This window comes from Nicotiana sylvestris, chromosome 4, assembly GCF_000393655.2.
Source record: "Nicotiana sylvestris chromosome 4, ASM39365v2, whole genome shotgun sequence".
NCBI classification, from domain to species: Eukaryota; Viridiplantae; Streptophyta; class Magnoliopsida; order Solanales; family Solanaceae; genus Nicotiana; species Nicotiana sylvestris.
In genome coordinates, this window is record NC_091060.1 from 14,164,374 (window position 1) to 14,308,552 (window position 144,179).

The 144,179-nt window shown below is 37.3% G+C and overlaps 9 protein-coding genes and 1 non-coding gene across 18 annotated transcripts; 4 read left to right on the forward strand and 6 right to left on the reverse strand.

Moving 5' to 3' along the window:
* The first annotated feature begins 10,173 nt into the window (after positions 1 to 10,173).
* On the forward strand, positions 10,174 to 12,759 carry LOC138889271 (uncharacterized). The gene is made up of 2 exons (XM_070172557.1): positions 10,174 to 10,300; positions 12,494 to 12,759. The coding sequence occupies exons 1-2, from the start codon at positions 10,174 to 10,176 to the stop codon at positions 12,757 to 12,759; spliced, it is 393 nt and encodes a 130-aa protein (XP_070028658.1).
* Positions 12,760 to 21,756: 8,997 nt separating this feature from the next.
* Positions 21,757 to 29,082, reverse strand: LOC104244585 (low-specificity L-threonine aldolase 1). Of its 8 annotated transcripts, none has more exons than XM_009800040.2 (11): positions 28,967 to 29,082; positions 28,208 to 28,327; positions 26,501 to 26,953; positions 25,036 to 25,147; positions 24,504 to 24,554; positions 24,214 to 24,285; positions 23,997 to 24,129; positions 23,862 to 23,920; positions 22,662 to 22,762; positions 22,193 to 22,259; positions 21,757 to 22,106 (listed from the first exon to the last, which is right to left on the reverse strand). In XM_009800040.2, exons 3-11 carry the CDS (start codon positions 26,941 to 26,943, stop codon positions 22,065 to 22,067), a joined length of 1,080 nt encoding a protein of 359 aa, XP_009798342.1. In that variant the 5' UTR covers positions 26,944 to 26,953; positions 28,208 to 28,327; positions 28,967 to 29,082; the 3' UTR covers positions 21,757 to 22,064. The 8 variants fall into 8 exon arrangements, with proteins under 8 accessions (XP_009798342.1, XP_009798343.1, XP_009798339.1 ...); XM_009800041.2 differs by having other exon boundaries at positions 26,501 to 26,948; positions 28,918 to 29,053; XM_009800037.2 differs by having other exon boundaries at positions 28,918 to 29,053.
* Positions 29,083 to 32,897: 3,815 nt separating this feature from the next.
* Positions 32,898 to 41,494, reverse strand: LOC104244587 (cell division cycle 5-like protein). The gene is made up of 4 exons (XM_009800042.2): positions 41,115 to 41,494; positions 35,957 to 37,654; positions 34,313 to 34,594; positions 32,898 to 34,090 (listed from the first exon to the last, which is right to left on the reverse strand). The coding sequence occupies exons 1-4, from the start codon at positions 41,289 to 41,291 to the stop codon at positions 33,062 to 33,064; spliced, it is 3,186 nt and encodes a 1,061-aa protein (XP_009798344.2). The 5' UTR covers positions 41,292 to 41,494; the 3' UTR covers positions 32,898 to 33,061.
* Positions 41,495 to 46,349: 4,855 nt separating this feature from the next.
* On the reverse strand, positions 46,350 to 52,200 carry LOC104244588 (protein CHLOROPLAST J-LIKE DOMAIN 1, chloroplastic). 2 transcript variants are annotated; one of them, XM_009800043.2, is made up of 10 exons: positions 52,010 to 52,200; positions 50,830 to 50,941; positions 50,621 to 50,725; positions 50,435 to 50,512; positions 49,998 to 50,053; positions 49,522 to 49,579; positions 49,062 to 49,184; positions 48,799 to 48,894; positions 47,607 to 47,678; positions 46,350 to 46,696 (listed from the first exon to the last, which is right to left on the reverse strand). In XM_009800043.2, exons 1-10 carry the CDS (start codon positions 52,120 to 52,122, stop codon positions 46,634 to 46,636), a joined length of 876 nt encoding a protein of 291 aa, XP_009798345.1. In that variant the 5' UTR covers positions 52,123 to 52,200; the 3' UTR covers positions 46,350 to 46,633. The 2 variants fall into 2 exon arrangements, with proteins under 2 accessions (XP_009798345.1, XP_009798346.1); XM_009800044.2 differs by having other exon boundaries at positions 50,830 to 50,926; positions 52,010 to 52,199.
* Positions 52,201 to 52,291: 91 nt separating this feature from the next.
* TRNAR-CCG (transfer RNA arginine (anticodon CCG)) lies at positions 52,292 to 52,364 on the forward strand. The gene has a single exon. It is a non-coding gene; the product is annotated as a tRNA-Arg (tRNA).
* A 649-nt stretch (positions 52,365 to 53,013) lies between these two features.
* On the reverse strand, positions 53,014 to 61,180 carry LOC104244591 (cucurbitadienol 11-hydroxylase-like). Its single transcript, XM_009800046.2, has 11 exons — positions 60,796 to 61,180; positions 60,391 to 60,637; positions 57,502 to 57,636; positions 56,431 to 56,740; positions 55,621 to 55,770; positions 55,106 to 55,360; positions 54,930 to 55,019; positions 54,449 to 54,527; positions 54,248 to 54,354; positions 53,563 to 53,690; positions 53,014 to 53,107 (listed from the first exon to the last, which is right to left on the reverse strand). Exons 1-11 carry the CDS (start codon positions 61,178 to 61,180, stop codon positions 53,014 to 53,016), a joined length of 1,980 nt encoding a protein of 659 aa, XP_009798348.2.
* A 2,083-nt stretch (positions 61,181 to 63,263) lies between these two features.
* On the forward strand, positions 63,264 to 71,179 carry LOC104221656 (inositol phosphorylceramide glucuronosyltransferase 1-like). Its single transcript, XM_070171766.1, has 10 exons — positions 63,264 to 63,778; positions 65,281 to 65,401; positions 66,084 to 66,269; positions 66,456 to 66,619; positions 68,003 to 68,110; positions 68,368 to 68,505; positions 68,585 to 68,689; positions 68,963 to 69,230; positions 69,320 to 69,443; positions 70,778 to 71,179. Exons 1-10 carry the CDS (start codon positions 63,542 to 63,544, stop codon positions 70,917 to 70,919), a joined length of 1,593 nt encoding a protein of 530 aa, XP_070027867.1. The 5' UTR covers positions 63,264 to 63,541; the 3' UTR covers positions 70,920 to 71,179.
* A 20,244-nt stretch (positions 71,180 to 91,423) lies between these two features.
* LOC104221657 (phosphoenolpyruvate carboxylase kinase 1-like) lies at positions 91,424 to 93,039 on the forward strand. The gene is made up of 2 exons (XM_009772764.2): positions 91,424 to 92,269; positions 92,744 to 93,039. Exons 1-2 carry the CDS (start codon positions 91,486 to 91,488, stop codon positions 92,791 to 92,793), a joined length of 834 nt encoding a protein of 277 aa, XP_009771066.1. The 5' UTR covers positions 91,424 to 91,485; the 3' UTR covers positions 92,794 to 93,039.
* Positions 93,040 to 100,971: 7,932 nt separating this feature from the next.
* Positions 100,972 to 101,304, reverse strand: LOC104221658 (uncharacterized). The gene has a single exon (XM_009772765.1). It carries the CDS (start codon positions 101,302 to 101,304, stop codon positions 100,972 to 100,974), a length of 333 nt encoding a protein of 110 aa, XP_009771067.1.
* Positions 101,305 to 126,512: 25,208 nt separating this feature from the next.
* LOC138889272 (serine/threonine-protein phosphatase 7 long form homolog) lies at positions 126,513 to 126,842 on the reverse strand. Its single transcript, XM_070172558.1, has one exon. It carries the CDS (start codon positions 126,840 to 126,842, stop codon positions 126,513 to 126,515), a length of 330 nt encoding a protein of 109 aa, XP_070028659.1.
* Positions 126,843 to 144,179: the final 17,337 nt, after the last annotated feature.

The window sequence follows — 144,179 nt, forward strand, 5'->3', positions numbered from 1 at the left end:
CTTGGATATCCATGTCCGCATCTAATCGCAGACCCAAAATGCAAGCTTCATACTCGGCCATATTATTGGTGCAATAGAAGCGTAGTTGAGCTGTAACAAGATAGTGACGTCCTATTTCAGAAATGAGTACTGCTCCTATTCCAACCCCTTTCGCGTTCGCGGTTCCATCGAAGAAAAGCTTCCAACCCGGTTCCTCGGGTAATTCCAGCTCACCTGTATGCATCACTTCTTCGTCGGGAAAATACGTTCTTAAAGGCTCGTATTTTTCATCAACGGGATTCTCTGCCAAATGGTCGGCCAGCGCTTGGGCTTTCATGGCCGTCCTTGTCACATAGACGATATCAAACTCGGTGAGCAAAATTTGCCATTTTGCTAACCTCCCTGTAGGCATAGGTTTCTGAAAAATGTACTTCAATGGGTCCAAATGGGATATGAGGTAAGTAGTATACGAGGACAGGTAGTGCTTCAACTTCTGAGCCACCCAAGTCAGGGCGCAGCATGTTTTCTCGAGTTGAGTGTACTTGACCTCATACACTGTAAACTTCTTGCTAAGATAATAAATGGCCTGCTCCTTCCTTCTTGTAACATCATGTTGCCCCAGTATACAACCAAATGAATTTTCCAGGACCGTTAGATAAAGAATTAAGGGCTTCCCTGGCTTAGGTAGAACCAACACGGGTGGATTGGACAGATACCCTTTGATTTGGTCGAAAGCCTCTTGACACTCCGTTGTCCAGTCTAACGCAACATCTTTTTTCAGCAGCCGAAATATGGGTTCACAAGTCGCTGTGAGTTGAGCGATGAACCTGCTGATGTAATTGAGTCTCCCCAACAGACTCATTACCTTTGTTTTGTTCTTTGGCGGTGGCAAATCTCGGATGGATTTGATCTTGGATGGGTCTAACTCAATACCCCGTCGACTGACGATGAATCCTAACAGCTTTCCTGATGGAACCCCGAATGCGCATTTGGCCGGGTTGAGCTTGATATCATACCTTCGGAGTCTTTGAAAAAATCTCCTTAGGTCTGCCACATGATCTCCCTGACGCCAAGACTTTATGATCACATCATCTACGTACACTTCAATTTCTTTGTGTATCATGTCATGAAACACAGTAGTCATTGCTCGCATGTATGTTGCCCCGGCATTCTTCAATCCGAACGGCATTACCCGGTAGCAGTAAGTTCCCCATGGCGTAATAAAAGCTGTCTTTTCCGCATCTTCTTTGTCCATTAGGATCTGGTGATATCCTGTATAGCAATCCAAAAAGGATCCGATCTCGCGCCCAGCGCAATTATCGATCAGGATATGGATGTTGGGCAATGGAAAATTGTCCTTAGGACTTGCTTTGTTGAGATTGCGGTAGTCAACGCACACCCTGATTTTCCCGTCCTTCTTCGGAATTGGTACCACATTGGCCAACCACTCGGGATATCGAGTGACCCGAATGACCTTCGCCTGCAGCTGCTTAATCACCTCTTCTTTGATCTTTACACTCATCTCTGTCTTAAATTTCCTTAGCTTTTGCTTGACCGGAGGGTATGCCGGGTCAGTGGGCAATTTGTGAACCACTAGATTGGTGCTTAAACCCGACATGTCATCATATGACCATGCAAAAACGTCTTTGAATTCCACGAGGGTTTTGATCAATTCCTCCCTGACGTTTTGCTCAATGTGGATGCTGATTTTGGTTTCTCTAACATTATCCGCATCCCCCAGATTCACAGCCTCTGTGTCATTTAGGTTAGGCTTGGGTTTCTCTTTAAATTGGCACTGTTCTCGGTTTATCTCTTCGAAGGATTCATCCTCGTCATATTCAGACTCGTTGTCACAAACAACCTCTTGTATCATTAAGTCGGAGTCGGATTGATTTATTAGACTAGGTCGAAGATCCGATATGCATGCCATGTCATTAGAACCAGTAAAAAGAGAACTGTTCAGAAAGAAAAAGAACAAAACAAAATTAAAATGAGACAAAAGAAAAGAACTTTATTAAACTTGCGGGATAACAGGGTTCACACTTTTACAAAACAAAAATAAAATTTGGATTACACTCTGGAATAATCCGAACAAGAAAAGCAAAAATCAAAGCCTACTACCAGGACTCCCCCTGATAGGAAGAGGAGTAACCGTCCAATTGTTGGTTTTGGCCTCAGGCCCCACAAACTGTACGTCCGCTCCGCTGGAACTTTCTCCAACTTCTACCATATTGACATCAGCGAATAGCCTCTCGAAACTCTGATTCAGGTCCCCATCCATCCCAATCAATGGTCCGAGAATTTTTGAGACCGGTGACCCCTTGGCACTTGCTCTAACAAAAAATCTTGAGAGACGTGGCACATGTTTGGGAAGAAACCAGACTTTCTTCTTCATTTTCCGCGCTCGCTTTACCTCTGTCGCGGTCGGTTTGAACCCCAACCCGAAGGTTTCCAAATTCTTGGGCAGGGAGAAAGGTTGGACAATCCCTGAAGCTCAACCCCTAGGCCTTTTCCCGGCACAAACCCATTACCCAGCATCTCTGAGACCATCATGATTGTTGCAGAAGCTACCCTAGGGTGCTGAATGATCTCACCCTCAGAAATCTTGCTTGCCGACATCGCATCGAAAATCTGGTAGACCCAGGGACCCTTGTCATCGTTGGTCTCTATGAAGGGCACAATGGTGCCACCCATGGGGCACGCAGTGTCCTCGCTGTGCAGTACGACCTCTTGTCTATCCCACTTGAACTTGACCATTTGATGCAGGGTGGAAGGAACTACTTTAGCTGCGTGGATCCACGGTCGTCCCAACAGAAGGTTATAAGATACAGCGGCATCTAATACTTGGAACTCCATGGTGAAATGGACTGGACCGATGGTTAATTCAAGTACAATATCCCCCACGGTGGCTGTTCCATTTCCGTCAAATCCTCGGACGCAAATGTTATTCTTGTGGATTCTTCCGTGGTCGATCTTTAACTGGTTCAGGGTGGATAATGGACAAATATTGGCACTTGAGCCGTTATCCACCAATGCCCGAGTAACTGCCGAGTCTTCACATTTGACAGTTAGGTAGAGAGCTTTATTATGCTCTGTGCCTTCCATTGGCAGATCATCATCTGAGAATGTTACTCTGTTCACCTCGAAAATTTTGTTGGCAATCGTTTCCAGGTGATTTACAGAAATCTCGTTGGGCACATGGGCTTCATTTAGTATCTTCATCAGGGCCCGACGATGTTCATCAAAATGGATTAGTAATGATAGCAGCGAGATCTGGGTCGGTGTTTTCTTCAACTGTTCGACCACGGAATAATCCTGCATTTTCATCTTCCTCAAGAATTCCTCAGCTTCTTCTTCGGACACAGGTTTCTTGGTTGCAACTGGGTTGGGTCTTCTCAACTCCGCCGGAGCAAAAACCGTCCTGATCGAGTCAGCCCTTGCGCTTCACAACTATCTTCCTCCACTTGTTTTCCTTTGTACATCATTACTGCCTTCTCATATTTCCAAGGCACGGCCTTTATATCAATTATCGGCAGTTGGACTACAGGCTTTATGGTGACCAGTTCCCTGTATACCCCTTTCAACACAACTGCGGGTGTGGGTGGAGTTCCTAATATTACCAACTTGGCTGGCTCGGGTTTCTTTGTTACGGTGGGTAGACCCTTTCCCAATAGCACTACTGGCTTGACGTCTTCCCCCTGCGACTGTACCCTTGGTCTTCCACCGGTCGATCCCTCTGTCGAAGCGGCTTGGATTGTCATCACTGTCTGTGATGGTCTCATTGGCTCTCCTCCCTCGTGTATCAACTCGATCATGTGAGTTTCGCGGTGTACTGGCAATGGGTTCTGGTTGATGTTGGCCGCCTCCGGCGCCTGGACCTCGATTTTGTTGGCATCAATAAGATCTTGTATTGCCTGCTTCAGCCTCCAACATTTTTCAGTATCATGCCCCAGCATTCCTGAGCAGTACTCACAGCTTATTGATCTGTCCACATTTTGGGGTGGGGGGTTTTGCTCTCTAGGTTCGACAGGACTCACCAAACCCAACTGTCTTAATTTGTGGAATACGGCGGTATAGGTCTCTCCCAACTCAGTAAAGGCTCTATGTTTCTGCAGCCTATCATTTCTAGCAGCTTGACTCCCTCGAAAGCCTGCCCCCGGAGGGTTCCTGTATGTTCTTGGTGGAGGATAGGCGTTTTGTTGTGGTGCATGTGTGTTCTAGGAAGCCGGCGCGCGCCATTGCGGGCGAACCGGAGGCTGAGTGTATGTTTGGGCTTGGTGTACGGAGAAGTGTGGTTCTTGAGGTGGATAGTAGTGTTGTGGTGGGCTGTACGGGTAGTTTGGCCTGTGGGGTCTGGGTTGGTTGTAGTATGGTTTGTCGGACCTGGCCCAACTGCTTGCCTTAATCGTGGCAATTTCTTCTTTCTTCCTCCTTCCCAGCGCACCTCTGGTGCTGCTCTGAATAGCCTGGGTCGTTGCCTTGAGTGCCGAGTAATTCAGGATCTTGTCAGACCTCAGACCCTCTTCTATCATGACCAAGCCAACAATTTTGTCCACACTAATACTAGATTAATAGTATTTTTGATTAACCAACTGAAAGCCCATTAATCCTAAGTTTGTTAGTCTTTGACACCAAAATTATCCAACAAAACCCCTGATCATTACTGCCCTGCCCCCACCCTTTCATTCTGTTGAATCTGCCAGTTATAACTAAGTGGAACCAAGTTCGAACCCCCCACAGCTAACAAACAATAACCTATAATTAGTTCACCATAACCTATTCAACCAAAGTCAGACAGTAAGAGTTAAGTTGATCCTAGTTGATTTAGCGATTAATTAGCGTACGACGACGTTACTCAGGTCGACTATACATACTATTATATGAACAATCAATCAACAAACAACATCGACTAAACAGGGCACCAAATTATTTCAATACGCGGGACATTTAACATGGAGTTTACGAAACTTAACTAGTCGACAACATCAGTCGAAGCGAATAGACATCTTATGACATACACTTAACACTGAAGAATAGAAAAGAAATCGACCAAATAAAAAGGGTCTTCGAAAATGGGGGGATTGACATAAAAATAATAAAAAATCCAGAACAAATCTACGGACATACGAATAACACATAACAGAAGGAAATAAAAGAAAATTACCTCGGAAGCTTACATCAAAGCTAACCAGGTCTGGCTTTTAGGGTTCTTGAGCTCAGATTTGGGGTTCGAAGAGTTCTACCTATATTCGACCGGAACCAAAGGCATCTGGGGTATGAGGGAGGCCAGGGGGTGTTGTGGTGTAAGTTTGGAGTCAGTTGGGTCAGATTTGTGTTTGGCTCGAACCTTCGAATGATTATTCGAGATGTTCTAGGAAGATTCGAGCCAAACCAACACCATATCGGGGTTGAGGGTGGTCTTGTGTCTTAAGGGTGTTAGTCCGGTGGTCATCGGCGTTGTTGCCGTCGGGTTCACATGAAAGGGGAGTTATGGCGGCTGCTAGGGTTTGGGGTGTTTGGGATGGTCTCTGGGAGACGATGAAACCGGGGGGTGTTTGGATAGGGGGCGGGGTAACAGGGTTGGGTTTTATATATGACTTAGGGGTTTAGATCCTGGCCATTGGATCAAGTGAGATCGATGGCCAGGATCTATTCATTAAAGAAGGACGACGTGTTTTGGGTGTGATGGTGGGTGAGACCGGGTAGGGGAATGGACCGGGTCAGGTTAACGGATCTGGGGGGTGTGATCCTGGTCGTTGATCCATTTGAGATCAACGGCCCTGCTCAACTGGGGCAGAAACGGTGTCGTTTGGACACCTCTGAGGGGACGGAACATTTTAACTCATTGGGCCAGCTCGTTTGGGCCTATTTTTGTTTTAATGTCTTGGCCCAAACCGAGTATTCTCATTTTTTCCTTTTTCTTTTCTACTTTAATTGACAAAATTAAACAAAAACTCCTAAATAAATCAAAAAATAAAATTATACACATATTATTTTAACACCTATAATAATTAACCCAACAAATTAACATTAAATAAAATCACTCAATGACAAGAAACACACATGCATATATTTTTTTATTTTTGTTTTTGGAGTAATTTCCGTGAAGCAAAAATCACGTGCTTACCGGACACTTATTAGTGTCGATTCGACTTACCGTGTCTTCTTCTGTTTAAATTCTGGTGCTGCAACGGTTATGCATATCATTCTCGTAGGATAGATAGGAATCCCCGGAGGTGTTCTATCCGCTCGTTCTGTTCCTTGATCTGTTTCTGTAAGGTTAGAACTAAATTTTGCAAATTAAAATTACCTGGTGTATCTGAACCTCCTATTCTGAAACCATTTCGTACTGATCCGTTATAATCAGTTCTGGTACAGATAGTTGTGGTACCAATATCTCGATGTACATTCTCTAATTTTCTCTGCTTGTTACTTACATATCATTATCATGGCTATTCTTCCCTTTTTATTTTGCATGGTACGCCATCTCCAACTTGGTTGTCTTCAACTGTGTTGATTGGTAAATTTCGGCCATGATGAAAGTTTAAACTGAAAACAAGCGAATATTAACAAAAATTGTTACAATCTTTGGATGAATAGCAAATTTGCTTGAGTTGCCGGTAACGGAACCAAACTGTTTAACCCAAAAAAATAGTTTTTAAGGTCAAAGCAATAATTTTATATGACGGGCCACAAGCAACCGATTCAATCCGAAAGATATAAAATTTCGTTAATACAACGTGATAGAGAAGTGGGAAATAAATTCAATGACAAATAATATAATAAAAATAAAGCAGAGAAGAAAGAATCCTTATTGAATGATCCTTGATAGGATAATGAGCCGAACAGAGCTTGAAGGGCCGAATTATGGCTAACTTGAGAGCAATATGCTATAAATTACAATGTATAGAATTGTAAAGAAGAAAATTAGATTCCTCTGATGGTGGTGGTAAAAGTATGTCTATTTATAGGGCTAAATCTAAGTAACTAGTCTCCTTGAATTATGGGTCTATTATGAGCATTTACTTAATCCATCCATTACTTTTGGAAGACTTGTAACAACTGTGTAAATGCTGGAATTCCCTAACTGATGAGTTATTTCCGTAATTGATGAGTTAATTTCATAACTGATGAGTTAATTTCGTAACTGATGAGTCAATCTCGTGCCTGTTAAGTCAATCTCGTGCATGTTGATTGCCTTGTTCTGACCGTTACAATCATTTATTGCATTTATTAATAATTGATTTGTAACTGATGGTGTAATAATGGTGAATCTCATATAATACGGGATTAATTGATTCCTTCCTCATTTGTAATTATGAGATATTCTCCCGCACCTGATTCGGGCTATTTCATGATGATCAGTTCCGAGGCTAACAGGCACAGTACGAGTATATTTGGTCCCGGGGGTGTTTCACATATTATCTTTACATGTCATTCTTCACTTTTCTTCAACTTTACTGACACGTGTCGCCATTTAATAGACCCACATGGCGAGTCTAATTTTTACTAATACAGAACCGGCAAAGTACAAATAAGCCAAAAATCATAAGTTGGTTACCCTTAACTTATGAATTTATAGTTTACTAATCTTAATGTACGCGTGTTGCACGCATGTCCCATTAATATAAATCAGTTTTCTAAAAATGACATAAATAATATTCAAAAGATGCATTTGTGTTATAAAAAAAAGAGTTAAATATTTGTAACTTCTGAAATGATAAATATTAATTATATTTAAGGGTTTGAGATATGTTGTAATGGTTCTTCATTCAGTTTGTTCTAGTACTTGCTTCTTGATAAAGAATATTATAAAAAGTATTATTTGATTGAAAGGTATAAAGGTCTTTCAATTTTACGTAAAATTCGTTTATGATAGTATACCAATAACTAAAAATTCTTTACCCGCATTTACTCATTTATGAAAGTTCTAAAACTTGTATCCGTATCTTGTTCATGCCTAACGAATCACATAGGAATTTTATTAAAAATAAATCTTGTTTTACCCATGTATAAGGTGGGTATTAAATATTTATAGATGGACTAATTAGATGAAAATTGAATTTAAAACTCTTGAGAATTGAGATATGCATTTTTCATAAGTTAATGTTTTCAAATTTGCTGCTAAAATCATGGTCGTCGATCCTATATTAGTGTTCAACCATATTAAATATATGCTTAGGCATATACTTCATGGACATTTTAATAACACCAACATTCATAATAAATACTACTACTAACTTCTAATAAATATTTGTTAAATATATGTGCAGTAAAAATATAATTTAATTAGTCTTTGTACGATCAAATATACTTGAATATTCTTTGTTCATTTATTTAAATGGTAGGTTTGTCCTTGTGTAAGACCTTTTTGCAATTTTTTGTACTAAATTATATCTAAGTTTAAAAATTCAAAGCCATTCATTACGCAAGAAAAGAAAATATATAGAAATATTATTTCCTCCAACTTCAACCTTTTTTGTAATAAGGAATCTTGAAATTGAATATCTGCAAACACATGGCTTCTAGCGAATTCAAACTAATATTTGTTAAATATGCCATATAAAATAATAAGTCAAGGTTAAATGGTCAAAAAAAACTAACCATGCAATTCCTCAAAATTTTAAATATTAGCAAAAGTAATACGAGAGGAAATATAATTATGTTGTATAGTTCAAATAAAGATATGAATTATATAAGATAAATCTTATTTGAATTTAAATTCCTTAACTTTTGTATTGGAAAAAACTGTATTTAAATATAAAGGTGACGTGTCGAATACGTGTCGAAACACATAGACTGGTCAAATGATCAAAGAGTTACAACTAGCCAAGAGGCACGAGTTGCAACAGATACGAGCAAATGGCAGAGGAAGAGGCACGGGCAGGAATACAAATAACTCAGCACTCATACCTATCTAAGTCATTTATGTCTGAGAATCAAAAGGAATGAATCTAACAATAGAAAAGAGTGCAGATACGGCATTTAATAGGCATTAAATGTGGAATACATTAGAGAATTTGTATTGAATATAATTATTATGTAACGTAGCATTCAATGTCTTTATTTACTCATAATAGCCTCATTATGATTTGGGCAAAACATATATCTCCAAGATATTTATAAAAGGGAGATATCTGATCAATTGTGAGCACACGAAATACTATTGGTATAAACTTTGGTTTACTTATTTTTCTGTTGATTACTCTCTTGCTACCTAAATTACTTCCTTTTATACACTCTTTTGATTATCAGTAACCCTGTTCTTCTAAATTCTAGCTTTGACTAAAATTTTATTTTTTGGTTAAACAAATTGGTTCCGTTACCACGAATCTGATAATCTATTTTCTTTTCGCTTAACTTTCCTTGTTGTATCAACTATATCGAACAACAATGACAACATTCAAGGAAACCAAGAAAACCAAATAAACCAACAACTTCAGAGAGTCTCTCAGGATAATAACGCACTGATTATTTCTCCACAAGGCTCTCCTCGGCGATCTCATGAAGGCACTCCTGAGGGATCTCATACTGATGGACAGGCTCAATTCGAAAATGTTGAAGCTATGGATGAGGCTTTGCAAAAACTTATTACCGCACAGGTCAATAAAGTCGTTCAGGCCTTGGTTAGCCAGTTACCTGCTGCACCACCCACACCTACTCTAAAAACAACACTCTGGAGAACCCTCGTTCCGAGTTTGTTAATTCAGGCAGCGGTAGAACCCCCAGTGAATCGCAGGATGGAGAACCAGGTAATTTAGTTAATTCAAATTTACAAAACTTAGTACTAACCTTGCAGAAACAGCTCAAGGAGCAAAGTGAGGGCATAGAGCAGATACCCGGGGTGTCGCCCATAATCAAAGGGGTAGATATGGATAGATATTCACAACAACTCTGGAAGCCTAGTACTGCTCCACTCCCAATTCCAAAAAAGTCCAAATACCTGATATTCCAAAATATGATGGAACAACAGACCCACGAGATCACGTGACTGCATTCACAACGGGTGTAAAAGGCAACGATTTGACTAAGCGGGAGATTTAATCAGTATTAGTCAAAAAAATTGGTGAAACGCTCACCAAAGGAGCGCTAACATGGTATTCTCTTTTACCCGAAAATTCTATAAATTCTTTTGCTGAGCTTGCAAATTCTTTCATCAAAGCACACTTGGGAGCTCAAAAAGTAGAGAAAAGAATGGAGGATATTTTCAAAATCAAGCAAGGGGACTCAGAACTGCTTAGAGAATTCGTGGACAGATTTCAACGAGAAAGGATGACATTGCCGCGTGTATCTGACAACTGGGCAGCTATAGCTTTCACAAGTAATTTAAATGAAAAAAGCTCGGAAGCTACGAGGAGGCTCAAGGAAAGCCTTCGAGAATTCCCAGCTACAACGTGGAATGATGTTTATAACAGGTATAGCACGAAGCTGAGGATTGAGGAAGATATTGTTCCACGATTTCAAAAGGAAGAAAAGGTAAGTTCGAGACGTGTGGAGACCGAAAAAAAGATTCAAAAAAAATAGGTACGAGCCTTACATGGGACCAACGGGAAAGGATTCACGGTCAAAGCAGGATAATCAAAGGTACGATCACAGATTAAGAAATAGAGAATCAGGTTCTTCATCAAGATTCAGGAACGAGTGAAATAATTATAAGTCACGATATGATGATAGAAATTTAAAAGCGAGATTCGATGGTTATAACTTCAACGTCAGCACCTCCGAGCTCGTAGCCGTTTTGAGAAGCATGGGAGATAAGGTTCGATGGCCAAAGGAAATGAGATCGAACCCAAACAGGCGCAACCCTGACCATTGGTGCGAGTTTCATAATGATCACGGACATAAAACAGCAGATTGCAGATTTTTACAAAGTGAAGTTGATCATTTATTAAAACAGGGGTATCTTACTGAGTTGTTCAGTGAGAAAGGCAAGCAAGCTTACATGAAGAACAGGCAGGAGCCTCCAAAACCACCTTCTCCCAAAAGAACTGTCAACGTTATAAGTGGGGGTGAAGACGTCAATGGTATATCATATACTGCAGCTAACAAAATTTCCAAAGTAATAATTACCCAAGGGAAACGGGTGCGGCATGTTTTAGAGGAAGACAACATTACATTCAATGACGCAGATGCAGATGGTGTATTAACCCCTCATAACGACACATTGGTAATATCTTTAATTATACATGATACTAATGTGAAACGAGTTTTGATTGATCCAGGTAGTTCCGTGAACATTATTTTACTGAGAGTATTACGTGAGATGCAAGCTGAAGATAAATGATACCAAAGGCGCATACTCTATCTAGATTTGATAATTCTAGTGTCCTCACGAAAGGAGAGGTAACACTCACCACATTCGCTGAAGGAGTCGTTAAAGATACAAAGTTCCAGGTGGTAGATATGGAGATGGCTTACAACATGATTCTTGGGAGACCATGGATCCACGAAATGGATGTTGTTCCTTCAACCTTGCATCAAGTTATTAAATTTCCATCGCCATGGGGAATCTGTCAAATTCGTGGAGATCAACATATAGCCAGGGCTATCAACTTTGTTGCAGATACAAGCACGAGAAATGCAGGTAAATAGCAATCACATAAGGCAATTGAGGTCACCACAACACAAACCTCAACTGAACAAGGGCAAACAGATATAGATTCAAGGCCTGATACCATTCAAGAACCAGAAGAGAATGAAAATATCAAAACAACAATAGAGGAATTAGAGCCTGTCGTGTTATTTGCTCAATGGCCTGATAAAAAAAGTCTGTGTTTGGAGCCAATCTTAGCCAAGGTATGAGAGGTAAGTTAATTGAATTTTTGAAAACTAACGTGCATTGCTTTACTTGGTCCCATTCTGACATGACAGGAATACCACTGGAGGTGATGACTCATAAACTAAATGAAGATCCATCATACCCTCCTATCAAGCAAAAGAAAAGAAAGCAAGGAACTTTCAAGAATCAAGTAATTCAGGAAGAAGTCCAAAAATTGCTAAAAATTGGTTCCATTCGTGAGGTAAAATATCCTAACTGGTTAGCTAACACTGTTGCAGTTCCAAAGAAGAACGATAAGTGGCGGGTTTGTGTAGATTACACAGATCTTAATAAAGTCTTCCCTAAAGATTCTTTTTCACTACCACACATAGATCAATTGATTGATGCAACTGCAGGTCACGAACTATTAAGTGTTTTAGATGCATATTCAGGTTATAATTAGATTAAAATGGATCCGGGAGATGAAGAAAAAACTTCATTCATAACAGACAGGGGGACTTACTGTTATAAAGTAATGCCCTTTGGTCTAAAGAATGCAGGTGCAACGTATCAGAGGATAGTTACCAAAATATTTCAAGAACATTTAGGAAAGACTATGGAGGTATATATAGATGATATGCTTGTTAAAACTCAGTATTCAAAAGATCACATATCATACTTATCTGACACATTTTCAATTTTGCGCAAATTTAATATGAAGTTAACCCAAAAAATGTGCGTTTGGCGTTGCATCAGGCAAGTTTTTGGATTTTCTTGTTTCTAACCGTGGTATTGAAGTAAATCCTGCACAAATCAATGCCATTAAGGAAACCCCTGCTATACTTTCAAACAAGGAAGAAGTTCAAAGATTAACAGGGAGAATTGCAGCCTTGGGAAAATTCATTTCTAAATTATCAGAGAAGTGTTTTAAATTCTTCTCAGCCCTTAAGAAGCAAGATCATTTCGAATGGAATGAGGAATGTCAACATGCACTCAAGAATTTGAAAACGTACCTTATCTAATCCACCTTTGCTGGCAAAACCAAAGGCTGGGGAAAGACTACTCATTTACCTTGCTTTTTCGGAAGTTGCGGTAAGCGTTGTTTTGGTTCGAGAAGAACAAGGTAAACAATCCCCTATCTACTATGTTAGTAAATCTTTGTTAGATGCGGAGACGCGGTATCCTCAGTTAGAAAAACTTGCACTTGCATTAATCATGGCATTTAGAAAGTTAAGACCTTACTTTCAGTGTCATCCTATCGATGTAGTAACTGCCGACCCTTTACGTAATATATTACATAAGCATGAGCTATCAGGTAGGTTAGCTAAGTGGGCAATAGAGTTAAGTGAATATGAAATCACATACCAACCTAGAACTGCTATAAAATCATAAGTGTTAGCTGATTTTGTGGCCGATTTTTGCTAAGAGATGCAATTAGAAGCAGAAAAAGAATTACAGGTATTCAATGGGGCTAACCCGGGAACTTGGACTTTATTCACTGATGGCTCATCTAATGTAAAAGGTGCAGGTTTAGGGATTATCTTGGTACCACCTACGGGTGAGACCATTCGACAAGCTATTAAATGTCACTCCATAACTAAAAATGAAACGGAGTATGAGACTATGATTGCAGGTCTAGAATTGGCACGAGAGCGTGGCATAAATCAAATTATAATTAAGAGTGATTCGCAACTCGTGGTTAATCAAATGTTGGGGACTTATACAGCTAGGGAAGCAATGATGCAACAATACTTAGAAAAGGTATGGGAATTGATAAAGCAATTTCAAACCTGGAAAGTTATACAAATACCAAGGGATGAAAATGTTGAAGCGGATTCCCTAGCTAATCTCACATCTGCAGTTGATGCGGCAAGCAATGCAAACGCCTCAGTTATACATTTGTTTCATTCAATTCTCGATCCTGATAAGAATGAGGTAAATTTTAATAATTTAACTTGGGATTGGAGGAACGAGATTGTTGCTTTTTTGCAGTATGGTACCGTCCCTGATGATAAGAAGAAAGCTCATGCGCTTCGAAAGAAGGCTGCTCGGTACTGCTTAAAGCAAGGCAATTTATATCGTAAAATGTTCGGTGGTCCCTTAGCAAGATGCCTCGGACCTTCGCAAACGGAGTATGTAATGAAAGAAATACACGAGGGACATTGCGGGAATCACGCAGGAGGAAGGTCATTGGTAAGAACCTTAATTAGGACAGGTTATTACTGGCCTAAAATGGAAGAAGAAGCAGAAAGTTTTGTGGCCAAATGTGATAAATGTCAAAGGTACGTTAACAATATGCATAGACCTGCGGAGTTATTACACCCGGTCATTGCCCCATGGCCATTTATGAAATGGGGAATGGATATCGTGGGTCCATTACCACAAGAAAAAAGACAGGTAAAGTTTATGCTCGTACTCATTGATTATTTTACTAAATGGGTGGAGGCAGGAGCATTTAAACATGTGCGAGAAAAGGAAGTCAAAGATTTTCTTTGGCGGAATATCATATGCCGATTCGGTGTACCAAAGGAGATCGTGTGTGATAATGGCCCTCAATTTATTGGAGCTCAAATCACAAAATTTTTTCAAAGTTGGCAAATTAAAAGGGTTACGTCAACACCTTATCATCCGGTTGGTAATGGGCAAGAAAAATCAACGAACAAGGTTATTATCAATAATTTAAAGAAATGATTAGAGGAATCAAAAGGTAACTGGCATGAAGTGTTACCTGGAGTTTTATGGGCATATCGCACAACTGCAAAAACAAGTATAGGAGAAACACCGTTTTCATTAGTTTATGGAGCTGAGGCTTTAATTCCAGTTGAGATAGGGGAACCAAGTACGCGGTTCACATAGGTGACACAAGAATCTAATGACGAGGAGATGCGGGTCAATCTAGATTTACTCGAGGGGAGGAGAGAAGCTGCATTAATAAGAATGGCAGCACAAAAGCAAGTCATAGAACGATATTACAACCAAAAATCACGTCTCAGATTCTTCAAAGTAGGGGACTTCGTGCTTAAAAAGGTTTTTCAATCCACAAAGGTAGCTAACGCGGGTAAATTAAGTCCAACATGGGAAGGACCATATAGAGTTCGTGATATTGCAGGCAAGGGAACATATGAGCTGGAGACAATGGATGGCAAGATACTACCTTCACAATGGAATACTGTTCATTTGAAGAGATACTATTTCTAAGGAATACCCACTGTTAGGTATCACTATTTCAAATTTAATTTTTGAATTGTTAAAATTTTACTAACGATTTTAGATGATAGGCAAAAAGCTAACCCGTACTAAATGATGAGTTACGACCTATAAGGCACACGGAATAACCTAAAATTATTGGCCTAGGGTTACAATTATTCTGATAAAAATTCATACGGGTTAAGCAGTCTTCATCTAAAATCGCACCTCCGAGTCCCGTATGTTTTTCCTTTTCAGGAAAAGGACCAAATGAGAGAATCTATTAAGTGCTCGAGGCTTCATACTTCAACACTCAAACACTTGGGGGACTACATAATATACACAGATATGTGTATAAAGAAGGCAAAGAAGATTAAGAAAAATCAAGCCTAAAAGAGTCAAGTGCAGAGTAAAAGTCACAAGGTCACGAGATGAAGCCATGAGCTAAGGCCAAAGAAAAACCTCACTATAGTTAGGTTAAAGGTTATGTACTAAAACGGGTTATAAGTAAAAACCCTATGTCTATTATTCTTCTTTTGAAAAAATCTGTTACAAGAAAAATAGTTAAGAGAAAGTTATAGATGTAATTCAAATACATGTAAAGTATTATTCAAAACTTGTCAAAGTTAATCAAAGAAACATGTGTGTTCCTATTTCTTTTATCGTATGACAACACCATTATGAAGTTGAGACGTCTTCTTCGTTAAATGTCGAAGTATAAAAGGGTCCTCTTTTATAAAACTCATGTTTAAATTAAAGTCATGAGGTTAACAGAAGCATTTTTGAAAAACAAAAATGCAAATTATTTTGTAAGTCCTTAAAAATAAAGGCAAGAATAAAGCAAATAGAAGTTTAAGATAATAGCATGAAAAACTTCTTAATATGTAAAAAATCTAAGACTAAGTTCGAACTTAGTCATAAAACTATGAAATTGTTTATACAGATTGCCCCATAAAAGACTTGGGGACTTGCATTTCTAAAATCAACCCTCAAATGAAGCTAAGGGTTTGATTACAATTTTCCAAAATAAAAACAAGAACAAAATCAATCAAATGATTAAAACTGGTTACTGAGAAGTTTGTGGAACTGAAGCAGGAACATCAATAGCAGCGGGCTCAATTTGGGCAGGTGCATCAACAGATGCGGTTTCAACTTGGCATGTAATAATAGGATCGATTGGGCTTGAAAGAGTTGGAATACCCGTATCAGCTTCAACATTCACGGGAGCTTCAACCACGGGAGAAGGGAAGTCCTGAGTTTGCTGAGCTTTTTCAATGGTTTCATTGATCTTAGCTAACTCCGACTCCAGATTGAAGTTTTCTTGGCCAGCTTCAATTAGGGTATCTCGACGTGAATTCAAAAATGCCCAACTTACCTCAACAACAGATTTTTCTTCAAGGGTCTCATAATCCTTTTCCCAATCAGCAATCTCATTCTTTAGCTTTCCATTTTCAGCCAAGGCGGAGTTGTAAGAAGCTTGAAGAGAGGCATGGGAGCTCTCTAAAGCACAAACCTTATCAGCCGAGACTCGAAGGTCTTCTTGTGCTTGAGTTAAGCTTTGCACGAGCTCCCCAGCGTAAACTTCTTTTTGACTCAAAAGAGCCTTCAACTCTCTGTTCTCTTCGCTGGCCTTAGATAGTTGCTCTGAGAAGGAAGATTCGAGACGTTCTTTGTCTTTTTTTGCTTGGCTTGAGGAAGCTTTTGCAACCGCTAACTCTGAAGTTAAAGCATGCACCTGTTGTTCTAGGGTACTCTTACCTTCTTGTAAATCTTCCATATCAATTTGTGCACTCTCAAATTGTTCCTTCCAATTGATCGCCTCCAACTGAGAATCACGTGCTACCTTCTCCAAGAGAGGGATTTTGTTCATCATTTCTGTGCCAATAAGATTGGCCTAAAAAAAGGGAAGGGAAATAAGAATATAAGAATCCCAAAGATAAAAAAAAATTACAAGGTAAAGAAGGGAGAGAAGGAAAGTACCTTCAAAATGGCATGCACGATATCATTCATTAGAGTCAGGGAACTATGGCTCTCCAGCTTTGCTTTTTCAATTGGACCGATTAAAGGTTCCAGCCATACATCTGCCTGACCTGACTTCCTCAAAAGGCTGCTATCAGCAGGAACTTCAATGGTTACCCTCCTCATAGCGGCACTTCTACTTGAAGAGCCCACTTCCGTATGGTGAACGATAGGAGGGGGAGTTGTCGAAGGAGGAGCGGTAGAGGAAGTGAAAACAGTAGAAGAAGGAACAGAAACAGTTGGGGCTGGTAAGGAAGGAATCACAGGCACGGGAGTTGAGAAAGAAGATAAGGGTATTTCATCTAAAACAAGCCCTAAACTTCCACTGCCAAAATCACTGAAGAAAAGTTGATCAATAGACTCATGAGTATCATGGGGAGTGACGTCATCGTAAGGAATTATTACTGGGGTTTCAACAGGTTCGGTAAGAGGAACAGAAAGACGAGGGAAAACTTCAGCTTCGTCATCAGAGACAATGTGTCTCCTAGCTCGTGGCCTCGTCACCAGGGAACCCCCATCTTCCTCTTCTTCAGAGTCTTCTTCTTCAACAGTTTTCCTTTTTGCAGAAGAAGAACCCAAGACTATTTCTCGGGCTCTTTCTAAAGAGATACGGGTTTCCGAAGGAGTACGGGTTCCCGAAGAGACACGAGAGGACGCAACTGCTTCAGCAGTAACTCCTCGAATAGCAAATCCTAATAAAAAGAAGGATGGAAGTTAGAACCATAAAGAAAAATATATATACATGCGTGAAAGATGAAATAAAAACTCTTACCATGAGTCTTTACTTTCCAACCGTAACGATTAAAAAGTGTTTTCCAAGACCTACCATCTATTGGTGCGGTCTTCAGCAATTTATCTACCCAACCACGGAAATTGGGAATATTCTCCACCACTCCCATGGTTGCTAAAAAAAAGCAAAAATTAGAGAAGTTGATAAACTTGAAGGAAAAAGGTACGAGACGGATAAAAGACTTACGTGCAAAATTCCACTTCTCAGGGAAGGGAACGTTATGCTCACCCACTAAACCAACAGTGGGGGCAGCAATAAATCGGGCGTACCAGCCACGGTCTTTGTCATCTTCAGGGCTCACTAACACCCTCTTACTCCTGGCCACTAGGGTAAAAACGCCATTACGAAAAAGTCTAGGGGAGTAAAGATGAATCGGGTGAGGAAAAGTAAAGGAAACGTCAGCCAAATTGGTTAAATGCCTCAAACAGGCAACAACCCTCCATATGATTGGGCCAATTTGACCCAAACAGACGTTAAAGAAACGGCAAAATTCAAGAATAACTGGGTCAATAGCTGGTTTGAACCCTAAAGTGAAAGGGTATGTATAAACAAAAGAGAACCCAGTCAAGTAAGAAATAATTCTCTGATTTGGATTAGGGATAATAATGGGAAAATCATTACTCCAATGGCAGTCTTTGCGAACTACAGGAGTCAAAACTTTTGTAATTTGAGTGGGGTAAGCGTCAGCACGATCTAAGGTTAAAACCTGGAGAGATTCCCTATCATGGTAAAAAGATAGTTTTGTAGGGACTATCTCCTCTACTAAAGGTTCACGTAATGGTTCAGAAGGTTCTTTATCGCTAGAAGAAGATCTATGAGAAAGGGAACCTCTGGTTTTGGAAGAAGGACCAGAACTAGGAGAAGGTATAGACGAACCACCACCGCGAGTAGACCCTAAGCTACAAAGTCTACCTCCCCTTCTATGTCTAATGGGGGCATTAAGGAAGGTATCAACAATGGGAACTCTCCTAGGGTTAGGATTTAGTGAAGACATGGCGAAGAAGAATAATGTGAGGAAGAAGTGAATTGAGATTTGAGGAATTAAGTGTTCAATAAGCTTTATGTGGTAAAAGACAAGGAAAGAAGTTATATTTATATTAATATGCCACCGCCAAAGGTAAAAGTGCAGTGATGGAAGGACCATAATAATGATAACTGGCACTTCGTGAATAGTGGAGCCGTAAAAAGCCTTGAAAAGGGCTGCAAAACTGCAGAACCAATGGAAAAAAGACACGTGTACGGAGCATTAAATGGAAGCGACAATTGAAGCGTCAATTTTGTCATAGCATTAATGGTGACAAAAATTCTCTTTTAATGAAATCCACTTCCCAAATATTCAACTGATGAATAAATGGAATGTGGGGGACTATCTATATTGGAAAAAATTGTATTTAAATATAAAGGTGACGTGTCGAATACGTGTCGAAACACGTAGACTAGTCAAATGATCAAAGAATTACAACTAGCCAAGAGGCACGAGTTGCAACAGATACGAGCAAATGGCATAGGAAGAGGCACGGGCAGGATACAAATAACCCAACACTCGTACCTATCTAAGTCATTTATGTCCGAGAATCAAAAGGAATGAATCTGACAATAGAAAAGAGTGCAGATACGACATTTAATAGGCATTAAATGTGGAATACGTTAGAGAATTTGTATTGAATATAATGATTATGTAACGTAGCATTCAATGTCTTTAATTACTCATAATAGCCTCATTATGATTTGAGCAAAACGTATATCTCCAAGATATCTATAAAAGGGAGATATCTGATCAATTGTGAGCACACGAAATACTATTGGTATAAACTTTGGTTTACTTGTTTTTCTTTTGATTATTCTCTTGCTACCTAAATTACTTCCTTTTATACACTCCTTTGATTATCAGTAACCCGTGTTCTTCTAAATTCTAACTTTGACTAAAATTTTATTTTTTGGTTAAACAATTTTAGGACTTGTTACTTAGTTTAAATAAGGAAAGATTTAATAACTAGAATCTTGGTCAATTTTAAAGTCTTAGCTAGATATTTGATAAATAATTAAATTATCATTTTGTCCAATAAAATATATATTTTAAGAATAAAAAAGGCGAGCAACTAAACATCTTAGTACTTTTAATATAGTATAGATGATAAGCATTTTCATTTGACCAAGTCTTTGACGATTTTATCGCTATTATCTTTTGTAACGAATTACTCTTCCTAAAACATACCTTTTAATTATGTCTCTATTCTATTTCCATCATTTGTCCTTTTTATGTAAAATAAATTTAATTATGCTTTTTATAAACAACTTTAAGGATATGCTAATCATTTTAATTGAGAAAGTTCTTATCATCACTTTTTAACCAAACACACGATCAACTTCAATATTTCTATTCAAACCGACTTATTGATAAATTTATCTATCAATCAATTATCATTTTCGACGAAATGAATATTTATTATCACTTGGGTAGAAACCTCGTCGAGTGATCAAGCCATCCTAAAACCAATCTCCAACTATTTCTTGAGTTTAAGTTCTGCGCATTGATAACATAAAATATTTACAATCATATCATATATTTTTTTAATAACTTAACAAAGTGATTATATTCAAATTTTCTTAATAAGCATTAATTAATAACTTAATAAAAATATTAATTAATTTATTATCACATATTAAACTACTTTAATTTGATATTATAAAAGAGTCTTACACTGTGTGGAAATGACATCACGTAGTTACTTTTAAGCATGTTGTATAAAATATATTCATAATTTACAAGATTAGCCAATTGCGCTCAAACTTCAAAAACGACGTCCTAGAGTTTAAACCTCAAAATTCAAACTTCAAGACATCGTGTCCTAAAGTTCGAAAATTATGTCCAAAAGCTCAAGAAAGGAAAACATTTTCCAAAACTCTTTTTCAACCTTCCACATTTTCTCTATCAAGAGAAGAGAAAACATTTTCTAAAACTCTTCTCAACCTTCCCCACCCTTTTCTCATCCCTACCAACTCATCCTCACCGTCACCCTAAATAAAAATATTATTAATAGTATTTTCTTTTCATGTTATAGATATTTTTTTGTCATTTCAACAAATGAGGAGAATACTAGAAAATATTTTTCGAAAAAAAAAAATCCATTCACCAACCAAACAAGGGAAAATAAGTGATCAAATCACTCACTTTCCATGAAAACATTTTCTAAAAAAATATTTTCCTTCATACCAAACACACCATAAGTCATGAATTTTCAAATTCAGGATACTTAGTCCTAAAGTCCTATAGTTTAAACCTCAAAATTCAAATTTTAGGACATCGTGTCCTAATGTTCGAAAACTATGTCCATAAATTTGAATCTTATGTCTTGGATTTTAAATTATAGCTCAAAATTCAGAAAATTTAGTCTTGAAATTCAAATTAGCAGCTCAAAATTCAGGACACTAAGTCCTGAATTTCCAAATTCAGGATACTTAGTCCTGAAGTTTGGATGAATTGGTTAATCTTTAAATACATTGTAAATTATGGATATATTTTAAATAGCGGGCTTAAGAGTGACTACTGCTGCACTTAGCCCTTACACTGTATATGCTACTTAATCCCTATTTCTCTAAGAGATAATTGGGACATGTTCATAAATGGCCTTGACAAGCGTGGGTCTTGAATTTTTGGACCGATTAAGCCATGGAATAGCCCAACCCATGGAACATACTACAGTCCCAGGTGGGGAATAGCCGACATCAAGGTTCATCTGCAGGTGGGAATAGCACAGTGTACTAAACTCCCGCTATGCGTGGAGTTCGGGAAAGGGCCGGACCACAAGGGTCTATTGTACGCAGTCTTACCCTGCATTTCCGCAAGAGGTTGTTTCCACGGCTCGACTCGTGACCTGCTAGTCACGTGGCAACAACTTTACCAGTTACTCCAGAGCTCCCATCGAAAAACCTCGCACAAGCCCAAAAAAATTATGAACTAGATATTCAGTTATACAAACTAATGGTTATTCAAAAAGATAAATACATAGGGAAAAAATAAAGATTTGGAAGGAGAAGAAGTTTGTCATTAGCATTGCAGCAGAATGTGATCCACATTTAGCTCTTATTAAATCAAGGACAAGTATTGAAACTTGTCCAACCACAACATATTAAAATATCCAAGTTTTTTATCACTAAAAGGACATGAAATGCAGATTAAAATATTGACTAAATTTTCAAATGAAACTGGCCTTCCATATAGCATTTGGAAGAGCTTCTAACATAACATGATAAAGGTTTTGATGCCACAGAAATTGGAATATCTTCTTAAAGACGGGGATATCGATCATGTCAGTAACCGGTCATAAACTGTTACTTGTCACCATTTTCTTCGGCCACTCCTGCCAAAGCTCGCTGCAGATATTTAACCAAACAGAAAAATGAAGAATATTTGGCTAATCATGAGTTAACGTCGATGCTTGAACTCAAAAACTTCTTACCTGAACGCACGACGCTGCATAGTGCACATCATTTTCTGAAATCTGGTGATGAATAACAAATCTGATTCTGCAATAGAAGTTCCCAACATTTTCTTAAGAGATGCTGAAAATCTCACAAGGGCTTGGTTTGTAAATTATAGGATCATGTTCCGAAAGTTACAATCAAGATACATTTATTTAACAAATGTATATAAAGTTTGAGTACTACAAAAAACTAGTCGAGTACCTAATGCTATTGGTATCATATAACCATCACAATTATACAAAAGATTGTCGTCAAGAGAGGAAAAGATAGAGGTGTCCACATGTATCAGCATATGTTGCAACTATTGGTGTAATAATCCAAGTGTTTGTACCTCTTGAACATGCATGCTATTAAATTTCTCACTAGTTGGTGAACTCCAAATGAGCTCATTAGCGCACACAAATAATCTAGGAAATAAAGTAGACGTGCTTGGGGAGAGCGCACCTCTGTGGCCCTTCTGGTAGTATAAGTAAACCATGTTGTTCCAAAGTCTTGCACATCTCTGTTTCGCTTATCTTTGACCCCTTCAGTATATCACAATATACCTGGTGATAGAAAAAGAATCTTAATGCGATCGTTGCTCCCAGGAGCTAAAAGAAAATTTTACATTGGCGATGTGATATGCGTCTGTCTGTTTTTGTGGATTACTAGAGAGGATAGATTCATTTCATAGAAAAGACATCACCAGCCAAGAGCCATTTCTTCCTTCTTGTCAATTTGATGTTAGCTTTATGTGTTGGGAGTGGTGAACAAAGCCCCACATGAAAAGTAGAAAAGAAAAATAAGCTACATATACGGAGTTGGATACTCTTAATGGAGTGAGGCCTTTTGGGGAAAACCGTGCGGGCTTGATCCAAAGAGGACAAGAAAAATAAGAGTGTATTTGGGTTGATTTAACGCAACAACTAGTATCAGAACCAATGGTTTGGCGAGAAGAGTATGGAGATGGCGAAGTGATGGCGTAGGGCCCGGCTTAGTGCCTTTGCCCGTCCATGGACGGGTTCACTACCTTTACCCATAGCTTTAAAGACGCATACACAACAACGGTGATGGGTCATGTGGAACTTAAGGGAGAAATTGTTGGGAGTGTGTGAACAAAGTCCCACATGGAAAGTAGAAAAGAAAAATAAGCTACTTATAAGGAGTTGGATACTCTTAATGGTGTGAGGCCTTTTGGGAAAAACTGTGCGGGCTTGACCCAACGCGGACAATATCACATCATGTTAAAAAGTATCTTTGGGCCGTTTTAGCCCAACGTTACGAAGGTTGTTTTCCAATTGCAAAATTGTGAATGGAATAGAATTATTGGCTAATGAAAAGTCTTGTATCACTGGATTCATCTATTTTTAGGGGGTTAAATCTGAACTCGATTGAACTACGAGCAGGGTGAGATAGTTGTCTTTAGGGGGTTAAGTCTGAACTCGATTGAACTACGAGCAGGGTGAGATAGTTGTCTTTGGGGAGAGGGGGTAGCCGGGTTAGCTTTTTGATCTATGTCAGGCTGCTATGACTGTGAGTGGACAAGAATAATTCATCGGACTAAAATCGTACATACTTCCAAAAGAAGTATCGGCTGTTAAAACTAAGCATCATTTTTTAAATTAAAAAAAAAAGTTAGGCATCATTTATGATGAGTCAACTTACAATGTTAGTCTCTACGGCAGCAATATCAACTTTCAGCCCTTTGATTTTGTTAAGTTCCTCTGAGAAACAAAGGGAATCATTAGACAAATGAATAAAGTTGGTTAAATAAACCTTATCGAATGGAGAAAATATTACCAGCCAAAATCTTAGCCTTTTTGTGATCTCCTTCCAGCTTAACAAGATTCTCTTGGAAAGCGATAAAAGCAGCAGCACAAAGGACACCAACCTGCCTCATTCCACCGCCTAGAGTCTTCCTGAGAATTTTCGCCTAGAAATCGAAGGAAACAACGAGCTATGCGACAGTTTCCTTTGGCAAGGGACAGATAAATTCTTTACGGAAAAGCATACCTACCTTGGCAATGAAGCTCTTTGAACCAACAACCACAGACCCGACTGGAGCACCAAGACCTTTTGATAAGCATACCTGCACAGACTCTTAAATGAGCAGAAATTCGGAAACGATACACTAACAAACTTGTCATATGTTACAGCCTTGAGGCATAGAATATCTCTTTTTTTCTCCTTTAGGATATCATGTTTATAAATAAAATGTTGCAGTCCCTTACTCAAAAAATGGAGCGGAAACCACAAGAGACAATGAAGAGAAAGGTCATCTAGATCTTTGGCTATAATATCACTTACCGAAACTGAATCAGCAGCCCGTACAAGTCTATGAACAGGCACTCCGAGTGCCTACAAGACGGATTAATCCGGTTAATCTCAATGACTATAAAAAAGAATGCTTACAGAAGGACAAATGTAGATGCCCTTAAAAGTAACTATGGACAACTCTACAGAAATAAAATACAGAACTTTTCTGTGTCAACTTCAATAACTGTCCTTGAGGAAACTTGTCCTACGTCTAATTGAAGAAATTAAGTTTCTCTCGGTTGTAAGCTCCACAAATCCATCAATGTAATCAGTTGATGTTCCAACCAAAATGGTACCCCAGGTCTTTAGAAAACACATTATATATCCTAGTTCAAAATTTAGCTCTTTCATAAATTCAAAAAGGTGCTACTTGTTTCCTATAGTATTAAACTAGATTAGGATATTCTTTACAGAAACTACTGAAAATTACTCTAATTTGAAGATCCATCTATCTGACTCCTTAATTATTGACTGACTCCAGAAAAAAGGTTGTCTGGTAACAAGAAGAAAATGGTGTACTCACAACTGATGCATTGAATATACGAGCTCCATCAATGTGAAGCTTCAGACCATACTTCTTTGCTAGCTCTCCGACTTTGTCTGTATACTCTGCAGAAAGGCATCGGCCTCCTGAGCTGCACTCATAGAATGTTGTTGGTTATGAACTTGCATTATAAAAGAGAATCAATACTCAAACTGACTAAAGCGACAAAAAAGGGTGACAATTAAGCAACTAAACTATCTTTTCGGATTTGATCCTCGGATATATGAAATCATTTTTTAAAACAAAAACTATGAAGCAGAGTGTACAAAAACCACTCCTTGGATTGAAGGTTGTGCTGTATTTTGCCACAACCTCTAAAGGACAACTAGGGAGCTTTTCATGAATCATGATTCACCTGAGTATGTGAGCTCGAGGAGCAAACTAAATTTTTGACTCCTATTACGCCATGAGGAATTACTGAATCATTTAGAAGTCACTCCAGTAACACAACAATCCCTTAGGTTATCCTATAAAGTCAATTTTGTTCAGGAATTCGTAAATACCAAGCTAAATTGTAAATTTCCTCAAGTGCATAGCTCTTGTCCACACCAGTTAGATTGACGATTTAAATACGAGAAAAGTCAGAGGATATATTCTACATTAAGGAAAGAGTTTAATTTAATTATAAGAAATATCTAAGAAACTTGAATACTGATTATTAACTCCTCCCTTCTTTTTATCGTATTCATGTTCTGATGGATAGCATGGAATGAACACAAGAGCAATAATAGTTGCAGTCAATGTCCCAGAGTTGAAGAAAGTAGTTCAGGATTTCTTTACAGTGCAGTATTTGGGGAAAGAGAGTACAGCAAATAACCCATAATTGTGTATGGCTTCAATGACCACATTCGGCATAAGGTGCAAGTAGAAAAGATTACTTGAGATGGTTTGGTCATGTCCTACGTCCCCTTCAGATGCACTGGTCCTTAGGCAGGTTTTAAAACCATGGCGAGTGAAAGTGTTAAAAAGGGATGACATAGACCTAAAATCATATGAAAGAAATTATCTCGAAAGACCTATAATCTCTTGAAATCCATGCAGACCTAGCGAAAAATAGGGCATAACATGAAGAAAAAGATCTATATAGGCGATACCAATTAGTTGAGATTTAAGTTTTAGCCATGTTAGTGTTTTAGTCTTGTAAGAGAATATATGCCACTAGAAAATATAGGGAACTTCTGATGCTAGAGAAACTAACTTTTTATAATATTGAAGTATTGGACTGAGGGGCTTAAACGAAGCGATACGAATATTGAGGATTCATATTTCCGACCCCTTCTTGTTGGGAGTGACGCATAGTTGTTGTTATATGGTCCAAAAATACAACAATACACACATACTACACGTCTAACAAAAACTAGCAAAAATCAGATAGCATAACCAGATAATGCACCAATATGAGGATCGCTGTACAAACAGTTATATGGTGAGAGAATATTCTTACTGTGCATGTGAATTCTCCAAGCAGATCAGCCTAGTGGTTGGGTAACATATCTCAAAGCTAGGATCTCGAATTGCAGCTTCAATTAGATCAAGATCCATTGTTCCATCTTCATTGTTCTTCACTGTCCTCGGATGAACACCTCCGAGAGTGGCAATGCCTCCATTTTCATAAATATGGATATGCGAATAATCACCAAGAATAATTTCACTGCCTCTAATTTGGCAATGAGTCAGCACACTGATAAGGTTGCCCATAGTGCCTGAAGGAACAAATAGCCCTGCTTCTTTGCCCATTATCCTTGCGATCTCGGCTTCAAGGCGTTGGGCAGTTGGATCATAACCCAATACATCGTCATCCACTTCAGCATTGGCCATCGCGTTCCGCATGGCTTCAGTTGGTTTAGTGACTGTGTCCGAGCGAAGATCCACGGTTCTCATCACCATTTTCCCTGAGCTAGAAAACAAAAATACATTTTTATGCCCCATATAAGTAACCAGCTCCATTCTTGAAGAATCCATCGTCTTGCTTTAGTTTGCACATGTACGAAAATAGAAATATAAATTTCAAACAACTCTTTCAGCAGCATACCATCACAACCCGACAAAAAATATTCTTACCTAGAATTTCAGGAAGCATCAGACCTATAGGCTATGTTGCACGGATTCTCCAAAAATGTAGCCGCACTCGTGTTGTAACCTCCAAAAATGCACTACTTCTGGAGGATCCGACACGCAACTGGAGACATTTTTGGAGAGTCCGAGCAACCCACCTATCTAAATTGGAGTGTATGCTAAACATAGAAGAAAAGGGAGAGTCACACCACTTATCTAACACATTAGCTAAAACCATCTAAAATTCAGCTAAACTGTAAATGCTCATACCATCTTTAATAATGTGGAATCACACCCCATGATATTCTTATATACACGAATATGGGACATTACTCCCTCCCTCCCTTCCAATTTTTGTGAACCTGTTTGACTGGGCACGGAGTTTAAGAAAAAATAAAGACTTTTGAAATTTGTGGTCCTAAACAAGTTAAAAAGGGGCCCAGAGTATTTGTGTGGTTATAAAAGCTTCTCATTAAGGGTAGAATTGTAAGTTTAAGCTAAATTGTTACCAAATTTAGAAAGGGGTCATTCTTTTTGGAACGGACCAAAAAGCAAATAGGTTCACATAATCTGTTTAGTATATATTAGTAAATATATTTAACACCCTCTATGATACCATGTGAAATCCAAATTTTTAAGGCCATTTGGGTATCAGGTAACAATTAATCCCTTTTGATGCCCTTATTTACCCGACACTACTTATTTTCAACTTCAGTACTTCTATCCAAACACGGTATTGCTTATTCAAAAGTTCAACTCCCATACTTAAAAGAAAGTGTTTTTCAGAATTTGATGGTTATAAGCTAAGGACTCAAATTGAAGGGAGCCTTGGAGCGACGATAAAGTTGTTTCCGTGTAACCTATAGGTCACGGGTTCGAGACGTGGAAGCAGCCACTAATGCTTGCATTAGGGTAGGTTGTCTACATCACACCACTTAGGGCGCGGTCCTTCCCGGGACCCTGCTTGAACGCGGGATGCCTTGTGCACGGGGCTACCCTTTGACTCAAATTCAGCTACTCCAAATGGAATAGAACATTATACAGTTTAAGAGAAACATAAATGATAAAAAGAATAGAGGTATGAAAAAAGCCATACTGTGTAAGCTTCTCCTTTTCTGTTCTTCAAATATATAGCAGAACAAAGTCACAAACACTGATCCAATACTCTCTCTGTCCTTGTTGATAAAAAATGCAACAAAAGAGACAATTCACTCAACTGCAAACCAAATTCCACCAGTTAATAAACAGAAAACAAAAAAAAATCATCAAATCCCTCAAAAAAAATATTAAATCAATATAAAAAGTAGCATTCCCCCCTTCAAGGAAAATCACACACAACCACACAAAAAAAGAAGAAAAAAAAAGAAAAGAAAAATCACTTGCCATCAGTAGGAAAAAGAACCCCAACACTTCCCAGCCCAAGAGATACTTTCCCAGCCACAAATTCAAGAATCAAGAGAAATAACACAAGTACACATATACAAATAATTATAAACAAAACCCAAGAATCAAAATTTGGAATTTATTTAAATATTTTTTCATAACAAACCAAACCCCACCACCCCATCAATCAGAAAAAGATGAAAAAATGTACAAACATACCAACTTTTGGACTTTATGTAGTGATACAAAATCAGCTAAACAAACAGAAGGAGTACTACATATCACATGAAGAATAGAATCATCACACACTTGTAACGTCTGAAAATGAGACAACATAAAAAGCACATTTAATTACATGCATGCATAATTTTTCACAAGTGGCTTAAAAGAAAAAAGGAAAGGAAAATATCAAGATTTTCTTACTAAAGAAAGATTCTTCAGGCAAAATTGGTGGTTTCTTTGTTTGACTTGCCTGAAATTGTAAACATGTGAATTTGGTTTTGGCTGTTCCACTTCTTTCGAATTTATAGTTGCTCCTTTGATTTTGTGTCTACACTTTTAAGGCAGTATTAAATTATTTGGGACTACTAAGGATATGCACAAATTTTCTTATTTATTATTACTCCCATTTTCTTTCATTTTTCCATTTTCAACCCACTTATATCCAGTACAATAGTGGTAATAATATTTATTATTACTCCCATTTGCCTTGTTTTTCTTTTACTTGTGCGACTAGCGTGTTTGGCCGAGTTATTTGGGCCAAAAGTACATTTTTTTTAAAGTTAAAGGTGTTTGATCGAACTTTTAATATTTATTAGTACTCCTATTTGCTTTGTTTTTTTGACTTGTGTGACTAGGTGTTTGGCCAAGTTTTTTTGGGCCAAGAATACTTTTTTCTCAAAGTTAAAGGTGTTAGGTCGAATTTTTAGAAGGACAAAAATACTTTTAAATAGGTACAAAAGTAGTTTTTGAGAAGCAAAAAAAAATAATTTTTTAAAAATTACTTTTAAAAAATTATGTATTAAGAGCAATAATTGAAAAATAGTCACAGATTCCAAAGTAATTGAAATTTAACCATTTTTCATGTAAAGATAAAATATGAACAAAAACACCCTTAAAAATTCAGAAATATTCCAGTACAATATATTGGAGTTCTAATTTTTTACATATAAGCTTCCAGCATAATATGCTGGAGTTCCAACATAATATACGAGAAGTTTATATACAGAATCTTCATAATTTCACATATTATGCTGGAACTTTCCGTATTTCAGCAAAATAATGGGCATTTTCAATGACTTTGCAAACGCTAGCTATTTTTTGATTACTAATCCAAAAATTAACTAGCCCGTGCTATTTTTATAATTTTTTTTAATACAGTAATCAAATAACTCCTAACAAATATGCTGAAACTTGCTACAAAATCGTGTCAAGTTGCATGTAAATAAGGAGAAAATAGAAATTAAGAAAAGAATTAATTTTTAAATTAAGGAAGGTGACAATCTTTATTACATGCAAAAAAGAGTATCAAACATAGTAAGACGAAAAAATTAAATTTAAATAGTGTATAAAGGCTCAATTAGATTGCCATGACTTTTTATTATCCTTAAATTTTGAAGTTGGATGACATTTTTTAAATATTAAAATAGCACATTTTTTGAGTGTGTAATAGATGGAAGAAGATATGATTTGAAACTTTAGTGGCTGCATTGTATGAGCTACATCTGAGCTGGAAGATAAAGAGCACGAAAAGTAGGTTCCAATGAATCTTGGAAAGATGAGTTTCATTTGGGCTCTTCATTCCATCTTTTGGGCCCACAACCATAAAGCATACTTTAAAAAATGTAAACATTGTACGGGGCGTCTTATTTGGTCGCCCCAATTTAACATATACCCATTTTTTAAAATCTTTTAACTTGTATCCACTTTTTAGATAACTTCAGCCCTCCTTCTCCTCCTTCATTTTCTTCTTCAAGTTACAAAACAAAATGGTAGTTATCTCCAGAAGCAACGCTGCTTTAGTTATACGCAATTTTTTTTAATTGAACAGTTCGGCGGTTGTACTTCTGCTCCAAATTTACAGCAAATTAGTCTTAGAAAAAAGTTTAAGTTACCAATAGGATGAGCTATAAAATTTTGGAGTTTTTGTATGTTTATTCGTGTTTGAGCTGAGAAGATGTACACTATTTTTCTTAAAAAATCACTGCTAATTGTAGTGCTTCAGCTCTAGAGCTGAAGTTTGTCAGTTACAAAATAAAAAGTTCAGCTCTAGAGCTGAAGTTCGCCAGTTACAAACAAAATCTTCAGCTCTAGAGCTGAAGTTCGCCAGTTAAAAAACAAAAAACTTCAGCTCTAGAGCTGAACTTCAGGCATGTCTACTAGAATGCTGAAGTTTTGCGTGATTGTCTTTGCTACTTTAGCCCCTTATGCTCAAGTTATGCGAAAAGGGGGTACGCTTGCAAAATTTTTTTGCAAAGCGGGCATAAGTTAAAACGTGACACAAAAAACGGGTATAGATGCAAATGCCCCTTAAAAAATGGGGTATTATAACTTTTAGCCCGCGCCAGAAATTATTTACATCTGATAGCCGAAAAAGTGTATAAAATTTGTTCTTATTTTTGTATAGAACATACATAATGTATATATATATCCAAAATATATATAAATTTTATATACATTTTCGGCTATTATTTTTACAGTGGCTATACAATGTCATTTTTCTTTAAAAAATCTAAAATTGAAGCAAATACCAGTCGAAGCGAAAATATTAGGTGATTTTTTTTCATTTGCCTATATTTTAGGGACATTATTTGATACATATATTGGTGAAAGATAACAAGTATTCTGCGAAATTAGTTGAGTTGTGCACAAGTCGATCCGAACACCACAATTATGATAAAAAGGGTTGTTCTGTGTACAAAGCATATCGCATTCATACAGGGTCTGAGGAAGAGTCGCACCCTAGGAGTCAGAGGCTGACCCAAGATTTGAAGGTCGCGGAATGCATTGTTTGATTCAACCAAAATCTGTTTGCATATATGATGTCCATTATTAATATATTACTATTTTTTTAAAGACATATACATGTATATATATGGAATTTTTACTGAACTTTATTGGTGCCAGTAACTTCTCTATTTCTTACATAGATTTGCTTTTGCAAGGGATATGATATTGACAGTCTATTTTAATATAAGCATTAGTGGTTGCTTTGACGGCTTGACGTCGTAGAGTGACGTACTGACGTGTTAGGTATATGTGTGAGGACTTTTCGTATCCACTAAAAATTGGTTTTTGCTCGAAAACTTTTCTTTTTCTTTTCAAAAAAGAAATTTTTTTCTGTTGGAATGGTAAATCCAGTCACAAACACTTGGCATAGGGGCTGCCGTTCATGTCTTTTTCATCAGATTCAATGAAGTGGGCAGATTTCGAGTCATTTCCAAATCATAATATTAAGTTTCAACAAGATAGTTCGAATCCAACTGGTATAACACAATGCAATTCGAGCTTTTGGAAAGGTAATACGTTTGACAACACAAATATAAAAATTTGCTTGTATCCATTTTCTTACACACATTTATCAATCAATGATGTGCATTCTAACTTGAATTTTGAACTGCTAAGATTAAATTGTTTGATTTTAAAATAAATATCGGGCGTTCTAATTTGAATTTTAAACTGTTAAGGTTAAATTGCTTGATTTGGAGTAAACATCCGGCGCTAGTAAGTATTTCTTTCGAGTCAGATATTTTGATTGAGTTTGCCATAGCATCATTCCATAAGTGAAGTCGAACTGTAATTTAGTTGAATGGCTTATAGTAGATCTAATCTAATTAAGAAATAGAGTATGATACATAATATGAGTAATTGGTTCAACAGAGGTTTAACTAAACGCGAAAAACATTTCAAAAACGTTTTAAATTTTCCATCTTAGTAGTTTCTCTCAAGTTTTTCCTAACTCTTTTAATTTATACAAATTTCAATGATTGAAGTTTTATATAAATTTCTAATTTTTAAATTTATATAATCTGAAATGAAATCTGAAATGGACCTAAATCAATTGTGACTGAAGACTACTTTCAAAGTTAAATTTTGTTCCGCATGCTCAAACTTCAAACAAAGGATATATGTCATGAAAGGATATACTTGATAACCTTCTAAAATATTATGTTAACGGAGTATAAAATAGTAGCATTTCAAAATGTTGGTTCTCCAACAAGCGGGTAAATTAAACCACAACGTTCAATTTGAAACGGATAGGTTTGTTAAAAATTAAATTCACAATTACACAAGCCTAAAAAGCAAGTATGAAGTACCCATAGAATGATACAGCAAATAAAAGACCTAAAGATTTAGTTTACTAGAAAAATTGGTATGCAGTTCATTATTTTGCAAAGAACGTAGGCAGCTCAACCACAGTTCAAATTAATACTTCCAAATTTTCATCCAACCATACAAGACATTCTTGAAATGAAGTACAACTTTGTTCCAAAAATGTACGAAAATGGGATTACAACACAACTAGCGAACCATCATTCACTTTCTTAGTGGCAAAACTAGAACATTACTAGTTTCCCGCATCACTTGCAACTACGGAATCTTCTATTTTAGTAACATCCTGTGCATCATCTGCAACTCTAGAATCTTCTGTTTTGGTAACATCCTGGTTACTCTCTCCTATATGTTGACCCTCCATAGGCACATTCTCACTTATGGCTTCAGCATCCATTGTAGAGTCGTCACCGATCACTTTCACCTGTTCCTCAACGTCCAGAGGAGTTGCATCATGAGTGGCAGAAGCAGATTTTTCCTCTGCATTGGAGCACTGGCCGGTCTCTGAAGATTCCACCGGCACGTCATCAGCTTCAATAGCAGATGACGATACATGAGCGGCAGAAACAGATTTTTCCTCTGCATTAGAACACTGGCCGGTCTCTGAAGCTTCCACAGGCACGTCATCAGCTTCAATAGCAGATGATGATACATGAGCGGCAGAAGCAGATTTTTCCTCTGCATTAGAACACTGGCCGGTCTCTGAAGATTCCACAGCTACATCATCAGCTTCAATAGCAGATGATGATACAGGAGCGGCAGAAGCAGATTTTTCCTCTGCATTAGAACACTGGCCGGTCTCTGAAGATTCCACAGGCACATCATCAGCTTCAATAGCAGATGATGATACATGAGCGGCAGAAGCAGAAGTTTCCTCTGCATTGGAGCATTGGCCAGTACCTGAAGATTCCACACCAGCTTCAGTAGCAGCAGATGTGCTCTGCTTTTCTTCCATTTCTGCCTTGGCCAGCTCAAGAGCACGATTCTTTGCTGCAATTTCTTCCTGCATTTGAGCTTGTATTCTGTACTCATCCATGAGATGCTGCATCTTTTCCTTATCTGCTATGAGGTCACCGTACCTTTTCTGTAAAGTACGTTCAAGCTCCTTTTGTTTCTGAACTTCTTCCCACAGATTGTTGATCCTATGTGATGCTGCTAGCTGCTCTTGTTTTTGTAATGCTCGGAAGCATTCAAGTTCTGTCCCTGCTGTGTCCATTTGCTTAAACATAACCTCTATCTGTGACCAGAGTTTTCCAGCTCGCATCTGCTCATCCACAATGAATATTTGTTAGCTGGAATTTACAGCTTACATCTCAACTCAAAAAACCCAAAAAAAGGAGGTAGGATAGCCAAGAAAGATCCATGTAAGAACTAGAAACACGTCTGCTTGCAGATCAACCCTCCAGACAAATGAAGTTAATAAACAGAGAACTGTACAGGAAGTGGTAACTACATTCAGATTAAACAATTAAACCGCTAAATGTACCTGATATCCATTAGTAAGGACTTTGATCTTCTGCTCAAGCTTTGTTGCTTTCTTAGTATCATCATCCATTTTCTTCTTCACATTCTCAAACTCATTCTGTAAAGCAGCTAGCTTTTCCATGTTTCCAGCAACACTTGAGAGGCCATAAGCATTCCGGGTAGGAAAGTACATGATATCATTCAAAGTTGTTTTGTGTGCTTCGACAAATTCATCAAGAGATTCACCCTCATGTCCCATTGCCACACGAACAAACTGAGCCTCATCCTTGATAAATCCATCAGCCTGCGTGAGTGGAGTTAGTTATGTTGCAGTAGATGAAGATAAAATCACACAAACTCCAGAAAACATTACTGTTTGCACACGAAATTGGTAATGACAAGGGCACATCTAATAGCACAATGTAAAAATGGAAAAGGTGTCTATGACGAACAGACCTGATTTATTTACTTCCAAATATTATTTTAACAGTCAAATGCACATAGAAACACTGAATTTTGCAGAAAAAAAGCCATAATCAACATATTTCACACAAACACAAATGGCATCCAAGTGAGTACTTAATGATCCCCCAGAGTGGAACCATTAGCATTTTTTGGTGTCTTATCGAAAGACCCGAATGTCCAATTTCAGTTAGTCCTCATAACAATAAATACTAAAAACAAAACCGGGACACCATGTATGGTGTCATGGGTGTAGGAGTAGGGTTCATAAAGTTGAGCATGTAAGCTAGCTTGTGTTGAGTGGAGTCAAGAATAATATATATATATAGTACGTACATTTAAATATATATCTTGACATAGATAGTTGCACACGAAATTGGTAATGACAAGGGCACATCTAATAGCACAATGTAAAAATGGAAAAGGCGCCTATGACGAACAGACCTGATTTATTTACTTCCAAATATTATTTTAACAGTCAAATGCACATAGAAACACTGAATTTTGCAGAAAAAAAGCCATAATCAACATATTTCACACAAACACAAATGGCATCCAAGTGAGTACTTAATGATCCCCCAGAGTGGAACCATTAACAATTTTTGGCGTCTTATCGAAAGACCCGAATGTCCAATTTCAGTTAGTCCTCACAACAATAAATACTAAAAACAAAACCGGGACACCATGTATGGTGTCATGGGTGTAGGAGTAGGGTTCATAAAGTTGAGCATGTAAGCTAGCTTGTGTTGAGTGGAGTCAAGAATAATATATATATATAGTACGTACATTTAATATATATCTTGACATAGATAGTTGTCCAGCCTATTGAACCTATTCTTTTTCCCACAATCCTTACAGCCATAGTTTAGTGAAATTTTATCAGCAATTGTAGGAATGATTCCATATATCCATTACATAAAAAGGTTAGATGATATTGTAAAAGAACAGTTTCCAAATGCTTTATATTGAAATTTAGGCAACTCATTTTCTTTTCTAGTATTAATTTGACACTAACAACTCTGAAGTCTTACATGCATTTGAAGTAATCTGAAACTCTTTTGCTCAAAAATAAAAAGTTCACTTGGGATTTTGCATATCATTTTTAAATACCTTAATGCCGCAAAGCAGGTAAGACTGCTCCTGGGAAAATAAATTGACACAAGGGTAGAGCCAAACCATTTTTCTTTATGTAACATGAACATACCTCTTTCAGTTCATCTTCCTCAAAGTCCTCAATCGCAGGTTCAGCAAGCACTTTTCGCTTGACCCCCTTTTTCTTCTCCTTCTCTGCTTTTTCATCTAGAGGATACTTGCTATTATCATGTTCTAGCAAAGACAGAAGTTCCTTCCTAATCATTTCATCAGCCAACTCAATTAGTGTAGGAGGAACAAAGGAGCTCTTATCTTCATCAGCTCTCATTAAGGAACTTCTTATTAGTTCTAGTGAAGCAATGGGAGGTCTAGGGAGCTCTCTCTGCAGTACTTTTGACCTTTTCCGGAGTAAAGCTTGTTGCCTTGCTTCTTCTTCGGCCTTCTCCCTTGCAATCCTATCAGACATGTCTTCTTCAATCTTCTCTTCTGGTGGTTCTTCATTTTCTTCATGAGGTTGTTGGACGACTATCTGGTACTCATTTTTGGGCTGAGGAAGGCTTTTCAAACCAGAAAGCAATTCTTTCTTTGAATTGAATTGCCCAAGTTTAGCATTATTGTGCATATCCATTTCTTCATTAATGCGTAGCTCATCCCTCATAGGAGTTCCTTTCGGGGTCATGCCATAAGAATCCCTTGAAGGTGTCATGCCAATTCTAGGAGTAAGGCCAGTGGCTCCAGGAGTCGCTGAAGGAGTTAAGAGTGGGTTTGGTGTTTGAACTTCCCTTTTCTTAGGAGTGACACCAGAAAAATCTGAGGGGTGCAACATAGGATTATCCCCTCCAAGTAATGGTGTCTGAGACTGAGTCAATCTTCGTTGATTTTCTGCTTCCATCATAATGGCATCTTGCTTAGTTGAAGGGGTTCTTTGAGGTGTTCGCATAGGAGTCATTGCATGCTGTGGTGTCTGGGCATAATTTGCAAGAAGAGCACGTGTTGCAGCATTCCCTTCGGATAGTTCATCACCTCCTAGTAGATCACTGGCAATACCTATCTTTGCTATGGCCTCCAATTCATGATCTGGAATCTGTGGTGCAGGAAGATTGAGTTTCGACCTCTTCCTCACTGCTTCTGGATCATTAAGTTTATTTGCATGCAATATGGCTGTCGGGGCATCCTGCCTTTCTGCAATTTTATTCCTTGCAATATCCTGCTTTCTTAGACGAGCTTCCTTATCGACTCTCCTTTCACCTTCTAGTTCTTCAATGGTAGTTGGAAACTTAGGTTGCTCTACAGGACGGTCTTCCTCAGCAACATCATAGAAACCTGGAGGAGGCTTCTTTTCAAAGGGTATTTCAGCATTGTAATCAATTCCTCTCCTTTTTCTCTTCCTTTGACGGGCATCTATTCCAGCAGCCTTCAGTTCTCTCCTTTTCTGTAAGGAAGCAAGCCTTCGAGCCTCTTCAAGCTGCTTTTCTCTGGCTTTCCTTTTAGCCTTCTTACCTCTTGTGTTGGCCAACCGAGCCCGTGCTTCAGACAACATTTCTTTCTCATCCTCGTCCATATCAACAGGATCAGGACGAGCAGGCTTTGATTCTGGATTAGGATCAATCTCTCCAGGCTTCAATTTTCTTGGATCATCATTAGGGTCATAGTTTTCATCCTTAGCACATGCTGCATCGAGAAGCTTTTCATAGCGTTCAAGGCACTGGGATGGTGTACGACCAACAATTGGCGCAATAGTCCTCCACTGGGTAGGCATGAGCTTTGCAAGGTGAAGTAGTTTCTCATCTTCTTCTCTAGTCCACTCAGTCTGGAAAAAATAAAGAGCAGCGAGGATGTTAATAAGTTGTTAAACTCAGATATAAGTTCCTACTAACAGCCTGAGGTAAATCGGAAAATCCGTGTACTTTCCACTTTCTCAGTTCAGAAAATCATTTTATGCCGTTGATAAATGGAAAACCAGAAAAAATTTGAAAAAGCCCAGAAAGAAATTTCTATACAGAAACTGGTTTCAGAAATTGTATCCCGAGTAAACAAACCAAAAAGCAGACTCGGAGAAAGCCATAGCATGCTCACAAAGCAGAACTTTTCTCATTCACGATGGAATAGGAACAAAGGTAACAATTACCCACAAAGAAATAACAGTGACAGACATTACAAAGACAAATTGCATGGCGCATTAAACTAAGCAAGAACAAAGAGCCGAAACCAAGATACAATGAATACTATAAGGTACAAATAATCACATGACACAGAAAGAATGATCATACATAAATAAACAAGGACACAGAAAGGATGGTCACACCACTAACAACCATGCAAGAAAATTAAGTACAGCGGAATCCAATAACATATCTCAAAGAATCCCAACTCCAAACACCTAGAAACTATGAAGGGTATATTTGTTATGGTACTTGACGAAATCATTTACCAATTTGGTTTATCATAGACGGTGGAAAATGTATAATATTTTACTCCAATTTGGAAGAAAATAGCCTTTTTTAAAGAACGAGAAATACCAAAAGCAGCCTTGGAAGCTCGGGATAATGGGCCCGGCCATCTATCCTTCTTCACTTAAATACTAGACTATGGCGCAGAGCTCGAACCTATGACTAAGCCACAAGTCCCTCAACTTTTGCCGCTTGAACTAAACCCCGGGGGCAATTTGGGGGAAAATAACTTTGGCACGAAATAGCAAAAGTAATTTTCCTTTTCAGAGATATTTAACTCGCATTCATATCACTTGTTCGAATCAACACTTGGACATTGTTTGTCAAAATACTCAAAAAAACACTAATCACTGTCCCCATACCCCATCCTGCACATTGCACTATGAGCATATCTCACCTACATTTATATACCCTACCAAAAATTTATAAAAAATAATCCAAAATTAAACATTTCTCCAAAGAAAAATTACTACTCCCTCTATTTCAATTTATGTGAATCTATTTGTTTTTTTTTAAAAATTTAAGAATGAATGGGTAAAGTTACATAATTTCCACATTTAGAAAGAGGTCTTTTTTTTAAATGGACTAAAAAGGAAATAGGTTCATATAAATGAAAATAATTTTTTACAGAGAACTTTTTTCCAAAATCAAAGAACAAATATTAACAGCATATAATACAGAAACCAAAAAAAAAAAAACGGGTGAAGGCCATGGTACGCTCACATAGCAGAACTTTTCTCATTCAAATGGAACCGGAAGAAAAGATAATAGTTATCCACAAAGATATAACAGTGCAAGAATTACAAAGCTAAATTGCATGGCGCATTAAACTTAGCAAGAACTAAGAACCAAAACCAAGATACAATGAATGCTTCGAAGGTGTTAAATAACCAAATGGCACCGAAAAATGGTCATATATAGATAAAAACAAGGGACACAGAAAGGATGGTCATATGTCACTAACAAACTACTGCGGATTCCAATTGCATATCTAAAAAACCCAACTTCAAACAACCAGAGACTACGAAGGGTATGTTTGTTATGGTTGACTCTTTTTTATGATCGAAAAATCCGTTTGGGGCCAATCCTTAGGACCAATCGCAACCTTCGACACTCGGGATAATGGGCCCGCCCCTCAACCTTAATTTGAATGGCACAAGGCTCGAACCTGTTACCTAAGAGGCTAATTCATAAGTCCCTCAACCTTTTCCACATGATATATTCCGACTTGGTTATCATGGATTGTGGAGAATGTTAAATACTTTACTCAAATTTGGAGGAAACAGACTAATAGCATATGTCATTTTTCCATCTCAGAAATCTTCAACATGTATGCCATATCACTTGTTCGAATCAACACCTAGACATTGTTTGTCAAAAATTAGTACTCAAAAAACCCTAATTATTATTATCCTCATACACTATCCTGCAGCTCTCACTATGAGCATATGTGTCAAGTACTTTTACACCCTACTAAACCTTGAAAAATGCTCCTGAAAATAATTTCCAAAGATAAAACATTTTCCACAAAAAAAAATATTACAACATCAACTACTACACCTCGGTCCTAAACAAGTCGAGGGCGGCTATATGAATCCTCACTAACCATGCCACTCCATTTAAACTTATCTCAGGCCAATATTATGAAAATATAAATAAAAAGTACTCATATTAGAAGTTCTACATATTTTATAAACATATACATCTATGGAGGGCTAAACCGCTACTGTAAAGCATTAAACCTACAGCAAAAAGTGCTAATGTCTAAAGCATATACTCAGCTAATATGTATCACCTAATAAAATTATGATTATAACAAATAAATAATTACATAAAACATTTTTCAAAGCTAGTGAACAAATATTAACAGCATATAATACGACAACAAGGTTAATCAATTTGAACATTATGGTTACAAGTTCGTTATCTTACTACATCCTGTTTGATTTACTAGGTTCAAAATCTATCATTTATACTTATTTATTGGATCTTTTAACATATATACTGGGATCCGCCCGTTCCGATCCTTGCCCACTAAACAGTTGCACCCCCGGATATGTGTGTTAGGAGAACCCCATGATCCTTCTGTGTGGAAGGGAAGGAAGAAGAAGGCGAACACAAATACTAAAAAGCGGTTCATGGGGACCCCGAAAAAAGGGGATAGAGAGCGCGGAACGGGCTTTCCAAGCATAAGACAATCCCTACCTATACATTCCATGGCAACAGACAAAAGGTAATTTTGTCGTTGTTCTTAACCCCAGGGCACATTTTCGTTCTCAATAATCTCCATGAAAAGACTACCATGATTTCCGAATGAACCGAGGGAGAGTCAGAGGCATGAAACAAGCTACTGGGGCAGATGAATCCATAAGTTCAACGCTACATCTGCCCATGCGTTAGGAGCATGTCACCTACATTTTTATAACCATGGTGTCCTGGCCAGCTTGCACGCACCTGACTAACTCGGCCTGACTAATTTCAGGGATACTATCGGCAACAAGTACCAGATAACTCTGTCCACCAAGGCTTGAACAAATGGGAAAAAATCACCTAGTTTTTTCGCCTCCGATGAGAATTGAACGTGAAACTTCGTGATTCTTAACCCACTTCATTGACCACTAGGTCACACCCTTAGCTGCCACGTCACCTACATCTATACCCTAACATCTCCATTTATACCCTACCAAACATTGAAAAATTACTAATAACAAAACAATTTTCACATAACATTTATCAAAACCAATGAACAAACAGTAACAACATATATATAACACAGAAACAAGGTTAATTAACCAATTTAAAAAAAAAAGAATAACTTGCCTTTTTAATGGAAGGATCGAGCCACTCATACCAGCGAGCTTTACACTGCTTTGCAGATTTACGAACGAGTAAAGAAGAAATACGAGCCCATTGATTTTTACCATATTTCATCACCGCCGCCTTTAGAATCTCGTCCTCCGTGTTCTTCCATACTCCTCCCTTTATCATAATCCTCATTTTTGCTGATTATTTCAGCCTCCCAAGGGAGACTCGGAGTAATCTAGGGTTTCGGAAGCTGCCTCAACATATAAGCTCGCGCCGAGTTTTTTGTGTTTGAATGTGCTAAAATCTATACGCCGGTGAGGATAGGGTTTTCCGATTTATGGCGTGGCGGCGTTTGTCGGTCTCCGACGAGAGGGATTTTTCGAACTTGCTTTAGTACTGAAGCTGATGAGATTGCACCATTATAATCTTCGAGGAATTCCAAATTCGACTTGAGCTGAGATTTGGATTGGAGTGTAGGTAGCTGGGGTCGGCTACTATGGGCCAATCACTCAAATGTTGGGTTCAAATATATGCATTTGTTTGCATAGACTGGCCATTTATGAGCAGGTTTAGATTTTAGCCTCTTTTTACGATGCGTAAACATAGGCATTTTTGTTTTAGAGAACTAGTCTTAGTGTACGCGCGTTGCACGTGTTACCCATGCATATTATCGAGTAAAATTTTGTAAAAAAATTACATATATTTTTTTAAAATTATGTTTGAGTTATTAACTAAAAATAAGCTTATAAAATTGATGAATAATGATCATATATAGCTAATTCAATAAAGGAAAAACGTTTTTTATAAAAGTCTGTTGTCATTCACCTTAAATTATGTCCCAATTTTATAATTTTGTTAGTTCAATTGCACAAGTTATTGTGCTTCCTTTTTAGTTTCATTAAAAGCACATAGGCCTTAAAGATTTAAGATATTTCTGAAATTTTCTTCAAAAGCTATTCTCAAGTTCTTTCAAAAGAGATACACATGGTATAGACTAATATTACGATTGTTTAAAGATTAGTCAAATAACATAAATTTAAAAACTGAGTCTTATAGTTTCTCATTTAATCTCCCTTCAAATGTTCAATGTTATCCATTTAGTGAGGTTTTAAAAGCTATTATTAAAGGATAAAGGCGAACGATATTTCGCTAACGACCTTCGTGCTTTTAATATAATATAGATATAGATATAGATTAAAGAAAAATTAAAACGCCTTAAGAAATGGCCAGATTGGCAAATGGCCCTTTAGTGAATTTTCGGGTTAAATTAGTTTTTACTTCTTAAAATCGATTTTAAGTGTCATATCCAAATGGGATTTTTACATACCTATATACTATTGGAAACTTGATTATTCTCCCTACTCAAGTTTCAATTTAATTACCTCTTATATATAAATTTACCAATTATATACACTTTAGGAATTAAATGAGTATCCATTTACAGTAGGAATCAATTATTTCTCATCATTATTCTCTCTCCCTCATGCTCTCTCTCTCTCTCTCTCCCTCTCTCATTAAAAGCCATTAAAAAGCTTTGAAACTTTGAATTCGAATTTGGGGTTTCAAAAAACATTATTTGTTTGAATTGGGTATTGTTGCAAACAGTTGGAATTCTCTCTACGTCTCTTTCTATTTTTCAATCCCTAATTCCAGTAATGTAAAGCAAAGGAAAAGAGAGAAGCAATTTCACCGTTGACGGCCATTAAAAAACTTTGAATTCAAATTTGGGTTTTCAAAAACTATTACTTGTTTGGATTGGATGTTGTTGCAAACAATTGTGAATATGATTTGGAGTTTATATCTCAATTTTGAGGGTGTTTTGGTGAATATTAGACTTGATTTTTGGCTAAATTTCATATTGAAACTCGTCAAAGTAGAAGAAGACACGACATACATTATACTTACGAAATAGTGGTAAAGTTGTAGTAAAATTGTAAAAAAATTATATTCTGTTGTTTATATATATATATATTTTTAGAAATACACAAAGCGTCTTTTTAAGCTGTCCTCAACGATCAACTGAACACCTCAACCAAATCATTTTTCATTTTAACGCTTCAAGTGGCTATTAAGTAGGTCAAGTAAACACCCGAGTACAACAGACCATATGCGTGAATTGCACTTGCCAATAACTGTCAAATGGACCAATCAAAAAATGACACGTGTAATTTTGCCATAAAAATTTGACACTATGTAATTAACAAAAATATACTCCCTCTGTTTCAATTTAGATGAGGTAGTTTAACTTGGCACGAAGTTTAAGAAAACAAAATAGACTTTTGAAACTTGTGGTCTTAAAAGCTTAAGGAGTAAAAATTTTGTGGGGCCATGATATTTGTGTGGTTATAAATGCTTCTCATTAAGGGTAAAATGGGATAAAACGAAGAGTTTAAAGTTGAATTATTTCTAAATTTAGAAGTGTGTCATTTATTTTGGAACATGCTAAAAGAAAAGTACCTCGTCTAATTTAAAACGGAAGGAGTATATTTAAAGAAACTTCTTTATCATCTCCTCTCTCATTTTATATAGCAGCCGCGGGCTCCTCCATTTCTGCCGCTGCATCGCCATCAATCGCCGCCTTCGGAGCAACAAATTCTTTTCGGAAAATGGCATGCCATTGGCGTCTGAATATGACGATAAAGAAGAGCAGAAGAAGAAACTCCATTTTTTTTATGAGAGAGAAAGTAAGAAGAACCAGATGGATTGAAAAATTTCCGGCAGCCTTCATTTTTTCCTTCGAAATTGCTTATTGTGTCTGATAATTGGATGGATATTTCTTTACTCTAGTATTCCAATTGAGTTCTTGAGTATTATGATTGGATTGAAAATTTGCTTGATATATATGTTCTCCTGACACAAGTATTGCATATTTCAATGTACTGGTCTTGATCATCCATGAAAGGTATGTTTTTTTTTATAAGTGCTAGTTTTATTCTTTGGTGCGCAGAGCGAAGACTGTTAATAAGAGGTCTACTGGTGTAAAGATTAGGAGCAGGTGAAAGAGAAGAATGGGTTTGGTATAAAAAATTTGTTGAATTGATGGGATGATATATTTGGTAATTTTGTTCTTTTGTAACAGAGGCAAGGGTGATTTAGGGTAGAGGAGGGTGTTGAAGAGGAGAGAATGGGAGGAGAAAGGGGTGTGAAAATTAAGTGTGGTCCATATTATTTTAGTAAAGAAAAAAAAACCTAATTTTAGGTTGGCAACTCGCGTCCCAAAGAGTGCATTTCATGCAGTGGGGGCTGACATGGTCGGGTGTTTAGTTAATTTTCTTTTGTGAATAAATAAAGTGTCTAGCTGGAAATGACCTCAATTGAGGTATTCAGTTGATCGTTGGGGACAACTTAAATGGGCGCTTTATGTATTTCGCCTTTAAATATTGTATGAAAGTTGAACAATATTATATAAAAATTATATTTAAGTTGTATGATATTGTAGTTGTATATAACTGGATAGAAATAATGTAAGAAAGTTGTAGATAAGTTGTATAATATTTAATTAGTTGTACGAATTTCGTTTTTACTATGTATAAATCAGATATAAAATATACAAAAGACATATTGTATAAAATTTGTATTTAAGTGGTGTGATATTGTAGTTGTATATAACTGGGTAAAAATAATATATAAAAGTTGTAGATAAATTGTAGATAAGTTGTATAAAATATAATTAGATGTATGAAATTTATTTTTACTATGTATAAATTAGATACAAAATATACAAAAGACATATTGTATAAAATTTATATTTAAGTAGTATGATATTGTGATTGTATATAACTAGGTAAAAATAATATTTGAAAGTTGTAATTATATATCAATTGATAGATGCTCTGTAATGGCTAAAAGTAATGCGTCGTAACTTACTCCGAGTTTATCACAATATTGTTGACATTGAAATTAATATATGGACCACTACTATCCCAATTTCACCCTCATATTTGCACATCATTGAAAAAAATAGAAGTTGGCGGAATACATGTGACGTCTCAACCTCTCTAATATATTTCCTATTGATCTTTGAAGTCGATGCCATTAATTAAAGACAAAATAGGAATGGCATTACTTGGTGTGGGTCTAATCTTTTTCCAAGGTTATAACTTAAAGGAGAAGCAATTAGGCGTCGAAGAAGGAAAGAAAGAGGAACCAAAAAGATTTGTTGTGTGGGTGGAAGATCCGGAGAGAAAAGGGGAAAGAGGAGAGAAAAAAAGAAAAATGTATAGCTAAATCCCTTAATTGTAGGCACTAATAATGGACTGTGAGCCTTTTAAGGTGGAATGTATATATTTTGTAAACAAAACTTGTTTAGGTCGGATAATTAACTAAACATGGACATTTTTGGTAATAAAGTTTCCGATAATGTATATGTATGTAAAAATCTCTATCCAAATCGAATGATGGATCCACAAAAGAATATCGGGGTATTATCACTTTTAGTCCGCCCCATAAACCATTTACATTCAGTAGCTGTAAAAGTGTATAATTTTTGTATATAACATACATAATGTATATATATACAAAAAATATTAAAAAATATATATACATTTTTCCGACTACTATTTTGAGAGCGACTATGCAATGTCATTTTTCCAAAAATATCTCAGAAAAAACGAATAAGATAAAAGTTCGAGTGCTAAAGCATGTGTCAATTACTCGAGTCACAATTTAAGAAGTGCAACAATTAAAGCAGTAGGGATTTATTCACAAATGAAAATCTATAACTTCATAATACTTTTTTGATTGTGTTTCCGCTATACGCTATACAACTCGCATATATTTTTAGTTGCCTTAAATGAGACAATGATAGAATGAAATTTACAATTGTTGAAATAATTCTGTAAACTATTAACTTGGTGTTTTTTTTTATTCTTTCCTCTCATTCATCTAATCTTAATTTTAACTTGTTCTTAATATATACTCTATCGAACAATATCGACAAGAACCAAACTTTTAAATGATGTACATTGATTGTATAATTAAGGATAATGCACCAAAATTAGTGTTACTCATTTCATTTGTTGTTGCTAACATGAGAATTCAGATCTTTTCAATATTGTATTGAAGTTCGATATTTGTAGATAACAAGTGAGAATCCTAATAACAATAGTTTTCTCATTTGACATTTTAAAAATAAATATAAAAAATTTACCGAACTGAGATGATTGAAATATAAAAAGTTTAATTTTGGTTAAATACATAATAGAATAATTGAAATGCTAGCATGTAAAATTCTTGAAATAACCATCCGTCTGCAGAATCAAAGGCAAATTCCAGTATCCCTTGAGCCATGTGATGCATTTTGGAGATAAAGTTAAGAAGTCAGAAGTAAAGAAGAAGAAAGATGATGGACCTAAAATCCTCAAAACTAGTTCGTTCTTACAACTGCCGGTTGGTTCTCTTCAATGATGAGTACCAAATGTACATATTAGTAACTCCTATAGACAAAACAGACAAATTTCTGAAACAAATAGAATTACAAAATCTGACAGCTAACTCAAGGCAACTGTATCTCTTCGACAAGTGTAGAAGGTGGACTATCTGTAGTAAGATGCCATGATGTGAAGCACGACGGCTGTAAATCCAGTTACAAGCAATTCCTGCGCGTGCAAAAAATTCAATACCATAAGTAAAGAGGTTATAATCGTGTTATGGATGTATGCCTGCTTTTTATTGTTTTCCAAGTCGTGTAGAGTGGAGATACAGAAGACCTTATGTACCATCTGAACATATTAACATTATAACACTAGCACAAGTATAAAGAAGCGCGCACCAGAATACACAATGAAAGCATGTGCAAGAGGGCAAAACACAGAGGCGGACTCAGAATTTAAGCTCTATGGCTTCAACCTTTAATGTTCTTGCCATTGAACCCATTGTACTTTTAAAATTATGGGTTCAGACCTACTATATGTTGCAATTTAAGTGAATTTCTCCACATCAATTTAAGCTCCGCATTGAAGGTACTGGGTTCATGAACCTAGCAGCACAACTCTCCATCCGCCCCCGGCAAAACATATCCTTAGCCTTCTAGTCGGTGCAAGGTGACCAAATGAGTCATTTGCCAAAAAGACTAAATTAACAGAAAAAACAACAGAGAAGGTTTTGGTTTGGTAAGATGTTCACTAGGAATATGTTTTTGGTGCTTCTACAGGCTACAGTTGGACCTTAAGAAAGAATGGATGGCTAATGGAAAACATAAGTTATGGCGATCTGCGACTAAGTTCAAATCGACCTCTTCTTACCACATGGAGATTTGAGTACTGAGCTTTCTTATTTGACCTAGCCTGAATTCATTTAGACAAACTAATCCAAACCGAAAGCATTTTTTCTTTAGCTATTCATAGGATGAAGAAATGTCATTAACTATTCAGTGATTTTTCACTCATAACTGCAGCAAAAAGATGATTCTTAAGATAAATAAAACATCATCATCATATCTATCATATGCGAAGCCATTTGTTCGTGCAGCAATGGTACAGCTTACGGTGGAGGTAGATCTTCCCTTACCTGATTGTTGTACAGAAAGACAGGTATGAAACCATTAGCATACTCGATCAGGTTTAGCAGACCAGTATATCCCTGCAACGGATGAATGGCCCAATTGTAATAAAGGAATTTGATATAGACAGGAGATAAATATGTGATATATTCCAAGATGAGAGATGATTCAGAAAGCAAAAGGCAGGTTCTTTCAGAATGAGTTTTTGGATAGACTGACAATTTTTTGTACATGCACTTGTTATATTACCAACACTGCCATTTCTCATTCGTGAATCAGTTAATATCTGCTTAAGTGTTCAGAGATAAGCAAGACTTACAACTTGAGCAATCTTGGATACAGTGAAGAAGGTTTATCCCCAAAGCTATCACCGAAATGTTTATTCGTGATAACCTTTTTGTTTTACACTTCCTATTTCATCAAGTTAACAGTTAGTTTTCAAATACCATTTGAGCATTATTTGTCAAACTTCTGATAGCTACTTCTACTGCCTAGTAGTTTAGAAGATGCAAAGGATGGGAGCCAAAACTAGTGTGTGGAAGAAAAACTTGTCAATATTCAGAAGAAGCAAAATTGCTTGGAGTGGAAAACAAGTTCGACATCGAGGTGTCTGAAAAAAATGTGTTTATCTCCTAACACACAAAATCACCTATCGTTTCCCTTGTCGAAGGAAAAAATACCTAGTGTTTGAATTAGCAGAAAATAACAGATCTAGTAAGCGGAGCAAGAATTGAATAGCTCCTCGGCATTGGACAAACCACAAAGATTTGTATGCTTACCGAAATTTCTTAAAAGAAATAGCAAGAACAATGCCATTTGAATATTTCTGAGCGTTGATTAAACAAGAGTGGTCTGGAGCAACATAGAATCAAAATAACTTGGGAAAATAAGGGTGGATGCACAAGTAAGGCTTTCTTGTGACCACATGGTAAAAGATCATATGTACTAGGATAACTTGGAAATCCATTGTGTCAAAACAAATCAGGTCCTAATCCTGAACTTCTCCACAAGATACAACACCAATTAAGATGCTATTGATGACAACAAGAGAGTGTAAGGCAGGACAGAACATGGAGCTGAAATTTTGAACTTTCATCTTCATATACATGCTGAGGACGAACAATTGCTGTCGGAAGTTCATCTATAAACACCATAATTAATTGGACAGTCACTAAATATTACTCTGACAGAAAAACCTACCAAGGATGCAAGGGCTATACAACCAAAAACCAATGCAAGAGAACGAAGCAGCCTTTTCCCCATCCTCAACATCCGTCCTTCATCTTCGCCCTCCTCCTGAAGAAACCCAGTTAAAAAATGAATGCACTTGAAAGAAATACTAATCTTCACATTACTGAGGGACATGTTAGGAGGTTCACTGGCACTCATGCTAAGGGAAAGAGACAACAATGACTATTTTATGTATACTTAAAGTAAACTTGATAGAAGAAAAGTTTACTTACTGTAAAAGTGGGAGATGGAGGCTCAAATGCTTTTAATTTCTCAAATATTCTATATACAAAGACGAAGGCCAGAAACTGTAAAGGCTTCCACTCAGCATTCCGCTTTATAAAAACCCAAGCTATCTGCAAAAAAGTAATACATAAAACAACATAGTACCATTAAGAGCGTGAGGATCAATATTTCATTAAATCAAGGATGCAAACTGCATTTACGGAGAGTGGTGATAGTACTATTAAGCTCTCAATAGATTGTTATTTTCAAGTCAACCATATCTATTCTGGTATTTTGAAAAGAAAATACTTCCAATTTTAGTAATTTTCACATAATTTTCTGAATTCTCCAAATTACACTTCCAAACGAATCCACGATTTTACTCCAAACTTCTGTGAATTAGCATCCTGAAAATCCGACATGATAACCACATTGAGATGGAGGCATGAATATTCTACTAGTACTTACAAATACAGCTGAAATTGCCAAGTTGATTTTCATATCTTTGTCATCAGATTTGGTGAACCTGAAAGCATATCAATGATAAAGTTCAACAAAACAATAAGAATTATACCTAAAGAGGGTAAAATAAATCACATAATCTGCTGCATAAGATTTCGTACAGGTAAATATGAAGAAAGATGTTTCAAGGGACAAGGACCGGAAGGAGAAGAGAAACTTAGAACATACTGAAATGTTTGCATACTAATAGCTTTCGTTGAATCAGTAAGGCATTTAGCTATATGTGTGATAAAGATGCTAATGCCTTTACGTGTTAATATCACATCAGCCTACTAACTTCCCCAACTAACTTCAGCAAGTGGAATCTATACTCTTTGTTAAATCTTTAAAAATAAGTACCAATTACGTATAGTCACAAGCAAGAAGAGTATATCTAATTTCGGAGAGCTGTTATAATGAAGCATTATTGGCAAAATACCTACCGTGGACCCCATGGAACAATAGGCTGCTTATCAGCATATCGTATCTCTTTAGATACCTGAATTAAAATTGACAAACTTAAAACCGAAATCAGTATCTGTACCTAAACGAAGCTAAACAGCTAGAGTTTAGACAGATAAAACATCATAAATGCAAGTGTATATATAACCCTTGCAAATTCAGGGATAGAAGAGATAGCTAGTTTCACATAGTAAAAGGAGGGGAAAAGTTGTCACAATACAAAAGAAAAATGAAGAATTGACTATATGGATCTTAATCAAGCATGAATTCCCTGAAAAAAACTATTCACCCATTATATTACATAAACGGAGAAGACAAAAATAATACAAAACGAAAGAGTGACAAAATGTTGCCAGAACAACATACTACTACTAGTACTACTACTAAGATATCAGCTTACATTAAAATAAAAGAATACCTTAAACGAGCCAAATGTGACACCCTTCTTTCTTTTCGTTAACTGTGACATCATGATTGTGTCATAAGCCTTCTCCAACTGAAAACAACAATTTTGCAAAGCTTACTTGGAGTGTTCACTCCTAACAACAATCACACATGGGCAGAATGAAAGCAAGTACGACAGAGATTGCCGAGCATAAACTACCTGAGCAAGAGCTGCTTCATCACCCCTCCGCTCGGCATCCTTCCGTCTTCTTGCATATGCTGCCTTAACCATGTCAAATCCCTCAATAGGGCTTACACCCAGAACCTGTATAAGAACAGGTTAGCACAAAGGACCACAGATGCAAACAACTCACTAAGAGTTGAACTTCAAGAAGATATCTGGGTCCAAATGAGATAACTGCAAATTACCTCATAAGGATTTGAGTCGTCGCTGGAACTAGAGCTTCCAGCAGCTGAAGCGGCAGCACAGACCATCCTTTTACCCAGTCGAGATTTTATGGAAAACCTGATGGATTCATGTCTGATTACACAGTCAATTGCTAAAGGACAACATGCAATCATAATCAACAACAACAAAAAATTCAGTGTAATTCTACAAGTGGGATCTAGAGAGGGTAGTGAGTACGCAACCTTACCCCTACCTTGTGCAGGTAGAGAGGTTGTTACCAATAGACCCTCGGCTCCAAGCAAGCATGCAAAATCACAACAGAATAGAGAAGAAATGCAATAGGTGTAAAAAACAGGGAAGTATTAGCAACAACAAGAAAGTAGTACAACCAAAATACAACCAACATCAAGTAGTAATCTATGTTGCTCGGACTCCCAAAAGTGTTGCCACACCCATGTCGGATCCTCCGAAAATACACTAAATTTGGAGGATCCGACACGTACCCAACAGCATTTTTGAAGAGTCCGAGTAATATAGGTAGTAATAGAATTCTAAGAATATGGAAATACAAAAAAGAATCGAAGGTTCAACTGTCTACTAGCCTTATACCCTAATCTCTCCCTCCGCACCTATCTATCAAGGGTCATGTCCTCGGTCCTCAGTAAGCTTAAGAGGCGTCATGCCCTGCCTAATCACCTTTCTCCACTACTTCTTCGGCTTACCTCTAACCCACTATCGTCAATCTCTCACACCTCCTCACTGGGGCATCATAATCAAGTAGTTAAAAGGCTGCACCTTTAATCTTCAACACTTCCCATTGCCATTTGCCAGTTTAAATCTCAGCGGAAGCAAAAACGCAATATCTGTTGACATGGCGTGTTCTTCAGCATATGAATAGTCTGTATCCATTCCTTTCTCAATTATGATAATATAAAAATTTCCACTTTCGTGAGTTCAACTGGGATACTAATAAAGAACCGTTTTTTATTAATCCTATTTCTTATCCTATCAAACTTTTTCGCAAAAGCCAACTGAAGCAACTAAAATACAAAAGAACAGATATGAATTGCTAATAATTCATTATTACAAACTACACATAACAACACAATGTGATTACAATTTACAACACCGAGTAAGGAAATAAAGGAGGATATATGATGGAATTTGAAAAAATTTCACTATTGAGTTTTTAAAAATTACCTGAGGAAAGAAAATGATAAATTTGAAGGTGGAACAGAACCATTTTTGGGTGGAGAAATTAGAGAAGTAGTATGGGGAAATTGAACAGAGTTTGATGATATTGTCAGCACCATTTTTGAGCTATTAGCTCTTTCTTTACTCCCTCGTTATCACAGAGGCCTAGGGTTTTCTGAGTTTTGTCAAAAACCTTAGCAGGAAGCTGTTGGTTTACCTGTTACGTTGTTGATCAGCCTGTATCTTTTTACAATAAATAAGAAATCTACGATCCGTTTCCATCAATGGGTTCGCGTGGCCTAATGGATAAGGCGCTCGCCTCCGGAGCGGGAGATTGTGGGTTCGAGTCCCACCGTGAACGGAACGAACGCCGAAATTTTATTATGGATATAAGTTGCTTCCTTTTTTGTTTTCCTTTCTCTTTGGTATTCTTTAGAATTTTTTTGGGTATTAACTACTAGCATATCAAAGATGGAGGCATTGGGAATACATGTAATCTAGATCCACCAAGGCGTGTGGTGGATGGACGAAATCCCTCCATAAGGAGCGGTTTCCCTTTTAATGGATCTTACATGACACAAATTTGAATTAATCGGGCTAGTAATTCTAATACTAAATGATTAAACAAATAAAGTAATTCTCGATATTCGAAAATATTTGACGTTTGAAATAAAGCACAAATAGAGAAGATTTACGACCAGTCAAATACTAAAGAAGCAAAATATATATACCTAAAGTCAATATATTAATTCTTTATGAAACACGGTGTAATTATTCATTAACCATATATTTAGTACACTACAAACAAAAAAGAGAATCGCTAATGGAATTTTTCAAGATATCAGCTAGACACATCAGGAAAATATTTTATTCGCATAATTTACTTAATTTAGATTAAAACAAACAAAAAAGTGAATCACAAATGGGATTTTGCAGTAAACTGAATGACAAACATTATTTGACAAGAATTGAACATGACATGATAAATGTTAATGATAATGATATTTTTTTTATTGGTTCTTCTGAGAAATCTTGAAGTGAAATCCATCTGGGAACCTTATAATTGGTGCTCGAATAATTGTGCCTCCTTTTACCATTGTCCATCTGCAAAGTTCATGTTCAACAAGACAAAACACTGTGAATTTATGTTGATCACTTCTTAGCACAATAAGAAATTAATATAAAAAGCCGTTTAAATTATATGCACTGACATTAAATAATATTCACAGTCAGATTATTTTCATAATATTATTACTAGTAAATCTCTATGATAAGTATTCATTGATAATCTAGTAAAAATGGTATGAATATATTATCATATGTTTTCTACATTGCTAGTGTAATTTTCTTTTTTACATTATTAGTGTATATAACTTAAATTTCATAAGTTAGTGTAAAAAGACCGGTGCATAAAACATCCCGCTATCACATAGGATCCGGGGAAGAGCCGCACTTCAAGAGAGTATGATGCAAGTAGCCTACTCTGATGCAAACATTGATTCCACGTCATAAGCCAGTATATATAACTTACATTCATAAGAAAAAATATGATTAAGTACCTATATTTAGTGACTAAGACATGTAGGAAAGTGGCTAAAAAGACCCTGCTGTATTCTGCACCAGCACATTGCTTCATTCCAGACCCAAATGGCATGAAATTCTTAGCTGCACAACTTGGTTGGATTTCCTTTGTTACAAAAATAGACAAATTTCATTAGGCAGTTAATTTAATTGACCAATTCATAATTTTGCTAGTAGCTAAATAACTACTACTTATATGTTTTTATTCCTTCTGGGGATGGTAATTTGAGCACAAACATATTTGACCCGTCCAATCCGCTCAAAGTTGGGCTGGTCATTGACCCGCCCATTTGTTGAACTCGGTTCATCTTAACCCAACTCATTTCAACCTATCTAAAGTTGGGATGATTTTTAGTCCAAATTGATTCATGAATAACTTTACTAAAATATCTTTAAAATAATTCTTTTTTTGTTTGGTATGTTATATATGACCATAAAAATAAAAATAAATCTTATTTGATAATTAAGCATTCATAAGAAAATAATACAAATTAATTACAGCTTGGTAAGAGTTGGACGGGTTGGGCTATGATCCAAATTTTAGCCCAATTTGATCCAGCCCAAATTACTTTTGGGCAAGTCAAATACACCATCCATTTATTAACTCAACCCATTTTAACCGTCCAAATTCAGCTCAACCCACCCATTTGACAACTCTAATACCTTCCAACGCCATGGATTGAATGAAAGTGGATCCTCAAATTGGTCTGAATTCAAGTGAAGAGCAGCAGTTGCAATCATAATTACCCAACCTGCTGGTATTGTATACCCTAAAATCACAAAGAAACAAAGAAGAAAATAAATCCATTTTCCAATTTTTGCTTCAACAAATGTGGTTTAGACTTTAATTTTTTTTTTCCATACCATTAACTGGAATATCCTTAAGGGTTCGACGGAATAGTCCAGGTGCAATATTTCCTAGCCTCAGGACTTCATTAATTACCTGTAGTTTATATACATATGATGGAAAAAAAAAAGATTAACCTTATTATAATTACCTGAATGTTGGTTTATGTCAAATTAAAGTAGTAGGAATCCTATCCTGTTACAGATTTAATTTATATCGACTGAGAACTCTATATAATCAATGTATATTATCCATGTATACCAGCTAGAAAAATAAACATTGAATCTAATTGCTGGCTATTTGTGTAACAATCCCATAATGTAATGATAAATTTAATTTATAAACACAGTTTATCTTACTCTAAAGGTTACTTCTCTTACTTTTCAGGTTAACCATTTCACCCATTATGATCATATACCTGTAATTTCTTGATAGTATAAATTTTTTACCGTCAGTATATATAAGTTAAACACGTATTTTTATAAGAGTAGAAGAGACCTGAAGTGTAAAGGTCATGGATTTATAGTCATTCCAAGTGAGAGGATCATCCAAATTCTCTTTATTCTTCAAAATTGAGTCATGCTCAGCCTGGATTAAGTATAACATATGGTTAATTAATACGCTAATATATTATATATGAAGTAAATAATTAGACAAGATTATAAGATACTGACTATTAATTCCTCCAAGACATCAGTATGTTCAGCAAGCAACTTGAAACATAAAGCCAATGTAGTTGAAATGGAATCAGAGGTAACAAATAACAAACCAAACATCATCTGTACTATATAATCCTCTGTTAAAAATTTCTGAGAATCCATGTCTCTGAGTAGATGATCAACCAAGTCTTCTTCTTCGCGTTTTTCTGCTGATGAACTGAGCCTCTTTGTTAGAACATCTCTCATTGTTTCGCGCACTTTCTTATGAATCTGCATTAATGTTTGAGAAAATGACACCGCTCTCAAAATAATAGCCGAAAAATGTATTTTTTTGTATATATTTTTTATGTATATATATACACACATATATATTATGTATGTTATATATACAAACTTTATATACTTTTTCGGTTACCGAATGTAAATAGTTTCTAGCGCGAGCTAAAAGTGAAAAGAACCCCTTTTTTTTCTTTGTCAAATTTCAGAGTTGATATATATATATATCAGGTAGAAGGTTTGATATTGGATACCTGCAAACATTTATGATGAGAAGTTCCAGGAAGATTAATTGGGAAAGACATTAGTCCTTCAACCAAGTCCCTGAACATGTAACTAATATTGAATGGTGCATTATCAAGATCACCACTAAATATTTGCTTTGCAGCAAAATCAACTGTCACCTGCCATTTATCAACCAAAAAAAAAATGTAAATAACAATATTTATGTAAAAATTTCAAAAAGCCAATAACTACTGTGTGTTTATCCTTTATTGCAGATAACAAACAATTAGTATTCTGTTAATAATGTACAACAATTTCAAAGTTTAAGTTTTATGTACTAACGTTTTATACAATCAGGTTACTTAAAAGTTAATTGCAGGTAATTCTATTTAGTGGGATTTTGGACATAAGAATTGTGAAATTTCGAAAAAAAGTAAAAAAGAAAAAATTCAAGTGAAAATGGTATTTGAATACTAGAGTTGTGTTTGGATGTGAAGACAATTTGGAGCTGCTTTTGAAGTGAAAATTTTGAAGGAGTTTTGGAGATTTTAAAATTCCAAAAATTTCGAAATTCTACTTCAACTAAAATTTAAAATTTTCATGGCCAAACATTGATTCAGAAAAAAAAAAAAAAGTTTCCGATAAAAGTGATTTTTTTATGGCCAAACGGGCCCTTAGTAACATTGATTGATATTAGAATAAGAAGGTAGTTAACATGCTATAACATGTTAAATTACACTGATAACGTTAAAAATTAATTATATCGTCAGTATATATAACTTAAACCTTAAAAAAATTAAGTAGAATATATATGCAAGTAGTGACTGGAATTTACTTACTTTAATGGCTGCACTTTTTACTTCAAGAGACTCATGATTTGACCAACTAGAAAGAGTAGATTTTATAAATTCTTCCATTTGAGGAAGTAATTTCTCCTTAATGGCCTCAACACCAAAATGATTTAGAGTCAAATGTCTAGTATATTTTCTTGAAGAATGAGTATTTTGTTCAAATACTTCAGCAAAAGTATCCAAAGACCAAGTCTCAACCAATTTTCCATCTTGCCTAAGAATAAAACTGTTGAATTCAGGATTTGCACTTATAATCACAGGCCTCCCTGCCACATTTGTTTTAAATATATGTCCATATCTGAAATTTGTAGAAATGAATCATGTTGATGTTATGAACAAATTTTATTACAATATAAGTTCAACTATTATATGAAAAATCATGTCTGAAATTAATCAAATAATAATTAACTTCTATACATAACAATGTCAAGGAATATAACCACGAAAAGTTAAATCAGATAACCTATTATAACAGGTTAAATTACGCTATCTAAAATAGAGGAGAACAAATGCAATGGAAGCCATCCAATAGTAATTCTAGGGAGCATGATATACTAGTCTTCACCACCAGTGGCGGATCTAATAATGGGGTCGTTAGTTCCTATGTTGCTCGAACTCTTTAAAAATGTTGCTGAGTGCATATCGGATCCTCCAAAAATAATGCATTTCAAGAGGATCTAACAGGGACGCGACAATATTTATGGATAGTCTGAGCAATATAAGTTAGTTCTGCAGATTCCATTATATATATATATATATATATATATATATATATATATATATATTAATCAAACTCTATATATATGTGTGTGGAACATAAGTATAAATGAAATTATGAATACACTTCATAACACAATCTTTCAATTCAGAACTAACAACATCTAAAGAATTAACCGAAATAGCCGCACACCTAAGCTTTTAAACTAAAAATAGCCGGTGGATATATAATATATGCATAATTTATGTATTATATGTATATAATTATGTATATTCAATGTATAATCTATGGATATGACTAGAAAAAATAAACAAAGGCGGCTATTTATGTAAAGATTTTACCTTTTAATTCTATTTTTCAAGAATGGAGGAAGGTCCAAGGAGTGACTAGGAAGGATCAACTGAAGAGTTTCTCCAATAAGAGGGAAACCCATAGAACCTGGAGGAAGAACTCCATTGCATTTTGGATTTCTCCATCTATAAATCCATTGAGTAACATAAATAGTAAGCAATGTTACCACAAAATACCCAACTCCCAATACATTTATCTTTCTTATTTCTTCTAGAGATGTGGTGACCAAAGTCGTCATCACCGTAAAATTCTACTGTAGTGGACTTGAATCTATTTAAAGAACAAGAAACAAAAAGAGATAGAAATGAAATTTACTATCTAAACAATCTTGTATATTGCAATATATAGGCCATGGGGTGCTCTAGAGTTACTTCTTAACAGCATCTAAAGAGAAGTTTTATTGGCGATTACTCCATAGATTTAATAAAATAATTGTTGTTATTTTGACTAGAAGGGGAAAAAACAGTTTGGAGCATTTAGACAGGCAGAAAACGACATTTACCCGGATCAAACTTGTTTTTTTAATTTTATTTTAGTTTTACTCTTCTAATAATCTTGTTCCTTAGTTCATATACTCTGGAAAATTAGTTTGTCATCATACATGTTTTGAAAGGCTCTATATCACTATTGGAGGCGGATCAAGATTTTAAATTCCATAATTTTATATTTAAGTTTTATTATTGAATTCGTTACATATTTAAATTATGGATTCATAATTTAATATTTGCTCTAATTTTGGTAAATCCTTTTACATATATTTACTTTGTATAAAAAATAATCGGCTATTTGGAAAAGGCTCCATCCGCTTCGGCATTCACTAGCCAAGCATTGTTACAAGGTTAGGCATAAGATCATTAAACATAGAAGAAAAAAAAGAGTAAATAGTTTAAAGGTGTAAGGGTGTGGATGAGAAAAAAAAACTAGAAAAATGGTGAATAGGAAGGAAAACCTTCGAGCAACGGTAAAATTGCCTCCGTGTGATCTATAGGTCATGGCAGTTCGAACTGTGGAATCAGCTACTTGATGCTTGCATTAAGGTAGGGTACTTACATCACACTTCTAGGGGTACAGTCCTTCTCCGGACACTGCGTGAAAGCGGGATACTTCGTGCACGGGCATCCCATCAGGGAGTGGATAAGAAACAGTGAAATTTGGTATTTTTACGACTTGGGAGCTAGCCTTTCTGGTACAACTTATACTAATAGTCATTGATTCACCGACTCGAATTATTACATGTCTACACTTTGAATCAAAATAATAGAATTATTACACACAGCCTATAGCCGTTTCTTTTTGGTAATTAAAGATGCCATTTTTATTATCAAATGAAAGAATTACAGCTCAAGAGAAAACAGAACTGCTTAAAGATTGGATATGCATCCCCAACCTTAGTGAAAAACAAGCTAACTACATCTATATTGCACGGAATTTCCAAAATGTTGCCACACCCGTGTCGGATCTTACAAAAATACACTACTTTTTAAGGATCGGACACACACCCGGTGACATTTTCGGAGAGTCCGGACAACATAGATCTACACTATACTAAGCTCAACTTCCACACTCAGATCAAAACTCATCATATTCTACCAGAACTAGCCAACTGTTAAGGGATAATAGTTCAGCGCTCCAAGTCTTGTAGCTAATCTGGACTTACATACATCCACAAAACAGCTCCTGGATGATCAGTTTAGTGATCTCTCATGTTACTTCCAGCATTCTTAAATTCAATATACCAGAAAACCAAGTATTTCTAATAGTATTACCACAGCAAGTTCCTATGCAAATTCAGCTTTTGCAATTTTATGACAATTTATACTTGACTGAAAGAGATGTACCCCTCGTTCTCTCTAACCAGTAATTGCATTTTCTTTTCGTAAATCGTGAGAAATGAGTATAATTGTGTAAGTGCAGAATACACATTTCCACACCTGAGTTTAATCTGGAATTTTCCAGCAGATGAATAAGAAGGGAATAAGATTACACAAACAACCATCAGCCACATAAATACTTTTGTAGTGTCCATGACAGGTTGCCTTGGAAAGTAGAGTTGCAGAGTGACAAAAAGTAAACATGAAACAATCTGGAAATCAAAGTGATGCTGAAGTAAAAGGGTCACCAGGTTCTCAAATTTTACAAACAGAGTTAATTAGGAAAGCAGCATTTTAAATACGTACTGGTTAGGATTGATAGAATTGGTGTGAATGATTCAATAAAAGAGACTCTTGTATGGAAAACTTGAGACTACAGAAGCTGTAGACAAAACAACCTCTTCTTCCTCCCTAATGAAGATATTAGTTGAGCTCAAAAGTTAATTACCACCTTGTTACAATCCGGGAGCATATCCTTCTACAATGATATGAAATGTTCAATTTTCCCCCCTTTAACAGAAGTATTAGGGAACAAAAGTTGAACAACTAAGCTGAAAATCTGAATTTGAAAATTGACGAGGAGGATGTGCATAAGTACGTTAAGTCAAAGAAAAACAACCCCTCGCTTGATTTTGACACGCAAGCGCCCCACCCTGCTAATACAATAACATGCTGTTTTATTTCCACTCTTTTGGATTTGACAACATAACATCTACTAGTGAAACTTGGGAAAAAAGAAGAAGCTAAACATTGATGGTAGTTTGTTTTGCGAGGTATATTGGTCTAAAACAGATTGTATAATCACACGATGACTGACATTCATTTTGTTAGTGAAACTCACAATGAATGCTAACTAGCTTTTTCTATGGATCCAGTCTACTTCATGATCAAAAAGACTAGAGAACTAACTGGAGAAAGACCAAAGCTTGAATAGACCTGTGACTAATTAAACTATGATAGTTCAAAAATAATCTGTTGGTGAGTTGTTAAGTCAGCAGAAGCAACAACCTTGAAACCATCCCGTGGAACAGAAGATGCTGGAGAAGGTTGCCAAGAAAGTTGATTTCCTTGCCAATTATAATTCCACCAGCACCTTCCACTATAGGAACTAACCCAAGAAGACCATAGGGCTCAACAGCACAATCAACGACGACTTGCAACATACCAGCAGCCAATTCAGAGTAAGCAATACAGTTGCCGTTGAAAAAAGTTTCTCCAATCTTGTACGCGAGCCTATTGTAGGCATATTTGGCATCTTCATTGTAACCAGGATCATTAATATCAGTGTATGCTTGTTCGAGGTGCTCACATGCTCGTGTCCTAACAATATCTCCGTTCCTAGTAGTCTTGCCCCTCCTCCCAATGGTTTTGATCGTGCAACAGGATTATTGATGCATCCAATGACGGGTTTGCCATTGTGAACAACAGCTATCGACGTGCCAAAAGTAGGCAAGAGTCCATCCACTACTCCATTAACCGGATCCAAAACCCAAACAAACTCGGGAATTGTTGGTCCACTGCAATTGTTCCATCCAGTTTGTTTCCCATACACAGCATGATCGGGTAAGTCTTTTAAGATAAGTGAGATCATAGCCTTCTCTGCTTCAGCCGCGATGCTCGTCTTAGCATTGGAGACGTTGAAGACATTGCCCCGAGCCAAATAATGCTTCAGGATGATTACTCCTGCAGCATCAACAGTCTTGTTGGCAATGTCAGCAAGACAATCGAGTTCAGTGTCACTAAGGGGAAAGGTTTCTTCCTTCCTTGACGTTACAGAATCACTTGAACCTGCTAACATGTTGCTTTTTTATCTACCCGAGAATAGACATAAATATATTAGGCTCATTGATTAAACGGAATCAAAACGTCCGTCAAATTAGGGCTTGAGACGTGATCCGTAGTACAAAACAGAGGAAAAAAAGTAGAATTAGCAGAGTTCACAATACGTACCAATGCAGCAAAAAGTATCGATTGGATCACCGGCGGCCGGAGGGAATTGAAGATCGCCGGCAAAGAGAAAACTATGTGACTATGTATTGAATGCTTGTATAGCTGGCGCCTTTTATATATTGGCAGAGGAACGGAGTAGTCGGCGAAATCTGCAGATAGACCAAAGGGAGGGAGAGTGAGAAGTAGGGGGGAAAAAGGAGAAAATATTACTAGCAGTACTATGTAAAGGCTAAAATATGCAACCTCTTGGGCAACTATATGGAAAGTAAAATATATACTATTTACTAAATATGTTTTTGAATTCCAAAAATATTTTGACTTATTTAATACATAGAAATCGGACCCTGTATGAATGCAGAGTGCTTTGTACATCGGGTGGTCTTTAAATTTTTTTAAATAATTATAAATTCATTATATTCGGCTTAATTTGCCTTTACCTTACTAATTATATAGGTTACTTGCTACCTCCTACTAGCATATGTATAGAGTAATATTGTCCACCAATAATTAAACTAAATTATCCACATTATTGTTCGTTTGAGAAATAAGATGTTAGAGTTCTCGAATTACGAAAAACAATTTAAAAAGAAGAATCAAGAAATACATGAGATTATACTCAAATAAGTTTATTAATAAAATCTTAGTTTGGTTGGAAACTTATTCATTCCATAAATTTAACTTTATGTAGGGAAGTCCTTTATGAATAGCAGAAATTACACCATATAGCGACTTTAAAGGGTTGCGATTTAGAAATTAATCAATGCGTTCTAAGTTTCAGTTTTTCAGGATAAAAATATTCTGAGTTGTCGTGAAGTTAAGATAATTAAAAATTTCAGGACAAAATAAGTACTTGCTAAACTCTAAATAGCATCGCTGAGAATAACTATCTGTGCACCCCTATATTGTAGCAAATTTTATCTTTTTCTTTTTCACAGGGGCAAGAAGAAAAAATGTAGCTTGAATTAAAAAATTTCACCGTAGTTTGAATCAGTGACCTAAATTAAATCTCTGGCAGGGCATCTTTTGGGATGAAATTCAAAATCAAAAGTAATCGAAATTTAGCCACTTTTCATGTAAAGATAAATCTGAACGAAAATATTGTTCGAAATCCAAAAATTATTCCATCATAATATACTGGAGTTCGTATTTTTTACATGTGAACTTCCAACATAATATACTGGAGTTCCAGCATAATATGCTGGAAGTTCATACACAGGTGCACCAATCTCTAGTAGATTATGCTAGAACTTTCCATGTTACAGCAAAATAGTGCTTATTTTTCAATAACTTTACAAATGCTAGCTATTTTTTAATTACTAGTCCGAAAACTGACTAGCCCGTGCTATTTTTACTGTATCTTCTATTTTTGTAAAAATAGCACGGTATAGCCAGTTTTCGGACTGGTCATTCAAAAAATAGCCAACATTTACGAAGTCAATGAAAAATAGACACTATTTTGCTACAATAGAGACCGGTCCAGCATAATATACTGGAGTTCGGTGCACCTGTGTATGAACTCCAGCATATTATGCTGGACCGGTATACTTTGCTGACTCCAGTATAATATACTGGAGACTGGAGCACCGGTGCTCCAAACTCCAGTATATTATACTGGACAATTATACTTGCTGAAACTCCAGTATATTATGTTGTAGTTCTAGTGTACTTATGCTGAAACTCCATCATATTATGCTGGAGTTCCAACATACTTATTCTGGAACTCCAGTATAATATGCTGGAGTTCAAACATACTTATTCTTGAACTCCAGTATAATGTACTGACGTATTTTTCGGTTTTTGAACAATGTTTTCGCTCAAATTTATCTTTACATGAAAAATGACTAAATTTCGATTACTTTTGAAACTGAACTATTTTTGAACGACCAGTTGTAAATATGACTATTTTTGAATTTCTCCCTGTATTTTTGTACAAAGAGGAAAGCGGGTTCTCGTGTTCTTATTTTCTTTTTTGTTTCCTTTTCGCTGCAATTTCCTTAATACTTTTTGGGCACGTTTGAGACGGTTTACAACTCCAACTTTCCAAAAAGACAGCCAAAGGGAGACGACAGAAAAGACCATTAACACAACACATAATTACATTATAAAATAAAAATTCTAAAACCCTTTGAACTTTGAAAAAAAAGCCAGTACATAGATCCCCTTTCCATTTCTCTTTGAAAACAGAAAGAAAGAAAGATTCATTTTTATCATGAAAATCACTGTTTTACGATTAGGGGTTCTTTTATTTTTGATTTTTATGTTATGTGATTGTTTTATTGGAGCTTCATGTAAATCTGAAGAAGCATATGTGACCCTTTTGTATGGAGATGAATTCTTGCTTGGGGTTAGGGTTCTTGGAAAATCAATTAGAGATACTGGATCCACTAAAGATATGGTTGTTTTGGTCTCTGATGGTGTTTCTCAATATGCTAAGGAGCTCCTCTTGGTATGTATATGATGTACTTTGTTTGAATTCACCTTTCTTTTTTTTACCCTTTTATGTGCTTGCTTATTGAGAAAATAACTCAGTATTTTGCTAGTACTATAACAGCAAGGATTTAAGTTATATATATTGACACAGCTAAGTGTAAATTTTAACTGTGATAGCACCTTAGTTACCATTTTTACCTGATTACTAATTAATGTTTATCAAGAGATTTAACTGATTGTATAGATAGTTTTTACATTGTCTGTATTTTTTGGTGTATTTGGAATGAGAGGAATCGGAGATGTTTTGATGGAATAGCAACTCCAAACCACTTCCTTAAGGCTAAATGTCTTTTACTTTTGTACAGTTGGAGTACCTTAACACCTGTAAACTCCACTGACAATTTTTTGGACTTTGTTAGCTCTTTAACATTAGTATAGGACTCTTTGTACTGGAGCTAACAAATCTTTTGTATCTATATTTCTGCATCTTCTTGATGCCATTTATAATATCTCTTTATCGAAAAAAAAAGATAGTTTTTACATTGTCGTGTATATAACTTAAATTCCAGCGGCATATACCCCTTGTTCCCTAACCTTGTTGGGGTCGACTATATGAATGATCTCAATCTGCTTCATTTGGAGCCGTTTCGGATACTCAAATTATAAGAATAACTCAATGCAGAACTAAAGTTACTTCCTTTGGGTAGTTTCTTGAAAGCTTGAGCTGGGAAATGTAAAGTTAGTTGGTATTGTTTTGTGACCAATAAATTCAATTTTCATGTGCTTGCTTATTAAGAATAACTAAGTTTCCTCTCTAAGAGGAGGCTCAATGGTTGAGCCATAAGAGAAAGCTTGCTGTTTCTGGGTTATAATCCCCTGTACAATACTTCACGGGCCCATCTACCTAGCTTTGGTGTGTGAGTTTACCCGTCACTTGCATTTTCGGGCTGTACAGGATTGCCTTGTGGATTAGTGAAGGTGTACGAATGCTGACTCGAAAGCATAAATTACTGGAAAAAGAAACTCAATATTCACATCCTCATGGGTATTTCTTAAAAGTGTGAATTGGTGAATATAAAGTTAATCGCTTTATCGGTGATGTAGAGCCAATACGTGAGTGAATACTAAAATCATTCTCAAAAATCTATGTTGTGTGCTGGCTCAATCATTAGAAGTAGTAAATTGGGTCTATCTTGAAGATATATTCTGATGTGACATACAAATTCAATTACTATTTTTTCTATTTTGCAGCTAAATTACTTTCCAGTCAGTAAAAGCAAATTGTTAAAAATGATGCCTATGAATTGTGATTTAGTTTGCCTGGATGAAGTCCTATAACAGTCTTATTGTAGCTGTTATGAGCTTGCATTAACAGGTCCTGATCATAGTTATTCTAGTTCTTTAGCATTTAAGAATAAATGTAATCGTCAAAATTTTTGTTTTTTGCTAAGCTATTTCTATGTGGTACTTAACTTTCCTATTAAAACGGTTGTTTCGTGTTTGGTTTCTTTCTTGCAGGCAGATGGTTGGATTGTGGAGAAAATTAGTTTACTGGCAAACCCAAACCAAGTAAGGCCGAAGAGGTTTTGGGGCGTCTACACAAAGCTAAAAGTATTCAACATGACCAGTTACAAGAAAGGTAATTCGATGCATCAAAACTTCAACCTAAATGCTAAAGGGAGAAAGGGATGTAAAGTAGAACCTTGAACTTCGTATGTGTTTCTCAAGTTGGCTTGGTGAAGTTTGTCATCTTCTTGATGATCTCCACCACTTTATGTCTTGTTATATTATGGAGTGGTACAAGTGGTCTTATTTATTTTGGTTTTACTTTTTGCAAGTTTTATTCCTTTACTTCTGATGTCATTTCTTCAACCTGTTTAACTGATATAGCTGCTATTATACCGACTATAACCTAGTATGCATATAATTGTACTAAGAGTAAAAAATTTAGGTGAATATATATTTGATTCTAAAAAGAAAGAGAAACAGGTTGCGCTTTCATAAATCCTTATTTTAGATGAGAGGTAGCTCGAGCAATTAAATCCACCAAGTTAAGGCTTTGGGCTTGGTACAACTAAGTCATCTCTTTTATACAAGTTAAAGGGAAAAAGAGGTGATGGGTGTGGGGAAGATAGGGAAGTCTAGCTTGTTTCATTACTTGAATATTTTAAAGAGATATCTCATTACTATATTTATATATATATATATATATATATATATATATATATATATATATATATATATTCTTTTATGTCATGCAAAATGCATATGGTTTACTGATTGTAGGCCTTAATCTTGCTATTTCTCCCTTGTTTTGGCAGTGGTGTATCTTGACGCTGATACCATTGTTGTTAAAAGCATTGAAGATCTGTTTAAATGTGGGAAATTCTGTGCAAATTTAAAACATTCTGAGAGACTGAATTCTGGAGTCATGGTGATTGAGCCATCAGAAAAGGTTTTTAATGATATGATGAGCAAGGTGACCACTTTGCCTTCTTACACCGGAGGTATGGTTTAGCTGTGTGCTGTTTCGGTTTTAAGGTTATATGCTGTCTTTGCATCTTTGTATGGAAAGATTTCGATTATCTTTTATCATCTAATAATTTCAGTGACATATTTTTATAATTCGTTACACGGAAATTTTTGTTTTGACGCTGAATGTTGATTCTCTTGGTGCATTCTGTTGCTAACAGGTGATCAAGGTTTTCTCAACTCCTACTATGTTGGGTTTGCTAATGCTCATGTTTACGAGCCAAATTTGCCTTCAGATGTCTTAAATTCTAGAAAGGTTCCTGAAATGGAGAGACTTTCTACTCTTTACAATGCAGATGTTGGACTCTACATGCTTGCTAACAAGGTATTTCTTAGGTTCAAGAGACTGCCTTTCTTTGAGTGTGGTTTTAGTTGGTTTGGTTGTGGTGTGTGTAGGCCTTTTGATCAAAATCTGGTCAAAATACACTTGTTAGGAACTCTTGAAGGAAGGATTAATTTGTTAGATACAGAAAAAGAAGAAAAAGTTGACTTTCATGGAATTGTAATATTCCGCAGAAGTATTGCAACATTGCCGATCTTAGCGGAAACTTCAGTTTTTGAATAAACATTTTTTCTGTGGCCTTTGTTGTATCTTTTTCTCACTGGTGTCCAGGCCATCTTGCATGTGCCTCGACTATTCCACTAGGTATATGCTAACTCCCACCAACATAGGTAATCGGGTATGTTATGGTCTATGGGCTTTGTCAAAGACAGATCCAGGATTTAAAATTTATGGGTCGTACAATAATAATTGGGTTAATATACAATAATAATTTGGTGTACAGTCAGATATTTATAGATATTTAATATATATATACATATATATATATATATATATATATATATATATATATATATATATATATATATATATATATATATATATATATATATATATATATATATATATATATATGGTCCCCCGAGCAAAAGCTACTGGGTTTACGTGAACCCATATGCGACACTATAGATCCCCCCCGGGCTTTGTTGTCTTCTACAAGCAATTTATCTTGAAGCAGCTATGTTATGGATGTTGAAGTCCAATTTGTCTCAAGCTATTCAAAGATGATTAAGGGATCATATACTTGGCTTATCATGCGTATTAGTTATCAACAATTTGTGCAATCTGATTGATTCGTATCACCATATTTTATGTGTAGAATAATCTTTCTATGGAAAGAGAAATTTTGGAGAAAGCGGCAAAAACCATTTAGGAAAAAGTGTTGCTAAATGTGCATAGTAGTATTAATGGAAGGTAATCAATGAATATATCTTGGATGGCCGAAGATTATCCAGGAAAAGCCTAGTGGTAAGTACCCTCCACGTCCAGCCATAAAGTTGGGGATTTGAGTCCCCGATGGAGCAAAGTGGGAAACAATCATTTTTTACTCCTGGTTTCTTTGGGGAGAGTGGACTCCTTGGTTTTCTCTTCTCGCGGATTTTTTTTTGGGAGGGGGGGGGGGGGGGGATTTTTACCATATCCCAGAAGAAAAAGAAAGAAAGAATGTCTTGGATAGCGCGAAGCTACTTCCTGCTGAAATAAAATGAGAAGGTTTTATCTTAGATGAACATAGGCAACTGTTTGCAGTAGGTTTTTTGGAAGAAACTCTTTTTACTGCAAATGCTTGAAACTTTTAAGCAACACAAGTGCATTAATGTTGCCTCCTTCCTTCTTCTGACCTTTAATTTTTAATTAATCTATCTACAGTGGATGGTGGATGAAAAAGAACTCCGAGTAATTCATTACACACTTGGCCCGCTTAAACCGTGGGATTGGTGGACTTCTTGGCTATTAAAACCTGTTGATGTGTGGCAGGTATTCTTCTTCGTCTTCAAATGCACTCTGTATTCTCAAATATGGTTGTCCTTTTCCTGCATTTGCTGTATATTGCTTTGATGACTCGAGAAGGTACTTCGTTAACCCACTCAGATGGTCCCTGGCTTTGTCCCCGCACCTCACATAAGGCCTTCTTTGGTGTCTTCGTGGAGCCATTTTTTCCATCTTGGAGATGAGGACTTTTAAACTTGCTTATACCAGATTGTGTGACTTTCTTATGTTTTCCCATGCTGCAGAATGTTAGGGTACAACTTCAAGAATCTCTACCTGGAACTGGAGGGGGCAAAAATTCCAGCGATGAACTTCTTGTCAAATTTCTTTATTTGCTTCCGTTGCTTCTAATAGCATTTTGTTACTATCGGTCCTTTTTACAGGTTAGTATTTTTAAAAAGAGTTATTACTTAAAATACTAGTCAAATATTTGGATATAATTCTAAAGGATTGCTTCCGCAGTCACAATCACTATGGCATCATATCCGACAACTGTACTACAAGGTCAGAGGAGGTGTCCTAGCTTACGCCTCTGTTCCACCAGCTGCCATCAGCTCCAACCAGCCGGTACCTCTTCTTCTTCCTGTCAGTTGTTGAGTCGTCAAACATCCTGATTAAGTTCTGCTCCTTACTTTTCACTAGTCTCTATGGGATTGGAAAAATATAAATTGCTATCCTACAATGCAGGGTGGCCTTAAATTATTACTTTCATCGTTGACATCTTTTGGCTGCACAATTGTTGACCAGATTTCTATCATATTATTTACTCACCTTTTGATAACCTTATGTTGCTTTTCTTACATAATCTTAAAATGATAAACAGTCCCAAATGGTATGCAGGTGAAGGTGCCTGCTTTTCTGGGTGCGATATCTGTCTGTTGCTGTTTTGCTGCTGCGCTGGTGTCCCTTGGCCTTCCACTTCTAATCATTCCACGCCAATTAATGCCATGGACCGGTCTCCTCTTAATGTATGAGTGGACATTTACACTTTTCTTCCTCTTGTTTGGAAGTTATTTGCACTTAGTGTATCAGTGGGGAAGGGTTGCGGCAAATCAATCTGGACAATTTCTGGCTCATCCTGTATCTTTGGACTATGAACCTGGAAAAGGTTGGTTCACTTAATCAGATCATTGAATTTTATTTTACAATTTTATCGGTGCATTGCTTCATTGTTGTTGGCTTTTTGTTGCTTTATAGGTCATCAGCGGCAGCAATCATGTTGTGACATTGCAGCGTGGTACTATGGGTTAGGGATGGCATTTCTTGCCATTGCAGCCCCTGCATTGCCTGGCATTTTTGGAGTCACTTCTTTATTTTTGAGGTACTTTCAACAGGATTTCTGCATTTTAGTCAATTTTGTGTCATTTGGTTGTTGTCTAATAATAATTGTATGTCTTTAGGCTGCATTTGAATGACGTGATTTTGCTTGTTGTTTACTTGCCTTGTGGGTTTGGTTTCAATAAAAAGCTCGAATCTTTTAATTATGCGTACATGTGAAGTTATAAGCTTGATATGAATCTAGAACATATGACGTGCTGAAGTTTATTATGACTTGATTATCTTCATGGACATCTCATCACATCTTTAACTCATTTGTGATTTAGAAGGAAAAGATACATTGAGATGTTCCTTATGAGTTAAGTCCATTAGGTGAGAAGACACTAAGTAAATTAAGGCTTTTAATGTGAAGCAGAATTTCGAATAGGTCGTTATAAAGGCTAATAAGCCTAAAAGATGCTTTAGCAATCGTTAGCGTTAGACTACATAGAGCCCGTTTGGCTTAGCTGATTTTAGAGTAGCTGATAAACATTAGGTGCTGAAAAGCACTTTTAAGTGTTGAAGCTGATTTAAAAAATAAGCAGTTACGTATTTGGATAAAAGTGCTGAAATTAATAATAAGCAGTTGAAGAATTGGGTATACGAAGAGTTTTGTTTTAAAAAGAAGTATTTTAGGGATAGAATAGTAAATATTTTGGTCAAACCTAAAGTGCTTATAAGCAGAAATTTGATAAGTTGAGGGAGACCAACTTATGATTTTTGGCTTATAAGCACTTAACTTATAAGCACTTTTAATTTTACCAAACGCGTAGATAAGCCAAAAAGTGCTTATAAGCCAGTTTGACCAGCTTATAAGCTTAGCCAAACACCCTCATAGTCTAATAATGTCAAAGCTTCAACAACATAGCTTGGATGTTATGTAAGCCGTCTTTTATGACCACGTAGCATTGTGTTTTTAGGTCTATTCTTAAATTCCTTGATTTATTCCCCCATTAGCTGATTAAACTACAGTTAAACCTCTCTATAACAAACTCATTTGTTCTGATATTTTTAGGATGCTATAGTGAAGTGATGTTATAGAGTACATATAGTTCCAGAAAAAATTGGCTTTTACAGTGAATGACTGTTATATAAGGATACTGTTATAGAGAGGTCTGACTGGCCTTCTAACTTTTCGGTGCATGTTTTCTCTTATAGTTTCATCATTCAAGGTAGATTTTCTTGTTAATTCAGTTTGCTTCTCTAGGCGTCCAATTTCCCGCCCTCTCTTTTGTTTTGTTGTCTGCCTTTACGAAGACCACTTCTTGTATTAGGCACTAGAAAATCTTTAACGCGATGAATAGTCAAATAATACCTGTATATGGTTTTTTTACGCAGGTTAGGTTTGATGGTGGTAGGTGGTCTTATTTTGGCATCCTTCATGACATATGCTTCCGAGCATCTATCGATTAGATCATTCGTTAGAGGCTATGAAGAAAGGAACACACCAAAGAATAGGAGTGCATGTTTCTTATGCTGATCGATTCAATTTTTTAGTTTCAGCTAACTGCAGGCAAACCATCTTCTTCATCTCATTTGTAACTTGTTTTGACATATTCTTCCCAGTGAGATTATGTGTAGAAAATATGCTGGGAATTTTTTGGTTTCTAATATACTTATTTTAGAAGGTTGAGGTGTAATTCTTTTGTATGGTTAAAGGTCTATGTTGTCTGTATATGCTTCTTAAATTTTAATTGATTATAATATACTATCTCATGCATTATTGATGCTTATTTAAAAGAGGAAAGGGACTCTCTCATGCATTATTGCTAGTTTACTTTCCCAGAAAATAAAATTAATCAAGATTCTTGTGAATACCATCTGGTACAGTGGGCTATAAGAGTTGTGACATTGATGTGGATTAGGAATATTCATCAATTTTTGTAAAAATAGCATGGGTTAGCCAGTTTTCGGACTGATAATTAAAAAATAGTCCGCGTTTGCAAAGTCATTGAAAAATAACTATTATTTTGTTGAAACACATAAAGTTCCAACGTAATATGATGTATTATGGAGCTTTTGTTTCTAGCATATTATGTAAGAACTCCAACACACGGAAAGTTCCAGCACAATATGCTGGATTATGGAGCTCATGCGTATAAACTTCCAGCATATTAAGTTGGAACTACAACACATTATGAAATTCAGCATATTATGCTGGAATTTCATATGTAAAAAATTCGAACTCCAACATGTTATGCTGGTATTTTTTTGGATTTTAAGGATAATTTTGTTTAGATATTAAATTTTGATTACTTTTGAAATTGTGACTATTTTTTTATTACCGGTTGTCAAGTTGGCTACTTCTGATTTCCCCCCTCAATTTTCAATTGTTTGCGGCCTGAGTATGGATTTACTAACTGCCTACCGTTTGAGTACGAAATATATGTGTTTGTAAAATCTGAAGTTTTGCTGAATGTGTGCATTTTATATAAGCAAGTTCTTAATTATGCATTGTGGAAAACCTTTTTGTACGGTAAATAAAAGGATTTGTATACGATGCTTATCGATGAAGGATGTCATGTGGCGATTAATAATAAATGAATTGTTATGTAGGAATTATTTACTTTAAGGGTATTTTTTTTTCTCTTTCAATAGTTTAATCATTTTATTGTTAATAAATGTATTTTTATTTCACATTATTTGTCGTATATAGTACTTAATATGGGTATTATTTACTTTTAGTCAACCAAACGTTGCAGTACCTGTGCGAAGACTATTTTTCTTACACAGCCAAGTTTGATTGTTTATTCGAACTAAACACTACCATTTTGTTCCGATTTTAGGCTATGATTATATAAATTATTCATTCTATCAGACAACATCAAAGAAACCTCACACCTGCCAGGCTTCCACTAGATTTTTTTTTGCCATTGTTGGTTTTGCACAAGTTATTTACAACTATGGAACTAAGTGCATAACTGCACAAATAGTCGACCGAATTTATTATTTGCTTTTTTTAGCTAATACGTATAGTTTATACATGATCAAATAATAATACGTAAATTATTGCGTCTTAATTTCAGAATAAGAATATGTGATTTCGTATCCTTTGAAATAGTTTGTTTTCGAAAAGTGAATTACTTTATATTTGCTTTTGGTCTAAAACCAGTAAAAGTGACTTTCAGTTGACTAGAAATTTTAAGATGAGGAGGAGCAGCAGTTTTATGCTTTGCGCGTACGTACTAGAAGTTCGACGGAAGCATGCAGCTGGAAATTACTAATCGTGCTTTCAGTTTATTTTTCTCGTTTTCAAACAATATTTTAGTTTAACTCAAATTTATTTTTCTAATATCAATGTGAACCTTTTTTATACAACTAATTATATACTATACAATTTATTTAGAACTTTCACACATTGTTTTTATCTTGTTATATACAACTACAATATCATACCACTTAAATACAATTTTTATACAATATGTCTTTTGTATATTTTGTATATGATTTATACATAGTAAAAACAAACTTCATACAATTAATTATATATTATACAACTTATCTACAACTTTCATACATTATTTCTATCCAGTTATATATAACTACAATATCATACCATGTAAATACAATTTTTATACAATATGTCTTTTGTATATTTTGTGTCTGATTTAAACATAGTAAAAATAAATTTCATACAACTAATTATATATTATATAACTTATCTACAATTTTCATAAATTATTTCTACTTAGTTCTATACAACTACAATATTATACAACATAAATATAATTTTTATACAATATTGTTCAACTTTCATACAATAGTTAAATAAAAAATATATATATAAACAATAGAATACAATTTTTTTACAATTTCGTAAGTATAATATATGTCATGTCTTCTTCTTTTTCTTCTTCGTTGTCGTCGAGTTTCAATATGAAATTCAGCCAAAATCAAGTCTAATCTTCACCAAAACACCCTCAAAATTGAGATATAAACTCCAAACCATATTCCTAATTGTTTGTAACAACATCAAATCCAAACAAATAATGGTTTTTGAAAACCCAAATTCGAATTTAAAGCTTCAAAGCTTTTTAATGGCTGTCAATGGTGGAATTGCTGCTCTCTTTTTCTTTGCTTTACATTACTGGAATTAGGGATTGAGAGATAGAGAGAGAGAGAGCGCATGATATATATATATATATATATATATATATATATATATATAGAGAGAGAGAGAGAGAGAGAGAGAGAGAGCTAATGTGGGAAAGAGAATAAGGATGTGAAATAATTGATTCCTAATATAAAGAGATACTCATTTAATTCCTAAAGTGTATATAATTGGTAAATTTGTATATAGGATGTAATTAAATTGAAACTTGAGTAGGGAGGATAATAAAGTTTCCAATAGTGTATAGGTATGTAAAAATTTCATTATAAAATTCTAAATCTGTTCACCAACTATTACCAATAATCCGATACCAATAAGTCGATACACCATTTTTGCTGTTCGTTTAACAGTTACCGTTCGAATTTGAACAACCCTAATTCGAATTATAAAATCAGTAACTAATACTTGCATTAGGGTGAACTGTCTTTATTAAATCTCATTGGGGTGCGATCGTTTCCGGACCCAAGAGAAAATATGTTCCGTTTAATTTAATGGATAAGAAAAGCTTATTAAACAAGTGAACCTACGACAAGTGGATATATTCAATCAATCACTTTTAAAAAGGACAACAAAGACAGATAAAACTGCCTCTTTTGTCTTTTGCATCAAGAGACTGAAGTCTTACTCTAATAGCAGAAGCTGAGTCTCAAGCAACATAGGAATGCATATCCATATAATAATTGAGGCTTAGAAATGCATCATATTCCATTATATGTCACCTTCCATTTCTTTTTATTTTCTTTTTCTTCTTGTACTTATGTCTTTTTCTTTTTGTCCTTATAATAATTAGTTTGGTAAATTAAAGAACCATTATCTCTTGGATTAACAACATAAATAATTAAAAGCGTTATCAACACAAGAATTTAAAACTCCAAATAAGGGATTCCCTTATATCTTGTAATGCCTTTATTTCTATGCCATTTAACCTACTTTAATGTTTAAATGTTCGGGCTTTAACTCTTCTATCTTGTGGTATGGTATGATTAAATAAGGTTTCATGGGTGTGTCGGACAAAGGTGAGCCTTAGAGCAACAATAAAGTTATCTGCATCTGACCTATAGGTCACGATTTCGAGTCATGGAAGCAGTCATTAATGTTTGCATTAGGGTAAATTGTCTACATCAGGGGGGAGCTAGCCCATCAGCTGCGGGTTCGGCCGAACCCAGTAGCTTTGATACAAACCACGTATTTATCTTATGAAATTCATTGAAAATGTACTAATTATTAATGTAGAATCCAATAACTTAAAAAGTTTAGAACTCCAAACGCATAACCTTCAAATCCTGGCTCTGCCTCGAATCTACATTACATCCCTTGAGATGCGGCCCTTCCTCGGACAAATGGCAATTTAGAGATTTTTGAAGTTTTACTTGGAAAAGAATTTAACTTATGTAAACTGCTAGCATAACGAATTTTACATTAATAGTGTAATTTAATAACTTACTATAATAAGTTGTATGACTTAACTATTAAGTGAATAAATTTTACTTATTATAAATAATTATTTACAAATATTTTTTAGGTGACATAATAATAATTATGCACAAATCTATACTCTACTTATGTTTGAATACATTGAATCTTTAACACTTGAATAAGTATATTCCAATCTCATGTTTTGAGGTCCTTTTCACTTGTTGCAAAAGGAAACATCTACAATCACACATTTTTTATGACGAAACACTTGATATTCAATTATTCGTTTTATGGCATCAACGTATAACCGCTATTTTGTGCCATGTGCATAAGAAGACAAAGCTTGATTAGAGTCTAAGCAATTATAAAATGAAATTATATGCGCAAATGGATAAGAAACCATAGTATAAACATTTCTGATTAATTTATAGTTACTAGTAATATTTCTCTTTCAAGAGTGTCATTCACTACCCAGTACATAAAGTATCCTGCGTTCACTGCAGCGTTCGAAAAAAGGCCGTACCTTTAGGAGTATGATCAGAGGCGGATTCAAGATTTATATTTTGTGGGTTCAATTTTTAAGATATTAGCATTGAACCCATTATATTTTTAAAGTTATGGGTTCATATCTACTATTTTTATAATTTTAAGGAATTTTTACATATAAATTTTTGTTCCGCGTGGAAAGTTATGGGTTCAATCGAACCCGTAGTCAACCTTGTACATCCGCCTCTGGGTATGACGTAGACAACTTATCTTAATGTAAGTATTAGTGGTTCTTTCTACGGCTCAAATCGTTACTTATAAGTTACACAAAAATAACTTTATCGTTGATCTATGGCTCGTGTACTCACTTCTTGTCATGGCCATGTGTCTATACTCTTTCAAATGGACGGCTTGTAGGGCTTCAAAAAGCATATTATATAAATACTCTGAGGTTATACTTGACAAGATACACTACTCTCACGGATTCCTTGAATCTCCATTATTGATGGGCAATCAAGAACCTTTTTTTAAATATAATATAATATAATATACTTAAAGTATTTAAGGGTGGGTAAAAATTACGAGGACTCAGGTTAAGGTAATTTTCTTATATATTCAAGTTTTGTGAATAGAGTTATCTGGTATCTGTTGTTGGTAGGAAATGACAGGTATCTTGGTGGAATAAATCGAAGTGCGTGCAAGCTAAGTCAGACACTACGATTATAAAATATAAAATAATACACATATTTTTTTAGTAAGCTAAAGGGAATAAAACCTAGGAAATGAGTTGTGTAGCATGGAGTGCGAAAATTGAGTCAACTTACATAATTGGCATTTGGTGGCATGTGTCACAATATTACTAAAAATAGCAAATGGTAGAAATTTATGAAGATTATATGGCGAAATACTATGGGCTATATTGAAAATCAGTGGTCTTGGAATTGCCAATTGAAAATAAATAATTGCCTTAAATGAAACCGAAGGTGTCCTTTTTGTTAAAATTTTATATCTTTTGTGCAACAAAATCACCATAATAAGAAATTATGTTAAAACTGATTTTACGAGAATGATTATCTAGTAAAATCAATATGTTGTGATCACAAAAAGACATCGAACTTTATTAAAACCATAAACTAGAAGATGTTAGAATTCTATCACCACTTCATCTAAAGGTTAAATTGTTAGACACTATACATTTTTAGTTATTCACCTAAATTATATTTTTAACATGCCTTTTCATGTAAAAGCTTGAGTCTTTTATATTTTTTAAATATGTGAAAATTCTTTTAATACTATGTATAATTGAGATTTGAACTCAAAACTTCTGCATATTTATATTAAGGTGTGATCACTTCATTTAAAAACTCAAAATGGTATTGGGTCGGACCATCCATTTTATTGTGTTTTCAGTGGTCGGGACTCCATGTTATATTTTCCATATTTCAAATATTCACTCATGAAAAAATAAGATTGTTATCTCCTTATATAATTTTGAATAAATAGTCACTTCATGAGCTAACTATTGGATTAGAGTGGCGCAAATTTCTGTTTTCATAATCAAATATGAGGGAGAGCATTAAATTTTTGGAAAGAGCATCACGATATTTCATATTTGGGTTCAGTGGTTGTTGAGATGGATTTAGGATTGAAATTTTATCGATTCGAGTTTGAGATTTTATCACAACTCACTTGATTTATTAAATTCAAAATTAATTATGTGTACTTATTTAATTAGATTCTTAATGTACGTAGCTATTGAATTTTGGATGAGCCTATCACTTAAACCTCTCCATTTGCGCCTATGTGGTTGAGATTTCAAGCTTATCAAATTGCAATTATTGTCTGCTCATATGACAGGCAAATAGCGATGCCTTGTTAAGCTCATGAGAGAAAGAAACGTATAAAATTCAAGATTTCATGACTATATATTCATTCTTCCCACATTTTACACATTTGTTGGGGAAGTGGGAGGTGTTCATTTTCTTAAGGAGCACAAAGAATATACCAACTTTATTGTTTGGTTTACTTGTTTGAAATGAGACTTGATATTAGGGGTATCCTTTGGTTAATACGGTATGTCATTTAGATATTTTGATTCGGTATTTTTAGTATTCGATTTTTAATATGCAATATTAATACAATACCTAATTAAATTCGATACGATTCGGCTTTTCTCCTTTCACTTACGATGTATTCGTTCCGGTAACTTCGACTTATTCGACTTGAATATTAACTTGTGCATAGACTGTAATATTTTTAATTAAAGTACTCACAAATACAAATATGAAAACATTCTAAGTTTACGTGTACTGGTGATAAAATCTTTGTCCAAAACAAGCAAGTAATTAATAACTCGTAGAGAGAGAAAAGGCACATAAAAGAATAAATTTGTTCGTTGAGAATATCTTTTTTACTTACTTAAAGTTAATTGTTGAATTTAGAGAATACAACAAGAACTAATCCAACCGATACAACATCAATACACGAGTAAGAAACACCCTAAAATTATAAAAATATGATATTAGTAATTAAACTGCTTGACAACCTGAAGAGTAAGGGTCAGAACCTTTATTCAAATTTATAAATTGTTATATTCAAATTACAAATGTAGGCAAAATTATACTTATGTTCCGATGATAAAATTTAAAAAAAAAACAGAGAAGGAAATGGAACTGGCTTTGCGATATTTTCAAGTCCTAATTGAGCAAACACGATCCATGGTATTAAATATTAGCACAGCCAATAGTTTTTCTTCTTTATTTCTTAAAAAAAAATAGTAAAAGATATGTTAGAACAAAACCAAGTTGTCAATCAAGAACTAAAAAGGGAGCGTAAGGATAGAATTATAAAAAATCCCAAGATTCCTTAAGACCATTTTCATCAGTTTAATAGTAACAGAAACATATGTCCGATCCATCAATTATAATTAATTAATATAAAGGCCTCCGCTGGAGGAGTTGGGTCAGGGGACTAACAAAGAGCAAAGTTTTAATGTCACTACATAAAGGGAATTAAGTTTTATATGTCCACATGATTTTTTTTTATATTATCAGTATAGTTTAATCAATTATAACAAGTTTTTATTTTATATTTTAAGTTACTATATTAAACTCGATATGAAAAGTTTTATATAGTTAGCAAGTTAATTTTACGTGACGGTAGATAAATTTATAAACTGTCAATACACGGTGTATTCAACTCATTTTGAGTGGATGTTATCATTTTTAACCTCTTCCTTTTCATATATTACCACAAAGTAATAGCCGTCCTATAGTACCTCAGTTTGCAAGTGTGGGATTATCATTTGCCTTTCAAAAGTTAGCATTATTCCTTTAGGTGCCCTCCATTTTGTTGTTATCCAACTTATAAACAACACCTATCTTGTCTAATTGTACTAGAGAGTATCTTTGCCATTTGTAATCATATCTACTCCCTTGAGCCGAGGGAAACAACTTTTCTATTCTCACAAGGTAGGGATAAAGTCTTCATACACACAATCTTTCTCGGACTTTACTTTTAAGATTATACTGAATATGTTGTTGGCAATCTTATCTACTCCACGAGTTCTCTAATTTTAATATGTTCATTTTATCATTTTCTTCTTCATTTCGAAGGACAATTATTGTAATTAAGGTTAAATTTGGACATCGATATCAAAACTTCCAATAGTTATGTGCAATAAAGGCAAATTCAAGATTTGAATATTATGCGTTCAAGTTCGAGGCGCTACCTAATTCGTTTAAATTACTATATTTCAAGTTAATTTTTTAACATATATGTAAAGTCCGAGTCAAGTTATCTTTAAGATGAAGAAGATGCCCGAAGAATGGAGGTGGAGTACGATGACTCGCTTGTAGAAGAACAAGAGTAATATCCAATCTGTAATAACTATAGAGGTATCAAGCTGCTGAGTCATACTATGAAAGTTTGAGAGAAGGTGGTGGAAGTTAGGGTGAGGAGGAGTGTGTCTATTTTCGAGAATAAGTTTGGATTCATGCCAGGACGATCGACTACGGAAGCCATTCATCTGCTGAGGATATTGGTAGAACAATATAGGGAGAGAAAGAAAGACTTACACATGTGTTTATAGACATAGAAAAAACGTACGATAAAGTCTCGGGGAAGGTTCTGTGGAGATGTTTGAAACTAGCGGCGTTCCAGTAGCATACACTAGGGTAATCAAGGACATGTATGATGGCGCTAATACTCGGGTGAGGAAAATGTGAGATGACTCGGATCATTTTTCAGTAGTGATGGGGTTGCACCAGGGATGCCCTTAGCTCGTTCCTATTTACTGTGGCGATGGATGTGCTGGCACGACACATTTAAAGGGAGGCTCCATGGTACATGTTATTTGCCGATGACATAGTACTGATTGATGAGACGAGAGTCGAGGTTAACGCGAGGCTGGAGGTTTGGAGACAGTCCCTAGATTCTAAAGGTTTCAAGTTGAGCAGGACCAAAACAGAATAGTTGGAGTATAAATTCAGTGACAAGACTCATGAGCGGACGTGGATGTGAAGCTTGATACTCAAGTCATCCCGAGGAGCAATAGTTTCAAGTATCTTGGGTCTAGAATCCAAGGTAGCGGGGAGATTGATGATGAGGTCTCCCACCCTATTGGTGCGGGGTGGATGAAATGGAGGCTCGCATCTGGTATTTTATGTGATAAGAAGGTGCCACCAAGACTTAAGGGTAAGTTCTACAGACTGGTGGCTAGACCTACTATGTTGTATGGGGCTGACTGTTGGCCACCTAACGACTCCCATGTTCAGAGGATGAAAGTAGCAGAAATGAGGATGCTGAGATGGATGTGTGGGCATACAAGGAGAGATAAGATTAGGAACGAAGTTATTTGGGACAAAGTGGGAGTGGCCTCAGTGGAGGACAAGATGCGGGAGTTGAGGCTGAGATGGTTCGGGCACGTGCACAGGAGGAGTACGGATGCTCCTATTATGATGTATGGGAGGTTGGCCGTGGCGGGGCTGAGAAGGGGTAGAGGTAGGCCTAAAAAGTATTGAGGAGATGTGATTAGGCAGGACATGGTGCTACTTTAGCTCATAGAGGAAATGACCTAGGATAGAAGGGTGTGGAGGTCGAGGATTAGGGTAGTAGACTAGTAGATAGTCGAGAGTTCCCCGTTCTTTTTTAGTAGTATTAGTAGATCTTTTTTTTCATATTCTTTGACTTCTAGTATTTGCTTATTGTCTCATTCGCTCTGTGTATCGTATTTTTCAGTTTGTTACTAGTTGATGCTACTTTCTCTTTTTTTACTTGTTATTGTTGTTGTTGTTGCTTTTGTTATCTTTCCCCCCACCCCCTTTTCCTTATCATCCTTTCTCTCCCTATTCTTTCTTTCTTCTTCCTCTTTCTTCTTCGTCTTCTTTCCTTCTTTCTCTTTTCATCTTTTCTTGAGTCAAGGGTCCATGGGAAATAACTTTTCTATCTCGAGAGGTAGGGATAAGGTTTGCGTATATACCAACCTCCCCAAACTTCACTTATGAGATTATATCGGGTATATTGTTATTGTTGTAGTATGTAAAGTCCGAGTCAAAATATTGGATTCAGATGACACTATCACTCTACATCTGCCGATGATGTGCAACCCCTACACTAACTTTTACAATGCAAAATAGTTTTTATTTGTCTTGATTTGTAGATGGGTCTCCCTCACACACACAAACACTTTATGAATATTTTACTAATTAGAGAAAATTCAAAAAATTATATCTAACCAAAAGTTGGTTTAACTATATTAATTAGCTGCTGATTGAATGTCTTGCCTCAATCTCTATCACGACTGTGCTAATATAGGTATTCTTTTAATTATTTTACTTGAAGTGCGTATTCAAGGATATATATTATGATATAATATTAGCATTATTTAGTGGACGAACGTCATAGTTCTCATATTAATTAAGAGGAGAATTAGTTCCTTAACTCATAAAATAAGAAAATAATTCACACGTACACCAACAATCAAGAATGTAGTCAATATATCGAGCTACGTCAAACGGGAAAGGTATTTACTGCAAAAAATTTTAATAGGCAATAATAATTATTTAATAATGTAGAAACTGAGGAGTGTTTGACTCAAAAGATATTGAAACTTTTTTGAACAAATTAACTAAAGATGAATGAGTAAATCTTAGTCAGACATAATAAATTCCAGATCAAAGAACTAACAGTATGGATCATACGTAGGATGAAGAGAATGTAAATGATCTTATTGAGATTTAAAGTTGTCCTCCCATCAATCGATGAGGAGATTGCTTTAAATATTTTTCTAGAGATTCGTTCCTCTCTCTCAAGAATAATAGAAGAGAGCAATTTTGGTTTTCTTCGAGAGATAGGCGGAGCAGCCCCCTTTTTGAAAGCCTTCCCTTGCTATATATAGTCATGGCACCCTTGCCTTTTGTTTGGCTCGACGTCCTCTTGCCTCCAATGGGTCTTAGTCGTGATTTTAGGCGCCGTTCTTGCCGACTCGTCGGATGCCGCGAAAGGGACATGAAGCGGGTTATACTATCTTTCACTGCTCGGTCACTTAGGCGGGACATTTGTCAGCTCCGTCGTGATGGTCAGATTTTGACCAATACAGTTAGTCCCTCCATCTATCGGGGTCGTCCTTCGTCGGGCTCGGTAGACGGATCATGATTGTTGCGAATTCGAGAAAAATCTGACTTTCGACTCTTTGTTCCTTAGTTACATTTCTTGGGTTTCTGGCGGAGTGGAGGCGTTCTTTCGATTCCCATAGACTGTTGCGGCAATTTCGGAACCGAAACGTCGCTTGGTATTAAAGAGTTGTTTCGTGACTGCCATCATTATTACACACGTTCCTGTGGGACTAAAATGTTTCGTGCCCTATCAAACTCGATTAGCGACTTTTAGGTTTCGTGCTCAGGGGATTTATGTCTCTTATAAATAGGAGGAGCTTATCATTCGATTAACACACTTCTGTGCCATTTATTTGGGAGAACCCTGCAGATATACTTTCTTTCCGATACTCCAACTTCCTGTTTGCCCCCTTGTTCACTGAAAATTCTCATCCCTTCTTTTTGTTATTTCTTTGGCTTATTTTCTGATAAAAATGGCTGGTGATTCTTCTCGTGACAATCTCCCTGTCGCTAGTCCGGTGCCGTAAAGTGTTGCTCAGGTCACCGGAGGGGCAGATGCGGTGGAGGATGAGGAGGCCCCATCAGTGATTAAGATCCTGCCTCGCACTAGGAGAGAGCCGACTGACTTAATACTCCCGCCGGGGTCGAACCAGAACCTGTTCACTCCGTTAAGATGGAGAGGGATATTACAGAGTTGAAAGAAAGGTAGGGAATCCCTGGTTACGTTGATATGCGGCCAGCAGTGGGGAAAGACATAGTTCATTTCGACCACCCCGGGTACTGTGTGTTCTACGCCTACCCCTTCATTGTAGGGTACACACTTCCTCTTCCTCTGTTTATGGTGGATTTTTGCCATTTTTACAAAGTGTGCCCCGCCCAACTTTCGCCGTATTTGTACAAGTTATTCCTTATGCTTCTCAAGTACGGGGAACTCGCCGGTCACGAGGTCACTTTGGACCATATGCTCAACATCTTTGCTCCTCAACTTATTCGCGGTTCGATGATTCACATGCGTCCTCGGGGGTCGAGGAGTCTGGTGGTGAAGATGGACGACATGACCAACCGTCGTTTATATGAGAATTACTTTTATATGCGGACTGAGCACATTGTGGCGGACCCAACGGGATTTCCTGAGAAGTGGAACTTTGCGCGTAAGTTTGTATTCTTAGTCAGTGAAATGCTCGACCGTTTTCTGTTGGTACTAAACTTTATCACGTCTTTGAAGCTGAGAGATTGCCCCCTCCGCCTGTCGAAGGTATCCATGAATGGGTGGGTACCATACTTCCCCATATAGTGGGGATTCGTACATGGTCGACCTTTCATAAAAGGTTCGAACGCAAGCCCCTTATAGGTGAGATGACGTCTCTGTCTACTATTCTCTCTTTTTGCTTAGCTTCTTATGTGTCGTTTGTCGAGGTCAGGGAGAGTACGGAGAGCAAGGGCCCCTCCATTAGCTTTTCGTTAGCCGGCTGCATCCGCTCACCCTATCGTGGTACCCATTGCCCGACCTTCATCGAGGTCTGCTTCAGTTGAGTCTGCGACCTTGGTTACTCCTGCGAGGGCCGCTTCTAGGACGAGGTCCCGACCGATATCGTTCGCCCAACGGGTGAATCACCGTCTACTAGGGAAGATGAGGGGTCATCGAAGAGACAGAGAGTGGAGTTTGAGACTGCACCCCCAATAGTAATTCATCTAGACAATTCTCCCCCAACGGGCTCTGGAGAGGGTGTTGTCGTGGCTCCCCCCGTAGGGACGGAACATACCGTCGGAATTGTCGGTATCTATGATCGATAATCAGAAATTCCCTCCATTGCCTTGGCTCAATCAAAAATCCCAACTATTGTTGGTGACCAACAACCTATCATGGTGGAGAATCAGACTTCTAGGGCCGCCGTTATGATTTCGGACATACACTCATCTTGTGCAGTGGGTCGTGCTTCCTCTTCAGCAGCAGAAAGAGGAAAATGCATGGTGGTCGACGATTACGAATCTGAGTTGGACCTGGACCCCGTTGATGTCAGGATGTTTGAAGAGGGCCTTACTCATTCGGTGGTTCATGCGGGGAGCTTGGCCCATATTCTTCAGATCCCTTCTGGTGTCAATCTCTTGGGGGAAGGGGAGGATCTGGTGTTATAGTTCAGCCTGCTATGCTCCGAAGCCGAAAATGAGGCCCTTCGATCTGTTCCTAATGTTGATTTGATGGACGAGGTGACTGTTATGGGCTTAAGGGTACGTTGCATTTTACTTCCGTTCTCTTCCTTCGCGCTTCTCGAAAATACTAGCCTAAACCCGACTTTACATTTTTCAGACGTATATGGTAGAAGTGGAAAGCATTCACAGGGCCAACATCTAGGCCAAGATTTTCTTGAAGATGTTGGAGAAGTATCGTCGATACCGCAACAGGTGTCGCGAGATGCATGAGCGGCTGAGGACAAACCCCAGTAATCGGGCTCTTGGTGAGGAGTTGGAGAAAAGGGACCAGGAGTTGATGCAAACTATCCGCAGAGAGAGTGCGCTCGAGGAACAACATCGAATTAAGGACGAAGAGCTCGAGTTGGGTAAGGGAGTCACCGCTGAATGTGAGCATCTGTAGGGTAAGTTGAGGTCGATGCAGTCGGAGATGGATCAGAACTTGATCAAGGTCGAGGCGATGATCGTGGAGTGGATGAGAAATTGACCGCTCTAGAGAACAAAGTCGCTAGGTTGGAGAGCATCGAGAGTGCCTGATCAGAGGCTTCGGCGAAGGCGGCGGCCCTGGAGAACACCATCCGCGTCCTCTAATCCGAACATGAGTCAGAGAGAGCGACAACTACCCTCATGGAGGCAAGACTCGAGGAGCGCATCAGCGAGATCAATCAAGAAACATCGGTTCTGGGAGATCGGATCGCAACACTAGAGGCAAAAAATGAGCAATTATTAGCTCAGGTTGAGTCTTCCTCCACTGTCGTTCCCCGCCATATGCATGAGCTCTGGGTCTATGCCGAAGCCCAGCGGGATATATATAAGAGTTTGTGGGAGGCGGGTACTGTAAAAGAGGCTGCCTATGAAGAAGCGCGAGTGAAAGCGCGGGAGGCTCGCATCAATTGTGGGTATGATACGGCGACGCCAAAAGCTAATGGGGGTGTGGATGATGGCAATGGAGAGCTTCTTGGAGATGGTGATGGTGGTGGCGGTGATGACGCCGAATGAAGAATGTAGTTCTTGCCTGTTCTTACTTTCAGTTGTTTGTCGTTTGTTGTTGTTTCTTCCCCCTCCCTCTTTTTTTTTAAATTCTTCTTCCTTCTTCCCCCATTTTTTTTATCGTTAGCTTGGGCCATATGTAAGCGGCGATAGTCTGCATAATGACTTTGCATAAAGGAGAGTCTTTTCTTCGTTATTTGCCTTGTACTTACCTTTATTCCATCACTTCATGGCTTTTGAAGTGAGATGAATGCCTGTATGGCAAGTCCCTGTCATTCTTTCTAATGGCTTTTGGACTTAGAAGCGTTTCGACCTAATAAAAATAGTGCCTCATCATTGTTTGATCGAGGTCGAAATTTTCTCTTATTGGAGGAGGCCGTTGGCCTTAAAGGGTGTTATTTCGAACGTATCAAAATAGTAACCCGTCGTCGTTCGATCGAGGTCGAACTTTTCTTCTTTTGGCGAAGGCCCCTGGCCTTAGAGGGTGTTATTTCGAACTTGTCAAAATATTAACCCGTCATCGATCGATCAAGGTCGAACTTTTCTTCTTTTTTTTAGCGAAGGCCCTTGGCCTTAAAGGGTGTTATTTTAAACTTATCGAAATAGTAACCCGTCATCGTTCGATCGAGGTCGAACTCTTTTTTTTTGGTGAAGGCCCTTGGCCTTAAAGGGAGCTATTTTGAACTTATCAAAATAGTAACCCGTCGTCGTTCGATCGAGGTCGAACTTTTCTTCTTTTTGGCGAAGGCCCTTGGCCTTAAAGGGTGTTATTTCGAATGTATCGAAATAGTAACCTGTCATCGTTCGATCGAGGTCGAACTCTTCTTCTTTTTGGCAAAGGTCCTTGGCCTTAAAGGGTGTTATTTCAAACTTTTCGAAATAGTAACCCGTCATCGTTCAATCGAGGTCAAACTCTTCTTCTTTTTGGCGAAGGCCCTTGGCCTTAAAGGGTGTTATTTCAAACTTATCGAAATAGTAACCCATCGATAGAGGTCAAACTCTTCTTCTTTTTGGCGAAGGCCCTTGGCCTTTAAGGGTGTTATTTTGAACTTATCAAAATAGTAACCTGTCGTCATCGATCGAGGTCGAACTCTTATTCTTTTTGGCGAAGGACCTTGGCCTTAAAGGGTGTCATTTCGAACTTATCGAAATAGTAACCCGTCGTCATTCGATCGAGGTAGAACTCTTCCTCTTTTTGGAGAAGTCCCTTGACCTTAAATGGTGCTATTTCGAACTTATCGAAATAGTAACTCGTCATCGTTCGATCGAGGTCGAACTATTCTTCTTTTTGGCGAAGGCCCTTGGCTCTAAAGGGTGTTATTTTGAACTTATTGAAATAGTAACTCGTCATCGTTCAGTTAAGGTCGAACTCTTCTTCTTTTTGACGAAGGCCCTTGGCCTTAAAGGGTGTTATTTCAAACTTATCGAAATAGTAATCCATCGTCGTTCGATCGAGGTTGAACTCTTCTTCTTTTTGGCGAAGGCCCTTGGCCTTATAGGGTGTTATTTTGTACTTATCGAAATAGTAACCCGTCGTCGTTCGATTGAGGCCGAACTCTTCTTCTTTTTGGCGAAGGCCCTTGGCCTTGAAGGGTTTTATGTCAAACTTATCAAAATAGTAACCCATTATCGTTCGATCAAGGTCGAACTCTTCTTCTTTTTGGCGAAGGCCCTTGGCTTTAAAGGGTGTAATCTGGAACTTATCAAAATAGTAACCTGTCGTTGTTCAATCGAGGTCGAACTCTTCTACTTTTTAACGAAGTCCCTAGGCCTTAAAGGGTGTTATTTCAAACTTATCGAAATAGTAATCCGTCTTCGTTCGATCGAGGTCGAACTCTTCTTCTTTTTGGCGAAGGACCTTGGACTTATAGGGTGTTATTTTGAACTTATCAAAATAGTAACCCGTCGTCGTTCGATCGAGGCCGAACTCTTCTTCTTTTTGGCGAAGGCCCTTGGCCTTGAAGGGTGTTATTTCGAACTTATCGAAATAGTAACCCGTCATCGTTCGATCGAGGTCGAACTCTTCTTCTTTTTGGCGAAGGCCCTTGGCCTTAAAGGGTGTAATTTCGAACTTATCAAAATAGTAACCCATCGTCGTTCGATCGAGGTCGAACTATTCTACTTTTTAGCGAAGGCCCTTGGCCTTAAAAGGTGCTATTTCGAACTTATCGAAATAGTAAATCGTCATTGTTCGATCGAGGTCGAACTCTTCTTCTTTTTGGCGAAGGCCCTTGGCCTTAAAGAGTGTTATTTCAAACTTATCAAAATAGTAGCCCATCGTCGTTCGATCGAGGTCAAACTCTTCTTCTTTTTTGCGAAGGACCTTGGCCTTGAAGGGTGTTATTTCGAACTTATCGAAATAGTAACCCGTTGTCGTTCGATCGAGGTCGAACTCTTCTTCTTTTTGGTGAAGGACCTTGGCCTTGAAGGGTGTTATTTCGAACTTATCGAAATAGTAACTCATCGTCGTTCGATCGAGGTCGAACTCCTCTTCTTTTTGGCGAAGGCCCTTGGTCTTAAATGGTGTTATTTCGAACATATCAAAATAGTAACCAGTCGTCGTTCGATCAAGGTCGAACTCTTCTTCTTTTTGGCGAAGGCTCTTGACCTTAAAGAGTGTTATTTCGAACTTATCGAAATAGTGACCCGTCGTCGTTCGATCGATGTCGAACTCTTCTTCTTTTTGGCGAAGGCCCTTGGCCTTGAAGGGTATTATTTCGAACTTATCGAAATAGTAACCCGTCGTCGTTCGATCAAGGTCGAACTCTTTTTGTTTTTGGCGAAGGCCTTTGACCTTAAAGGGTGTTATTTTGAACTTATCGAAATAGTAACCCATCGTCGTTCCATCGAGATCGAACTCTTCTTCTTTTTGACGAAGGCCCTTGGTTTTAAAGGGTGTTATTTCGAACTTATCGAATTAGAAACCCGTCGTCATTCGATCGAGGTCGAACCCTTCTTCTTTTTGGCAAAGGACCTTGGCCTTGAAGGGTGTTACTTCGAACTTATCGAAATAGTAACCCATCGTCGTTCGATTGAGGTCGAATTCTTCTTCTTTTTGGCGAAGGCCCTTCCTTGGCCTTAAAGGGTGTTATTTCGAACTTATCGAAATAGTAACCCATTGTCGTTCGATCGAGGTCGAACTCTTCTTCTTTTTGGCGAAGGTCCTTAGCCTTAAAGGGTGTTATTTCGAACTTATCGAATTCTATCAAGGTCGAACTCTTCTTCTTTTTGGCGAAGGCCCTTGTCCTTAAAGGGTGTTATTTCGAACCTATCGAAATAGTAACCTGTCGTCGTTTGATCGAGGTCGAACTCTTCTTCTTTTTGGCGAAGGCCCTTGGCCTTAAAGGGTGTTATTTCGAACTTATCGAAATAGTATCCCGTCGTCCTTCGATCGAGGTCAGACACTTTTTCTTTTTGGCGAAGGCCCTTGGCCTTAAAGGGTGTTATTTCAAACTTATCAAAATAGTAACCCATCGTCAGTCCCAGGTTTTGGAGAGCCAAATATCTTCTGGGATAGTCCCAATCTGTTTGGCATTGCTCGCAACGGAGGGTACGATGTCAGAGAATGTGAAGCGTTGCTGTTTCGCTTAGGTTCTCTCTACACAAAAATTGTAGTTTCCTTGTTTGGATCTTGTCTTTCGGCTCGGAGGTATTGTCGGTGGGAGGTATCACAGTTGTTTTGCAGTAGTTTTTCGTCCTTTAATTGAAGTGTTTTTTTTTCTTCGCTTGCGTGGCCGTTATGTTCCTACTTAAGTAGAGACTAGGATGCGAGTTAGAATGAAACTTTCCTTGCCCTCATCCGGTGGTCCGATGGGGGAGAATTGATTGGTAATGTCGTTCGCCTTGTTTGGCGTATCGGTAGTTGATGGGGTGAAGGTTTCTAAGCTTGATTGTTTTACTCGGCTCTCCTCCCCCTACTTCGCTGCTCATTCATCTCGCGTGGGTTGGATTTTCTCTTCGCGCTCCTTTTGGTGAGCAATTGTATTTCTTGTCTTTGATCTGGGAGAAACTAGGAAATTTCACTAAGAAATCCCCACAGACGGCGTCAAATTGTTTGACTCAAAAGATATTGAAATCTTTTTGAACAAATCAATAAAAAATGAAGAGGTAAATCTTAGTCAGACATATTAAATTCCAGATCAAAGAACTAACAGTATGGATCATACGTAGGATGAAGAGAATGTAAATGATCTTATTGAGATTTAAAGTTGTCTCTCCCATCAATCGATGAGGAGATTGCTTTACATATTTTTCTAGATATTCATTCCTCTCTCTCAAGAATAATAGCAGAGAGCTATTTTGGTTTTCTTCGAGAGATAGGCGGAGCAGCCTCCTTTTTGAAAGCCTTCCCTTGCTATATATAGTCATGGCACCCTTGCCCTTTTTTTGGCTCGACGTCCTCTTGTCTCCAATGGGTCTTAGTCGTGATTTTAGGCGCCGTTCTTGCCGACTCGTCGGATGCCGCGAAAGGGCCATGAAGCGGGTTATACTATTTTCACTGGTCGATCACTTAGGCGGGACGTTGGTCAGCTCGATCGTGATGATCAGATTTTGACCAATACAAGGAGTAAACTGACCCTGAATCTTGCTTAAGTATGGAATTTGGGAATAGACTTTTTCTACCAACAACAGTAGCAAGCAAATCCCATGGTGCAAGTATAAACCTAGAAATAGAGGAAGTCCAAAATTCCGAAATTACTAATTTTTAATTAAAGGAAGTCCACTTTCTTGCCGTTAACATACAATCTATATCTGAGAAAAAAAGGATATTCTTTAATTTAAAGGAAGTCTACTTTCTTGCCAATAACATATAAAACTATACATAAGATGAAAAGATGACCTAACTGCTTACACTCTGAAGTCATTAAACCAATTGATTGTATAGAAAATAAACTTGGTGTTCATACCCTTAAATTTCTTTATTTAATATTTACAACAACAATATTTGTAAACGCAATGAAATCACATAACTCATGTATGATGAGGGTAGTGTGTATGTATATTTTTATCTCTATCCAGTAGTGATTTAAGTGTAATTAATTTATAGGGTAAGTGAACACATTATCTCTCCGCTAAACTAGATGTTTTATGTACATATTTTTTAAAATTGATCTAATATTATATGCTTTGTTTGGGTAGATACTACCCTCCCAGACTCCACTTATGAGATTATACTGGGTCTGTTGTTATTGTTGATGGTCTAATATTATATGCTGACACTCATGCTCCAAAAATGTTAAATGTGCACTTGGTTGAATGATGACTTATTTATCTAGAGAAATAGGGATCAATTCTCACTTAGAATTTTTTTTCCTCCTCTCTTTAATGGTATACCAATATTATAGAAATCTTAGATTCGCCTCTACCTCTTCCTATTAAAAGTGAAGATATTATTTCCGATAGACCCTTAACTCAAGAAAAGCATAATCGCAACAGTATTAACAGAATTATAATAGCGAAAAAGCCATAACAAAAAAATAGAAACAACAAAAAGACAGTAAGAAATCGAAATGAAAAATATCCGAATAATAGAAGTATATTTCATGATATAAAATGAATAGGGAGTACTTAGAATTTAAGGTCGATGAAAATTGAACTAACTTTTAAAATGATTCCACCAAGACATGCAGTACGCCTCGTGTCTTGTCCTTGTCGCGAGTCATGCCTCAACTATTTTTAATAAATATTCAATAAGCAGATTTGAAATACAAAAAAATACAGAAAATAAATTAAACTTTATAACATTCAAAATATTAAATTACACACGTCGATTCAGCAATAATAGTATGTATAAAATTAATATCTTAAATTAAAAATTTATTAATTTAAAAATAACATATTATATAAGTTGTTAGAAAATACTTAAAGAAAATATAAAGTAAAACAATTTAAGGTAAAGTCCACATCTAAGCGAGTTCCAATTTCTTTAATAAAAATGTTATATAAAACTATACTCGGAGAGTGAGACCAACTCAAATTACAACACTTAGTAGTCAACTAGTCATAGATTATAATAAATCAAGTAATTAATTTAAACTGTTACTATCAATTAAATATTTAAATTATACACAAATAAAAATGTACAAAAAAGGACTAACCATCCTATTGAATTAACTCTCTCTCTCTATTTCTCTACCCTTCAAGTAAAACCTACCTACGAATATTCGGTATTTTACTCTTATAAATATAACCTCTTCTGTTCAACAAAACCCCCAAAAAATCATAACAAACCTTGAGATATGAGCCAAGCCTTGAAAATCGACTTCCAAATTTGCGAAGAAATCGGCCGTGGTAGATTCGGTACCGTCTACCGATGCTTTTCTCCGGTCACTGGTCATTCCTTCGCCTGTAAATCTATTGAAAAATCCCTTCTCCTCGATTCCACCGACCGTGAGTGCCTCGACAAGGAGCCCAAGATTCTTCAGCTCCTTTCCGGTAGCCCAAACATTCTCAAAATCCACAAAATCTACGAAGATGAAAACTTCCTTCACATGGTAACCGACCTCTGTCCAAACAATGATCTTTACGACCGGGTTTCAACCGGGCCGTTATCCGAACCGGCCGCTGCTAATATTCTGTTCCAATTAATTTCCGCGATTAATCACTGTCACAAAATGGGGGTGGCCCACCGCGATATTAAGCCGGATAATATCCTTTTTGATTCTCAGGACAGGTTGAAATTGGCTGATTTTGGATCTGCGGAGTGGTTTGTTGGGTGTGAGGAGGGGTTGATGAGTGGGGTGGTGGGTACCCCGTATTACGTGGCGCCGGAGATTTTAATGGGGAAAGAATATAATGAGAAAGTGGATGTGTGGAGCGCCGGTGTTATTTTGTATATTATGCTTTCTGGAGTTCCTCCTTTTTACGGCGAAACTCCGACCGAGACATTTCAGGCTGTTCTAAGGGCAAATTTGAGATTTCCCACTAGGAATTTCAGGTCGGTTTCACCTGAAGCTAAGGATTTGCTGAGGAAAATGATCTGTAAGGATGTTTCTAGAAGGTTTTCAGCTGAACAAGTTCTGAGTATGTATTTTTTGCCCTTTTTTAGGCTTTCATTTTAGTTTGACTTTTGAATGGGAGCCTTGACTTCATGCGACTGGAAGATTACGGGTTCAAGTCATAAAAATAGTCTGATCCTCGAGCTCCGGCCCTTTTGTGATGGGGAGCTTAGTACCCGTATTTTAGTGGGCGTATGGACATAAAAATTATAAAATTTCGGAAAAAAGTAAAAAATTCAAGTGAAAATGATATTTGAAAGTTAAGAGTTGTAATTTTAGGTTATTTTTGAATTTTTGTGAGTGATTTGAATTAAATTTTTTAAAAAATAACCGTTTTCTAAATTTTCGAAAAATTCAAATGAAAATTGAAGATTCATGGTTAAGCGCTCATTTAAAATAAGTTTTTTTTTAAAAAAAAATGTGAAATTTTTTGTATGGTCCCTTGGTTTGACTTTTGATCAATTGGAGCTGAGTTTGATCTTATTTTTATTAAATGCAGGACACCAATGGGTAATTAATGGAGGAGAAACAAGATCAATGGCTGATTAACTACTAGCAGTGCAAATCTGTTAAGCTTCTGCTGTATATATTATGAGGAAAATAAAAAGAAAGAAAGATTTGCGGCTATATATGTAAAAATTCCATGCTTTCCCCACCTTTATATGTTTTTGGAATATCAAAGGTTGAGGGAAGTATTTGTGCTTTTATCCTTCATTTTTGTTTAGAGAAGCACCATGTAATAAAGTTTGCTCTGCTTTTATAATGCTATGGATCTTTAAGGAAAATTTCTGCTTATATTTGTGTTTGAAATTATACTTACAAAGCACCATCCTTTCCTCTTCATTGACCTGGATCTTTGTGTAATTTTATTTTTACCTTTTTTTAATAATATACTCCCTCCGTTCCAATTTAATTGATTTTAATAATATGTGTTTCTTGACAGGGGCGGAGGTAGTGTGGTAGCTATGAGTTTGGTCGAACCCAGTAACTTTTGTTTTAAACTCTGTATTTATATTGAAAAAATTATTAAATATTTAAAAATATTTAATGATTAGAACACATAACCTTAAAATCCTGGTTCCGCCTCTATTTCTTGACATTAGATAAAGGAAAAGGGATCCCTTTTAATTTTCTAGAAAGACATATTATTAGGATATACTTTTGTGTCTAGATTCACGAAGAATGGAGAAGTAAAAGGACTTGGAAAGGTACGGTAGAGTGTACTGTCCATCAATCAAGGAATGGGACCATATTGCTTTTGTTATAGCTTTGTAGAGTGGGAGTGGAATCTACAAAAGATAGCATATGCCTATGCTTTTGAGTTTTTAAGCCTTAGATCACGCACAAATTGCTATACTTTCTTTCACTCGTTAGTCCATAAGATCCGTTTGGCCATAGATTTTGCAAATATATTTGGAGTTTTCGTGGCAAATACATATTTGGGCATAGATTTTATCTATATTTTGATAAATTTTCAAAACTCAAAACCAAAATCCAAAAACCAAAGCTGGCTTTGGCCCAAAATATAACTATTACATTTTTTAAAAATTATCTCAAACTTTTGTATTTTATAAAAGAGCGTACCATTTATTATTTTGTAACAATGTTGCTTCGTGTTCTCGGTCATCTGATAGTGTATTATGTAGTTTATTATAAAAATAATAATTTTGTATTAAATTTATTTATGTTCAGGATTATAGTTTGCGATGATATAATAAATGTTATTGATAAAAGTATTATTGGGTATTTGTGATAATTTTTAGAACTTATGGATATAAGTCATATTTCATGTTTTTTAAAAAAAAAGAGTGTAATATGTTTTGAAAATTTAGGTCCAAACACATTTTCATCTTCAAACCAAATTTCACCCAGATCAAATTTTTCAAAATAAATTTGGAAATCCACGGTCAAACACAAGCATAGTGTGCATATTGTCTGTTTACATTTAGATGAATTTCTACAATAATACGGTCAAGATTCAATTAACTTTGTAGTAGTATTCAAAATTCAACTTACAAAATCAAGAACTTATGATGGTATTTTCTTTTTCTTTTCTTTTTTTCAAAAAAGATCTAATTGAACTGAATCTTCACGGAAAAATATATTACTACTCAAAGGCGGATTTAGAATTTTAATTTTGTGGATTCCTGCAATGATCTCAACTTAATATACAATTATAATAGGCCAATGAACTTGGTTCCAAATTTAATAATTTTCTTAATACAAATATATAGTCTAGGCAAAAATTATTGATTCACATGAATCCATAATCTTTGCATTAGATCCGCCCTTGCTACTACTTTTGTTATTCAATTCTTAAACATGACGGTTTATCTTGAAAATGGTATTAATAATTATATTTGATTTTGTGGTTTTAAAAATATGTAATTTATTTCAATACTAGTTGTTAAACAATAGATGTTAAGTGTAAGTAAAGAGAATAAGATATGCAAACCAATGTTGATGAAGAACCGGGGTCTCGAACTCGATGGAATCAGGGACCTCGGGTCCGATAATAGATAAATGAAGAACAATAAATGAAGAATAATGAATGAAAAATAATAAAGCTGAAAGACAGTATTGAGCGTGAGAAAAGCAAAAAATGTTCTATTGTATTCAATATTCATGTGTGTTACAAAATGACAAGGGTGGAGGGAGAAATTCCAACATAGTACATGTCTAATAATGACGAGGAAATACTATTGATACAGCTGTATAATGGCCTAATACGGATTTGTACTATTCTTACATATATGGTCAGCTCTAGCCACATGTCCTTGGGAGCTTTCCCGCTTTTTCATGACGATCATTGATTTTATATTGCCTCAGGTAGGCCGCGATGAGCCTTCGACATGCTTTCTCGAGGTATGCATTTCGGGGTCCAACTTCAGTTTTTACTCCGAGCCCCTCGAAATTAGGCTTGACATGCCACATAGGCCTTGATATCGGCCCCCGGTATCGACCGCACACAAGGACCTTAAACATTATGTGGCTGTGAAACATTTGCACAGTTCATACAAAGGACAGGTCCCTAAAACCTCACATCTTCTGTTGGTTCTGTGCAAAACTACCCAAACAGAACCACGAATAAGGAAAGCACACAAAAAGAAAAACCCAAAAAAAAGAAAAAAGAGAAGAACTGAAAGAAAGAGCAAAAGAATAAGAAAGAAAAGCAGAAAGTGACAAAAGGAACAGAATCTGACAGGTAGAATTAAATAAACAATGGAGGGGGTTCATTGTACTACTAATGAAATGAGTTGATAACCACAAAAACCGCCTTAGACTTTAACACATACACACTATAACTATACATATAAAATTGAAAAATGTATATATATATATATATATATAAAAATACAATGGGTACACTCTATGCATTGGCTTAAAGTATTAAATACGCTTCTGATAAATTGTGTATAAAAGACGAGCAATCTGAGGGTCTAGACAGTAAAAGATACAGAGGGAATTCTAGAATCTAGAGAGAGATCTGGCAAATAAAATAAGGAGAGGAAGACAGGGACCAGAACCAGCAGTTGAACTCATGTGGTCTCATCTAAAACAAAAAGGACAAAAGACGGAGAAACCGAGAAATGGTCAAAAGAGCCACATACTACAATACATCTGTGAGCCGACGTATCACGTTCAGCCATGTGAATAGGGACTGGTTTGATAAATATCGGTATAGCGAGAATTTTATATTTCGTTCCGGCGATAATAAAATTGACAACAGAAGAAGATTCATGAAAAATTTAGAATCTGTTTGAAAAGCCACTTTGTAATAATTTATGTAATTACTAGGATAGTAATTACACAGCTTAATAATTACATAGTTGTATAATTACGATAACCTGTTTGTTTGTCATAGTGTAATTACAATGTAATTACAAGTTGACTGTTTGGTTGCACAAGTGTAATTACACAATTAGATTAAATTTTAAATTAAGCAATTATCAAAACTTAAAAGCTAATATAATAAATATATGCCTATAAATTTATATAAGTATAAATGATATTATATTTGGTATTTAAGATGTATATTTTTTCGTGAATATACATTAATTAGTAATCATATATTTATAACTAATATTGTAAAAATAATTTATATATATTTTTAAATTAATAAAATTTAGTTTAGATACTTACAACAATTAAAAATATAAGTTTTGTAAGAACATCATGGAATTTATGTCTGATAAAATATTTATAAATGTAATGCCATAACATTATTCAAATGTTTGACAAAACTAATCTATCAATTCTAACTAAAAAATGAAAAACATGCAATGTGAGCCAGTACTACTGAAACAGGTAAATTGGAACCATAAATAAACACATTTTCAAAATTCAAAAAAAAAATAAAATCGTTTAACATATGTCAAATTCCAACATAATAATAGTAAGTTTCATTGCAACTTAAGATTAGGAAACATGATAAGTTTATAACCACATTCAATAATGAAATTTTACTTTAATTGCATCACTCATTGTATGTCAAGTTTGTTAATGACTCATTATTTTTAATAATAGGAGGTGTAGTTTCAAAAAATAGAATAATAAAATAAATAAAAAATAAAATATAAGCAATTACATGGATTCACAAGAAGTAAAGATAGAGGAATAAAAGTAAGGGTGTTAAACGGGTGGGTCGGGCCGGGTTGGGTTGAGATTTTTTGGGCCCGTATGGGTTATGATCCGGGCCGGTTACAAGTTGGGTCTTACCTGGTTTAACGGGTTCGGGTTCATCCGGATAAAAATTGAACCCTAAGGGTTACAGGTTGAGGGGGCCGGGCCGGGCCGGGTGTATTTTTTAACTTTTTTTTTTGTATTTTGTATAACTATTGTAAGTTATATTAATACAAAGTATTAACATAAAGAATACAAGGAATATGGGAAAAAATTGCACTTATAAATTGCGAGTGCTACATTTATTTCAAAATTACAAAATTAAAGTTTGCATTTAAAAAGTAAATTAACAAAAAAATAGTAAAACTAACTTTTCATGCATAATAAATTAATAATACTTCATATTAATCTAACAAACTAAAACATTAAGCATAAATACGTCTAATAATTTTAAAATAACACAAATTGTCTTAAAATCTTAAATACGAATTTCTGGAGGACGCTCAAGACAATACTTTATATGCCTCCTTAAACTGCCTGTGCCAGACCCTGAACGAAGATTTAAGACTTGACCACAGTTCTTGCACTTTACTTTCTCACCTTCTTAATTTTCTTCTACCACCTCAAAGTGTTGCCAAACATATGAGCGCACTCTAGAAGTACGAGGCATGATTTACCTTGAATTGAGATTGAGAAATGAGAATTGAGAGATGAGGAAGAGGAGGGGGTATATTTATAGTTTTAGAGAAGGTTAATTTTGTAAATTAAAAAAAAGTTAAATTTTAAAGAAAAAGAGGCTATTAATGCAATTAAGGGTGTTGAGCAACGAATCCCTGCCAGGGGTGGCCGTTGCCAACGGTTAGTGGGTCCCGCAGATTTCAAAAAATTAAAAAAAAAAAAGATTTAGCCGTTGTACCGGTCCAATCCGGTTAAACTGGTACACGGTACTGTTCACGTGGACCGAGTTTGACCGGTCCGGTTAACCGTTAAAAAAAATAAACGGACCAACCCCCTTTACCCCCCTACCCAGCCCCACCCGGCCTCTATGTACCAGGCCGGTCCGATTTTTTCCGGTCTGGGCCGATCCGGTTACGGGTCAACCTGGCCCGTTAGACACCCTTAAATAAAAGAAAATAATGTACAAAGAAAAATATTTTTAAAAATTTCAAAAAAAATTAAAAAGTAAAAATAAAATTAAAAATAATAGAAATAAAAAGTTATTAAAATAAACTAAAATAAAAATAAAAAGGAAAGAAACTAAAAGACAACCTTGTAATTATACAGTATAATTACCATCAATTCTTACCTCCCTCTTAAGAATTGGAGAGTGTAATTACACCCAATTTCATGTTGACCAAGTAATTACTTGGCCAAACAAATATGTCAAATTGTGTAATTACACCCAATACATCCAAATCCATTACCAAAGTGACTTTCGAAACAGGCTCTTAGAGAATGGTCATTTAGGAAGACTTGGATCATAATAAGTATTTGAGTTTATATTAATGGGTTTGCATAATTATTGGCTAGTTTTGGAGCGTTGAGCATCGATTCGAATTGTTGAAGGGCTCGGAAGCCGGTTATGAAACTTCGGAGCAAGGTAAATCTCTTTTCTAATACTGGTCAGCCAAAAGGCATCACGAATAACTCATAATGGCCATGACGGATCCTGAAAACTGTCTTAAGAATGTCCGAGTCCCTAATCTTCAGCTGGTGATACGAAGACATTTTCCCTTTATTACTATGTTTCTGTTTCAGTCATTCCAATTCTCTCTGTGTTAAGTAACAAATTGTTTGTCTGGGTTTCTAGTTTTTTTGCATAAAACCTTTTGCTTAATATTTTGAGAAAAATATATTTAGAATCAGTTTTTAAAAATTTGATCAAATACTAATTAATACTTAAAAATGCTTTTCAAATTAATTAGCGAATAAATTGCTTCACACCAAACATACTTTCTAAAATACATGATATCAAGGGTGACACATTTGGGATGAAATTGGCGATGAAGATTTAACTGTGCTACAAATGTCCCAAATTGTGCTTCACAAATCATCCATCATAGACGTAGAAGATGATTATATTTCTCCTGAACAGTCAGTTCGACAGAAAATACCAGGAAAATATGCCAAATCTCCATATTTGCCACTTTTTGATTCGGGGGCATCAGGATCGGCACACAAGCTCATTTTTGATATCAAGCATCCTTTCACGATCAAAATTGATGATTTTGATCCATTGTCGCCATTGGCTAAAGAGTTTTGCGCGTTTGTTGATAATGAGATGGATACGAGGCGAATGTATCTTCACTTTCTTTAATCTTTCATGTTCTGATTTTATACTTGTCAATGAAGGTAGTTCTGATTACTTTTTATTTTTTGTGATTTGAAGTGCCAAAAATATATACACCGATAAAATAAATAAGCTTGCGAAAGCTTTTACTTTTGGCTCGTGTCGTGTGACCATGAAGGATTGGTTCCACTCACTTGCTTATTGTGGTCGACCTTTGATTGACACGGTATTTAATAATTTTCTGTTCTAATGCCTTTTTTTATTTGTTGCATATCTTTATTGTTTGAGACCCCCATAGTGCATACATAGCTTTGTATAATCACAGTATAAGATTGTATAACCTTGTATAAATATGTATACCTCTCTATAATAGTGTATAAATTTCTATATTTAAAAAATCTTGTAGTGATGGTTTTTTTGTTTTATTTCTTGTCTCAGCACTTGGATGTCCTTTTTTATTATTTGAGGAGAGGGGAAAATATGGGCCGAGTGTTGCCATGCGGTTTACTACAACCGACTTTTAACAAAATCAACTCCCTGTATAAAGATTTTAAAGTGAATCAAGATCCTTCAGTGATTCCTGAAGGGCATGAGATAAAAGAGTACATTAAAGGATATTATTAAGATGCAAATGTACCGTTGCACACTGTTGACCGCGTCTTATTCCCTATCTATGTGAAGCGCGGAAGAACAAAATTGGGCCATTGGGTTTTGGGGTTGTTTACGTTCATAGATAGGTGTATCCACATCTATGACTCTAACCGTGGAGCTATTAATGATAGACTTGCTTTGGATGCTGCATTACCTTATACTATTATGATACCTTACTTCTTGAAGAGTTCTGATTTTTATGTCGAGAAGAAGGGTATTGATTGGAACAATGGTGCATATACCGATAAATCCCATTATGATGCTTTGCAGATTAATCTGGTTAATAATATGCCCTAACATATCAAATGGTAGGTTAATCTCAATTGTTTTACTATTTTACTATTAGTGTACCAATTTGAATCTGATTTGTTTCTTTTTAATTACAGTGATTGTGGTGCTTTTGTTGTTGGATTTGCTGAGTATTTCATCCTTGGTGAGGAAATTCAAAAAGATAATTTTGACATTGAGACACTTCGCACCAGGTGGGGATCTTTGTTGTGGGATTATGGAAGGAAAAAATAACAGTCCGGTGCAATTAGTGGTGATGAAATCCTAGAGAGACTTTTCAGGAAGAGGAAGAGGGGACGACCGAGAAAATAGTTCTGTTTTTTCCATTTTACTGTAATTTTTCTATATATCAGGAGTTGTTGCCTAGTTTTGTCTAAGTACTATTCTGCTACTTGTGAGATAACCTTAAAGAATATTATAGATGTTTTTATTTTTGTGTAATTTGTGGTAGTCATTATACATTGTGGCTGTGAATGAATTACATTTTAATGAATATTTCTGTTGCTTTTGTCCTTTAACAAAGTCTGTATTTTCATTATGGTTGCAGTTTTGTTAATATAGCATGGTTTATACATATGTATACAATAATATACATTGTTATACAAATTTATATAAACTTATACTCTCATTTATACATATGTATACATATAATACTATTGATTGTTTGTAGTTATATTTTGTATTTGTACAATCTAATATATTTAGCACCATTAAAAACAACAAGACACTTTTATTGGATAATCAAAACATGTATAATGAAACATCTCAATTGCTTGTGAAACTTAACTACTCAACATTTGTAACTCTATTGTTTGTGAAACTTAACTACTCAACATGACAACAAATGTAATAGGAAGTGTTATGTTTCTAACTATTTATTTTTGTCGATTCCTACATGTTTTTCTATTGTGACCACCTTGTCCACACACAGAACATGAAAACGTCCTCTTAGACTCTTTCTCTGAAGCAGGTTTGAGTCTTTCCTTTCTTTGCCTCCCTGCATTCCTTCTCCCTTTAGGTGGTATGACCACATCTTCCAGCACCTCTGTTGGGATTACCCATAAACTCTCATTTGGCATCGGATTCACTAGAAATTCATAAGTTCTAAGGAATTTATCCTTATTGTAGTAAAAAGAGCAATACTGGCCAGGTTTCAGCTGCTGGTTCTTCAAAACCGTCCAAGCATGAGGACATGGAAGTTCATCCATTTGAAATTTTCCGCAACTGCATGTTCCCTCTTCTAGGCACACTATGTTTCGCTTTACCCCTTCAAACACAACATATAACTACTCCATAGCAGGCCTCACCTACAAAAGTTTTTTTTTTAAAAAAAGTTAAAGAACATTATACATTATTATATAGAGTTATACATCCTTATACAAGCAGTAAAATGCAAGTCAGCAACGACAAGCATCATTATATTTGATTTATTTTACCGTCATTTGCTCCGATGCAATCAGATTTTTCCGGAGGAGTTTGTTGTACTTTTCGTCAAGCTCTGTAGATGTCTCCATTGCACTTTTTCTGTTTTTGTTGTTCCACTGTTGTAGCAAATTTGTCATGTACTACAGCAACCGCATTACTGGTAACTCTCTAGCATCCTTGTTTGCTGCATTAATTGACCCTACAATATTGGAAGTCATTACCATCGACCTTTTCACTTTGGAATATGCCCTAGACCACCTTTCGTAACCAATTTCGAACAAGTAAAGCTGCACCCTTGGATCAATTTTGCACATCTCTGTCATATGGTACTCAAACTTCTCTATCGTGTAAGCTCTAGCCAAAGCAAAAAAAGTTATCCTTCAATTGTTTGTGATGTTTCTTGAATGTGCGCTTCTGGGTACACGATTTTTGTGGCATTGAAGATATTTTCGTTTCTATCTGAAACTATACACATCCCTTCCCTAACATCAAAAGTATCCTTTACCTGGACAAAGAACCACTCCCAATATTTGTTATTCTCTGAATCTACAATTGCATATGCAAGTGGAAGGATTTTTTCTTTTTATACAAAATAGATATTAGGATTCAGACAATTATACAAATCCTATACACAGTTATACACAATTATACAACCTTATACAAACTGCAAATTTTATAAAAACAGCAGCTGTGAAATCCTATACACTTTTATACATGAAACCACAACATTATACAAACTGCAGAAACAAGGTAGATACAGTCAACTCACCAGCTCCATCCTGTGTGCAAGCAGTCAATATGGTACCCTTATATGTTGCTTTAAGGAAACTTCCGTCAACAACCATTATCGGTCTGCAATGCTCCCAGCCCTTGATAGATGCATATAGCGAAACATATGCATAAAGAAAGCATCCATCTTCTGATTTGTGCAACTTTGTAACCGTTCCTGGATTTGTATGCTCCAACATATAAAAATACTTTGACAACTCCTTATATGAATCACTCGAACTCCCTCTTATCATTGTCATTGCTATCCCTTTAGCTCTCCATGCTTTCATGTAGCTCACTTCAATCCCGTGTTGCTTTTGTATGTCCTCTATTATATTATTTGCAGTGTAAACTTTTTTTGGATTAACATACTTGTCCTTGACTATACTAGCAATTACACGCGAAGTAGCTTGACGTTGTGTTAAGTATCTTTTACCATAGCCGCATGTGTGATTATTATTATAACTTCTCACTTTGAATATGTTTGCCTTGAAAACGACAGAAGATTTGAAACTCCAAGCACAATTGTCATCCACACACATAAGGTGATACCTAAGATTAAAGATCATTCAACTTCTAAATACACCTGTATACAAAAACATAACTAGATATATACTAATTTTAATACATTATATACAAATATATACTACTTTATACATATATATATATATAACAGAATATACAATTATTGACATACCTTGTTGCGCTTGATCTCTTCACCTTGAATTGGAACCTCTCGCGTACAACCAAGTTCTTCATCACATTCATAACTGTCTCTTTATCTTTATAAACTTGATCCCCCTCAACAAAATCGTTCAACATATTATCTATTATACCCATGTTTTCACTAAGTTTCGTGTTTTCAATCAATTTGATATCAGGCATAATCTCAGTGCTATCAATTGTGGATACATCATTAGACTTGGAACTTGTAGCAACCAAACAACTGGAACTTGTAGCAACCAAACGATTATCATAAATCTCTTTCACTGTCACAAACAAGGGGTATTCAGTGAAATTCAAGTTTTTCTTCTTTAATTCGGTATACACCTTAACACTTGTATCGTTGTAAATCAGGATTGGTGGAAAACCATCATTTGGGAGAAAGTTAATCTCTATTGTGTTTCATTCACTATCGATCCTAATCTGTTCCGAAATAGCTGCAACTAAATTGTTGTAGCTGAATGTCGACTGGATTATTACACAATCGCTAACGAAATTGATAAACTTGTTTTCTTCCCATTCACCACTATGAAGAACGTAAAGTGGAAAAAGCTCCATCGAACAAAAAGTTGAAATCAAAATTGCAACAAAAATGAAAATTGCGCTGATTTGCAGCAAAACAAATTCACTTTTCTTGTTTGATTTGCTGTTAATTCGAGATGAAGAAGAATTTCTAGGGTTTTTGGAGCTGCATTAATCGCAAGATCTCGTTTTTTGTGGATTTGGGGAAGAAGAATAGAAAGAATGAGAGAAAATCCCGCTGAAAGATACAAAATCCCACTTCTGACTCCCAAAAAACGGAAATAACGCCCTTTTTTCGGATATGGGCCTCTTATTTTTGGGCTACTCAATTGTAAATTGAAATATGGGCTATAAAGTTGAAAAGGAGGCAGTCCAGTTGCTGTAATATGGAATTTTCCCCTGAAATTCAGGTATTTTAATATTGACATGTTTGACATGGATGAGAAAATCAGGTGGCAATATTTAATTGGATATTTATTATACCTCAGCTTTAACGGGCTATATTTTTTGCACTGATTTCAACTTTTATGTTAAAGTGGAACATAAGAAATAGAGTTGAAGGACCAAAATAAAATATATAAAATAGAGTTAAAAGGCCAAAATGGAACAAAATAAAAATAGAGTGTCAAAATAAAAAATGATGCCAAATTGGATGGGCTGTATACGTATTTGGCCAAAAAATTATGTAACTCAAAATTTATGTCGTAAGAAACACAGACAACAATGAGACGTGAGTTCCTATACTGCTTTTATTATTGTTTTAAGTTCCAGAAGTCATTCGTTTGACTAAAACGATAAGCAAGTCTTGCTATTATATTAAATAGTAAGATTAAATTTGAAAACAACTAGTAAGAGATATTTTATTAATATAGAAGTAAATTCAATTAGCCAAACTACATTTATTTGAGATATGCGGGAGGTAGCATTAGGGGTAAATCTAGAGGATCGATTACGATTTCACGTGAATCTATTAACTTTAATTCAGACTCTCTCTCTATATATATATTAAAAAGTTTATTAAATATTTATAAATATTAGAATGTAAAAATAATTAATACCATAATATTAATTTAAAATCGTTTTTTAGAACCCATAAACATCACATTCTAATATGATCCGTAGCATTTGGAAAAACGTAAAAGCAAAGGTGAGAAGTGGGCAAGCCGACCAAGCATGTGCTTTCAACTTTTGCTTTAATTAATTAATATAAGTATGTACAGAGCATATTCACATATCCTCCTTATTATTGCAAAAATTAAGGTAAAGGAGCAATATATTATATGTTATAAAGTTTGCTTCTTTAATAATATGAATGTTTCAGAAAGTTTTGTTTATATTTCTGTCAGGAATCACAGTAAGAATGCACCATCTCTTCTTTCAATTTTAGTGGATAGTGTGGTTTGAAATTGAGCATCTGGATTGTGTCTTTATGCTATGCTGATATGAATCTTAAAATGTTTGACTATTTAACAAAAGCATCTGATTTAGTTCTGTATTCCTCTGCTTTTTTGAAACATGTTAATATTACTATTAGCATATGCTTAGTGACCTGGATGAAGAAAGGAAAAGCAATAGAACTTAGAATAGTCGTCAACTAAAAATAATCAGCGGATATATATAATACATATATAATTTATATGTAACATGTGTATAATCATGCATAATTATTGTATAATTTATTTATATTTACTAGAAAAATAAACAGAGAATCCTATGGGCTATTTATGTAAAGACCCCCTTTTTTTAGGGTTTAAAATTAATCGGCACAAATTTTACATCAAACTATATTAATTATCTTCCTCAATTAACCGCCTCACCTCTACATTTAGCTTTGTTTTCGTCAAATGTTGGTTATTTGACTCGATCAAATTATCGCGTCATTTTAATATATTTCATGATTTATATTAATCATAACAATAATCAGCAGATCGTACATCAAACCAGTTTAATCGACAATGATGCATTGAAATGGTAAGGTATTTGCAAAAAACCAAAAGATTGACGTTGTCAAAAGTATTACTATTTCATTTGAAGCATAAATCTTGATTTACATTGGGAGTCATCAAGATAGCATTTTTTTTTTCTAATTTGTTTTCACTACTCTGCAATTTAAAACAAACAGCATAAGATTACATGGAATTCTAGGTGCAGTATTTTGTTGAACATTCATCCAAGCAGCTTCCCATTAGCTTCCCATCTGCCAAGAGTTTGTTAAATAGATATAAATTAGGTTATATTAGTCGGAACAAATATAATACAAATAAAAAATAGGAATTAGCTACAAAATATCTAAAAAAAATAGTTTGGTGCACAAAGTATCCCGCATTCACGCATGTTCCGGGGAAGGACCACACCCCAAGTGATATGATGTAGACGGTCTACCCTAATGCAAACATTAATTAATGACTGCTTCTACGACTCGAAGTCGAGACTTATATGTCGCACGAAGATAACTTTACTGTTGCTCGAATATTTTCCTTATCATCAATGATCTGTCACTAAATAATTCGTACATAATAAATTTTTTAATAATCCGTCATTATGTAGGACTAGCGACGAGCATTTATTGTTTGGCGACATAGGTTGTTCATCACTAATTCCTTATTTCTTGTAGTATATATATAATAAAAAAACTTAGGAAAGAATTATACCTTTTTTACATTTGGAGCAACGATGAGTTGAACAAGCAAGTTGACAATTAAGTTCTTTAGTAGAAACGGGAGGCAGACAATGCTTCATACAATGCCTATAGCAGAGATCGAAAATACATGAAGTTCGACATTTTTTTTGGCAAGATATTTTCACCTCACCAATAGTTTCAGCATTTGCTATAAAAATTATTGTGAGAAAAACAACTCCTAAAACCTTAAAATTCATGATTTGTAATATAATGCACTTTTTCTGTTTGATTGAGAAAAATATATGTATTTGTTAAAACTTTGAACTTAATTAGATTGTTAGATGAAAGCAGAGTGACGGTATTTATAGCCATAATCTTTTTGTTGAATTTAATATAAGTTTACAATAATCCCGTAAAGGAAATTAGATACACCTAAAAAAGTAAATACAGTATAATCTGTAATTTGTATCTTTTTGATGAATTTAAGATACGTTAATATACAATCTGATAATGGAAATCAGATTACACCCAATAAATAAATACATTTGTAAAAAATATCTTAACAATCATGCATTATGCAATTCTGACCTCCAGCTGACTTCATTCTTCAAATCTTATTCTAAGCCAAAAATTGTCGGAGCATAACCGACGCGGAGACGGATTTAAAATTGGATTCATAGTAAAATATTTATAAATATTAATAAACGAAATGTATTGTCTTAATAATAATAATAATAATAATCATAATAATAATAATAATAATAATAATAACAATAATGTTTCGACGGAGAATCACCAAAACCTGTCAAATGTGGGAAAGACTTTTTGACATTAATGCCGTTGAAAACTCTATGGAAAAACTTAGCTTTCATAGATTTTGTCTTTATTTTTTCAATTTTTTTTTTTTGAAAACATTGTTTCTTTATAAATATGATCATGTTTTGGGAAGGAAAAAATCAAATATTTCCACGTTTTCAAAAACTGATTTAGGTTTTTGGGTGGAAATTTTTCTTCCACTCACAAAACTTCAACTTTTCTTCAAATAAAATGCATGTCCAAACACAACTTCAACTTTCAAAAATTAGTTTTCAAAACAACTTCAAAAATTAATTTTTTTTTTTAAGTTTCAATCAATGCTATGTCCAACACTAACTTACAAATGTATATCAAATAAATAATTTTGAATTTTGAATTTTTGATATAAATTATCGACGAGCTTATCACAGTCGAAATCTTTGACGACCTAGTCGTTAGAAACTATACTAATCAATTACTCTCTTTGTCATAATTTATGTGACACTTTCTATTTTTTGAGATCTTTTTAATTTTGTCAGTCTATTTAAGATTACAATCATTAAATTTTCGATATAATTTATATATTTAGAAATTACGTAAAAAGTATTATGAGCAACAATATTTAACAACTCAAAAATATTTCAAACATATACTAAAAATGTTACACTATCAAAGAACAATTCATTTGACACTCAATATACGAATACCTTCTGTAACGACCCGTCTTGTCGTTTTGAGAATATGAGTCCTGATCCCCCATTTATTGCTCCCTCTATTTTATTTTGTAGTTACTTGACTCACCGGGGTGCTTGGTGTCGAGTTCGGGAGAATGTTTGAGTGAAACGGGATACATATATAGTCCCTAAGTTTGAAGTTTAAGTTGTAAGAGTTGATCGTAGGTTGACTTGTGTGAATATGACTCCGGAACGAAGTTCCATCGATTCCAATAGCTTCGTATAGTGATTTTGGTCTTAGGGGTGCATCCACATGTTGATTTGGAGGTCTGTAGGTCATTTCAGCGTTAATTGGCGAAAGTGGAAAAATTGAAAGATTTTTGAAAAGTTTGACCTGAAGTGAACTTTTTGATATCGGGGTCGTATCCCGATTCCGAAAGTTGGAGTAGGTCCATAATGATAATTGTATGTGCAAAATTTGAGGTCAATCGGACATGATTTGATAGATTTCGGCATCGAATGTGGAAGTTAGAAGTTAGAAGTTTATAAGTTCATGAAGCTTGAATTGGGGTACGATCCATGGATTTAGCATTGTTTGATGTGATTTGAAGGTTCGACTAAGTTCATACGATGTTTTAGGAATTGTTGGTAGGTTTGGTTGAGGTCTCGGGGGTCTCGGGTGAATTTCGGATGGTTAACGGATTGGAATTTAGAATTGGCAGATGGCTGAAGCTACAGATTTCTAGTGTCTGGTTTCCTTCTACATGTTAGCGAAGATGCTCCAGCGTTCGCGTAGAGGAGTTTAAGTGTTGCTGGAAATTTTGTGATGGGTCATCACTTGTTTTTAAACGAAATTTTCGTGTTCTAAGGCCTTGAAAACCTCATTTAGAGTCACCTCGATTTGCTTACGCAGTCCGGACGCATAGCCGGAAAGCTTAAATATGAAATTCTGTGAATAATAATAAGTTTTGATTATAAAATGAGCTAATTTGACTTCGGTCAACGTTTTGGGTAAACGGACCCGGACCCAAGCCCCTGATTTGACAGTCCCAAATGGTCCGTAGGAAAATATGGGACTTGGGCGTATGCCCGGAATCGAATTTCGAGGTCCCAAGCCCGAGGAATGAATTTTCAAAGGAAATTGTTTTTTGGAATTGTGTAAAGAAATTTGAAATGAATTTTGATTAGAACATGATGGTATCGGGCCCGTATTTTGGTTCCGGTGCTCGGTACAGGTCTTATATATGATTTGAGACATTTCTGTGGAATTTGGTGAAAAACGGATGTCATATGACATGATTCGGACCTAAATTGCAAAATTTATGTTTAAAGAAGTTTTGAGAAAATTTCATTGATCTCGAGATTTAATTTGATGTTCATGATGTTATTTTGATGATGTGACCGCACGAATAGGTCCATATGATATTTTTGAGTAGTATGCACACATGGTTTGGAGTTCCGAGGGCTCGGGAGAGTTTCGGGATGTTTTAGGCTTAAAACCAGAAGTTGCAGGTCTCTGAACCCTCCAGTGCGGTACGCGGTCGACCTTGTGCGGTGCGCGGTGAAGGCTATGCGGCCGCGGTCGACTTTGTGTGGTCTGCACAGGGCGCTACTATGCGGCTGCAGTCGACTTTGTGCGGTCCGCACAGGGGGTCTGAGAGGGGTATAAATAGACGGGATTTTCAGTCTTTTTTCATTTTTCAAAACCCCAAAAACTTAAGAGGCGATTTTTCAAACAACCTTTCTTCTCCATATCAATTGAAAGTCGTTTTTAACTAGTTTTCTTCAATTATTAACTTCTTTTAACATGATTTCAACTTCAAATCAATGATTTTAATGGGGGAAATTAGGTGTTTTGGATAGAACCTAGGTTTTTTCAAAATATGGGGATTTGGACCTCGATTTGGGGTCCGATTTCAAAACAAATCATATATTTGGATTTGTGGGGGAATGAGTAATCGGGTTTTGATTCGAACTTCGGGTTTTGACCATGTGGGCCCGGAGCAATTTTTGACTTTTTGGGTAAAACTTTAGAAAACCCATTTTCATGCATTCAAATTGATTCATTTAGCGTTTATTGATATAATTAAGTAATTTGTGACTAGATACGAGCCAATTGGCGGTAGAATCAAGGGGTAAAGCTATAATTGAAATTTGAATTGTGTTCGTTGCATCGAGGTAAGTGTTTGGTCTAACCTTGGCTTGAGGGATTAGGAGTTGTGTCCTATTTGCTATTTGTTTCTTGTCGAGTACGACGTATAGGCATGGTGACGACTGTCTATGCGTTGGTGTCAAGCATGATTGTGAGTCTTATATTGTGATTTTCATGATCTCGTTGTATTATTCATGCCTAGGTGAAGATTTCTATTTGTTGTGTAAAGTTGTGGAAAGAATTGTGATCGATGAACATCGAGGAGCGTTGGCTCCAGTTGTATAACGAATTGTGAAAGTATAAGTAATAATCAAAACTCTAGAGCATTGGCTCGAGTTGTGAAGTGAATTGTGAAGTAATAGTGAGAAAGAGAAGAGATCATTATGTTGCCCCCTTGCCGGGCTATTGTTGGGTTGAGGTTCCCTTGCATTGTGTTCTTAATTGATATTACGGACGCTTAGGTTGATGATTCTTTGTGTTAGATGTTGTAACAAGTTTGGTTATAGCTGGGTAGTTAGGTGTTGTAACAAGTTTAGTTATAGCTGAGGTAGTTAGATGCTGAAACTAGTTGAGTTATAGTTGAGATAGTTAGATGTTGGAACAAGTTTGGTTATGACTGTTTCTCTTTTGCCGGGACGTATAAACTTGTACTGTTGAGTTCCCTTGCCGGGATAGTGTAGTCTATTGTTGATCCCTTGTTGGGACGGTTAATTATGATTATTGTTGACTTTATATATGCGGATCGGGTTGCACGCCACAACAGATATTATATTGGATCGGGTTGCACGCCGGAACAGTTATATATGTGGATCGGGTTGCACGCCACAACAGATATTATATTGGATCGGGTTGCACGCCGCAACAGTTATATATGTGGATCGGATTGCACGCTGCAATAGATATTATATTGGATCGGGTTGCACGCCACAACAGTTATATATCTGTGGATCGGGTTGCACGCCGCAACAATGTTAAATGATAAGAGATCGGGTTGCGCGTCGCAACAGTCATATATATATATATATGTGGATCGGGTTGCACGCCGCAATAATGTTAAATGATAAGGGATCGGATTGCACGCCGCAACAGTATTGTTATTGTATTTATTGTAGACATCGAGTGTTCTTTCATACTTTATTAAGTTTCTGATAGAATTGATATGTTTCCCCGAAGCATGTTCCTCCCCTTTTTAAACTGTTATTACCTATTTACACTTCCGCTGTATATTATATAACTGCACAGGTTTATTTAGAGTCTTGTCCTAGCCTCGTCACTACATCGTCGGGGTTAGGCTAGACACTTACCAACACATGGGGTCGGTTGTGTTGATGCTACACTCTGCACTTATGTGCAGATACAGGAGCAACGCTTGGTCAGCAGCATTAGAGGAGGCATCCTTCAGTCTACCGCGATACCGAGGTAGCCTTGCAGGCGTCTGCAGGCTCGACATTTCCTCTATCTTTTATTCTGTTCTGTTATCTCTTGTATCCGAAACAGACAGTGCTTCTTTCTTTCAAATAGTTGTGTGTAGTGATCTTAGTAGTTCGTGGATATTGTGACACCAGTTTCTGGGTAGAGACATATGTTGACTTTCGAAACATTTTGGTTTTATATTTATTTAAGACTTCCGCTTAAATCTCATATTCCACTGTCATTTAGATGTTTATCACTTGTTAATGTAAGTTGTAAAAAGGATTAAAATAGAAGAGTTAAAGATTTCTTAGTTCGTGGCTTGCCTAGCTTCTACGAGTAGGCGCCATCACGACTTCCGAGGATGGGAATTTCGGGTCGTGACAAGTTGGTATCAGAGCTCTAGGTTACATAGGTTTCACAATTCACGGACAAGCTCAGTAGAGTCTGAGGGATCGATATGGAGACGTCTGTATTTATCCCCAAGAGGCTACAGAGTATAGGAAAACTTCACATTTGTTTTTTCTCGTCGTGCGATTTTGTTTCTCAATGCTAATTGAACTTCTACTCTATTCTTTCGCAGATGGAGAGAACACGCGCTTCCTCATCTACTGCTCAGCAGCTCGAGCCCCCAACAGTAGCTCCCACGAGGGGCAGAGGGTGAGGCCGAGACCATGCCAGAGGCCTAGGCAAGGGTAGAGCTCAACCCCGAGCAGCAGCCCCAGTAGCGGAGCCTCAGATTGACTTTGATGATGAGGTTCCGGCCCCAGCAGCTCCGGTGGGCCCATCTCAAGTCCTAGAGGGGTTTATTGCTACCCGAGTCCTTCAGGATGCTCTAGTGCGATTAGTAGGCCTCATGGAGAGTGTCACCCGAGCGGGATTGCTTCTTGTAGCACCAGCCGTCTCTCAAGCTGAAGGAGGGGCCCAAACTTCTGCTACTCGCACTCTGGAGTAGGTAGCTCCCCAGATTCAAACTCCAGCAATTCAGCCAGTTGGAGCAATTCAGCCGGCTGTGGTAGCTCAGACCGGCGATGGAGCAGGTATGTTTGTCGATGCTTTGTGGAAGGTGGATAGGTTCATCAAGCTCTTCACTTCTATTTTCAGTGGTGCATCTACTGAGGATCCCCAGGATTATCTAGACAGCTACCACAAGGACCTCAGGAACATAGGTATTGTTGAGACCAATGGGGTCGATTTTGCTACATTTCGCTTGTCTGGATCTGCCAAGACTTGGTGGAGGAATTATTGCTTAGCTAGACCAGCTGGATCGCCAACCTTGACTTGCGAGCAGTTCACACAGCCATTTCTGGAGAAGTTTCTCCCCATTACTCAGCGAGAGGCTTATCAGAGGCAGTTTGAGTGCCTCCAGCAGGGTTCCATGACGGTTACCCAGTATGAGACCAGGTTCATGGACTTAGCTCGCCATGCTCTTGTCATACTTCCTACCGAGAGAGAGAGGATGAGGAGGTTTATTGATGGTCTTATTCAGCCGATTCGCCTTCAGATGGCTAGGGAGGCTAGGAGTGGGATCACTTTTCAAGAGGCGGTCAATATGGTCTGTAGAGTGGAGATGGTCTTGTCGCATGGAGGTGGTCATGGGTCGGATAAGAGGCCCCGTCATTCAGATAGATTCAGTGGTGCCTCATCTGGAGGCAGAGATTCATATGGTAGAGGCCATCCTCCTAGGCCCTTTCAGTAAGCTCTTTAGGTCTCTCACGACGCTTCAGGTAGCCGTGGTCTGCAGATGCAGTATTCCAATCAGCAGACCTACAGTGCACCACCAGCTTCTATCAATGCACCGCCACTCTAGAGTTTTCGGGCTGGTCATTCGGGTCGCCAGGGTCAGTCTCAGTTTCCTCAGCCACATCACTCGGGTAGATGTTTTGAGTGTGGTGAGTATGGTCATATCAAGAGGACTTGTCCGAGGTTGGAGGGTACTCAGTCGCAGCAGCAGGGTCCCATTGCTATGGTCCAGGCACCAGGTGTTCCACAGACCGCCCAGCCAGCTAGAGGCGGGGGTAGAGGTGCTAGAGTTGGAGGTCAGGCCGCTAGAGGTGGAGGCAAGCCAGCTGCAGGCCGTCCCATAGATGGAGCCTAGAGAGGTGGGGCCTAGCCCCGATGTTATGCTCTTCCAGCCAGGCCTGAGACTGAGGCTTCAGATGCGGTTATCACAAGTACTATTCTGGTTTGTGATAGAGATGCTTCAGTGTTATTTGATTCAGGGTCCACCTACTCATATGTGTCATCTTATTTTGCACCGTATCTGGTTATACCTAGTGATTCATTAAGTGTTCCCGTTTATGTGTTTACACCGGTGGGTGATTCTATTGTAGTTGATCGAGTCCATCGTTCTTGTATTGTGGTGATTTGGGGTCTTGAGACTCGTGTAGATTGCTTTTAGACATTGTCGATTTCGATGTTATATTGGGGATGGACTAGTTATCACCTTACCACGCTATTTTGGACTGTCATGCCAAGCTGTGACCTTAGCTTTACCGGGTATGCCTCGTTTAGAGTGGAGAGGGACTCTTGTCATTCTATCCGTAGTGTTATCTCGTACGTGAAGGCTCGGCGTATGGTCGAGAAGAGGTGTTTGGCCTATTTGGCATATGTTCGTGATTCTAGTGCTGAGGTTCCCTCTATTGATTCTATGGCCGTTGTTCGAGAGTTTCCTGATGTTTTCCCTTCAGACCTGCCGGGTATGCCACCCGACAGGGATATTTACTTTTGCATTGATTTAGTGTTACAACCCATATCCACATGTGTTAGTTCATTCCATATATTAGTTAACATAAATCCAAGAAGGAATTATCTTTTAGATGATAAGAAGTCAATCCTATTGGTCTTAAGTGATACAAGAGTGTATAAGGGTAATTAACCAGTATTAGAAGTTAAACGAATCAAGGATGTTGTAACTCGTATTTTCAGGTAATCTAGCGGTGCTTAATACACTCAATAGGTCATTTATTAAGGTATTTTAATCATATAATATCCGTATCATAAGTCTTGAAGTCAAACGAGTTATGAAACAAAAGTCGACAAAAGTTGTCGCAACTTAGGTTCATAATTTTACTTAAACATTAGGTCAAATGTTTCTAATCTTTTCTCATAATTTACAAGGAATTACGGGGTGATCTACCAACCAAATTAAAGATCTATGAGTCTAGTTTCCAACGCATTAAACCGTTCATCGATACGATCTCGGAGTAGAGAGATATTCGCGTTTTTGCGAGACTGCGCCAAGCACCTCTCTATGGGGCCCACTAAGGCGGTTTAAGATATTTGGACCTATATAGGATGCCTCCAACCCATTTTAAGTCATTTCTTCTCACTATTTTCAGACCTTAGAACCCTAGGAACATCCTCTCAAGGTTCTCTCAAGATTCAAGACCCAAAAAAAGGGCAAACAACACAAATCAAGTGTCGGGAATTCCGTGGCGCTAGTAAGTCTCTTGTTCTTCTTGTTGTTGCTCATTTTTGTGTCGTTCCAGCTCGTGTGGGAGGTTGTTTTAAAGGGTTTATGTTCTGTAAATACTCCCTCATGTTCTTAATATCAATCCTAGGTGATTTCAAGCCTTCTAAAGTGATTCTAGTGCCGAAAAACACTAATTGATCGCTAGTTTCGCTTTTTTGTTGTTGTGGCAGCATTGGAGGGATATTTCATGGAAATTTAAGGTAAAATTGGAGTTGTTCTTTCTGTATAAAGGTAAGGAACCTCTTACTCTATATGTATTTAAGATTATCCAAGTTGCGGCTAAGCCATTGAAGCTAGAACTTGTGAGATATATATCGAAAGGCTTGGTAGTAATGTTATTGTTTTGTGGACTGTTTTGCGTTGTTGTTGGGCTGCGTATTTTACTACTATCTTGTGGAGTTTTGGAGGAGGAAGGGTGTGGATAAACACCATATATATGTAGGGTTATGGGCTGATAGTTATCCGTAACATTTCCAGGTTGTTTGACACGACTACGGTGGTCGTCGTATGTATGAAGTGATTAGGCTGTGTGTGGACTATTTTGGGAGGCTCAATATGTTTATTATTGATGTTGTTTGGGCTGTTTGGTGACTGTTTTGAATGGTGTGAGGTCATATATATAGGGGAGGTGCTGTCCGTTTCATCGTAAAATAGGTTGTGGTCGATACATAATAGTTATGACGCTTAAATGATAACGATAGTATCGTTTCTCTTATTGTAGACTAAGGAGTTTTGACAATTGCATAGCTTGAGATTGGGGCAGTATATACAAGGTATGTGAGGCTATCCCTTTCCTTCTTTTGCACGACTCCGATTGTACATAATGTAATGAACGAGCTTCCAAGATACTCTACTCTTAGAAGCTAGCAGTACTTACATTGTTTTCCCTCTTATGGAACGATTGATGTTAATGTTGCTTCTCTTATTCTTATGTTATCAATGTTGTTCGTACTTCCTAAATCTTATAAGGTTCATAGTGAAGAGTTAGTCCTAATAACGTGTACAGAGGATACCGACCTTACGTCACTCCGAAAGGTTTAGAATATGATTCCATGAGTCGAGCATGCATTATATATATGTATCTATTTTACTCTACCGAGCCACGCTATAGTTGGCCGGGTACGGCACCTATTGTGCAACCACTGATCAGTTGGGTTTTACCGAGCTCCACGTGGCCGGGTACGATTCTACCGAGCCTATTATGGCCGGGTACGATATGATGATGATGATGCCCACAGAGGCGAATGCTTTAAAGGTTTATGTATTTATACATATGTATCATGCATTTCATGTAAGTAGCCCTCAGAGGTACTAAGATGTTACAGGTTGTATATTCTCTATCCTTGCTTACATTACTGATCGTATTTATGGTTCCTTGCCTTACATACTCAGTACTTTATTCGTACTGACGTCCTTTTATTTGTGGACGCTGCATGTCGTGCTGCAGGTCCTGATAGACAGGCAGGTGCAGCTCCCCCACCACAGTAGACTGTCCAGTTCAGCGGTGATTGGCGAGATCCCTTCTCCGGACTTGCCTTGGTCTTGGTATGCAATTTTTGTTATAGACATTATGGGTATGTCGGGGCCCTGTTCCGGCTATGTTGCAACACTTATGTTCTTTTAGAGGCTCATAGACAGGTGTCGGCTCATGTATAGTTTGGTATGCCTTGTCGGCTAGTTTTTGTTGTATAGTCTTTCATAGTAGCGTGGTAGCTCATACCTTATATGTAGTTTCTTGATTGTCTGGTCATCCCCTGCTATGTATGTTCATGCCGTCATATTTTATTGCTGGTTGTCCATGATCTAGGTCTACCATTTATATTGATCTCGTCAGCCCTAAAAGATAATAATGAAGGTTAGATAAAATGTACGTTGGTGCTCGGCAAGTGTGGTCGGGTGCTAGTCATGGCCCTTCAGTTTGGGTCGTGACATTTAGCTCCGGGCACTCAGCCCATTTCTATCCCGCCATATCGTATGGCTCCGCCGGGGTTGAAAGAGTTGAAGGAACAGCTGCAAGACTTGCTTAAGAAGGGTTTCATTAGACCAGTGTTTTGCCTTGGGGTGCGTTTTGTTAAGAAGAAGGATGGATCAATGAGAATGTGTATTGATTACCGGCAGTTGAACAAGTTTACAATCAAGAATAAGTATCCATTACCGAGGATCGATGATTTGTTTGATTAGCTTCAGGGTGCCAAGGTGTTCTCAAAGATTGATTTGAGATTTGGCTACCATCAGTTGAGGATTAGGGAAACTGATGTCCCTAAAATAGCTTTTCGCACTCGGTACGGGCATTATGAGTTCCTGGTCATGTCATTTGGGTTGATCAGTGCCTCAATAGCTTTTATGGATTTGATGAACCGAGTGTTCAGGACTTATTTGGACTCGTTCATTATAGTTTTCATTGATGATATTTTGATATATTCCTGCAGCCGGGAGGAGCACAAGCAACATCTTAGAGTGGTTCTTCAGACCTTGAAAGATAGTCAGTTATATGCTAAGTTCTCGAAGTGTGAGTTCTGGTTGAGTTCAGTTACATTTCTAGGTCATGTTGTATCAGTAGAGGGTATTCAGGTTGATCCGAAGAAGATTGAGGCAGTCAAGAACTGGCCTAGACCAGTATCAATTACAGAGATTCAGAGTTTCTTGGGATTGGCAGGCTACTATCGTCGGTTCCTGGAGGGGTTCTCATCTATCGCTACCCCGATGACCAGGTTGACCCAGAAGGGTGCCTAGTTAAGATGGTCAGACGAGTGTGAGGCGAGCTTTCAGAAGCTCAAGACAGCTTTGACTACGACATCGGTATTGGTTTTGCCCACAGGTTCAGGGCCTTATACAGTTTATTGTGATGCTTCCCATATTGGGCTTGGTGTAGTGTTGATGCAGGATGACAAGGTCATTGCTTATGCTTTGTGGTAGTTGAAGATTCATGAGAAGAACTATCCAGTTCATGATTTGGAGTTGGCAGCCATAGTTCACGCATTGAAGATTTGGAGGCATTACCTGTATGGCATGGCATGTGAGGTGTTCATGGATCACAAGAGTCTTCAGTATTTGTTCAAGCAAAAGGAGTTGAATTTGAGGCAGAGGAGGTGGTTGGAGTTGTTGAAGGATTATGATATCACTATCTTATATCACCCGGGAAAGGACAATGCGGTGGCCGATGCCTTGAGTAGGAAGTTAGCCATATGGGCAGCCTTGCTTATATTCCAGTCGGTGAGAGGCCGCTTGCTTTGGATGTTCAGGCCTTGGCCAATCGGTTCGTGGGGTTGGATATTTCTGAGCCTAGTCGGGTATTCGCTTGCACGGTCACTCGTTCTTCTTTATTGGAGCGTATCCGTGATTGACAGTATGATGATCCCCATTTGTGCGTCCTTAGAGACACAGTGCAACGTGGAGGTGCTAAGCAGGTTACCCTATATGATGATGGAGTTTTGAGATTGCAGGGTCGAGTGTGTGTGCCAAATGTGGATGGGCTTCGGGAGTTGATTTTAGAGGAGGCCCATAGCTCCCGGTACTCTATTCATTCGGGCGTAGCAAAGATGTATCAGGATTTGCGGCAACATTATTGGTGGCAGAGAATGAAGAAGGATATTGTTGCATATGTGGCTCGGTGTTTAAATTGTTAGCAGGTTAAGTATGAGCATTAGAGGCCTGGTGGTTTATTTCAGAGAATTGAGCTTCCCAAGTGAAAGTGGGGGCGGATCACTATGGATTTTAATGTTGGACTCCCGCAGACTCGGAGGAAGTTCGACGCAGTATGGGTCATTGTTGATATGTTGACCAAGTCAGCGAATTTCATTCTTGTGGTAGTCTCCTATTCATCTGAGAGGTTAGCTGAGATCTATATCCAGGAGATTGTTCGTCTTCATGGTGTGCCTGTGTCTATCATTTCGGACCAAGGTACGCAGTTTACCTCGTGTTTTTGGAGAGCAGTTCAGCGAGAATTGGGCACTCAGGTTGAGTTGAGTACAACATTTCATCCTCAGACGGACGGGCAATCCGAGTGGACTATTTAGATTTTAAAGAATATGCTCCGAGCTTGTGTCATTGACTTTGGGGGTTTGTAGGATCAGTTCTTGCCTTTAACAGAGTTTGCCTACAATAACAACTACCAGTCGAGTATCCATATGGCTCCTTATGAGGCTTTATATGGTAGGTGGTGTCGATCTCCGGTTGGATGGTTTGAGCCGGGAGAGGCTTGGTTGTTGGTTATGGATCTGGTTCAGGAGGCCTTGGATAAGGTCAGGATTATTCAGGATAGGCTTCGTACAGCTCAGTCCAGGAAAAAGAGTTATGCAGACCGCAAGGTTCGAGATGTGGCTTTTATGGTCGGTGAGCGGGTATTAGCCCTAGATTCATTGGTCCGTTTGAGATTCTTGATAGAGTGGGAGAGGTGGATTATAGACTTGCATTGATGCCGAGCTTATCAGTCGTGCATCCAGTGTTTCATGTGTCCATGCTCCGAAAATATCACGGCGATTCATCCCACGTGCTAGATTTCAGCACTGTCCAGTGGGACAAGGACTTGTCTTATAAGGAAGAGCCGGTAGCTATTCTAGATCGGCAGGTTCGTCGGTTGAGGTCGAAGAGTTTTCTTTCTGTTCGTGCTCAGTGGAGAGGTCAGCCTCCTGAGGCATTGACCTAGGAGTCCAAGTCCGATATGCGGAGCCGTTATCCCCATCATTTCCCCGCCTCAGGTACTTCCTTCTTCTATCCGTTCGAGGACGAACGGTTGTTTTAGAGGTGGAGAATGTGATGACCCAAAAGGTCATCACTTGTTTTTAAACGAAATTTCCGTGTTCTGAGGCCTTGAAAACCTCATTTAGAGTCACCTCAATTTGCTTACGTAGTCCGGGCGCGTAGCCGGAAAGCTTAAATATGAAATTCTGTGAAAATGATATGTTTTGATTATAAAATGAGCTAATTTGACTTCGGTCAACGTTTTGGGTAAACGGACCCGGACCCGTGATTTGATAGTCTCGGAGGGTCCGTAGGAAAATATGGGACTTGGGCGTATGCCCGGAATCGAATTTCGAGGTCCCAAGCCCGAGGAATGAATTTTCAAAGGAAATTATTTTCTGGAATTGTGTAAAGAAATTTGAAATGATTTTTTATTAGAACATGATGATATCGGGCCCGTATTTTGGTTCCGGCACCCGGTACAGGTCTTATATATGATTTGAGAAATTTCTGTGGAATTTGGTGAAAAACGTATGTCATATGACGTGATTCGGACCTAAATTGCAAAATTTATGTTTAAAGAAGTTTTGAGAAAATTTCATTGATCTCGAGATTTAATTTGATGTTCATGATGTTATTTTGATGATGTGACCGCACGAATAGGTCCATATGATGTTTTTGAGTAGTATGCACACATGGTTTGGAGTTCCGAGGGCTCGGGAGAGTTTCGGGATGTTTTAGGCTTAAAACCAGAAGTTGCAGGTCTCTGAACCCTCCAGTGCGGTACGCGGTCGACCTTGTGCGGTGCGCGGTGAAGGCTATGCGGCCGCGGTCGACTTTGTGTGGTCTGCACAGGGCGCTACTATGCGGCTGCAGTCGACTTTGTGCGGTCCGCACAGGGGGTCTGAGAGGGGTATAAATAGACGGAATTTTCAGTCATTTTTAATTTTTCAAAACCCCAAAAACATAAGAGGCGATTTTTCAAACAACCTTTCGTCTCCAAATCAATTGTAAGTCACTTTTTAACTAGTTTTCTTCAATTATTAACATCTTTTAACATGATATTAACTTCAAATCAATGATTATAATGGGGGAAATTGGGTGTTTTAGGTAGAACCTAGGCTTTTCAAAAATATGGGGATTTGGACCTCGATTTGGGGTCCGATTTCAAAACAAATCATATATTTGGGTTCGTGGGGGAATGGGTAATCGGGTTTGGTTCGAACCTTGGATTTTGACCATGTGGGCTCGGGGGGCGATTTTTGACTTTTTGGGTAAAACTTTAGAAAACCCATTTTCATGCATTCAAATTGATTCATTTAGCGTTTATTGATATAATTAAGTAATTTGTGACTAGATACGAGCAAATTGGCAGTGGAATTAAGGGGTAAAGCTATAATTGAAACCTGAATTGTGTTTGTTGCATCGAGGTAAGTGTTTGGTCTAACCTTAGCTTGAGGGATTAAGAGTTGTGTTCTATTTGCTATTTGTTTCTTGTCGAGTACAACGTATAGGCATGGTGACGAGTGTCTATGCGTTGGTGTGAAGCATGACCGTGAGTCTTATATTGTGATTTTCATGATCTCGTTGTATTATTCATGCCTTGGTGAAGATTTCTATTTATTGTGTAAAGTTGTGGAAAAAATTGTGACCTATGAACATCGAGGAGCGTTGGCTCCAGTTGTATAACGAATTGTGAAAGTATAAGTAATAATCAAAACTCTAGAGCATTAGCTCGAGTTGTGAAGTGAATTGTGAAGTAATAGTGAGAAAGATAAGAGATCATTATGTTGCCCCCTTGCCGGGCTATTGTTGGGTTGAGGTTCCCTTGCATTGTGTTCTTAATTGATATTACGGACGCTTCGGTTGATGATTCTTTGTGTTAGATGTTGTAACAAGTTTGGTTATAGCTGGGTAGTTAGGTGTTGTAACAAGTTTAGTTATAGCTGAGGTAGTTAGATGCTGAAACTAGTTGAGTTATAGTTGAGATAGTTAGATGTTGGAACAAGTTTGGTTATGACTGTTTCTCTTTTGCCGGGACGTATAAACTTGTACTGTTGAGTTCCCTTGCCGGGATAGTGTAGTCTATTGTTGATCCCTTGCTGGGACGGTTAATTATGATTATTGTTGACTTTATATATGCGGATCGGGTTACACGCCACAACAGATATTATATTGGATCGGGTTGCACGCCACAACAGTTATATATGTGGATCGGGTTGCACGCCACAACAGATATTATATTGGATCGGGTTGCACGCCGCAACAGTTATATATGTGGATCGGATTGCACGCCGCAACAGATATTATATTGGATCGGGTTGCACGCTGCAACAGTTATATATGTGGATCGGGTTGCATGCCGCAACAGTTATATATCTGTGGATCGGGTTGCACGCCGCAACAATGTTAAATGATAATGGATCAGGTTGCGCGCCGCAACAGTCATATATATGTGGATCGGGTTGCACGCCGCAATAATGTTAAATGATAAGGGATCGGGTTGCGCGCCGCAATAGTATTGTTATTGTATTGATTGTAGACATCGAGTGTTCTTACATACTTTATTAAGTTTCTGATAGAATTGATATGTTTCCCCGAAGCATGGTCCTCCCCTTTTTAAACTGTTATTACCTGTTTATACTTCCGCTGTATATTATATAACTGCACAGGTTTATCTGGAGTCTTGTCCTAGCCTCGTCACTACATCGTCGGGGTTAGGCTAGACACTTACCAACACATGGGGTCGGTTGTGTTGATGCTACACTCTGCACTTATGTGCAGATACAGGAGCAGCGCTTGGTCAGCAGCATTAGGGGAGGCATCCTTCAGTCCACTGCGATACCGAGGTAGCCTTGCAGGCGTCCGCAGGCTCGGCATCTCCTCTATCTTTTATTATGTTCTGTTATCTCTTGTATCCGAAACAGACAGTGCTTCTTCTTTCAAACAGTTGTCTGTAGTGATCTTATTAGTCCGTGGATATTGTGACACCAGTTTCTGGGTAGAGGCATATGTTGACTTTCGAAACATTTTGGTTTTATATTTAGTAGTCCGTGGATATTGGCCGCCGGAACCTTTTAAGATGGTATGTAACAAGGACTATTTGCGCAAGCGCAAGTGCAAAAGAGAACGCGTATACGGAACCAAATGGATGTTGGTGACACCGTTTATGCACGTAAATGTGGCATATGCTTGCAAACAGGACACGACCGTCGTAAATGTCCTTCAGGTGGTGTGCGTGGCGGTAGTAATATGGCTCCTGGTGCAAGTTCGTCGAATGTACCCAACTATCAAGGATACCCCTAGTCTTTTGTTTTGGTATTGTTTTTTGTAATACGTGTTTGTACTTGTGTATGTTGCAATATATATCAAATAAAATTATGTTCCACAATCTGGAATGAGTGAAGAAAAAGTTGTTTAATTGTAGGAAAATGTAATATGTAAAGCGTGGTTTGATAGTTTCATATAACAACACAAGCACTTAAACTTAACTTCCACTTCAATTAAGATAAAATTTAGTACACATACATGCCATACATGCCACTTCAATACATGTCATACATGCCACTTCAATTAAAATAAAACATTACTACACCACAAACACAAACATAACAGGCCAACATAATAAAAATACATGAAATATGAAAAATACACTAAACACATACATGCCAATGTTTAGTGCCAGTTGCCATTTATTCTCTGCTTCAACCACTTAAATCGTTCTTTCATTTGTTCTTTTTCTTCTTCTACCACTTTCAGTTTCGCTTTCACCTCTGCAAGTTCCCATTTATATTTTTCTTACGTTCCTTTTTGTGCTTCACAATTCCATTGTGCTTTCCATTTTTCTTCTCCCACCTCCTTCAGTTTCGCCCTCATTTCTACAATAATTCTATCGCTTTCTCTTTGTATTTCCCGTTGGCATAAACACATATTATGAAGAAACTGCAGTTGTTCTCTGTAGCATTCTTGATAACATGGTTCATCAACCCATCCCTCAAAATCACAAATAGGTTTGTCGGGAACCTTGTATAACTGGTTCATACAGCACCAATAGCGGCGTCCAACTTCACCACCGTCCCAACAATTTTGCATCGAACATTTTTTTCCACAGTTGCACTTTGGTGGACGAAGAGGTTGAGCTATTTAATGAAATATTTGCTTTTAGTAAAAAAAAACCTTACTTTTAATGAAATATTTGCTTTTACTAATTTTTGAGCACACAAATTAACTACAATGAGGCCGTTATTTATAGGCGAGACAAAATACATAAAGTGTGGTATAGTACTGCATTTTAGGGAGTTGTCTTGTCGTTCTGAAAAAGATGAAAACCATGTGAAAAAAGCTGCTTTATTGCAGAAAAATTTAATATATAAAGCGTGGTATAGTACTGCATTTTATGGAGTTGTCTTGTCGTTCTGAAAGAGATGAAAACCATGTGAAAAAAGCTGCTTTATTGTAGAAAAATTTAATATATAAAGCGAGGTATAGTAGTGCGTTTTATGGAGTTGTCTTGTCGTTCTGAAAAAGATAAAAACTATGTGAAAAAAGCTGGTTTATTACAGAAAAATTTAATATAACGCATGGTATAGTACTGCGTTTTATGGTTTTAGTTATCCTTTGTGAAGTGATGGTTTTAGTTCTACTGTTTGTTTTTGTATTACGTTTGCAATGTTTGTGTTTCTTGTGTACTGTTTAAGTAAAATTGTTGTTCAAACGCAATTAAAATAAAAATGTTGTTAAAAGATAATTGTTACCATTATTTACATAATGCACTATTTACACAAACTAAAAACATAAGTAAATCAGTGAGTCCCGCAGCCTGTGTGCTTCAGTGCTGTTGCTGGCCTAAGTCGCATCCTGTGCCACCCGGGTACACTATCTGGATCATCGTCATCAAGCCGCCTCTTTATGTGAGGATGTGCAGCAGCATCAACACCACAGCTGGTAGGATCGGAAGAATATGCCGTCGGGTCGTCAGCAACCTTCAAAACAAGTAGTAATCTTAGCATGCGAAAAGGTATATTTGTATTGTACGTGTTGAGTCAAAAAATATTTTCTCACCGTGGTCTTGTCGGCCGCCTAAGTATATGTATCCGTGGTGTCCTCATCAAAGCATGTGGTGGCCTCAAAGATGGGCTGAGACAAAACATACATAAGAAAGTTAAAAATTAATTAATGTCAGCTCATTTAGGAAAAGAAAACAAATTGAAATTTTAAAGTAATACAAACATACCTGCGCCTGTGGTAGATCCGCATCAACCACCGGTGATGAGGCATAACTCAACCTGCATCAGCCATCCACATCCCGGGTGGGCCGATCCTCAGCTGCGGTAGATAGGCATGCAAAGTACTGATCTACATCCCCATCGAATGTACCCGTGATCGACAATGCTCCTGACGGGGTGACCTGCGATGTTGGCAGAGATAGCTGAAGGTTGTACGAAGGCATGCTGCTGGAAGGATCATCTACCCGAGGTATATAACCCGATTGATCATCTCCAAGCGCCTCAACTCCAAAGTCCTCATCATGTCCCTCAACAGGTGGGTCGACAGGTGCCTCAACGCCCCCTTGCTGGGGACCACCTCCTCGCCGTCCCCCGCGACCCCGTGGGGTACCCCTACCTCGTGGGGCACCCCTCCCTTGTGCCCTACCCCTGCCTCGTGGGACACCCCTACCCCGATGGTAGTCCTCTAACGCCGCATACTGAGCCTCGTGGTCCAACCTCACGACATCTCTCGCCTGAAACAGGGTCCGACGAGCCAACTGTGCCACCCGCCGGCCATAGTCAACGACTGCAGGGATGTTGGTATGCTGCTGCATCTCTTGTCCCAACTGGTAGAGGTGATGATGCCCAATAGCCTGTGAAACATTTAAAATATTAATTAAATAATGCTATATCACAATTATACGATATTAATAAGCCAAAAAACATACCAGTGCCTCGTGCCTCCCGGCGTATGGTCTGTAGCGCTCGCCAAGTATATGAATGGGGTTCCCGATAATCAGTCGGGTGTGACGGCGGTACCATGACACATACATATGAATAGTTGCCTCCTTGGTAAATGTAGGTGCTAGCGGAATACGGTCAGCTCGCTGCTCCTCCCAAATATGGACCTGCTGCTCTAGCCATCCCATATATATATCGTCCAGCCAAGCACAATCATCCCGCTGATAGTGTGTAGCCACCCATCTAGGCTCCCCCGGTATAGGCTGGGGACGGTGAAACTAGCGAAGCACACGCTCTGTGACATGATATTCAACCATGTCGAATAAGATCTTCGGGACGGAGGTGCTCCAAAGCAGTCGATCGACTGAGCAATAAACGGGCAGCTGAGCTAGCAACTCATCGTTGTATGGCGTCGAGATGAACTACCAAATAATAACATAAAAGTGAATATGCGCAACACAACTCAATTTAAAACAAGTAAGTGTAGGTGCATATTTACCTGTCTGTCCACCAGCATATCTAGCACATCCGTGATAAGGGGGAGTTTATGATGAGCATCGGTCCCTCGGTAGTTCCCACACCGAAGAATCCACCTAGAAGCTAGAGGGAGAAATGGATAATCCTCCCCGGGCGCAAGTGGTGGTAGAGGTGGCTGCAACAGCATGATCCGCTGCTAGGCCCAAACCTAAGATAAAAGGTTGATGTAAAATTTATGAGTCATTTCGACCATATAGAATTTGGAATAATGAACAGAGTATTCGAAAATGTTGTCACCTGTAGGAGGGGCAGAAAACCATATATGTCCACCGCTGGGCCCATGCTCGACCGACACATGCTCCTATACAGGTATGCGTGAACAACAACACCCCAGCTATACTGGGGTAAAGCATCAAGCTGCTGAAGATGATGGAGAAAGTGCATACTCACGAGACTCCCCGAAGTGTTCGGGAACAAGACACAGCCGAAAAACAGGAGCAGCGCCAACCACGTGTACCTCTCAATATGGAGATCCTCCGTCTCATCAGTAATGTCTGGGTGCAAAATAGTCATATGATCTCTGATGGCTGACAAAGCAATGCGACTGCCCCCAGCGTCACCCTGAGCTCTATAACCAGTAAAATGCCCCATCATGTCCAAAAATTGTGCACGCGTCATGGATCTAATGTACTGAGGCAGTGCCACGGCCCATCTATCTACGCGCAACCCGTATAAAACCTGAACATCCTACAGCGTGATGGTGGCCTCTCCAGTGGGCAAGTGAAATATGTGTGTCTCCGGTCGCCACCGCTCTACCATGGCCGTGATGAGAGACCAATCAAGCTGCATCCGTCCAAGCTCAAAAATCGTATAGAAGCTCGTAACCTGTAGGCGCGCGACTACGCGGGCATGGAAAGGATGCTCCACGATGAACTCCCACAAATCGTCAGGTCTCCTGGGGCAGAGAGCCTCCATCGATAGTTGTCCATCCCATACAAAGGAGGACCTATGGTCGCCCTGCAACACTAGTAGCTGATCCTCGGCAGGTCCAGGATGCGCAGGCGGAGGAAAGTCCATGTCGTCTACTATAATTTAAACAAAATTAATTGTGTGTGTTAGTTTAAGGAATTAAATAGTTAATTATGTTTAATATTGGACTAAATAATTATGTATGGATTCCAGGCTCGATATTTGAGGCCCGACAGCACCAAGTTATCCTTAATTATTATGCGTGATTAAATAATTAATTATGTTTAATATTGGACTAAATAATTATGTATGGGTCCAGGCTCGATATTTGAGGCCCAGTAGCACCAAGTTATCCTTAATTATTATGCGTGTCAATTTCAACATTTTTAGAATTTTGCTAGTTTAATGAATTAAATAAAAAATTATTGAATTAGACTGAATAATTATGTATGGGTTCCAGGCTCGATATTTGAGGCCCGGTAGCACCAAGTTATCCTTAATTATATGTGTGATTAAATAATTAATTATGTTTAATATTGGACTGAATAATTATGTATGGGTTCCAGTCTCGATATTTGAGGCTCGGTAGCACTAAGTTATCCTTAATTATTATGCGTGATTAAATAATTAATTATATTTAATATTGAACTAAATAATTATGTATGAGTTCCAGGCTCGATATTTGAGGCCTGACAGCACCAAGTTATCCTTAATTATTATGCGTGATTAAATAATTAATTATGTTTAATATTGGACTGAATAATTATGTATGGGTTCCAGGCTCGATATTTGAGGCCCGACAACACCAAGTTATCCTTAATTATTATGCGTGTAAATTTCAACTTTTTTAGAATTTTGTTAGCTTAATAAATTAAATAATTAATTATGTTTAATATTGGACTGAATAATTATGTATGGGTTCTAGACTCGATATTAGAGTTAATTTTACAACATATATTAATTTGTTACTTTTGTAAATTTATTGTTATAAATTAAATAATTAATTTTGTAAAGTGTAATTGGATAGAGTTTGGAGTTACTACATACTTAAACTACATAGACTCTACGCTAAAAGGTTCTACATTTTACTACGCTAAAAGGCTCTATATTTTACTACGCTAAAACGCTCTATATTTTACTACACTAAAATGCTCTATATTTTACTACACTAAAAGGCTATATTTTACTACACTAAAAGGCTCTACATTTTACTACGCTAAAAGGCTATTTATTTTACTACGCTAAAAGGTCACTATTACAAATAAAAACAACTAACATAAAATATAAATATGAACAACAAACAAAATAAATAATATTAATTTTTGAACAATACAAATAATTTATCAAATTTTAACAATTTTTTGTACCAAAGCTAATAAATCAATCCGGGTATAAAATACAAATTTAAACACAAAAATAACACAAAATAACATGGAAACACATTAAACAATACAAATATGCATGTATTATACGAGTTTCGACATAAACAAAATCGAAATACTTCGATTTAAGTTTTTTGAATTTGATTGGAATCGAATTTTTGCACCCGAAAGAAGGAATCCAAAGCTTGTCTTGTGTGTGGGACCTACACTCCTTGCTCTTTAGGTGACGGGTGGGGCCCAATTTTATTTTATTTTTTTGCTTTTACGCTGGGGTGGGGGGAGGGGGGACCAGCAGAATCCGAAATTTTTTAATGGGTGTTCGTCGGTTCTGTGGTCCAAGGAAGAAGAAGGGGCTTTATTTTATTAAAGCAATTTGCAGTATTATACTGCGTTTTTAAAACGCAGTATAATACTGCAAATTGCTTTAATAAAATAAAACTGAGCCCATATTTTAAGTAAAACGTAGTATAATACTGCGAATTAGTAAAAAAAATTTTAAAACAATACGCAGTACTATACTGCGTTTTACTTTAACGGCCAACTTTCCGTTAAAGTAAAACGCAGTATAGTACTGCCTTTTTTTTAACATTAGAAACATGCTTTTTGTCCAAAAAAGCATCAAAAAAGTTTCAGACTCATGTTAGGGGAGGTGTCAGGTATTTTGAGGGAAGTAACATTTTGCTACAATTGTGGATGACGGAGCATTTGCACACCACTTCTTTACTTTGTCCCATCGACCGTGCCTTAAGGGATCGGGTGGTATGCATCGAGCGAAAAAGGAAATCTCCTAAGTTTACATACACAGTAGGCGTTACAGCTTGGATTGAGTTCCTTGGTTTGAGGATAAATGGTAATGTTTTGTGGGCTTACCTTTGGCTACCTTTAGATGAGATTTTGGTAGGATACCGTATGCAGCCTTTCCTGATGCTGATACGACTTGTGTGATGGGCCGTACACTCCCGTTAGGGTAATGCGACAGTTGGGCAGGAGACAAGAGGAGCCTCCAACTTTGAATCTTCGGAGGCACATCATGAATTTTTGCAAAAAGGTGGTTGACGAAATCAAGTACGTGCAATACTGGAACAATGCAAAGAAGATGAAGAAAAATACATTAGTAGAGGACGTTGGTAGGCCCGAGTGTACTCAAGAGTACCTGATCTAGTTACAGTCCGTCCCACCAGGGGTCAGCACCCCATTGCCAGCACAACTTAGGGGTCGGGAGGTTCAGACAGATGATTTTGAGGAGGCATCCAACCAAGATCCTTAGGATAAGGTTGAGTTGATAAAGTCTCAGTTAGCGGGATTGGCATCAAACGTGGAGCAACATAGCCAGTATTTGTTTAGGGTTGGCCTTCAGGATGCGGGGGCACACGCCAGGGTCTTTATTCCCAGCATCAGTGTTTTTTTATGAGGCATGTTACAAAGTTTGAGCATGACGGACAACCCAGGACTATCCCAGTCGGGGGCATCATATCCAGGAGTTGATTGAGGAGGATTTCTGTTATTATTCACATGTTTTGAGTCTGTTTATGTCATCTTTTGCTTTCTAGCCTTGTCTATAGGACTGAAGGTAGTGTCAGAGCCTGTCGTAGTGTAGTTGAGTCAGTCAGCCTTTCATTCTCGTACTTCCCATTTTGTAAACCGAAAATTTTTAAATGAAAAAAAAGAGGATTTTTATTTTATTTTCCATCACTTTTCCAGAACTACGCTTGGTCTGATTCATGAGGGACATGATACGTAGGCAACCTACATAGGGTTTGATCGAATTATTTTTTTAAAAAACTAAGAGAAAAGAAAAGAAAAGAGTGAAAAAAAAGAAGAGAAAAAGAGTGGGAGGAAAATAATAAGATGTGGAAGAAAAGAAAGAGAAGTAAGGACTGAAATGAGCAAATCGGGATGATTCCATCTGACCCTGTGACCCTCAAAGTTATTATAGAACCGCTAATTATTGCTAGGTGCATTGCAAGTACGTGATATTATCATATGATAAATACCCTAATGCTAACATGGTGGTTGTGTTGTTTTGCTCTATTATCTTTATTTAATTTCAGGAAGGTGATTAGTTTGTTGGCATCCTGGCAAGTCATCCATACAACACCAGGTCAAAGCGCCAAACATTCATGGCTAGCATAGAAATAGACAGAGGAGTTGTAGACCCGCCAAGGGAGATTGTTGAGTCGGAATCAGAACTGCAAGAGGAGGTCCGGAGGTTGAAGCATCAGATGGCGGAAATGTATGAATCATGGATTAAGGGACACCCTCCACCCTCGTTCCCTACTAACTACATAGAAAACCCTACTTCCATTCCACCACTCTCCCAATCCCAGATGCCCAATACCATTGATCTTTCCCCACAACACGCATCGGGCTTTACTCCTTACCACAACTACCTCGGCACTTTGGCCCAAACTTTTTATGCTCCACCGGCCAAAACAACCTCGTACCGTGCTCCAACATCTGCTCCTATTTTTATACCCTCTCCACAAGCTACCCTCCACCGATCCTCTAGTGAGCCCGCATTCCCAGCTTCAGATACCCAATATTATGCCCCAGAACCCACATTCAAAGTCCCAGATCCTTACTCCCCACTTTGAGCCTCATGTTGAAACTGACAAACCACCCAAGAACGCAGAGCAAGAGGAGATGTTCATAAAGGTAAAGAGTTTGGAGCAATCATTGAGAAATATGAAAAGGAAACCTCCAACACCAAGGGACTGACTGGGTCTATTGGCCATTACCAGAATGTAACAAGTTGATATATAAAACCCATAATACTACAACACCCTAAATAATCAAGTTAACTATCTAAAGGAAGGGTTGCTCGAATTTAATTGAACAAGATACAAGGAATGGTGTTCCAATCTCGAATTGACTCCAATTAAAATATAAAACGCATCGTGGGGAATCCAGACCTCAATTTCGACCTTACATACAGCAATGGAAATGCCACATAATCCAGAACATTTAGCACCTGTCAAACTAATAATTCATTACCCGAATTATAGTTCTTCAGGAGCATGAATGCTCAAACCAAACTCTGGGATAAAACGAACCAAAGAAATTGTAATATGACTAGACCAACATCTGAAATTCTGAACTTGATTCTAAGCAAACTTAAACTAACTAAAGGAAAAGTATTCAATCTAACTCAGGACATGCCACAAAAAATCAAACCTCCTACATGTCTAATAAGTCAAGCTTTAGCCAATATGCTAAATTGTGACACTGATGCAACTTATATACAAGATTCAAGTCCAGTAATGTAAACGAGCATAAAGAAAATAAATTACATGCAAAGTTAAAAGATCCTAGAAATCAGAAACACTTGAGATTCAATAAAGAGCCTTTGTCATTAGATTTCCTTGCTCGACCACATTTAAGCATTTCACATGTCATTCAAGGTATAGGAAATACCTGGAGTTCAAAAAGAAAACAAAATTGAATGAAGAGTTAGTAGCAGGAGCGAGTCAGCAATAGAACTATATCAAAGCAGCAGATCAAACCAAACTTTCAAATCAACTTGAACCAATTTAAAACCCATGTGCATGATTTTGAACTTCTGGAAACTCTAATTAACCAAAGGAAATCAAAGGACCAGAAACCAAGCAAAATTTTCAACAGTTTTCAAGCCATTCTTCGATTTCCAAATGTGTCAGAGATCTTTTAAAGGTTCTAAATTCAGGAGCTTGAAACCCAAACCAAAACCAAATTGAACAAAGAAATGCAGAAAATTCAGTGTTGTTCTTTAGAGTTTTCCAAAACCAGCCGTTTTTTTTAGTCTTTTTTAGTCTCTAAAATCTGACTTGCTAAAGAAGAAATTATGCCTTTATAGTCAAGCCTTAGGGCAACAGAAAATGCATTCAGTTTTGCACTTAAATCCTTTTGGAATTTTCATTTTTGCTCTCATGTCCTTAGTTTAAAAATCAGTATTTAATATAAGTCTCAATCCCAGCTTCTAGAAAGCTTCCCTATTCAGTCAGGAGAGATTCCCCAACTTAGAATTCCTAGACTACCCCTTAAACCCCTGAAAATTACCTCAGTGAACCAAACGGGCCATTGTTGACCCAAGGTCCAAATTCTAAAATTGGGCTTGCCAACTCAGTTTAATTCCCCCTTTTGGGCTTTCTGATTTTCAGAACTCAGTCAATTCATAAACGAACTCCCCAAACAAAACTAATGCAAAACATGTTTAACAAAGAAATTAATTTAAACTAAATGTAACTCAATCCTAAATATGCACAGAATAATTAACCAATAAAAAAATAGAGAAAAAGAAACAGAAAATCAGAAGAGATGAAGATGATAAAAACAAAATAAAGAAAGAACTTAAATACCTAGAACAAAGGACGGAAATGGCTTGAAAGGACCTCTGACTCCTTCAATTTCGAGCCGTAATTGGTATTAGTCGTGGGTTCTTGTTAAAAACCGACGAGAAACAACAATTACGACCCTAACCAAGTCATCGAAGCTTGAGAAGATTAGGAGGACTTTTGCTTTCGCTCTTCTGCCCTTTTTAGATCTGAAATTAGCTTTATTTGGTGATGATTCAAGGGAAATTAATGGTGGATTTGTAGAGAGGGGACGAAAAGAAGTCTGAGGTGTGATTTTGGTGTATATTGGAGGTCAACCGCCACCGCTGACGATTTTTGGTGGGCGGCGAACGGTGGTGAGAGAGAGGGGCGTCTGAGAGAGATGAGAGACAAGATCATTGGTGTGATTTTTGGACAATTTTATTTAAGATGGAGAAGGTTCTTGGGCCGTTGGATGAAGTCAAAAGGATGGCAGGATTAAATTGAAACAATCCAACTCCAAACGGCGTAGTATTGGCCCCATACTACGTCGTTTGGATTGTCTAAACACCTGAGATTTGGACCAGATAAAAATGTGATTCTAGGCCAGGTTGACCGGGTTTTGGGGGGGGGGGATGATTGGGCTTGAGAGAAATTAAGTGAATTGGCCCAAGATCTGATTCCCACACTTTTTTTTGTTCCTTTTCTTTTCTTTTCTTTTTTCAATTTCAAAATTATTTTCCTTTTTTCCAAATTAAAAATAAAACCTAAATTAATTACAACAACAACAACAACAACAACGACCCAGTATAATCCCACAAGTGGGGTCTGGGGAGGGTAATATGTACGCAGACCTTACCCCTACCCCGAAGGGTAGAGAGGCTGTTTCCAGGAGACCCTCGGCTCAAAAAAGCAATAGGAGATGATATATTAGTACCATAAAAATGCGTAATAAAAATAACAACAATATATAAGAGATATGAAATATGAAATACAGCATACGTAATACGAAATACGAAATACAAAATACAAAATACGAAATAGATGGCTGGTATAGTACAACTAGAAGGTAAAGCCCTGCATCAATAGACGACCAATGACATTCCTAGTCTAACTCCTAACTGGATAGTCTCACTCTATTGTGCTGTAGAAATATTCACACTCTCCCCTAACCTACAACCTTAATGCTCGACCTCCATAATTCCCTATCAAGGGCCATGTCCTCAGTAATCCTAAGTCGCGCCATGTCCTGTCCGATCACCTCTCCCCAATACTTCTTAGGTCTTCCTCTACCTCTCCGCATGCCCACTACAGCCAGTCGCTCACACCTCCTCACCGGTGCATCAGTGCTCCTCCTCTGAATGTGCCCGAACCATCTGAGTCTTACTTCTCGCATCTTGTCCTCCATGGGGGCCACACCCACCTTCTCTCGAATATCTTCATTCCTAATCTTATCCATCCTTGTATGCCCGCACATCCACCTCAACATCCTCATCTCTGCTACTTTCATCTTCTGGATGTGTGAGTTCTTTACCGGCCAACATTCAGTTCCATACAACATGGCAGGCCTAACCACTGCTCTATAAAACTTACCTTTTAGTAACGGTGGCACTTTCTTGTCACACAAGACTCCCGACGCTAACCTCCACTTCATCCACCCCACCCCTATACGGTGTGTGACATCCTCGTCAATCTCCCCGATCCCCTGAATAACCGATCCAAGGTACTTGAAACTACCTCTCTTGGGAATGACTTGAGAGTCAAGCCTCACTTCAACTCCCGCTTCCGTCGGCTCAACTCCAAATTTGCACTCGAGGTATTCCGTCTTCGTCCTACTCAACTTGAAACCTTTAGACTCAAGAGCATGTCTCCAAATCTCTAGCCTCTCGTTGACGCCGCCTCTTGTCTCGTCAATTAGAATAATGTCATCAGCAAATAGCATGCACCATGGAACCTCCCCTTGAATATGATGAGTCAGTGCATCCATCACCAGGGCAAATAGGAATGGGCTGAGCGCAGACCCTTGGTGCAACCCCGTAATAACTGGAAAGTGTTCAGAGTCGCCTCCTACTGTCCTAACCCGAGTCTTAGCTCCATCATACATGTCTTTAATCACCCTAATATAGTTACTCGGGACCCCTTTATCCTCTAAGCAGCTCCATAAGACCTTCCTAGGAACCTTATCGTACGCTTTCTCCAGATCAATAAACACCATGTGGAGATCCTTCTTCTTATCTCTGTACTGTTCCACCATCCTCCTAATAAGGTGGATAGCTTCTGTGGTAGATCGTCCCGGCATGAACCCGAACTGGTTGTCTGAAATAGACACCGTCCTTCGCACTCTCATTTCTACCACTCTCTCCCAAACTTTCATGGTATGACTTAGTAATTTGATGCCCCTATAGTTGTTACAGCTCTGGACATCACCTTTGTTCTTATACAACGGGACCATTGTACTCCACCTCCACTCTTCAGGCATTCTATTAGTCTTGAATATAACACTTAAACAATGCAGTAAGCCATTCCAAGCCTGCTTTACCCACACACCTCCACAGTTCAACCGGAATTTCGTCTGACCCGGTAGCTCTGCCCCTTCTCATCTTACGCATTGCCTCCATGACTTCATCGATCTCAATGTCCCTACAATTACTTACTTCATGGTGACTGTCGGCATTCCTCGATTCCCCAAGTATAATATCCTGATCCCCTTCTTCACTTAGAAGTTTATGAAAGTAGGTCTGCCACCTCCTCTTAATCTGGTCATCTCCCATCAAAACTTTGCCGTCATCATCTTTTATGCACCTCACTTGGTCCAGATCCCGAGTTGTCCTCTCTCTCGCCTTAGCGAGTCGGAATAACTTCTTCTCCCCACCTTTGTTCCTTAGTTCCTCATACAGACGAGCAAAAGCTGTCGTCTTAGCCTCCGTCACTGCCATCTTCGCCTCCTTCCTAGCTACCCTATACCTTTGACTGTTCTCTCTCTTCTCCTCCTCGTCAGTGCTCCCTACTAACCTTAGGTAAGCCGCCTTCTTTGCTTCCACTTTACCTTGGACCAAATTAATTCTTAAACCAAATTATCCTACCAAATTAAATTAATTAACTCTAAATAATAATTACCACAACTAATTAAATACCAAATTAAAAGAAAACTACCAAAATTCGAAGCAAAAAATTTAAAAAGCAAAGATAAGTTATTTTTTTGTGATTTTCCATTTTTGTAAAACACTAATTTACTAATTAATCTAAAAATATAAAATTAAATCCTAAATGCAAATGCAATGTTTTTTTTTGTATTTTTATGATTTAAACAAGATTAAACATGCACACGAAAATGCAAACAATCAAAAAAAAATTCTACAATAATTCCTAAAATAACAAATAATTAAAGAAAAAAATCTAATTTTGGGAATTCTGTAGGAGTAATTCATGTGAGGCAAAAATCACGTGCTCACAGCTGCCCCTCTTTGCTCGGAGACACGAAGGGTTTTCGGGCAAAGATAAAATGGGCAGTTACGAGGGATTTTTGACTATCTGAAACTCTATGAGAAGCATTTTTGAATAGAAACTGACCGAACCTTGCTTCAAAGGTTGCCTACATATCCTTGGCTATAAAGGAATCAAGTCAGTGTATTTTTGGAAGTTTTGGTAGCTGGGACTATCGGGAAGCTGTGATTTCACTGATGTTGCTGCTGCTACTGCTTGCTGAACTCCTTATTACACCGAAATGAAAAAATAAAAAGCTAAGCTAGCTAATCCTATCAACTACGAGTTACAAAATTCCTATCTATAAATCTTTTGAAGCTTGATCTTGAGTCTTGGCTGGTTTTCGCTGCAGACTCAAATCTGAATCTTGATGCTCGTCGGCCGTAGGTGCTGGTTCTTTCTTTAGATTTGGATCAAGGCGGGGTATGCGAAGCTTGCGACTTTAATCATATCTTGAGTAGTCCGCATCTTTCTTCGCTACAGCATTTTGAATTCACTTCTTTTGTTCTTTTCCTTTTTTTTTCTTTATTCTGGATTGAGACTCATTCTATTGGTCATCTCGAATCCTGTGCCTCGAGGTCAAACTTCTCAGACACCAAAACAAAAAAACAAACAAAATTTTTCTGCCCCAGTTTTCACTAGGAAAATTTGGTGAGTTAATTGTAACTAAAATCTAGCTTTTTTTTGAAAGCGGTAAAATAAGGATTATGTGTCTTTAGGAGGAAAGATTAGGGAATGGAGCCTTATATCTAAAATTCTCAACTAGGGAATAGAGGCCCTATATTGGCAAAAAGGCGACTAGGGAATGGAGGCCCTATGTCAATCTCAACTCTGGGATTGGATCCTTAATGTTGACAAAAAGGCAACTAGGGAATGAAGGCCCTATGTTTAAAAATCTCAACTCAGGGATTGGAGCCCTAATGTAGGCCTTATGTTAAAAATCTCAACTTAGGGATTGGAGCCCTAATGTTGGCAAAAGACGACTAGGGAATGGAGGTCCACTGTCTAAAAATCTCAACTCAGGGATTGGAGCCCTAATGTTGGCAAAAAAGGCGACTAGGGAATGGAGGTCCTATGTCTAAAAATCTCAACTTAGGGATTGGAGCCCTAATGTTGGCAAAAGGCGACTAGGGAATGGAGGCCCTATGTCTAAAAATCTCAACTCAGGGATTGGAGCCCTAATGTTGGCAAAAAGGCGACTAGGGAATGGAGGCCCTATGTCTAAAAATCTCAACTTAGGGATTGGAGCCCTAATGTTGGCAAAAGGCGACTAGGGAATGGAGGCCCTATGTCAAAAATCTCAACTTAGGGATTGGAGCCCTAATGTTGGAAAAAGACGACTAGGGAATGGAGGCCCTATGTCTAAAAATCTCAACTCAGGGATTGGAGCCCTAATGTTAGCAAAAGGCGACTAGGGAATGGAGGCCCTATGTCTAAAAATCTCAACTTAGGAATTGGAGCCCTAATGTTGGCAAAAATGGTGACTAGGGAATGGAGGCCCTATGTCTAAAAATCTCAACTCAAAGATTGGAGCCCTATGTTGGCAAAAATGGCAACTAGGGAATGAAGGCCCTATGTTTAAAAATCTCAACTTAGGGATTGGATCCATAACGTTGGCAAAAAAGACAACTAGGGAATGGAGGCCCTATGTCTAAAAATCTCAACTCATGGATTGGAGCCCTAATATTGGAAAAAAAGGTGACTAGGGAATGGAGGACCTATGTATAAAAATCTCAACTCAGGGATTGGAGCCCTATGTTGGCAAAAGGTGACAAGGGAATGGAGGCCCTATGTCTAAATCTCAACAAGGGATTGGAGCCCTATGTTGGAAAAGCGTAAAAGATTGAGATTGAGGATTCTGAACTACCAATTTTGTTTGGAATTTACTCTTATCTCCTTTTTATTTATTTCATTTTTCTTTCTCTTCCTTTTTCTTTTATTTCAAGGAATGAGTAAATGCGGGAAAATTTGGAGGGGACTTCCCTTTTTATGGATTGTTGCTGCAAAGCTGTTTCTAGCACTTGCGCATTTATTTTCCTTTTTGGTTGCACCTACTTCTTGCATGGTTGCTTTGGATTGCACTTGTTTCAAATTTTAAAACAAAGAACAATTGTTAGTTTGAAACGGTGGTTGGTTTTGTGGCCTTGATTTTTTTGATCACTTGATCTCGGCCCAACTCCTTTGGTGAGGACCTCTGTTGCTCGCTGGCTTTTCTGAAAGCTACTCTTTCTTCTAAAACCGAGGAACTCAACTTTTCCAAAATTTCTCATGACGGCTCAACCGTGTGGGGCTTTGACCCTTTCACCTTATTCTGCCTCGAGCGATTTTTGACTTTGGATTTCTTTTTATTTTCAATGACTTTGATCTCAGATCATCGACCATCATGTCCAGTCGGGATCGACTTGATGCAACCGCTGAGGCTGGGTACTTTTCTTTCGACTTGACTTTTATTAAGCAGAACTCTGTAAAACCAATCTTGCCACCTTTTCTTTGTATTAGTTTTGGAACAGAGTTAGACCGAAAGGAATTGAAAGAAAAGTAAACAAAGGACAAGAAAGTGAATTTAAGGAGAAGTGTCCCTTCCGGGGAGGAAAGAAGGACTTATCTAGAGTACATGTAGACTTCAATAGACATGACATGCTTCTTGGACTGGATACCCAATCTGCAAAACTATCCAACTTCTCATAAACCCATTATGACCCGTGTTTTAAAACCGAGAAACCTTGCTAGGACTCTTTCAATACCAATGGTGGTAAGGGATTTCTTCTTTTCGATCAACGACTCCTTTTGCGGGTTTTCGCCAATCGATCTCTCTCATTTCTCTTCTCACCATCGCCTTATAATGCTCTTTACAAGTTTTCACTAATAAGACTCTCTCATTTCAATTTCTCAGCTTTTTATTATCTTACGGTGCCCGTGGGTTTTCACCAATAAGACTCTCTCATTTTATTTCTCTTATCCTGATTGCATTGAATCCAAACAATTGTGTTCTTTGATTTTGAAAACCTTTCACTGATTTATCGGAAGGACTTGAACAAGGTGTGGGTAAAAAGAATTTGGATCGAATTACAACTTTGGAACCGTTCAAGCAGAATCATCGCCGAACCATTATAACGTCTACCCCAGTTTCACTTCTTGGGGGAAATTGGATATTTGTTTTGGTGTGACTGAACCCCAGAGAGAGGCTGCATACGTATCCTTTCGAAATCAAGTCGAACGTAGTTCAGGGAAACATTGATTTTGATTTTTCTTTTGTTTTTTTGTTTTGTTTTGTTTTCTTTCCTCTTTTTTTTTCTCATCTTTTTTTTTCTTTTTTATTCTTTTTTTGGTTTTGATGCTCTTTTTTTTGACAAATGTTCGAGTTCCAAAGAGGGTAATGAAAGAAAGGTAACCAGCTCAAAAGGTTAGCAAAGGATTGGAATATTTGGGGTAGCGAGAATGAAAGCCTTTGTCAACTCAATCAGATAATGTTATTGTTGTAGAAGGATTAGACGTAATACCTTTTGACTGCATCTGCATTCATAGCGGTTTCACGGTCATTCCCTTCAATGTCTCCCAGATACAATGCCCCTTTTGGCAACAATTTTCTGATAATGTATGGGCCTTTCCAATTAGGAGAAAATTTTCCTTTTGCTTCCTGATGATGGGGAAGAATACGCCTTAAAACTAGTTGTCCCACTTCAAAGTTTCTAGGCCGCACTTTCTTGTTGCAGGCACGGGTCATTCTTTATTGATACAACTGCCCGTGGCAGACTGCGGCCATTCGCTTTTCATCGATCAGGGTTAACTGTTCCAAACGGGTTTTGACCCACTCACTGTCTTCAATTTTAGTTTCAACAATGATTCGGAGAGAAGGGATTTCAACTTTCGCGGGTATTACGGCTTCGGTGCCATAAACCAAAAGGTACGGGGTTGCTCCGACCGATAGCCCAACAATGCAAAAGGCAACTTTTCATGTCACTGCCTCGAACTTTGAATCATCTTTCACAAAATCTTTTTGATGTTCTTGTCTGCTGTTTCGACGGCACCATTGGCTTTGGGATGATAAGGAGTAGAGTTTCGATGTGTTATATTGAATTATTCACATATCTCCCTCATCAAATGACTATTCAAATTTGCAGCATTATCCGTAATGATAGTTTCAGGAATACCAAAACGGCAGATGAGGTTGGAATGCACGAAGTCTACTACAGCTTTCTTGGTGACCGGTTTGAGAGTAATTGCTTCAACCCACTTTGTGAAGTAGTCGATAGCGACCAATATGAATCTATGTCCATTTGAATCTCTCGGCTCGATCGGTCTAATAACGTCCATGACCCAGGCAACAAATGGCCAAGGTGCTGACATGGGATGTAGTTCTGTAGGCGGTGCATGAATCAAATCACCATGCACCTTACATTGATGACATTTCCGGACGAAACTGAAATAGTCTTTTTCCATAGTCATCCAGTAATAGCCCGCTCGAAGGATTTTCTTTGCTAAAACATACCCGTTCATGTGGGGTCCACACACTCCTGCGTGTACTTCATACATGATTCTTCCGGCCTCTTCGGCGTCAACACATCTTAACAAGTTGAGATCTGGAGTTCTTTTGTACAAAACATCACCGCTCAGGAAGAAACCACTTGCGTGTCGTCTTATGGTTCTCTTTTGGTCTCCACTGGCTTGCTTGGGGTATTCTTTAGTTTTTAGAAATCTTTTGATATCGTGATACCATGGTTGAATATTCGGTTCTGCCTTAACCGTATTACAATAACCGTGCCTTTCCCGGATTTGGATTTCCAGGGGATCAATATGGGCATTGCCTGGGTATGGCAGCATCGAGGCTAAAGTAGCCAGTGCATCAGCTAGCTCATTGTGACAACGAGGAACTTACTTGAACTCAACTGACTTAAACTACCTGCTAAGGTCTTCCACATGTTGCCTATAGGGAATTAGTTTGACATATCGAGTTTCACATTCTCCTTGAGCTTGTTGGATAATCAGATCCGAGTCTCCCATGATTAAAATTCTTCGACATCTTGGTCGATTTCCATGTTCATACCCATGATGCAGGCTTCATACTCAGCAGTGTTGTTTGTGCAGAAAAATCGAAGACTGGTTGTGGCTGGATAATGCTGACCAGTGGGTGAGATCAAGATTGCCCCAATTCCAACACCTTTTGCGTTTACCGCTCCATCAAAGAACATTTTCCAAGCATCGTATCTTCAGATATTGCCTCAACTAAATTTACCTCTTCGTCCAGGAAGTAGGTGCTCAAAGGTTGGTATATCATCAACCGGGTTTTCTGCTAGGTGATCTGCTAACGCCTGGGCTTTCATTGCCGTGCGAGTGACGTAGACTATGTCAAATTTAGTGAGTAAGATCTGCCACTTTGCTAACCTTCCCATGGGCATTGGTTTCTGGAATATGTACTTTAAAGGGTCCAACCTGGTAGTGAGGCAGGTGGTGTAGGCCAACAAGTAATGCCTTAGCTTCTGAGCAACTCAAGTTAAAACGCAACAAGTTCTTTCTAACAGGGTATATTTGGCTTCATAACTTGTGAACTTTTTGCTCAAATAGTATATCGCCTGTTCTCTTTTCTCGGTCACACCATGTTGTCCGAGTACACATCCAAAAGAATTCTCCAAGACTATCAAATACAAGAACAGAGGCCTTCCCGGTTCAGGGGGGACCAAGACTGGCGGGTTCGACATGTATTCTTTGATTTTGTCAAAAGTTTCTTGGCACTTGTCTGTCCATTTATTGCTGCATCTTTCTTTAACAACTTGAAGATGGGTTCACATGTAGACGTCAACTAGGCAATGAATCAGCTGGTGTATTTCAATCTTCCTAGCAAGCTCATAACATTTTTCTTAGTTCTTGGAGAAGGCAGATCTCGAATGGACTTTATCTTTGAGAGGGCTAACTCGATACCCTTCCGACTGACTATGAATCCCAAGAGTTTGCCAGATGGAACCCCAAATGCACATTTGGCTGGGTATAGCTTTAGATCGTATTTACGTAGCCGCTCAAAGAATTTTCTCAAGTTCCGCACATGGTCGTCCTAGGTTCTGGATTTGATGATCACGCCGTCCACATACACCTCTATTTCTTGGTGCATCATGTCATGAAAAATAGCAGCCATGGCTCTCATGTAGGTTGCCCCGGCGTTCTTCAAACCAAAAGGCATGACCCTGTAACAGTTCGTGCCCCAGGGTGTGGTAAAAGCTGTCTTTTTTGCATCCTCTTAATCCATCAACACCTAGTGATATCCTGCGTAACAATCCATGAAGGATTGTATCTCATGCTTGGCGCAGTTATCAACAAGGATGTGGATGTTCGACAAAGGCAAATTATCCTTAGGACTTGCTTTGTTTAGATATCTATAATACACACACTCGGGTTTTCCCATCTTTCTTTGGCACTGGAACTACATTGGCTAACCATGTGGTGTATCGAACCACTCGGATCACCCCCGCTTTTAACTGTTTCGTGACCTCTTCTTTAATCTTGTCACTGATGTTAGTTTTAAACTTTCTTTGCTTCTGCTAGATAGGGGGATAATCGGGGTAAGTTGGCAACTTATGGACCACCAAATCAACACTAAGTCCTGGCATGTCGTCGTATGACCAAGCAAACACAACTTTGATTTCAAACAAGAGTTGCATCAATACGTCCCAGGTTTTTTCAGTTATGTGAATGTTTATCTTGGTTTCCCTGCCTTCTTTAGAACTACCCAGATTAACCGGCTTAGTATCATCTAAGTTTGACTTAGGTTTATTCTCAAATTGTTCCAATTCTTAATTTATCTCCTTAAAAGCCTCTTATTCATCATAGGGTTCTTGGTTCATTATTTCACAGTTAGACAACATGTTTGGATCTGGGCATGAAGTCCGCAAGCATGTCATGTTATTTAAAGCCGCATTATTAGAACCGAAAGAAAAAAAATAAAAGAGAAAAATAACAAAAATCAGAAAGAATAAAGAACGATGAACGATGAAATATTGATTTCTTTTCTTGGAATTTGAAGATAACAGGGTTTACATCGGGAATTAAAGACAGGAAACTAAAGATAACATCTAAGTTACACCCTGTAATAACTCGTGATGCAGAAAAAGTGGCAGGTCTAGACTACGGGATTCCTGCCTGATTAGGAACGGAGTAGCCTTCCAATTTTGCAGTTTGGCACTGGGTCCCATGTATAGCACCTCAGCGATGCCTGAGCCTTCCCCTGGTTGGACCATGTGGGTTTCATACAGCATCTGCCTCATAGACCCACAAATTTCTTCAATTTCCTCGGTCGTAAAGGCCTCATCTTCCTCTTCCTCACTGTACTTAGGCTTGACAAATGTCCTATAAAGATGCGGAATCAGCTGAGGCAAAACCCAACCATTGTTCATTCTTTCATCCGCCCATTTTCCATCAGCTGATATGGGTTAGAAACCTACCCCCAAAGAACTTCTTACTAGCAGCCAAAGTGATAGGTTTGGCGATTCCTTGCAATGACTTCCCAAGCCCCTTCCCGGGTTGATAACCATGCCTGATCATTTCTTTAGCAGCCATAATTAATGCATTTGAAAGAAAGGGTTGAGGGCAAGGGTTTCCTTCTTCATATTGCTCCACGACCACAATCTCAAAAGCCTGATAGACAATATGTTCATTTCCCTCTCTAGCTTCAAGACAAGGGACTGACGGGTCCCGATAAATTGATTGCTCATCTTCCCCGTGAAGTACAATCTCCTGATCTTCATGTTCGAATTTCACCATCTGGTGGAGAGTAGAAGGCACAACCCCAGCTGCGTGAATCCATGGCCTTTCCAAGAGGAAATTATAGGAAGTATCCATGTCCAAGACCTGAAAGGTCACCTCGAAGTCCACCGAGCCGATAGTCAGGATCATATCAATCTCGCCTATTGTATCTCTCTTTATGCCGTCAAAGGCATGCACACAGACGTTGTTGGGTCCGATTCTCTCAGTACCGATTTCCATACGTTGCAGAGTTGAGAGTGGGAAAATATCTACCCCAGAACCACCATCCAGTATGACTTTTTTCACATAATACCCCTCGCATTTAACTGTCAGGTGAAGGGCTTTGTTGTATGCGGCCCTTTCCGGGGGCAAATCATTCTTGTTGAAAGAGATTTGATTGACTGCAAAAAACCTTTCTGCCATCCTCTCCAACTATTCTACAGTGGCTTCAATGGGTACATATGCTTCGTTGAGAGTTTTGATCAGCACTTTTTGATGTTCGGTTGAATTCATTAGTAAAGACAACAAGGAGACTTGAGCAGGAGACTTCCGAAGCTGGT

Excerpts from the sequence above, each read along its gene's own strand:
- LOC104244585 (XM_070171763.1), bottom strand. The coding sequence starts at position 27,018 with ATGGATTCTTCAAGAATGGAGCTGGTTACTTATATGGGGCATAAAAAT. Across the intron at positions 24,130-24,213 it reads CAAAGAGCTTCATTGCCAAG|GCGAAAATTCTCAGGAAGAC; the intron begins GTAGGTATGCTT and ends TTCGATTTCTAG. Across the intron at positions 23,921-23,996 it reads AAAGGCTAAGATTTTGGCTG|AGGAACTTAACAAAATCAAA; the intron begins GTAATATTTTCT and ends TTTGTTTCTCAG.
- LOC104221656 (XM_070171766.1), top strand. The coding sequence starts at position 63,542 with ATGAAAATCACTGTTTTACGATTAGGGGTTCTTTTATTTTTGATTTTT. Across the intron at positions 63,779-65,280 it reads ATGCTAAGGAGCTCCTCTTG|GCAGATGGTTGGATTGTGGA; the intron begins GTATGTATATGA and ends TCTTTCTTGCAG. Across the intron at positions 69,231-69,319 it reads GGACTATGAACCTGGAAAAG|GTCATCAGCGGCAGCAATCA; the intron begins GTTGGTTCACTT and ends GTTGCTTTATAG.
- LOC104244588 (XM_009800043.2), bottom strand. The coding sequence starts at position 52,122 with ATGGTGCTGACAATATCATCAAACTCTGTTCAATTTCCCCATACTACT. Across the intron at positions 50,726-50,829 it reads ACGACTCAAATCCTTATGAG|GTTCTGGGTGTAAGCCCTAT; the intron begins GTAATTTGCAGT and ends GTTCTTATACAG. Across the intron at positions 49,580-49,997 it reads ATTGTTCCATGGGGTCCACG|GTTCACCAAATCTGATGACA; the intron begins GTAGGTATTTTG and ends ATATGCTTTCAG.
- LOC104244591 (XM_009800046.2), bottom strand. The coding sequence starts at position 61,180 with ATGTTAGCAGGTTCAAGTGATTCTGTAACGTCAAGGAAGGAAGAAACC. Across the intron at positions 55,771-56,430 it reads TAAAAAGTGCAGCCATTAAA|GTGACAGTTGATTTTGCTGC; the intron begins GTAAGTAAATTC and ends GATAAATGGCAG. Across the intron at positions 55,020-55,105 it reads ATGTCTTGGAGGAATTAATA|GCTGAGCATGACTCAATTTT; the intron begins GTCAGTATCTTA and ends TACTTAATCCAG.
- LOC104221658 (XM_009772765.1), bottom strand. The coding sequence starts at position 101,304 with ATGGATGAACTTCCATGTCCTCATGCTTGGACGGTTTTGAAGAACCAG.
- LOC138889271 (XM_070172557.1), top strand. The coding sequence starts at position 10,174 with ATGGAGGATATTTTCAAAATCAAGCAAGGGGACTCAGAACTGCTTAGA. Across the intron at positions 10,301-12,493 it reads GGCAGCTATAGCTTTCACAA|GCAAGTTTTTGGATTTTCTT; the intron begins GTAATTTAAATG and ends GCGTTGCATCAG.
- LOC104244587 (XM_009800042.2), bottom strand. The coding sequence starts at position 41,291 with ATGAGGATTATGATAAAGGGAGGAGTATGGAAGAACACGGAGGACGAG. Across the intron at positions 37,655-41,114 it reads TCGATCCTTCCATTAAAAAG|ACTGAGTGGACTAGAGAAGA; the intron begins GCAAGTTATTCT and ends TATTTTTTCCAG. Across the intron at positions 34,595-35,956 it reads AGGAAGATGAACTGAAAGAG|GCTGATGGATTTATCAAGGA; the intron begins GTATGTTCATGT and ends CCACTCACGCAG.
- LOC104221657 (XM_009772764.2), top strand. The coding sequence starts at position 91,486 with ATGAGCCAAGCCTTGAAAATCGACTTCCAAATTTGCGAAGAAATCGGC. Across the intron at positions 92,270-92,743 it reads TTCAGCTGAACAAGTTCTGA|GACACCAATGGGTAATTAAT; the intron begins GTATGTATTTTT and ends TATTAAATGCAG.
- LOC138889272 (XM_070172558.1), bottom strand. The coding sequence starts at position 126,842 with ATGGACTTTCCTCCGCCTGCGCATCCTGGACCTGCCGAGGATCAGCTA.